The sequence below is a fragment of the Acipenser ruthenus genome, chromosome 6 (assembly GCF_902713425.1).
Source record: "Acipenser ruthenus chromosome 6, fAciRut3.2 maternal haplotype, whole genome shotgun sequence".
NCBI lineage: Eukaryota > Metazoa > Chordata > Actinopteri > Acipenseriformes > Acipenseridae > Acipenser > Acipenser ruthenus.
This window is the reverse complement of record NC_081194.1, coordinates 16,927,252-17,071,430: the sequence shown is the minus strand read 5'-3', so window position 1 is coordinate 17,071,430 and position 144,179 is coordinate 16,927,252. Positions and strand designations below refer to the sequence as shown.

General features: G+C 38.7%; 1 long non-coding RNA gene and 1 pseudogene across 1 annotated transcript; both read left to right on the top strand.

Annotated features, from left to right (window-relative positions):
• The first annotated feature begins 7,433 nt into the window (after window positions 1-7,433).
• Window positions 7,434-16,843, top strand: LOC131696748 (uncharacterized). The gene is made up of 3 exons (XR_009328852.1): window positions 7,434-7,543; window positions 15,217-15,296; window positions 16,246-16,843. It is a non-coding gene; the product is annotated as an uncharacterized LOC131696748 (long non-coding RNA).
• A 57,237-nt stretch (window positions 16,844-74,080) lies between these two features.
• Window positions 74,081-141,461, top strand: LOC117411262 (laminin subunit alpha-2-like; annotated as a pseudogene).
• The last annotated feature ends 2,718 nt before the right edge of the window (window positions 141,462-144,179 follow it).

Sequence of the window (144,179 nt, the reverse complement as noted above, 5' to 3'; positions counted from 1 at the left end):
TCAAATGTCTTTTTTTTGGGCAGCTTTGGCGCCCCCACAGGGGGGGAGCGGTTCCAAAATACTTTGAACTTCTAAAGTCTCCATTTGACATCTCTGCCAATTTGAAAGCTCATGGTACGCTGCACAAAAGTGTGTCTGTTTAGTTAGATAGACTTGAATGAAGAAGTAACAAAACTGAAAATGAAAACTCTCGATTCTTGCACTCATTGCGTTGCTATGGCAATGCTGTCGGGCTCAACAGAGGGGTGAGTGGAACGTTTGCCATTATAACTGCTTAAGTTAAAAAATATTATGCTTTAGTTTTAGTACAGTAGAAAATACCACCCATGTTTAAGAATAACTGACTATTAACAACTCTGCATTTTTCTTCACAATGTTTATGTATTTCATTACATTCTATAACCAAAATTTACGTGTAATTCTTATTGAATGGATAAAACAAAACAACCCCCCCCCCCCCCCCCACCCAAAAAAAAAACAGTAACAGGCTAACTTTTTTTTTTTTTAATTAATTATAGTTATAAAAGGGATTGCATGGTGTGTCACTGCATGAATAATATGTTCCCTTATATCTTCAAGTTCATAATGTTTGACACATATTGAAAGCATACTGTAAAAGTTTAACATGTAAAATGCCATCATAAACTTTAATGCTAGTCTACATTTCCTGTACTCTAAATGCTTGTTTTTAAATTACTAATATGCTGAGGTTTCAAACCTTTGTGTTGCTTTAACACTGCAACGGATTTGAGTATAGTTTAGAAATTATTTTCACACAATTTGTTCTTTGCACATTATTTTTTTCCATCCAGTACTTGCATTCCGCTTTTCCCTTTTTCATCAGGATCTGTGTTCATTAAGCTACATATAGTGAATTTATATTTTGAATTATATCTTTCAGTATACATGGCCTGTATCTTTATTTCATTTATATGTCTTCAATTCTTTTATGTTCTTTCATTCAAATGTGCACAGACATCTCTATGTGGATTGATATGACACTCCTATAATGAGATAATAAAAAATACTTGTTCGAGGGCAGTGTGTATATCAAGCTGTTCTCAACATTTTACATTTCACCCATTTTGCACATATTTATAATGGCTACAGGGTATACTGGGCCCCGAGACACAATAATAAGAGGCCTTCTCTCAATAATGCACTGTGATGTAAAACTAGGACTTTGGCTTAAGGTCAGTTTTGTTTAATTAAAACCAGTAATGAGGTTGTAATTTACCGTGAAATTCCCCTTATATAACCACCAGGGAGAAGATTGACAAAGAGATTTTAAAGATCTGACATTGGTACCGGTACTCTTTAAAATGGGCTATCGTGTTAGATCAAGCATTCAAAGCAGCTGGTCCCTGCTCATTTTAGATAGGTGTAAATAGAAGACCTGGCCTATACAGTATCCATTACAGATATAGCAAACATAGGTAAAGAGATGTGCATTATGTTCTGTTTTTAATGTGTGATCAGTGTTTAACATTAAATAACAGCAGCAAGAGCTATCACTAGAGAAAGATTTGTTTAAAGTTATACAAAAATGCCAGCTATCATGTTTTATGTTCTGCACCCTGTATTTTTTTTTAAGACAGCACAGCAACATCACTTATTCTATTGATGATACAAGAAAGGGGTTGCTTAAAATGTAAATTAGTCAAAATGATTACATTTTTATGAAAGCAGCATGTTTTTTTTTTATAAAGCAGGTAGAGATATGTAACCTTAACTGTCCACATTGAACTTAGACAGAGAAGAATAGTGTTTTAGATAATTGTTTATAAATGTGAGTGATGCTGACAGGTGTCAACCCTTGTCACCATTTATCAAGTATTTGATTTAACTGCACGGACTGCAGCACTGTTCTTTTCTATCACTATCAGCAATAAATGCAGATCTGGCTAATTTTAAATAAGTCTACAGCAGTCACTTATTTATCACTGTGTCAGAATAAAGGTTGTTCTAGCACCATTTGAAACATTTGAGAAGAAGATTGTATCCTCTTGGATTTTTCATGCTACATTTGTTATGCTTTACTTGCATATTGTGTCATATGGCTTATTTTTAAGCAGCATCGGTGTCCTAAAACAAACAAACAAACAAAACATCTAAAAAGCGAACTCTTATTAGGTTATTAGAAAACAAAATGTTCTGCTAACAATTTCACAGTTATAACTTAGGAGGACCAATGAGTCAGGTTGCTGTATGGAAATATATTATTTGTCCGTTCAACGTGTTCAAATGGTCCTTGTCTGGTGTGTTTCTTTGTCAAGTGCATCTTGTGCAATAATGTAGTTTCTTGTCATGTTTTTAATCTTTAAAAATCAGGTAGGCATACTGTACTGGAGATGCCACAATGGTGTTGTAAAAAAATACACCCAACGTTCATGCATGGTTAATTAATGCAATCACTTATCTGGGAACCTGTAGTGTGCACTCAGGGGCATTTCATAATTGCCTAATATGATTAGATTGGTTTTGTTTTTAATCTTATTTCAGATGCTGTTGTACATATACACTGCCTTTGTATATTTGTTTTGCTCTGGTGCCTTTTATATCATTTTTCTTTCCTGATTACAATAACAAATCAGAGAACAAACTAAGGTTACACGTGTTATAGTTTCTTTTTGTATTTTCTTCCATTTTGTTTGTATTGTATTGTGTTCAATTTGCATTTATAGTGATCTGTAAAGTGGTAAAATATTTCAATTCGCTTTTGTAATTACCAAGGTTTTAAAATCAATTTTCTAACCTTTACCTGTTGGCATCATATTTAATGCTTTAAAAAGCTGACTTGATGCTTTAAAAATGTACAGGGAGCTTGACGAAACAAACTGATGAAATGGGTTTCATATAACTTTTAATTTGGCATGACAAGTTTCCCATTGACATGGCAATATTTTCAAAATGCTATTCAAATACTGAAGGAGTAGCTATTTAAATTAGCTTGGACTCATCTGTACTTAACCTAAGTAGTTAATGGTATTTACATGAGGTTTGCTGATTGAGCGTGAGAATGTGGAACATGTTGTAAATTTAACATGAAAGCATGAATGCTTCAGTTTACATGAGAAAGCCATTTGTTGTGTTAATAGGGATCCTGGTTTGTTGGGTCTTTTTAACAGCCTACAAGTTTAATTATTTGTATGACTGGTTCCCTACAAGCTCCTTCAATTATCTTACAAATTGTTTATCATGTGATGTTCACTTAAAATTGGCATGCTTACTAGGTCCTTGTTTTATTGTATTAAAGTAGTATTTCATCACTAAAGTCATGTGACACTTGTAATGCCACGACCATGCACATTTCAGTTAAGATGATTTTGTCTGTTATTTTATCAGACACCCATTCTTAGTACACTCAAATTGAATGCATAATAATACCAAAATCAGATTTAATTTTGAACGTAAATACAGCAAAAGATAATTGTGTAAAGAAGAACAAACAAAGCAGGTTTGAATCAACTGCAAAATGTCTTCCATCTGTCAGTTTTGTACCACACATATACTGAATTATTACCTTGCCCTTTCATTGGCATACGAGATTCTTAGAATGAGACACCCTCTTGTTTTGTCACTGTCCTAAGATTCTGGCCCTGTAAAATGACAAATAGACATCCCTGTCATATTTAGAGCGTGTAGGCTTCTTGCTGAGAGAATCTTTGTTTTGGACAATGCCATTTGCCCAGGCAGATCGTCTAACCCAGGGGTGTCCAATCCTGGCCCTGGAGGGCCGGTGTCCCTCCTGGTTTTTGTTCCAACCGTGTCCTAAATTACTTAATTAGAACAATAATTGGTAATAATTGGTCCAGTTAAGTAATTCTGGTCATCTAACCACTGTTGTGATAAAATGCTGTATTTAATATGCGTGAATGTCAAAGGGTGAGAATCAGGTCAGAGGTGTATTTTTTAATTATCCCATATCCTGCGCAACAACAGTGTAATGTAGTACGGGTGCATTGTGTACACAATGGAGTTATTGGGTCAGATTTTCAAAGCCGTTATTCCAGTCTGTAAGAAACACTGCATTCGTTATTGTTATTTATTTTATTTTTTTTGTAAAATGAAAAGGTTTTCTCTTTGAATTATTTAGTAAATTACACATTGGAGTAAATGCTTTGAAAATATGCCTATATTATATGTAAAAAGCTCTGTATTCTGGGATGAACAAAAATGTAATTCAGGTACAACAGTGTAGTAATGAACTCAATGCAAGAATTTAAGAAAAGCTGCAGGTTTGAGGTAGCAAAGTAATAAATTGAGCTTAATGCTTTAAAGAAGCAATTGATTTCTTGTGTAATGTCCAAAGCACTGGCATTCAGACTATTGGCTCCCGTGATTCAAATTGTGTAGTTTGTCAGCGTTTCTAATGAATGGTTTGTAGGTTCTCACATGGGCATACACAAGCCAAGGGAAAGTTAATGTGATACCAGTTGTTTTACATCAGGGAACACGGCTGTAAAAGCAAGTAAGGTTTATTGAAATGTCTGTTGTAAAGTGCAACCACTTTATTGGGACCACAGGGAATTCCCCGACTAGTGGAATGAACCTAGAGCATAAAACATGTTTTTCTAAAATGGTTAAATAAAAAGAAAGCGATCCCATGCCCCTGTAGTTAACAAGGTTGCTGATCTGATGTTAGCTTTTCAAGTGACACACCGGTATACAGTTCTAGTTGCCTGCCTTAGACATACTGTATGTAATGTTTGCTACAGTAGATGAGCAAAAGTATTAGTAAGCTTCAGCGCCATCTAGTGTACAGCAGTGTTTTGCCAGCAAAACAAAAGGAAACTTGATCCAGGTGGCTACAATAGCACAAGCTCTTACTTCTATTAGAACATAAGAACATAAGAAAGTTTACAAACGAGAGGAGGCCATTCAGCCCATCTTGCTTGTTTGGTTGTTAGTAGCTTATTGATCCCAGAATCTCATCAAGCAGCTTCTTGAAGGATCCCAGGGTGTCAGCTTCAACAACATTACTGGGGAGTTGGTTCCAGACCCTCACAATTCTCTGTGTAAAAAAGTGCCTCCTATTTTCTGTTCTGAATGCCCCTTTATCTAATCTCCATTTATGACCCCTGGTTCTTTTTTTCTTTTTTCAAGTCAAAGAAGTCCTCCGGGTTGACATTGTCTATACCTTTTAGGATTTTGAATGTTTGAATCAGATCACTGCGTAGTCTTCTTTGTTCAAGACTGAATAGATTCAATTCTTTTAGCCTGTCTGCATACGACATGCCTTTTAAACCCGGGATAATTCTGGTTGCTCTTCTTTGCACTCTTTCTAGAGCAGCAATATCATTTTTGTAACGAGGTGACCAGCACTGAACACAATATTCTAGGTGAGGTCTTACTAATGCATTGTAGAGTTTTAACATTACTTCCCTTGATTTAAATTCAACACTTCTCACAATATATCCGAGCATCTTGTTAGCCTTTTTTATAGCTTCCCCACATTGTCTAGATGAAGACATTTCTGAGTCAACATAAACTCCTAGGTCTTTTTCATAGTTCCCTTCTTCAATTTCAGTATCTCCCATATGATATTATAATGCACATTTTTATTGCCCGCATGCAATACTTACACTTTTCTCTATTAAATTTAATTTGCCATGTGTCTGCCCAATTCTGAATGCTGTCTAGGTCATTTTGAATGACCTTTGCTGCTTCAACAGTGTTTGCCACTCCTCCTATTTTTGTGTCGTCTGCAAATTTAACGAGTTTGCTTACTATACCAGAGTCTAAATCATTAATGTAGATTAGGAATAGCAGAGGACCTAATACTGATCCCTGTGGTACACCACTGGTTACCTCACTCCATTTCGAGGTTTCTCCTCCAATCAGTACTTTCTGTTTTCTACCTGTTAACAAGTGACACACCGGTATCAGGTATGCCAAATAACAGTGGTGCCAAAATACAGACACGTTGTATACAGGTTTTGTGATCTATATACATGACCTTCAAGCTATTCTACACTTGGTGCTGTCATTAGCACATGATGGGTGATTAAGGCACTTCATGCTATACTGTACATCTATGTTTTTCCATAGACAGATAAGTAAGTAAATTAATTTTCTTTTATTTTTAATAAAATAATTATTTTTAAATGCAATAATGTATAATGTAAGCTTACGTTAAGGAAACAAGAAAGAGTAAGTTTACTTTTTTTCATAATTAATGAAGTACAGTACATGAAGAATAACACAGCAAAAAGACAAATAATCCACTTTTATTCTAGCTGTGCTGGGGTGTGACAGACAAAGTGCTGGGTAACTCATCATTTGCAGGTGTAGCTATCTGCCCATTGTACAGGAAAAAGTTAATTCACTCGAAGATGACTAACTTTTTGAAATTGAAATTGCAGATGTTTTTATGGGGGTGTAATTTTATGTGAGTGTAAATGCTGCTTATTTTTGTGGAAATAAAATACTGAGTAGACAATGAATCACAAATCCAAAAAGAACACACTGTGTCAGCTTAGAATGTCATAGGCTGTGGACACTATTATTGAACAGCTTTTAATCTTTGCCTCAAAACTGAATTCTAGGCAAGTGAAATTTGGAAGTTGGCTTGAATGCTAAATAATGTTCTATTTTACACGTACATACATAATTCAAATCAAGGAATCGCAAATACAATGTATTATACCTCAAAAAATAGTTGCAGATGTAGATGCAGGCAAAACATATAAAACACCTTACTATTATTATTATTTATTTCTTAGCAGACGCCCTTATCCAGGGCGAATTACTACCAAGAGAATTACAGTATGTGAGCCAAGCCATTTTGTAGATTCCCGGCTAATTTTAAAAGCCTGCTACCATATTAATGCTAAAAGTCATGCCATGCTAAATGTTTGACTTTTATTAATGCGGTCTCTTGAGAAGTATGTATAAATAAACTATTTAAATCCCAGGAAGCATGCCAATACATTCTTCTTTTTTTATAATTTCATGGAATTTGAGTATGTGTTTTTTGCACGATTACAGCTTCCTCATATGGAAAACTGAGTCTAAATATGGATAACTTCATTAACTTCAGACTTCTTAAACTGTAGTGCTAAAATGTGTTAGTGCATTTAATAACCAGGAGGACATATTCAGTTAAGTGTTTTTTTTTAGCTGGAGGCAAGATCACCTAAGCTTTAGTGTGGCAGTAATTACATTAAATCACTGTAATGCTTTATGTCAGGTAGTTTTACTGTAAGTATGAGTTCTGTGTTTTTAAAACTGTACATTTAGTTCAATAAAATAAAGAAAGAAAGAAGAACGGGATTGGTTTTAATGGGGAACCTGATGCTCTGTGTGTAGCAGCCTGCCTGCAGTGTTTAGTTGCAGGAACAAGTAGTGTGTGTGTGTTTACCAGCTGCGAGCTCCTAATCAACAGGTGGGTGTAGTGCATTAGAGCGCCAGGAATAAAAGCGTCCCGATTATACAGATTATGGCTGCTGCTGCCAAAGCATTGGTCCGTCTGTATTGCTGAACGATTGGGTTCAGGAAACGAAGCGACCACCTGTAACGGCGATCGTGTGTATATTCCAAGGTAGGGAGGTGTCGGGGGTTTGTTCAGGGAGAATGAAGCTGCAACGCACCAACGATCATGTGTATATCCGAGGTTGGAGTTGAGCGAACTGCCTGGGGTACAGGGAGTTAGTTTCGGGATAGTAGATCCCACTTAGTATAGCAGACTGGTGTGGAAGCGGGACCTCCATTTGTTAGCGGAACAGCGTGAACCGGCTTTACGGCCCTTTTGCTTGTAGTTTTTCTACAGTATTTATTTTGCCTTTTGTACACCGGGCTGTATGTCCCATCTGAGTTACCATTACTGGTAGCGTCACAGGGTAAAGAGTAGCCTTCCCTGCCTTAGGTTTAGGTTTAATTTAAAGCGATTGTGTTAGTAAGTTAGTAGTAGTAAGTTAGTAGTAGTAAGTAAGTGAGCTAGGATTTTGTTTGTTGTTTTCTCGATTTCTTCCAGTCTAAATATATAAAAGTGCGCAAACCGTGTAAAATATATATACTGGCTCTGAGAGTTTCTTGGCACACCCACACTAAGTGGCGATAGATCCTTAGGCCATCCTGACTAGAGGGGCTTCATCACTGGGTGTTAATACTTAAGCAATAATACACAACAGGGTGTGTGTTATCATGAGATATCACCATGCCTTCAACCACCCAAGAAGTGGTGATATCTCATGATAACACACAGACCCTGGAGTGTATTATTGCTATTATTAAATGGGTGTATGAGTGTGTTTTTGTTGGTAAATAAAGAAAACTTTAAACTTGTTTTTAATAATTTGCATTTGTGTAATCTTCCACTGAGAAAAAAAAGTAGTTTCACAGTAACTAAAACTGTTAGATTAACAATAAAACATTTCATTTTAAACCGTTTTGTATATTATTTTCTTTTTTGGGGTTTCGATTATAGTTTCTTGTTTAGGCTTTGGAGATATTGAAGTGGATGTTGCCATTCATTGTTTCAACATGTATGTATGGGTTTTGTCCAGTAGACAGAGCTGCTGCTGCTGCTGTTGTGATGTTTTGTTTTTAAATCAATGTTAATGTTCTTTTCAGTTAGCCAGTCACGGAAAAATTTCATATCCCATTTTGTCTGGCGCTTGGTGTTTTCCTCAGTTGTATTTATTTCTAGGTTGTCTAAATCTGCTTCATTTACCTCAGTATGGCGAGATATTGACATTTTCTTTTCCAATGTTTTCAGCTGCGGAACTTTTGTAGTTAATTGCAGGGATTGCTGTCATACTGACTGACTTGAGTGGTTTTGTTTGCTTAGGCATACAGTTACAGTTGGCATATTGATTTTGTTTACTGTGATGAGGCCGCTTCGGAGAAAGAAGTTCCACACTGTTGTGTTATCACCAGATATCTAATGGCTAGGGAGAAGGTCTCAGCCAATCAGAATCTAGTATTTTTGCCAATTGTTTCTACCCATTTAATAATTTTAGGTATATTATAACCTACTTGTGACTTGTTCTATCCCCCAGAGCAGTAGTTTTCCACTACGATGCACAAATACAGAGCATCAATGTATAAGATTCATGGCATTGGAATACTGTTCTGGCTGAGGTGCTTTTTCCATCACCGCCTTTTTGGCTAAAAGAGACAATGCAGCACACAACAAACTCATTAACTTGTACAAAGCTAGATATTAATTGATCAAATATTAACGGTCTTGAACCCACCATGTAAAATAAATAAATAAATACATTTAACTGGAGCATGGCAGTCAAAGGGAGTTCATTACTCACAGAAATACTGACTTAATTGGCCAGATCAAGATCGTTATACCACAAAAGTACAATTTGCACAATTTTTGTGAAAGAATAATTCAACTTTAACTCCCAAATTATAAGAATAACTAAGATACAGCTTTGATACAGTCAGTTTGTTACTAGTGTTTTAACATTAGTGCAAGTTTTGGTGTAAAGATTAGGCTCAACGTGTCTTGTAGCAATATAATCATAAGCAATGTATTCAAACGTTTTAAAATGTTTTCTTTCTTGTCCTTGGATGTGTGATACTTTAATGGTATAGTCTATAAATTCCCAGACCTGTATTCTAATAAAGCATAGATCAACACTGAGTATAAATCATTCCACAGTTCATAGCTGTACTGATCAGAATGGGTTTGTAGAAGATTTAGTGCAAACCTTGTGCAAGCTATAAATCATAAATGAACATTTAATAAGTATGATATTGAGTTTTTAACTGTGAAATGACAAGAGTATTGAAGATTGGGGTGCATCACTGCCACGAGCTGTGAATTGTTCAAACAAACTGGGAAGCAATCACTGGCGCCATAACCAGAGGTGAATACTAATTTGGTAAACAATATATTTCTTGATTATCTCCCATGTCTGGTTAGTTTGACATGCCATAAGCTCTGCTCTGCAAATTTACCAATATAAACATTTACACGTTATATGTAACCTATTGCTGTAAGTGTGAGAAGTTTTGTTTCTATCACATTTACACAATATAATTTTGTTTATTATTTTGAGACACTTATACCTCTTTCACACACAAATGCCGCTACTGAGCCATCTCAGAGTTTAAAACATTCTTTAAAATACCCATTCACACAGCACAAAATTGCACAATATATGCTGGTATAATACCATCACAACCCTTTCACACAGCCAAAGGGATCATGTGAGTACAACTTTCAAACCTGTCAGTCAACAGATTGTTTTCATGGCAACGGTTGTATCCATGCTCACGCATCATGTCGGTGATTTGCCCATCAATTACAGCATCAGCACCGTCCCTTCTAATTGTGAATTCACCTCCTTGTCAGCCCGTAAAGTTATTTGTATTTGAAATGAAAGCGTGTAACACCAACGACAAAAATACCCAACACGTCTGGTATACTGTCACATGGGATGTTGACTTTCAATCCACGCCCACTATAGCGCTTCAGTGCCGGCATAGCATTTTACACAGGCAGTTAAGACATAAAATATGATGGCTTTGTGACGGCATAGGCAATTCACACAGACCAAAATGCCACATGAGTGCCGGTTCTAATCTGTCATAACTCATCTTTGTGAAAGGGGTATAAGATACATATAAAATATGTTATTCCTGTAAGATTCTAATAAATATAAATATAGATGAGAAAAAAAGGTGTTGCTGTATTTATTTTCAGATCAAATGACTGTAGAAATCACTGAATATCTGAATATTAACTGGGTGGGAGAACTGTCACATTCGCTTTGAAATTTTCTCTTTTTAATTCCATATGATGTTATCAGAGAATTATTTATGTGTTGCCTTTTAATTTTTTAACACCCAAGTCAATTTGAAAAGTTTATGTCACATTGTAAGAAAACAAGTAAGAGCTGTCTCTCTTTCTCTTGGTCTTTTTTTAATAAAAGCCTATATTACGCCAATATGTTACAACTTTACTGCCCTCCAGCGCAGTGGGCATTCCTGCTTAATAATTATCTGAGGTTGCATTGAAAGACTATCAAAGGCCAATTATGCCTGCCAATGAGGAATACAGTAGCAATGATATTATTAAACAAAGTGATATTTTGGCTTCTGGAATAGCTTTTGCTCTCAAAAGAGTGCACATAGACGTCCTCACTAAAACAGAAAAAAAATGTTGAATGTAGACACAATCAATTTCCGAGTGAGTGCAGCTTCTCAGTTGCCAGCTAGTCCCAATTAAAACTAAATGCCCAACCCAATGCTGCCTCTCGCTGTAGAACAAAGAGCTCAGCCTGAAGTGATAAATAAGAACACAACCTAATCCAAAGCAGACTATAAATTGTTGTTCCACTCTTAAATGCATTGGTTACTGATTTCACCTGGCTGTTTCCTGTCCTTTTACAATATAAATGGTTGGTCTGTTATTAAAATACAAGCATGATATTGTATCATGCACAGGAGTAGGGGTAATGGTTGGTAGGTGACGCAATCAAACACATCAAGACATAAGCCCGATACCAGCTCCTGCAAGGGAGCTGAACTCTTTTGTACAGCGGTCCGCCACAATATAAATTCAATCAGCACTAATTGTTAAGTTTGAATTTCAGAAGTTTGTTTAAAAATAGTTGTGACCTAAATATTTTGACTGTTGTCCTGGATATAGATTCGATCTTTATTATGCAGTACAATAGCAAAATACTCAGACTGATTAGATTGTCTTGGTAAAGATGACTTCAATGAATCCCACTGCTTGTTTTAATTTCTTGTGTTATGTAGTTAAGAGCTAGACATGTTTTCAGCATGAGGTTAGGTTGGTTGTAAACTGCATATTTATGAACATTGTGCGAGAGACCTTATTATAAAGTTACTAAGGTAATTTGCATTTTTTTGATTGAAAGAAAACAAAACAGATTTTTTTTTGTAATTAATTATTTCAATGGCAGCCCTTTGTTCTTTGGGGTGTATTTTCATTAAGTATTGTTGATGTGACCACTTTACCACGGTCACCCCTTTCTGATAAGATAATTGTTTTAAACTACAGCGTAATCACATTGAAAGAAAGGTTCATCTGTTTGGCTCAATGTAGGAGAGCTCTTTGTTGTAAAGTAAAATTGATCACAAACAGAAACACAGTAGAATCAGCGCATTCTGTGGTTCCTACAATTCTAGTGGAACTAGAAAATAAATATATACAGAAATAAGGAACAGCAAGGACAATAAACATTACATTTAAACATCAGACCCTGCTCTGATTTGTGATTTGTTGCTCAAGTAGTGGATTGAAGTTTATGTTTTATTAGAGAGTGCAACCCTAGGCATGATGGATCTTAAACCTGGTGGATTATTTATTTCAGTAAGCTCCTTGATTGATTTACAAAATATGAGTATACTGCAGACCAGAATGCAAAGCAGACATTAAAAGACCGTGTCTGCCCTACACCTCCAGTGAGCTAGGCATTTTGCATTGTCATCTTCTATCCTGTATGCCAATAAACATATTTTAATTCATGGGTTAAGGTATATGCTGCTAGTTGCAATAGTTGTAAGTGAATTCATTGAAGTAGATTCATTGTTATAGATTTGTTTTTTGCTTTCAATGAAACATTCACTGCAGGTTTTATTTGAATAAGTCTGTAATTGTAAGCTAAGGAAGGCACAGGTAAGTGGAAATAATGTAGTTGTCAGCGAGAGGCTTATTGGTGGAAGTCTTTTTAGGACATAATTTGCTAAGATGTAGAAACCCAAATTATCTCCCCCAAAAATGTTGCATTTTTTCAATGTAAATAAAAACATGCATTAGTAAGACCTCATCTAGAATATTGTGTTCAGTTCTGGTCACCTCGCTACAAAAAGGATGCTGCTCTAGAAAGAGTTCAAAGAAGAGCGACCAGAATTATTCTGGGTTTAAAAGGCATGTCGTATGCAGACATGCTAAAATAATTGAATCTGTTCAGTCTTGAACAAAGAAGAATACACGGCGATCTGATTCAAGCTTTCAAAATTCTAAAAGGTATTGACTTTTTCGACCTGAAAAAAGAAACGTATGACCTGTATGACCTGGTTAAGTTCTCTGTGCGATCACCTTTTAAAACAATATACCTGATCAGTGCCACCATTGAAAGCTGCCATAAATGCTGTGCTTCTTAAACTCAGAGTTGTATGTGGCATGGTAAACAGTTCCATGTTTTTTGTAATGCTTTACTATGATTCTGGCATCAATTAAGGAAGATTCAGTGAAATTGTTGCTTTTCAGACAAGTAATTAACACAGAACTAAAGATGGCAGATGTTACTCATTACGTGGGAAGATCTTAAGAAGTACAGGAATCTGGTCCTGCACTATATAAAAACATTATTATTCAGACCAGTTAGTCATACAAATTTAGTTATGTACTACAAGGTTTCATTAAACATTTCTAACTTAAATCACACCTGTCTCTAGTTCTGAGTGTTTTTTTTTTTTAATGCCAGACTACAGAACCCTCTGCAACAGTTATATAACTGAAATGGTGAACTGAACTAAACCCAAAAACAAAAACAAACTCTTGCTCAGCTTGTTGTGGCACTGTTTTATCGAGTTATATAAAAAGAGTATACACATTTTACATTTCTCTAAAATTGACACCTCGGCACATTTTAACAAATTGCCATGTAGATTGATATTTCTTCTTCTTTTGAATTGTGCAATTTTTATACCTGCTTTATGTAAAAAAGTAAAATAAAAAAAATAATAAAAAATAAAAAGCAGAGGCAGTGGCGTACTCAAAACATCTTGCTGAAGGGATATGGCTTTACAGAGTTCAAGAGAAACCTTGTATGTAAAGACATTTTGAAGGAACTGGATAAGCCTGGTATGTATGATTTATTGCCATTTGTGTTGAAATACCGTCAGATAAGACACTCATAATTTCCAAATCATGTTGACGAATATGTACCAGTCTTGATCATAGTTTTGTCAATAGCAATTTTTAACAGTAGTATAGATCTGGCAGTTTTCAAACCTGTCGCATCACCCCTGTGTCGCTTCTGGTGTGTATGGTCATGTCACTGTGAAAGTATCTCGTCGCCAATTTAAAAATCGCATCGCGTCTGGTATGTGGCAGCCTTTAAGATGGAAACTTATGTTAAGGGGTTTAATCTCCTTTGCTACATCAGAGACACTGAGGCACACGTAATGCACTAGTTCAAGGTGGTAACTAAGCTGGATAACGTAATAGTTCTGCAAGCGCTCCTCAATCTGTAATAACCAAAATTTGTACTTCTCTGATCCTTACAAGGTATAGTACAGAACAGGTTTTATTAAATTTTGTTTAAAAACCCTAATGTGTTATTTAGTTACAGATAGTCTAGACTCAGGAAACTCCTGTCTGAATCATACGACAAGCTCACATGTGAAATTGTCGTCTTGTAAGTCTCAAGTCTAATGCTGTTAAATTCATTACGAAGTCATTGCCAATGATTTTACCATGTAATATATAATGGCTTGTGAGACACTAGAGATATGTAGTAGAAAGGTTACTAAAGTACACTGGCTTTACTAATCTGATATTTTTTTTTATAAAATATGCTTTGGATGGGCACCTGTATAAAAATGGTTAGGGTTAACAGACAGTCCCAAACACTCCACACAAAACATCAGGCAACCTTTCCATTTTAAAGTACAATCCAGACTGTTTCAAGCCTGCTGTCTTTTTCATAAATTGTGATATCATTTGATGTTAAAAATAATGTTTCTTAACTGCACTGAATGTTCACTGTGCCGTTGCTATGACTCTAACACACAATCTTCACACCCATACGAGACAGAAATTGCTGTCCCTTATAATATTTAATATGTTACAGGGCCTTTCAGAGCTCAAGCTTCAATATTTATAATTGACATGCTGTCAGTGCATTTCCCTGTGACTATTAGCCTTAAGGACGGAGTGGTTTTCTGCCACTTACGTCTGCATCAAAGGTAAGCTTAAGTGCTGGAAACTGGAATAAATGGACAGTCGTTCCTAACCTACAATTATCTTTTTTGAAATTACTCTTTCATCTTACTTCTCTTCAGATGAAACAGGCAGGAGCTTATTTCTCTTTACTTTGTTGGTAAAATGAATTTAAGAAATGCAGGAAAAAAGGACAACATCTAGAACTTTAAAATATACATTTATAAAATATAAAATTAACCCTCAGAAGGTAACCTGGGGTCCATTCGGACCCCACGGTGCTTTAGTATCAGTTATTTTGTGGATCTAGTGATTTGATTTTTGTTTCCTTTTAGGTAGTTGTCAGGCACTGTGAATGGGTGGGTTGCAGTGCGCAAGTGAAAAGATGATGCAGGTGCTCCAGACAGAGACACAGGTTCAAATTCTTTATTTTCTTTTTCAGTCTCCTTGACTGTTTTAAATAATAAATGCTGGCTCTACCCCACTATGGGTATTGCCAGCTTATAAACCAAGGGGTTGCAGTCCCCAAATAATAACACAAAAACACAGACACACAACTACAGATACAGACACATCTCCGGAAAGTGCGTGCTCTTGTTAATGTAAAACATTTGACTAATTACTGTAGAACCTGTGGACTCTCAATAACATGCATGCAGAATAACAGTAGGTTTTGTGTGGTTGGTCTTCTAAGGGTATCACTGCAACGCAAATGCACTATATTGCATACTGTGTATCATTTAAAACAACTGTGAAGGTTTTGATAGGGGCACCTTTAATATTTTAAACACCCTTATTTAATTTACAACTATGTATTCATTTTCATTGCCATTGTTAAACCATCTCAATACTGTTCATCATAAATATCAGACGATGATAAAACGTGCAAAAAATTCTAGCTATACTTTCCTTGAACAAAACTGCTCGCTTTCCTCTCCCTGTAAGGAAGATGTAGTCACTACAGTACTGTACACACAACTTGTTTCAGAATATAGATACATTCTGCCTGGAGACGCACTCTTTTTAAGATGAGCAAATGACAGAAATGCAGAATTAGCAAGAATCACTGAGCTCGATAGCACGTGGGTAGTACTAGCAACATTTTTTATAGTTCCATAGAGATTATAGTAGTATGATAGTCTGCTTTATGTGTATAAGTAATATAACAATGTGTATAAGTAATATGCTTTGTACTTGTGTATTACTCATACTCGTAAAAATTGCAAACAAACATTTATTTATATTTGGTTGCATTCTGTTGTGTTGAATGGTAATAAAATAGTCTGAATTAACGACATAATGCTTCTAGATTTATATATCTGACATTACTGCTATGTTCATTCTTTGTCTTCTTGTTTTCCCAGGCTTGTTTCCTGCAGTGCTCAATCTAGCTTCCATGGCAGAGATCTCTACCAATGCCACCTGTGGTGAAAACAGCCCTGAAATGGTAGAACAAGCTGGTAGAACATGTTCCTGGGCAACCAGTGAGAAACTCTGTGCCGTACCTGTAACTTGGCCAGTAACAATCCGTATATGTGGCCGATTTGCTGTCAGGACATGTTCCAAAGGGAGTATAATGTAAAAGGGAGTAAAAGCTGGCTGCCAGTGGCTCGTGTTGTGAATTTAAAACAGGATTAACCAGCAAATCACAATTCTCCATCTCAAATAATTAAAAACAAAGAAATGAAAAATACACACATGCAGATGTTTGATATGTTTTCAGTATTAAGATGTTTACTTATGCATTGGTTGCATTTGAGTGTCGAGAGCTAAAAAAAAAATGAAATCTCAACAAGAAATTCCTAATAAATCCTGAACATCATCTATAGTGGGTGTTTGATTTGCTGATGTGCCTGAACCTAAAATAATAATTATGTTCTGTTGGGTTGGCCTTCAACATTGCCAGCTGTAAGATTTGTTATTGAGGGATTATTGATTTAGTACTATGTGATATGAGGCAAAATGGGGTCATGATTATGTTAAACACTTTTCAGTGAAACAACAAACAGATTATGACATTGGTGGTTTCTGGTGTCCAATTTTCTGTTTCTTCAGTGTTTGTTTTACAAAACCAGTAAACACTGCTATAATAACAGAATGGGTATGTCAGGTGCTATTTTGACAGATGTAATCCCTTGAATAATCAAACTGTCATTCATTCATATATAGATACAACTCAATAGGCTAATGTAATGTCCAGGTAAGTTTTATGAGCAGTGGCCCCCAGGCCCTAACCACACAATACCACCGGACCACTGTTCAAAGGATCCCAAGGTAAACCAAACCCAACCCGTAATACACAACCACACACACACCGTACATTAAGTTCCACAAAAATATATTTTATTAACACACAAGTAAAATAATAAAACAATGCTCAAGCAATAATGAGGATTTTTCAGCAACCAATATTAAACCTCCCCAGCAAGGAAGATATACCAAAGCCTATCTTTAAACAGTGCTAATTGCTACTTTAAATATTGCAATGAATTACTGTGCCCCTTAGTATTCCTACGATCCTACTGGCGTGCCCCACCTTATCTACCCAGCCCAGTGACACTATATTATTCCCTTAAAACAATGAATATAATAAAAGACTCATAAAAATCCACAATGCTGGGCTTTATCTAGGCGGTGCTCAATACAATGATTAATCCAACAGTGACCCCAAAAATACGTAATTGCCCTGAGACCCTTAACTCCAAATCTCTGGTCCCACAATATATTTAACCAAGGACCAGTAATCACTATAATATAATTTCAGTCCTGTATCATCAATGGCATTTACTAAAAAATCAGTCTTTGCAATATTCCTAGCCAAAAGGCTAAGCGCAGTACTTGCACTTCTCTTCCTTCGATACAGTCCTGTTCAATCTCCCCCGTCACCAGCTGGTTAGCTGCCGGTCTCACTCCTTGCTCTCTCCCTCGTTGCCAGCCTTATCCCCCCAGGCCAGGTCGGCTCCTCCCCAGTTGCGCCGTTCATTTTGAATGCTTCTAACCCAGCGTTCAAAGTGAAAACGAAACACTGTCCTGCTTCTCTGCAGTTGTCTGGTTCTTCCAGGGACGTATCACCCCGGCCTCTTCTCCACAGCGCAAACAAGGAGGAGCTGAAATCCAAACACACGGCATACAGATAATGTAATTAGCAGTGGCTGTTGACAAGTTCTTTTTCCCCTTCAGCAGGCAAACGCAAAATGATATAATTTACTTCACTGTACGAAATACAGCGCACATGACAGTAGACCTGGCTCTTTAAATCACTTGCTGATCTGAGCAAACATTAATAGTCTTACTTTAATTGTACTACGTATAAATCTTGAAAAAGCACAATAATACTTCCCGTCGGGTTTACTGCTCCCGTGGCCGGTCTGGCACTCTAGCTGCCTGGCGGGTCTCACTCCTACCCCTGGGTTCTGAAACAAACTGCTTGCTTTGCTTTCATGGTTGCTGTTCCCTTCATTTCTTTTTCTCTCGTTCTTTGTATTTTCTTCTTTGCTGGTGCAGGTTCTCTTTTGAAACTGCAGGCTGCATTCCTCAGGCTTTGCAATCTACTGGATACTGCCTCCAACCCTGTATTATAGGGCCGCCTATTACCAGCAGCAGAGTCTCACTTTGAACAGGTCGGTGTCGGTGATTAACAATCTAAAGTATCCCCGGGGCAATCAGTCTAGTAATAATTAACTCATTTATTACACTAATCCTTGAAATTATTGGCTTTTTGAATTTTCTCCTTCAGAGTAATGTAGGATAACAGGAAAGTTCTCCCCCCTCCCTCCCCCCCCATAGACAGCAATTATATAAAAAGTATATTGCTTTTGACCATGGCGGTCAGTCTTGAAGCGTTCATTTTATCACGCCATGTGTACTACTATGAAACGATAGAACGTTTGATTTTCCATTCCTGATTATACCAGTAGAACAACTTAATAACAACAAAAAAATTTAATAGGGTCATCAGTGAAGTGGTCAAAATATTGTTTTAGAGCAAAAGCTTTAAAAGCAGGCCTACTTATTGGGTAATGATGTTCAACATTAGTGCTTTGACTTGTTGAAAGTCATCAGGCAATAACTAATATAAATGTCTTGGCATATAGACGTGTTCATTTTGAAGAGTGATATTCATCTTATTAGCTATTCTGATGAATTCCCATTATAACAAAAGCATATATGTAGAAGAAATAACAAATTGACAAAAGTGTCCTTGAATGTATGCATATGTTAATTAAGAATATTAACATCTCTTCTAATGATGAGCAGCACAATGATTTTGAAAGATGTTTGACTGACGAAGTATCAGTATCATTTAGGAAACTAAAGGAGTGTTTGGTTATTGCTTCATTGTGTTCCCTTCAACTGGTATTGAATGAGAATAAAGCATCTTATAATAAAATTAGGCTGTAACAATAACAATTTTCTGTAGAATAATATAATATGTAATGACACCATTCGAAATGGCAGGACTTTAATCCAGCAATCAAGTAGCTCCATTACCAGACGTTACTGTACCTCACAGTTGATGACCCTGTAACATTCATAGGGGTTCATTCAATTGATATAAATACCACTACTGTTTAGATCGTTAATATAAGGCATATAAGGCCCTTTGTCTCTGGTTGATAAAATCTGACTCCAAACAGTGTATGTGAAGCACGTCAGTTGTAAAAATATATTCATGATTGAAACATCAGTGGTATTTAGCTCTACTGTCATGCTTGACCTTGGCTGCACAGTAGGTGCTCTGATTTGTAGCTCAGACCTTCCAGACTTGATCAACTGTCACACCGTACTCAGGGTTCTGCTTTTTAGACGGAAGTTGTCTACCGTTGGGTAAAAGAGACTTACAGAAGGCCATCTGCCAAGTTGAAATTTTTTAGCTGCTATATAAAAAGATAGTGCCCTTCATGAAAAACATACAACTGCCCTTTCTCATATTCCAACTGGCATTGTATACATGCTTTTCTTTCACAATCTCCAAAAACAATATTTATTTCAGTGGAACTGTAAATACCTAAAAACACGCTATAAATGCACTAATGGAGCTTCCTGATTTGAACATTTTGAAATTTAACATCTTCTGATATAGACCCTCAGATATGTGGAGACCACCCAAATGAAAAACAGATGTGGCTTTTAATTACATGTAACTGAGAACAGTGTATAGTAGATGGCCAGGACCATAACTAGAGTTCAACTGCTTGAAATCATTTAAGATTACCGCTATAAGCTACAACTACAATTTAACTTCATGCAGTAACTCCTCTTTCCTACAGTTTTGGGTACACTATAATGTGTTGGGGGAAGGGAACTGATCTCAGTGGTCCTCAATGGTCTCAATCCTTGATGCTGTAGCATTACTCCTCAATGGTTTAACATTAAACCATTGAGGAGTAATGTATTAACAGAACGTCACCCAATCACCTATGCCATTGATGGCACAAATAGGTGGTGGCAAAGCCGCAGCATCCAGAATGGCATGGACTTTCATTATGTTATTATTACCTTGGATCTCGGACAGGTCGGAATAAACAAATATAGTTTATTTTGGCAAGTCTCATTTTTTTCACCTTTTCGAATAATTGTTTCAGATACTTTAATAAGTCCATTCTTTGCTATATTTATGAAGGAGTTTATAGAATTACACGACTAGAATGTGTCCCTCTTGCATTATTTATGTACATTTATAGTGATGTTTTGTTGTGTATACAGTGCATGTCTATTGTCACATTTACCTAGGTTTGAAATGTAATGTTTATCACAAATAGAAAAATGACCCCTGCTTGGGTTAAGGATTGCACTCTTTTATGTAGGACAATTCCATTGTATAAATGATGCTGTAAATTGTATTGTGGCTATTGGCAGTGTATTTGTATTAACTTGGCCTGGTTGACACTAAACAGTTCATTCTTTCAGAATTCCTCTAACTTCAATAGGAACTGTATAATCAGAGGCAAATTACACTTCAAGTGCCAGTACTGCTATGGAAATGTCCAGACAAGATAACAATACAAAATACATATTTAAGCTAACTGTCGTATTGTATGTTCAGTAAATCTGTGTTGGCAGTTTTGGCTTTTTCAAAGGACTTATATATCACTGCAAGCAAACAACTTTTCAGTCTGCCTGTTCAAAGTACCTTGACAGCTAGTAATTAATCTGTATCTGTCTTCAAGTGAATTATTAAGTTCAGGGACACACTGCCAGAAGCAATAGGGGTGATGAAGGTCACAAGACAACTTGCAGTCAGTTATTGCTTTTCTCGAAATGAGAAAAAACAGGAGAACTTCTTCTTAACATTTCTGAAGAGAATTTAATTGAATTGAATGTACAATTAAGTGTTTACACAAAAAGCAGAATTCTAGCACACTTTTGTGTCTTCATAAACTGTACAGCATTACCCTATGTAGATTTTTTTGGCAGTAGGAGGCCTCTATCTGATCTAAATATGAAGTAGGCTCATGCCTCTTCCTACATACAGACTTATTTTTTAACCTGTAATTTAGTCCTTTAGTCACATGACGTCGATATAGCTTCCACAGTGAGCCACGTAATGAGCAATCATTAAACAATCACCCCATTACATTACTTTAACCATTTGAATTGCTCATCACATTACTACAAAGTACATATTAACAGATTAATAAACAGAACGCTGTAGATGGCGACTGACATTTATTTAACCCTTACATCCCTGTGAATACATATACCAGGATTTTAAAAGGAAGTTGTTTTCAATAGGATTTTTGCTGTTAAACTTAGGAATCGTCAGTTGGTAAAGCCGGTCTTCTTTCATTGATTGACATTGCTCTGTGAAAATGTGTCCATGTGAAGAAACATTTATTTCAGCATCCACAGAATTGGTAACAACTTACAAATATCTTCTAGCCTTTCTTGCTAAATTGGGAAATAGTTATTATGCATTTCTCCAAAATTTGGTCAAAGAAATTCCACTACCGTTTTCTTTTGCATATAGCTGATATCCCTCCATTTCTGATTTACAGTCAGCATCAAACCCTGGAATACAATCTAACGGGAAGGGTTCTTTGTGCAAACTACAAACTTGTTGTGGGTCAAAAATCCTTACTCCCTTCAGAAACTTGTGAGCTGGTTGAATAAAACATGGTTTTATTCTGCATTGATCAGGGTTGTAGTAGCTCGTCAATTTTTCATAAACTTTGTGGAAAGTTTTAACACACTGTTTATACTGGCATCTGTGCTGGCACCTTTTCGGGGTTGAATGGAAATAACTTTTTTATTTTGCAGTACGTCTTACTTTTGGATGTAGGAGCAGCCTTCACATTTTCAATTCTCTCCGAAGCTTTATTCTGGATTCTCCTAAATAAATGCAGGTTGCCATTTGTGCTCCATCTTTTAGATGATTTCCTTTTAGTGGACTTTATTGACCAGCACCCTGCTCGTTCTATAACCCTTTTAAAATCAGTTGTTCATGAACTTGGGGTCCCACTATCGGAAAAAAAGACTCTAGGTCCCTCTACATGTCTCGATTTCCTGTGTATCAAACTGGATTCAGTTAAAATGGAAGCACGGGAAGCTGGGAAAGATTTACCACACTGAAAAGTAAGTTTGTATCTTAACCCTTATAATAAGGACAGTTTTATTTCTGATGAGCTTGTGGTCATGGCCAGGAGTAGATTTACAACAATGTATGCAAACTTGTGAACGTGTGGGTTGCAGTGCGTAGGTGTAGGGGTGATGCAGGTGCTCCAGACAATGACAAACACAAAGTTCATGGTTCAAGTTATTTTTATTTTCCTTTTGTGGTCGACTTGACCGTTTAAATAATAAATGCTGGCTCTACCCAAATATGGGTATTGCCGGCGTATAATCCAAGGGGATGCAGTCCCGAAATAATAATACAAAACACAGACACACAACACAGATACAGACACGTCTCCGGACAGTGCGTGCTTTAGGTGTAGGTGCAGTGCTTAAAATAGTGGTGCTTGCTTGTGTACAGGTGCAGTGAAGTCCATTTTTACTACTGTTATACATAATTTTATTTACATTTTAAATAGTGAGCAGATAGGTTTGTTGATTGTTTGAGTAGTATTGTTCCTTGTGATAACAAAATACTGGGCTTAAGTCATGTGATTTTATAAAAACACCAGGTGCTCATTGTTTGGTATTTGAGTTGAGTTAAAATTGCCAAAATGAGTTGATTAAGAATCTGTATAAATAGCCATTCGAAAAGACATGATTTTAATTAACGCAAGAACAGTGAAAGATATGACCATGTCCCGCTTGAGTAACGAAGATCGCCTGGTTGCTATTGGCATGATTGAAGGTGGCTTGTCTGTGAGAGAAGTTGCCCGGAGAATGAGATGTTCTGCTTCAACAATCAGCAGACTAGTCCAGAGAAACCAGGAAACCGGCTCTGTGAGGGACAGGCCACTTCCTGGAAGGCATAGGGTCACCACATCGGCCCAGGACCATCACATTCGACTGATAACTGATAATCATTTTCAGACTGCAGTTGCTACAGCACGAGAAATTCCTGGAAGAAATAACCCGCACCTCATCAGAATGACTGTAGCTCGCCGTTTGCATGAAATCGTTGTCTTCTGTCGGCCAGAGAACATCTGAGGTGGCGGCAGAGAGGGTGGTGGAGTGTTTTATTCCCCGATGAATGCTGTTTTGCCGACCTGACGGAAGACACAAGAATGCCTTTGCTGCAGATTGAGGGCAACCTTACTGCTCAGCGATACATTGACGTAGTCCTTGAGGCAACAGTTTTTCCGTTCCTGCAAGCCAATCCGGAAGTGTCGATTTTCCAACAGGACAATTCTAGGATTACAGTTGCACGACTTCAAGAAAACAATGTCAAGGTCTTGCCGTGGCCAGCTTTTTCTCCTGAATTGAGTCCAGTAGATCATCTGTGGGACCAAATCGCCAGTGCCAACCACAGGAGACAACAGCGACCAGCCAACCTTCGCCAGCTGGCTGCAGCTGCACAGGAAGAGCGGTGGAACATCTCACAACAGTCTATCCAGAGGCTGATCAGGTCTATGCATCAATGCTGCCAGGATGTGTTAATGCTCAGGGAGGTCATACCCGATTACTAACTTTGTATGTTTTCATTTTGAAAGTATGTCACGTTTCATACTGAAAACTTATCATGATTCTTTGATCTGTATTTTTGTTCATATTTTCTGTGATTTTGTTTCATATCAATGTTTAAAATATTTGATTACATCCATTAGACCTGAGTGTTGCGTTTCTTTAGTGCATCAGTGTATATATAGAGAGAGAGAGAGAGAGAGAGAGAGAGAGAGAGAGAGAGAGAGAGAGAGAGCTGAAATGACACTAAACTGTCTTTTTAATTAAAAAACAGGGCTTTAAAAGAAGGAGAGACCAAAGCATGTAATAGCTATACATAGAGGCACATACAGTTATAGCGTAAATATTTAGAACGATTTCCATCAAATGGTATAAACATAAAAACTAAAAAAATATGAAATACTGAATGCTCATTTATTTTGGTCAAACGTTGTGGTAATGGTATTTGGACAGTCCACGGCTTTAAGCTAAATAATAATGATGTAGGGCAATCAGTCAGCAGTCAATGCAATGAAATCAGCATGGGATGCCTTCTGTAGGAGTTGAATCCTGCTGTGGTGACAAGGTGTAGGACATTTCTCTGCTACTGTTATTGTCCTCTGCAGAAGTTTCTGTTTGCCTGTATGAGCCATCAAATACTGTTGCATATCATTGAAGCTGTTTGCTGTAATTTGTTTCAAAGGACCAAGACACTTATGACAACATGTCACCAACACAGGATGCAGGGACAAGACTCACAACCAGTGCTATTTGTGGTGTCATTCAATGGTAATGCATCAACATCTATTACATTACATATTACTCCTATTACATCACCTTATGACCTGTGTTACACAGTGGATGATATGTCACGGCAAGTAATTTAAATTCCAGTGCTATACAAGGTTGTACATCTGTTCAAAAACTGGATTATTTTATACTGGAACGTGCTTATGGACTGAACAATGCAATAACGTGAATAGTGGAGAGCCATACAGAACCACTCCAGTTCCTTAGAAACCTGGGGTGGCTGTCAAGCAGCAACCTTTCAAACATCACACTGACTGCTTGACCTCCTGGCTATTTTCTGCCAAGATGCTGCTGAGACGGGTTTCTCATCATTCGGACAAATCTAAATGCACTCGACAGTATCCTGTTAATACCCAAGAGGTTTATCTCATGCATTTTGGAGCCCCAGGACTACACTATTCTGAAAGAAAAAATAGTAGTCCAGTCTGTACTATTCCTAAAATAGGTCCTGCATATTTTGATGTAGCCTAAAATGTATGCATAATTATCATGTTAGGTACAGAATTGACGAAACCAATTAGGTTTTGCCAACCAATATTAGAAAGGTACACAAATCAAGCAGTTCATTTTATTTTTGATTACCTATGTCATTAGAGTAATAGTAATACATTGGTTCTACATTGCAGCATAATCAAATCATTAGATTTACCAGTGGAATTTAATGTGTTTCCATGAAATACCAGACACTAGATCAGGGGTCGTCTACCTTTTTGTGCAAGAGAGCCAAACTGAATAGAAATTTAGAGCAAGTGATTTGCAAAGAACCAGTCGTTACAGCAAATAAAACCCTGTACATAATAAAACAGTCTCCAGGAATAGAAAAGCAGTACATTTGTGTGGATGCTACTAGTATCGTCTTTTTTCGGTTACAAAGGGCAGCGACAACCTCACTAGTTAATCCTTTTCAGAGCAAGTATCGAGTGTGGTTATTAATTCAGTTTGGTTAGTTAATGCGCACTAACTGTGTGTGTGTATTACAACCGCACTAACACAACCGCAGTTGGTGCTCAGTGGATTTCTGTGCAACTAATGATGTCATTGTTTATTACACACACACACACATATATATATATATATATATATATATATATAGGTGCCTGATGAGCCAAGTTGATTTTATAATATTGATGAATATGTATGCTCTATTTACTATTTGACATGAATAGTAAATTCATAACAATAGTAAATAGAGCATACATATAATATTATTTTTTTATTTAATCAAAGTACAGCTGTATAATATTTTGTTGTAAGAAAAAAATATGTATTTTGGGTTTTACAACTTAAATAAAACAATATGGGACAATTTGTATCCCCAAACGCCACAGTGTGACCGCAACTCGTTTTTCCACTGATACCGACGTCTCATCTGTGTGTTCTGGCACTCCATGAAATGTCTCAGTAAATGACAAAGACCCGTGTATGACTCCTTAGACATGAGTACATTTTTAATCCAGTCATTTGGAAACCACGTTCCCACCAGCCTTCTGGTCGGAAGATCACCCAAATGTTTCAATCTACCGTCATGGTACTGCAGATCGTCACCACTGTATTTAGCAGTGCAGAAAAAGCAAAATGGCGTCTCCGCTGGTTTTGCAGAAACGAGCATAGCTGTGCTTGATGAGCTCTCGATTGATTACATACAGTACTTTCTTCCAAAAGCATAAACAAAAACACAGCCTCCATGTTGTCACACACAAACCTCACGATCTACATGTAATGATGGCCCGGATTCAGTGGTTTGTTTTAAATAGGGCGTGCACTCACTTCAGTAATGAAAGGTGTGTGTGTGTACAACAAACAACTGCAGAGTGCCGTTTGTAAATATGGTTGTCAAGCCAACTGCAGTGTGTGTGTACATAGCCTAAGAGAGACATATTTGGTCATTCTAAGAGCCAGATATGGCTTGGGAGCCGTAGGTTGGCGACCCCTCACTAGGTGGATGAGGCGATATATCACAGGCAGATTGAGAAGGGAGAAATGTAAGAAAGCTGTGATTTATAAATGTGCATGGACTTAGCTTGTCTGTTTGGAAGACTTGGCACAAAGCTGTAAAGGCTTATGACCAACAGTAGACAGATAAATGTATGACATTTGTTGGATACTTCTGAGAACCCTCAGACCCTGATAAAAAAAGGGATTCTATTTAAAAGAGTCAAACAAATGTATTATTGTTTTCTGAAATCATGCTGTTACTTTACCTTCAGTATGCTTGCCACCATAAGAAATGTATTCCTCAACAAAACAAACAAATTACATTTTACAAAAATAACACATACAACTGCTACACAATATGCTAATATATAATCAAGAGTCAATTTAAAAAATGCAGATTTAATAATAAATAAACTGATAAATACAGGGTTAAAAACTAAAATTGCATCACCATATGACTAGTACCTTTTGAAACTTGCTAGTACTGATGTAAACTTACTAGTCTTTATGTGAAGTGCCTAAATTGGAGTCCCTAAAAATGTTAGGCTTAAATTGTTATAAATTTAGATTATTATTATTATTATTTATTTATTTATTTATTTATTTATTTTTAACAAAGGCACCTTAGTAAATGCTCCTACAGATCGATCAATCAACTGTTTGCACCTCATTACTGAGCGACTACTGTACTGTGTGTTGAGAAACTGACACTGACTGTCTCAGCTTATTCAATTTATTTCATGTACCACTCTTTACCTGCTCAGAAATCTTTACATTTTGTTGAGGATTCTGTCAGTCTCATTGATGACACCAGTGATAATGAACTAAGGGTTGAGTGCAATGGGAATTCAGAATTATTCAAAATGGATGCTTTTTTATGCTCTCTGTTGTGCTCACAGATGAAGATAAAACAGCTCGCAAATCTTTTCAGACAACATAATCATTTAGATGAATTCCTGTTCAGATGTTTTCTGGAGAGCAGACACTCCCTCGGTTAGAAGGGCAGTTTCATTAAAAAAGTCACCCTTTTGTAAATGAAAACTAATGGACTCTTATTTGAATCGGTAATTCGTTATTTATTTTTTAATTTTTTTCAGTTAATAACATCAGTGTGTCCCTATGCATAGCCAAACCTGTTGCATGGAAAAAGAACACGTCAGCCCTTGCAACCTGGTGTATCACAGGGTGGCTTGCAGTTCAAACATGCAAGAAAGAGCTACAATGCAGAAAATGCTGGTATTTAGAGGCAAAAAGGGAAGAAAGTACTAAGAAACACAGAGATACAAATCTGTCAGCATAAAGACGCTTACAACAGCACCAGCAAAGTGTCTGATACAGTAATTATCTTTCCTAAACCAACTAAGGGGTTGTGACAAAGACGGCCAGAGTGGGTGGCGTCAGACCAGACAGGAATACACAGACACAGACAGTGGTTGTGATGAGCTGAGTGCAATGGCTGCACTCAGCGTTTAATAACAAATAAAAGGTTTTAAACAGTACACAAAACAGGACACGGCACTTGCGCCAAAATAAACAGACATACAAAACGACTAACCACTAAACAGACGGTGCAGGACAGACGAACAAACACGGTGAGTGAAAACACTTATCTTTACGATTTTACTTTACTTTTACTTTATACCACCCTCCGTCTCCTAACCCGTTCTCCACTCACCGAACACCAACCCCCAGTGAGTGAAAACATGCAGCTTTTATGCAGTTGTACCGAGATTCGATTGCTAGTCAATCATTCAATTGGAATCTCGGTACAACTGCACGTGAATTAATTAAAGTGCAATTCCCCGTGCTCACATATTACTTTTTACTTGCACGTGATGTGATGTGCCATCCCCGTGCCTAAATACAAATATACAATTTACACACACGTGAAACACAGACCGCTTATATCCCGTGTACCAATGCCTATACACCAACATTTACACACAACACGTAACATATAACACACACAGGGGGGCACTTTGCCACATATACCCCCCCTTGTGCAACGCACACATGGCCTCAACGGCCACCTCCCCCCTTAAATACCCAGCAGTCCAGGCAAAAGTCTCGGGCTGGGAAGGGAGGCTTCAGTGGGCCCATGGCTGGAAATGCTGTCAGCTCCCCTGCCGGTAGTGGCACGGCTGACAGCATGCTGGTCCCGTCCTGCAGCGAAAAAGCTGCGGGGGCAGGTGGTCCCCCGACCTCCCCCTTCTTCATAGCCGGCAGCTCCCTCCTGTGGGGCTCCGGCCACAAGAACTCCTGCAGCGAAACTGCTGCTGGGGAAAGTGGTCTCCAGACCACCTCCCCCTTCTTCGTGGCCGGCAGCTCCCCTTTCTGGGGCTCCGGCCACCGTACTCCCTGCGGAGGTACGGGCAGCAGAGGCAGCTCCAGCTCCTCTGCTCCTGGCGGTGGTGGTGGTGGAGGCAGAGGCAGCTCCAGCTCCTCTGCTCCTGGCGGTGGTGGAGGCAGAGGCAGCTCCAGCTCCTCTGCTCCTGGCGGTGGTGGAGGCAGAGGCAGCTCCTGCTCCTCTGCTCCTTGCAGTGGTGGTGGCGGAGGCAGCGGCAGCTCCTGCTCCTCTGCTCCTTGCGGTGGTGGTGGTGGAGGCAGAGGCAGCTCCAGCTCCTCTGCTCCTGGCGGTGGTGGAGGCAGAGGCAGCTCCAGCTCCTCTGCTCCTGGCGGTGGTGGAGGCAGAGGCAGCTCCAGCTCCTCTGCTCCTGGCGGTGGTGGAGGCAGAGGCAGCTCCTGCTCCTCTCCCTCGGGTGGTGGAGGCAGAGGCAGCTCCTGCTCCTCTCCCTCGGGTGGTGGTGGAGGCAGAGGCAGCTCCTGCTCCTCTCCCTCGGGTGGTGGAGGCAGAGGCAGCTCCTGCTCCTCTCCATTGGGTGGTGGTGGAGGCAGAGGCAGCTCCTGCTCCTCTCCCTCGGGTGGTGGTGGAGGCAGAGGCAGCTCCTGCTCCTCTCCCTCGGGTGGTGGTGGAGGCAGAGGCAGCTCCTGCTCCTCTCCCTCGGGTGGTGGTGGAGGCAGAGGCAGCTCCTGCTCCTCTCCCTCGGGTGGTGGTGGAGGCGCTGCCGGCTCCTCCGACAGCGGGGGTAGGGCTGGTGGCGGGCGTCTCCGCTGGGCTCCCTTCAGCAGCAAAAACAGCGGCTGCTGTGGAGCCTGAGCTTCACGCCCTCGTCCCTCCCAAAAAAAAATAGGGGTTTGGGCCTTCAGCTCCTCCCCTCCGGACACAGGACGCACCGACTCCTCCCTCTCGGGCCGTGGACGCACCGACTCCTCCCTCTCGGGCCGTGGACGCACCGACTCCTCCCTCTCGGGCCGTGGACGCACCGACTCCTCCCTCTTGGGACGTGGACGTTCGGGCTCCTCCCACTCGGGCTGTGGACGTTCGGGCTCCTCCCACTCGGGCTGTGGACGTTCGGGCTCCTCCCACTCGGGCTGTGGACGTTCGGGCTCCTCCCACTCGGGCTGTGGACGTTCGGGCTCCTCCCACTCGGGCTGTGGACGTTCGGGCTCCTCCCACTCAGGCGCAGGGCGTTCGGGCTCCTCCCACTCAGGCGCAGGGCGTTCGGGCTCCTCCCACTCAGGCGCAGGGCGTTCGGGCTCCTCCTCCCCTGGCTCCTGCTCTGGGCAGTCCTCGTCCTCATGCCCATATGCAATGCACATGGTGCACCACCTTGGCTCCCTCTGCTTCCTCCTCATTTTTCCCCCTCTCTGCCTCCTTCTGCTCACCTTCCTCCTTTGGGCTGGTTCCTCCTCCTCTTCCTGGAAGGGGCAGACAGCCACCGTGTGCCCATACACCCCGCAGGCAAGGCACCAACCTTGGTCCTCCAACCTGCCGAGGAGATCCTCCAGCTCACTGCAGCCGTCTCTCCAGTTCCAGCCTTCCATTTTTTTTTATTTTTTTTTTTTATTTATTTTTTTTTCCACAAAAAAAAACTGCGGTTCCCGCTCTGGCCTGAGCCCTGGAGGCGCTGTTATCCCGGTTCTGACACCACGTGTGACAAAGATGGCTGCAGGGAGGAACTCAGACCAGAGAGAAACACACAGACAGAGACGGTGGTGATGCTGAGCTGAGTGCAATGGCTGCACTCAGCGTTTATTAACAAAATAAAAAGGTTTACCAAACAGAACACAAAACAGGACACGGCACTTGCGCCAAAATAAACAGACATACAAAACGACTAACCACTAAACAGACGGTGCAGGACAGACGAACAAACACGGTGAGTGAAAACACTTATCTTTACGATTTTACTTTACTTTTACTTTATACCACCCTCCGTCTCCTAACCCGTTCTCCACTCACCGAACACCAACCCCCAGTGAGTGAAAACATGCAGCTTTTATGCAGTTGTACCGAGATTCGATTGCTAGTCAATCATTCAATTGGAATCTCGGTACAACTGCACGTGAATTAATTAAAGTGCAATTCCCCGTGCTCACATATTACTTTTTACTTGCACGTGATGTGATGTGCCATCCCCGTGCCTAAATACAAATATACAATTTACACACACGTGAAACACAGACCGCTTATATCCCGTGTACCAATGCCTATACACCAACATTTACACACAACACGTAACATATAACACACACAGGGGGGCACTTTGCCACAGGGGTTTATTGGATCAAGTTATGAGCAGCCTAAATAAGCCACTGCTTTGTAATTTTAGAGCATTTTACAGTACCAAGGGCATCCACCTGGATTGCATCAACCATTTATTTTTAGGGGTAAACACAGATAGGATATTGATGTAATCCCAGCTTCATTAAATATAGCCTGTGGGGGGATTGGTTGATCAAATCAACCCCTATGTGCCATAAAGTAAGTTCAACACAGCTAGACACAGCTGCATATAAAAAAAAGGATTTGTTAAGGCTGCTGTTCCATTGTACTTGAAGAAAGCTGTTTATGTAGAAAAGTGTTCTAATACAGTGCACTCCATTTATAAGAATCACTGATATAAGAATCAACCACATAAGATCAAAACCACCAAAATCATTCCTATACTACCCAATGTAAAATACTCCGCTTGTAAGAATCAAGCAATCCACTTATAAGAATCATTTTGGGGCAAACTGACTACATGTAATATGGTACTTGATCAAGTGCAAGGACGTGTACAGCCAATTTGATTACATCTCGCGTGATTAGGCATGTACGCAGTGTGGATTGTGCACTGATGCAGGAAACACTGCATTGCTTGTAATCAAACGTGACTGTGCCACTGCATTGTGCAGGTATGTTTTTTTGTGTTCTCCGTTAGTGAAAATGTGTTTCAATAAAGTGAATACACATTCATTGAATACATACTGAGTACAGCAGCGTTATTGTGTGATATGCATGTAGAGGGAGTGGGATTGCGGCGCAGCACGATGAGGAGGAGGAGGATGAGAGGGGATTGCAGCGCTTTGCATTTCCGTTTAATGAAAAACTGTGAGATTTCAATGCAGAAAAGAAGTAAGCCACAGATGCTTAAATGCAGTGGTAGTCCTGACAGTAAAATACTGTAGTGTAATGGCATTTTAATTCAAAGGCCATTACACGCAACACCGCACGGCAGTTAAACTAGGCACCCTCACGAGACGATCGCTTCTCAAGTATACAGTAGTAAAATAGGATTCTGCAGCCTTGAGTACACATAATCGTGATCATATAACAAGCTGCTTACCCACAAGGACTTGTTTTGATGTATTGTCCTCAGTGATTGAGCACCATTGACATTTGTATACTGTATTTAAACTGCTGATGGCACGCTTTTGCTAATTGTAATGTGACCGAGTGGCTGAGGACAGTGTAAATTATCAGGCTGGAGTCTTGATTTACAGTTTTAAACCGGTGTTGGTTTTATTTCTTACACTGCGGTGGCGAAACAACTGCTAATAAAACAAACAAATTAATCCTGCGCTCAGCTGGAGCTCTAACTAAACATTACTTCATATGGAACAAACAAAAGATCTCTTATCTTAGTTTTGGTTTCTCTTTGTTACTTCTCCTTCTCCTTACTCCTCTATACCCCCCCATCACAAAGCTATCGGCTAAGCCATTTCTATCGAGGTGTCATTAACTTTAACAAGCAGTTAACCAATTGACTATTATCCATGGATGGCGATACCTTCGAACCTTGGCAGTACTTTGCAATTACAGACACTGAATGCCTGACTCGCTTCAATATCTTACTCAGGACAGGCCCACCATCTTATACCAAAGATGATGATGTAATATGCACCTCCTTCTACTCTAAAATCCCCCCATTAGAAAATGGAGAAGTAAGTAACCTGAATCTATATTGACTGAACAGAAGTCATGAATAGCTTGCAGATTCACTTTCGAAAAAGCCTATGCATTATTTTATCAAAAATCATATAGACCTTCAGTACTGCATAAAATTAACAACTTATGACTATAAAGAAAGGGTTTATGATTGAGTGTTTAATGTTACAAAACAAGATTGTAAAATTCTATTTACACAGTATTAATATATGAAACACAACAAGTGTGTCTAACTAAGGGGTATAAGGGGATGAAAATGTAGCAGAGTATTTGTATCTGTTCTTTTTAAATATATTCCTGTTGATTATTCCCCAAAGTAATTAGTTACTTTAAATGAATACAATCATAAAAAAACAAACTACTGATTTGTGGACTTAACTTTGAATTAATTACATCCTGACCAGGATATTGCCAAAATATCCCATTTTGCATGCCAGTGCAATATTGGGGAAAAAAAAGTTATGCTCTGATGTCTTACAAAGACCTTTTGCACTTCTAAAGGCATATTGTGTAACACAGTTAAGTCCCACAATTGATTCAATAAAATCTAGTGAAACCCTCTCTAAAAAGTTTCAGTTTTTTTTTCTTTAAAAAATGGTCAGTAAAGATTAAGCTTGGAATTCATATAATTGTGAAATTACATACTGTGAACGTGCTTGCCTCACTCGGCTCGCTTTAGGATTCCTTTTCCCCTTCTTTCAAAAATGACTTAACACACAGACTGACAATTAAGCGCTTTTATGCACACTTTTAATTTTAAACAAAACAAAACAAAATAAACATCTAGCTCTTATGAGCACTTACTAAACATAAGCAGGTCCCTGGATAACTTGCAGGACAGCTAAGCTGTTTACCTGACATACAAAGCAAAACACTCACTTTGCCAAAACAATAAAACAATTAACAAATAATCTAATTAATCAATCCAATTAAAGAATTAAACTTGGCAGGGGGGCTTTTCACCCTTTCCCTGCCATAAAACAAACCTTTTTACACTTGCAGGGCCCCTGCCCTGCTACAATACAAATAACATCAAAACAATCACAGCTCATGATTTATTATTCATTAAGGTTTAGAGAAAAGGTTACTACCAATTAAAAAATTAAACAACAACATGTTAATGCTCAAAAAGTACACAATTCAGCATCCATTAATGTGCTATCTCTTCCAGAACTGTGTAGACATGTAACTTACTATAACTCAACAGTGAGTAGAGGCTAGGTGGGGATGATGGCTCATGTCAACAGATATACGAATACTGTACTGTAGATGGTATAGTGCAAGCTATATTGAGGTTTTAGCTGTTGTAATTCAATGGCCACAGCAGATAACATACTCAAGCTTCAGACCACATGTTAGAGGAGGCTGTGTGGTCCAGTGGTTAAAGAAAAGGGCTTGTAACCAGGAGGTCCCCGGTTCAAATCCCACCTCAGCCACTGACTCATTGTGTGACCCTGAGCAAGTCACTTCACCTCCTTGTGCTCCGTCTTTCGGGTGAGACGTAGTTGTAAGTGACTCTGCAGCTGGTGCATAGTTCACACACCCTGGTCTCTGTAAGTTGCCTTGGATAAAGGCGTCTGCTAAATAACATGTTATTGTATGCTGGAATGGAGCATATGCCAGTGCCTGAGCCAGAATACTCCAGAACTCGCTGAGCCACTTCAGCAAGAGTGGAACCATAATTGCTCTTGAGACACATGTGAGATTTGCTCCCATAGAAGCTGTGAGCGTAGCGTGTGCAGCAGCTGGTTTTGGTCACACTCAATATCAAATTTCACTTCACCTCTATGCGGTATAAATAATGGTAATGTGAATTTGAATTGAGTACTTTAACTGCTTCTGCATCAATATCACCTCACTCCTGGTTTCCTTTAAATAATCAATTTATGATCATCCAATGCATGATACACGCAAGGCAACAGAAATGAGGAAATTGGATGTAGAATATTGTGATAGATCTGCTTTTTATGTGTTAAAAAGCAGTAAAAAAAAAAAAAGCTACTTTTGACAAGACAGGAAGGCATACTGTATAATCTTCAGTGGAGGCAGAATTATGTTAACAAAAGTTGTTTTTAGTGAATCAAGATCTGGGCAGGCTTATGGACATACTGCCAAGAATGGCATTGGCTTCCTAGCCATTCCCCGAATAGTGGCCAACAGTCGAAAGTATCAGTTATAAGACAAGGATTGATTTAATTAGTGCAATCAGATGCACTATTCTCACCTGTTTGTTTGTTTAGATTCACACTTCCCTGATCAATGGAAGACCCAGAGCGGATGATCCTTCCCCTGTCTTGCTGAACTTTACCTCTGCTCGATATATTCACTTTCAATTTCGAAGGATAAGGACACTAAATGCTGATTTAATGACATTGGCTTAAAATAATCCCAGAGATGTTGACCTTATTGTTGGTAAGATAGTGGTAGCTCTAAGTGTAATTTGAAAGTATTATTGGATCCTGAAGAAATATTAAATGTTAATTCTACACATACAATTATCTTGCAAAGCAGAACATATGGCAGAAAGCAAAATGTGTTGCAATGGAAATCTGTTCATTTCCAAGAAACATTCATCTTGCCATGTGTCTACACTATTACTGCTTGTATTGGATTTCCGTATGTTACACAGCTAAAATTGTAAAATGTTACAAATACACATGGTTGTTCAATAACACCAAAAATGTTAAGACAGATAACAAATACATAAATACAGTTGCTTAGAAATTAATCATGAATATAGTATAATTTCCCAAACTTCTAATTCAGTGGCTCAGAACTAAAATTACCACATAAATCTACATTGTTTTCATTAATATTAAATCATTATTTTAAATATGATCAACTCTTAAAGAGTATGCATATTCCAATTTCATTTGTACAGTTATTTAACTGTTCACTTGAATTATATTTATTTGTTGATAGCCTGATGTAAGGTGTTTTGAGTATTCGTACCTAATATTCACCAATTAAAGAATCTTCAGTGTGGTTGCTATGTTGCTGGCTCTAATGCCACTCAGAACGAATGCAGTTATCATATAAAAGTACAAGTAGATATGAATAAATGTTAAAATGTAGTTTGAAGCAATTCACTCTATAATGTTTCCAAAGCTGCTGTCAAGAGATCAATTGCTTGGGGTGGGGGATGCCCAAAGTGTTTTTTTCTTGAAATGTTTCATTTTATTCTGAGTCACAGAATTGCAGTACTAGATTAGGTTTACTGAAAACAAATGTCAAAGAGAAAGCTGGTTAGTAAGATATTCACTGTATTTAGTAGGTAAATCATTTTGCATATAATGTCACAATGCATTTAATCCCATTATTTTAAAAAACATGGTTGAAATACTTGTTTTGTTATGTTAATATGTTTAGTTCCGAATAGAGGGACATTTAAAAAGTGAACATATTCTTTGAAGTGTATAATCCTTTAGACCAGTGGTTTTCAAACTTTTTAGGCCCTGTAAGTCGTCTCGGATAAAGGCGTCTGCTAAATAAACACATAATAATAATAATAAAGTTTAGTGCACTCTGTTTTGTGGTTCACAGTGCCTTTTTGTGGTGACAGTAAATTATTTGTTTTTATGTGCTTTTGGTGATTTATTTGATCCTTTCTTTTAATAGAAATTTAGTTGTGAGTGTGATCAGTTGTGATCAATGCTGTCCTGGTTACAACCAAAAACCCTGGATGGCTGGAACATTTCCACCCGACGTGTGTGAAAGTAAGTTAATCATCAAAAATGTGTATTTTTTATTTTGATATGTTTTTGTCAATGATTTTGTTGATTACTTTTAAGTTCTTTATTCACCACCTCTGGTCAACACTTTGTCACCGGACCAACATTAGGGATTGCAAGTTAGGCAAGTTGAGGAGTATCAATATTTCAATCTAAGAACTGAACTTTTAAATTGGGGACCAACCCATTACTAGTGATGTCCTGTACTGTATATTTGATTGGTGAGATGTCACTGGAGGTATCTTTCAGTGTGCCAATACAGAGTAATTCCCTTAGAAATGGTTTGTATTTTAAGGCACTTTGTTAATCAATAATTTGCAAAACAAACTGCCAAATCCATACTTTAGTCATGGGCTGATTGTCTAAAATACTGTGGAATTCTTTGTTCACAGAATGTTATTGTCATGGGAAGTCTGAAGAGTGCATCTATAATGAGACTGTAGCGAACAACAAGCAGAGTTTAAATGTCAATGGGGAATATAAAGGAGGCGGCGTGTGCTTTAAATGTATCAGCAACACTGCTGGAATAAGCTGTGAAACCTGCACTGATGGATACTTTAGGCCAGTTCAATACTCTCCTCTCTTTGTTTTAGTATGAGTCTGACGATAAATATTATTCTAAACTGATCTGGATTACCATTACTAAATATATGGGATTCAATTAAATAATTGTATCATCTGGTACAGGTTAACAATTTTTGTAGATCTGTTCCAGCTTGTGTCATTAAGAATGTATGCTAAACTTTCCAGGTCACCCCGGATGAACATGATCCCTGTGTTCCTTGTTCTTGTGATCCAGATGGGTCGTTGTATGACACATGTATAAAGGATCAAACAGTGGTTGAAGGACGTAAGATACGTTTTTTTTTATTTAACTTCATTGTCCTGATTCTTTGTTTGAGACCCCAATCTTAAATTTCAACATTCCAACAAGATCAGCAAGTCTGTTCTACAAATTTCCATTCAAGAGCTCGTTACCGGACCTGTAGCCCAGCAGGTACTATTCAGATATTTTGTATTAATCCTGCAGTTTCAGAACATCAACACACTCGGGGCAGTAGGTTGCTAATACAATTCACTGATGTGATAGGAATTAATGTTTTTGTGTAGCAGTGCTTTGAATCTTTCAGTGAACTAGTGTTATTAAGTTGTGTTCTTCTCTCATTTTCATATCAGACCTGGGACCTGGTTCTTGTCACTGCAAGCATGGTTATGGTGGGAAGAAGTGCGACAGATGTGCCTTTGGTTATACTGGTTTCCCACAGTGCATACGCTGCAACTGCAGACTCGACGGAATCTTGAACACTGATCCATGTGAGAAGCCATGCAATTGCAAGGTAGGCCAAAAAGAATCAATTAATGAACATATTGCAGCAATAGATTTATGATACAACCAAACATAATTATAGGTGTCAGGTTAAATGCTAAGGCTGTAAATTCAAGGTCTTCGATTTCATTAGGATAGCTGTAGGCCTTTGGTAACACTTACCATAAATTAAACAATACCCTCTATTACTGCTAGCACAAAATGAGTCCTGCCCATCGTAATGCCAAGTGACTGTTAATACTTTAATAACCTATTTTATTGCGATTATAAGCTACGATAATGTGATGTGGTGGAATGGAATCTGGATGAATTACCAATGACATTGCAAGACCCATTCAAGATGAGAAAAACTTACAATGTCTTTCAGATTCTTAACTATTAGTTTCTCTAACTTCTTTTTTCAGTTTGTTTGACCTGTTTTATTTTGTTTGCTTTGTATTTATGTAAAAATTTCCAGGGCTGATGCTTTTTTGCTGATCATTTCTCTGTTTTTGGTTTTGCATTAAATCTGCTTTATTATGTAAAAATCTTATTTTCCCCTATTATTATTATTTATTTCTTAGCAGACGCCCTTATCCAGGGCGACTTACAATTGTTACAAGATATCACATTATTTTTACATACAATTACCCATTTATACAGTTGGGTTTTTACTGGAGCAATCTAGGTAAAGTACCTTGCTCAAGGGTACAGCAGCATTGTCCCCTACCAGGGATTGAACCCACAACCCTCCGGTCATATAGAACCGTGACATATAAATATCCTCTGAAGTTTCATGGAAGTCACTGACCTATTTTGTGTTACCTTGGATTAGGTCTCTTTCAGTCTGCTTGTTTCAGCTGTAAATTTGAAGCCTCACCGGGAACCATATGTATCATCTAAATACAGTATATATGCCTCAATGGATTTTATCACTCTCAATGGTGACTGGCTGTGACAGAGATCGAATGATTCTTGGTGTTAGATCTCCCTCCCGACCTATGAGGGCGCTGTGTAAAAGGAACAGAGCACCCTTAACTAAATGGCATTGCAATTCATTCCTTGGGTTAGGTGGAAGTCGGTCATTTAGGAAGGGGGCGGAGCTACGGTACCCAAACACAATGGCTTGGACGGGAAACGGCGTGGCATCCGAGGATTGGAGGAGCGGATGCGCTTGTTAACCTAGGGCAATGGGATAGAAAACAAAAACACACAAAAAAATAAAAACATCTTTTGAAAATACTTACTCTTTAAGTGACATGTACCGTAGAATGTAGAATTCTTCAAGCAAGCTTTCAGCATACAGTGACATCATTTTGGCGTGCAAGTCACTAAACATAGGCAATGAGGGACATACAGGAAGCACAGTGCATTGCACAAAACAGGAAAAGGTAAGGAAATAGCATACAGAGAAAAATAAATTACTATGTGTTTATTTTAAGTATCAAAATGTTCCTTTGGTCTCTGACACTTTGTGACAGAAATACAATGATTCTTGGTTGTAAATCTCCCTCCTGACCTGTGAGAGCGCTAAGCAGCGAGACCAGAGTTCCCTGGACGGGCTGGTCTGACAGTTGTTTCCCAGGGTTTAAGGGAAGTTGACCAGCCAGGAAGTGGGTGAGACTCTGTTGCAATAACGCATTTACCCGGAAGGTAAACGACGTGGCAGCTGCAGATTGGAGAGGTGGTTGCACTCGTTTACCAAGGGGTCATGTGTGATAGCATACAAGGAGAAGGAGAATTATAATCTTTTCCTTCGTTTTGGTGACCATATTGAGACCGGAAGGACACGTGTTATTGTATCGTGAGTGTTGTGTTTTGTTTGTCTAACTGTTGCTTGTTTGTTTGTTAGCTGGCTAAACACATTCCAGAGCTGTTGCCAGAGGCCAGCACCCACCCCGAACATCACTGCACTAAAAAGCACACTGTATTATATATTCACCACGAGCACTACTGCACTCACTATAGGACTAGTGACCATGTATATTTTGTCTATGTGTGTCTATTTTTGTGAACTTGTGTGTTATTATGTGGGACTACCCCGTGCATTATTTACACAGAACAATACCAAGCATTGGATACTGCCTGTATTTCTTTATAGTTTCTGCTGGTCAGTTTCAACTGTTGGAATATAAATAAAAACAACCATCATATCACCAGAACTGTGTTTGTCGTTGTTTGGAGCACTGCATCACCTCTACACCTGCGCACTATAACCCACTTTGCCACAGACCTGCAAAACTTTAACAAGTCTAGAATCTAGATAGAGCGCTAACGCTAATAGCTGAAGTACAGGCAGATAGCCAAAGTGTAATACTTGTGTAATAAAAGGCACAAATTATATTTTTTGGTTGCATGATATTATAAATGACTAAATGTGACAAATTAGCAAAAAATGTATGTTGTTTATAACATTGACATTTTCTGACATGGAAATGTTAAATCTCAGGAAAATGTTGAAGAGAACTGCGACTGCTGCATACTAGGGTTCTACAATCTTCAGGATGGAAATCCCAAAGGCTGTGAGAAGTGTTACTGCTCTGGCATGTCCAGTGAAAGCACAGAGTCACATTGGACCTATACTAATGTAAGAAATATGGCAGGCTTAACTGGCTCATTTCCTTTGTTTCACAATACATCAGTAGCTTACATGGCTAACTTTGCTCAACCTTTTCATGTTCAGAAAAATAAAACATAAAAAAACAACCATCTTATTATAGTTAGAAAATATATCTTTGTGGGCAGACTCACAGATGTGAACACCCCTTGACTATAAAAGTTGGAAATAAGAGGGAGGATGGGTTAAACAACTTACATTTGTAAAACAGTATCATCTTTTTTTCACTGTATGTCATTGAAGTTTTTTGTTATTCAAGCATTCACTATTCACTGGGGAACAATGTACATTCATTGTTGTATATTATGTCAGGTAATCTGTATCAAGTGTGGTGCTTCATGTCAATAAGGTATATTATGTTTCTCTTCTCATTGCATTGACTTTGAAAAGGGGGTTATCAGGAAAAGCATTATGATAGTGCTGGAAAGAACGTATGGATGGTCCAGATAAGTAATTCAAAACCACAGAAAAAAAGTGCTTTTCTAGTTGTATTTTGCCCTGGGATATAAATGTTCTTTTTAAATGGAAACAACAGAAAAATATATGTGAAAAGGTTTGACTTATGTTTTCAAGACATGCTTTATGGGTTTAATTTAACATATCGTGGGGTCATTATTATGAGTTATCTGAAATAGTACAGAGATTGGATACAGTGTAAATTGTACACAGCAGTAAATACAAATCCTATAATTGTGACTTAGTTTTCTACTTCTGCAACTTGAGCAAAAAATATGTTTAACACATGACTACTGTGGTTTAAACAACTTTCTCTTCAAGGTTATATTTTTTCTTACTGGTTTTAATGGGACTTTTACAGGCGCACTACATTGTCTCCGAATACTGCTGTACTGTTATTATTCCTGAAAAAAATGTCACAGAATTTCTGTTAAGAGAATTTAGAAAACAAATAGTTTATATTCCAGGCATATCTTATGATTTTACATTGCAGGTGTCAGATATGTCTGCTTGGTTTCTGATGGGACCACTGAGTATTAAGAAAGCTCATCCTGTCCAGAACTATTATGATGGACCACAGCAACTCAGCATTAGAAAGGAAGAAGCAAGAAACGTGCTGCCACCACTTTATTACTGGAGTGCACAGCCTTGGGAGACAAGGTATACTTTATTATAATTCCACAATCATTTTAAAACCAGAAAACGATCACATTAATCACGGAATCAGCATTCGTAGATGCTAGTTTTTTTTTGTAGTTAGTAATCATGAGCAACATTATACTATTCAAACACTGATAAACACTGATATCTGACATCAGTTCAGGCAGTGTATCTATCTACCCTTCTTTTCTTATGTCTTCATTTATATAAAGGTAAAGCATCCGATCCTCTGACTGAAATTATTATGTTTGTCTTATAAAATAACATTCAAAATGAGACTGCGCTGTACTTGGAACTTTATACTGTATGTGGGCAGGTTTTTCATAAAAATAGTTTTCCCTTTTAAAATGTACTGTATGTGATTTACCTTGATACTTTAACATATTATCATGTTTTTACTTCACTTCTCTGTGTATACTATAGGGTTGCTGTAAGTGAACCTGAAATAGCCAGTTGCTAAAGATGCCTCTGTCATTTATATAATTGTTGAAAAAATATATAATTGCACTTTGTAACACAATTTTTGTTCCTGTGTAGTAAGTGTTATTTCCTAATTGCTTATGCCTCAAAAGTATAGAAAATGGCTATTATTCCCCACAAACTTTGCTTTTGTGACCAGGACAGTGATATTTTGAAATTTACCTATTTCCAATGAGAAAACGGGCGATTTTGTGTCTTTTCGTTCACATAAAGTCAGAAAAAAACAACATATGAATCCAAATTAACATGTATTTATACTAAAGTAATACAAAAATGACTACAAAAGATTTAGAAGTGAGTAGTTTTTCGAGATTTACGATTATACTGTAAATCACTTTCACGAATCAGCCCCCAAATGTAGTCTCCCATCATGTTCTCGTTATACTGTCCTTGGTAGCGGCGTTCAAAGTCCAGTATATCCTGGTGGAAGCGCTCGCCTTGCTCCTCCGAGTACGCTCCCATGTTCTCCTTGAATTTATCAAGATGAGCATCAAGGATATGGACTTTGAGGGACATCCTACAGCCCATTGTGCCGTAGTTCTTCACCAGAGTCTCAACCAGCTCCACATAGTTTTCGGCCTTGTGATTGCCCAGGAAGCCCCGAACCACTACGACAAAGCTGTTCCAAGCTGCTTTCTCCTTACTAGTGAGCTTCTTGGGGAATTCATTGCACTCCAGGATCTTCTTTATCTGTGGTCTGACGAAGACACCGGCTTTGACCTTTGCCTCAGACAGCTTAGGGAAGAAGTCTTGAAGGTACTTGAAGGCTGCCGACTCCTTATCTAGAGCTCTGACAAATTGTTTCATAAGGCCCAATTTGATGTGCAGTGGTGGCATCAGCACCTTCCGGGGGTCCACCAGTGGCTCCCACTTGACGTTGTTCCTCCCCACAGAGAACTCGGTCCGCTGTGGCCAGTCCCGTCTGTGGTAGTGCGCCTTGGTGTCCCTGCTGTCCCAAAGGCAAAGATAGCAGGGAAACTTGGTAAAACCGCCTTGGAGACCCATCAGGAATGCCACCATTTTGAAGTCTCCTATGACCTTGATGCCATCTCAGAAAAATGCAGATATGTATCGACTTAGGCAGCTGGAACTAAACTGAACTGGTGGGCTTAAGGCCCCTGTATTTATACTACTATTTAGATTACTGGAAAGTTCTAGAAAGTTCTAGAAGTTACTCCAAGTTTACTCAGCACTGAATCTATCTGGAATGTTCTGGAAAATAGGTCAATTTCAAAATATCACTGTCCTGGTCACAAAAGCAAAGTTTGTGGGGAATAATAGCCATTTTCTATACTTTTGAGGCATAAGCAATTAGGAAATAACACTTACTACCCAGGAACCAAAAAAAAAAAAGAATAATTGTTACACGGTGTTGTCAGTTACTGACTGGTCAGAACTGGTAATTGCTTAGATTAAGTGTCTGAGTTGTTGAATTGTAGAAAAGCATACCAAATTATTACATGACCTCAAAACTTGAGCTTACATTTAAGTTAAACAATACAATTAGTAAGATAGACTGCTAGATATAATTTGTTGTTGTCTGAAAGAACAAAGATTGGATCATCTTGCTTTTTTCATTACATTATCAAATTTGTGTTTGGGGAATAAAGAATGCCAAATGCAAATACATTTACTGTACTTTTTCGCAAATAAAGTGGAAACACGTGATGCTTTCTCCTGATGCCAAGCAGAACAATAATTATAACCATTTTATACTGTCTAGTTCTGCTCTGATGGCCTGTCATGATTTATGTAAACTGAAGCGTACACATTTCTTATGCTACAATAAGGTTGAAAGCCCCAAACAATTACTTCTGTAATGCCATGTTTTATCATGTACGATTATAGCTCCTGTGACAGATTTTATTTTTGGGTGCAATTAGGTTCTGTTTATTCTGTGCACATCTAAATGGTTTACAAATAATATATTTGAATCTGTTTGTATTTATCCAATTAGAAGTTTAAGATTAATGGATTTGATCATTTATATTTAAAATATAGTTTTTTCATACAGTATTGCACTTTAAAAAATAAAACACACAAACTTTAATACAAGGGGTACATTAATTACAGTACTTTTAGCTTATGGCTTACAGCTAAAAGTCTTTGTGAAAAAGGTAACCAGTCCAGGAAGAAAATATAATGGGCTCATTACAGTCGAATCTGGGGGTCTATCTTATTTTGATTCAAAACATGTAAACATTCATAATGAACAATAACACCAATGGTCTAATTCTGTGATTGCCCAAATAGCGCTGCTCGGCACCTTTAGGGGTATCCGAATTGCACCAATTATAGTGACTGATTCTTCAGTGAGTTGTGACCTATCATGGGTAATAGCCTATTATGATGATAAATGAACCCATCTTTCAGGCTTCTACCTGAGTACACACTTCAGCAGTTTCACAGCAACTGGAGCTATTACCTCTCATCTTCATATTGACATGACAGCGGTGTGAGCAGAGAGTATGCATGGATAGACGCCAATGATTGTTTTACTCAAATGAATATACTCACAGTCATTTCTACTGAGAGGCCTGAAATGAGTCTTTCTGCTGCATTCTGATGTTCATTTAAATAAACACTTCACTCAACTCTGTTGCTCGTTTCCTCACCATGGTCAAGACTGCCTGCTAATATGCTCATTTCCTGGGGCAGCAATTGGAGAGGACCTAAGTCCAGGCAGTTTAACTGAAGGGCTTGGCAAAAAAAAAAAAAGATTGCGCCTTTTACTCCATTCTACAAGGTATTATCTGTTTAAAGCAGAAACCCATGCCTTGATCATGTGTTTATTGTATTATCAACACGAATGATATGGTTAAAGTTTGGATTCTCATCCAGACACACTTTTTTTGTTTGTTTAAAAAAAAACCTTCCTAGTTTTTTTGCAAAAAATATTAGGCACACTTTTTTTAAATGTGCATTAATTCAACTGTAATTATTTATTATAGACAGTTAAGGATCTGTCTGCCAATCAGAGCACATGTTTTGCTTGCTGAATGCCACAGCACATCACAAAGAAAGCCCATTCATGACATCAAAAGTACCATATTGAGATTTTACTGTGCTTTATTCTCAATATCTGTTTATTTCATCTGCTTTAAAAAATCATACACAAGGCCCCACTCAGAAATCCATTAACCTTCAATGTCAAGTCAATCAACAACCTACCGCAGCCACTTACAATATTCTTTTCATTAACCTTTTCTCTTATTCAATGAATATCACAATGGATTAAATATATTATGGTTATGAATAGAAAACAAATATAGCTGGATTGTTAAACTTTCATATTAGCAATAAAGCATTATATAATAAAGTTTTTTATGGGTTATACGATAATCCACCATACAGAGTACAATAACTCAATAGTAACTACTTAGTAATGCCAAAATTAATTAATAATACATAATTCCACGCTTATTAATACTGAACTACAAACCTAATATGAATTTATCATGAACCGGGACAGCATTCTCTTGAATAGACACAGGACCGATGATATAAATAAGTGTTAAATGTATAATTAATTAAGGATTATTTTGTTAGTGATCAATATGAATTAAATAATCTTGAGGGAAAAGTGGTGTTGTTTATTTGTATTTACATTGTTATTAATGCAACTTAAAATAAAGCGATACCAGAATATCAATGCACCATTTTTGCTTTTTTATAGTACAGCAGTATTTACTGCATGTGCAACGATTGTAATTGCAAAACAAATACTAAAACACAAGTTTTATGATATAGAATATTAACATACAAAATTAAATAAGTAACAGCAAATAAGTAGTGAACGATTTAGATTTGCTATTTCTGTATGACTTGATGTAACTGTTTAAACTGTTGGCTTAGTTAAAGCAACTGCAGACTTTTCTTTCTAGAAACATTTGAGTCGTAAAATTACCATTACTTGTTACACATTCTTAGTTCCTAACATTAGTTAGTTTCCTTTCACAAAAAATAATGCAATTGTACTTAGGAATAAAGAAAATGGAGTAAGATTGAATTGCATGGGGTCATGGCTTGATAGCATTTTAAAATAAATATTGATAAAGAAAAACATGGTGTAAATTATTTAATTTGGAACAGATTACTATTTGTTTTGAAATAACAGTTTCAGTTGAAATATACTCCGAATCAGTTGAATTATAGGCCACAATATGAATTATTGTTCTCAGCAATGACCCTGTTTAATGTTTATTGTACAGTATATTGGTGTCCATTCTAATTAATACATTCTAGTTTTGACATTATGGGGTAGATGTAAGGATACGCGCAAAGTGATTTGCGGGTGCAAAACCCTTATAATGCTGCCACAAATCGCATTTAGCCACCTTAAAGTCTTTGCCATCAATAATCCATTACAATTAAATTTACATGCATTCATGCTCCAAGAGGACTTTGCTGCCCTTCCTCTGACATGTTTTTTTTGGTTTGTATTTTCGTGCTCCATAAATGTTCTCCTAACTCAGCAAGTGCGGTTAAATAGAGCGATGTGGTCATTGGGACCATCATTATCATAATTACGGATCATTATCTGTGTGAGTTTAATCATTTGCAATGTTAACTTTAAAGTGAGGTTCAGGGGCAGGAGCTGAAGCCACTCTCCTCCTATTTTTCTCCTACCTTTGTTCTGTTGCATTTGCTTTTTTGCCTACCTCCCTGCCGGATTCTCCTCAAAATATCTAATTCATTTCTAAGATGGACCGTCTACTTCTAATGCAGACCTCTACCCAGCAACCAGACCTGCTCCCCCGGCACTACGGAGATCAAAACACCCCCGCCAGCAGGCTTAGCCTCCGGAGCAGCTATTTTATAAGGATCGGCCACGAGCCAAACTCTTAAAAACCCTGCACGACAACAATATCAACATCCTGACTGCAAGCGAGCGTATGGCGTTGCTCAATAAAAAATTGCACCTTTATATCTGCTACATGCACGTTGCCTCCTTCTCACAAGCGCGCTTCCGCAAACTCGCTCACACAGAACACAAGAACATAAGAATATAAGAAAGTTTACAAACGAGAGGAGGCCATTCAGCCCATCTTGCTTGTTTGGTTGTTAGTAGCTTATTGATCCCAGAATCTCATCAAGCAACTTCTTGAAGAATCCCAGGGTGTCAGTTTCAACAACCTTACTGGGGAGTTGGTTCCAGACCCTCACAATTCTCTGTGTAAAAAAGTGCCTCCTATTTTCTGTTCTGAATGCCCCTTTATCTAATCTCCATTTGTGACCCCTGGTCCTTGTTTCTTTTTTCAGGTCAAAGAAGTCCCCTGGCTCGACATTGTCTATACCTTTTAGGATTTTGAATGTTTGAATCAGATCGCCGCGTAGTCTTCTTTGTTCAAGACTGAATAGATTCAATTCTTTTAGCCTGTCTGCATATGACATGCCTTTTAAACCCGGGATAATTCTGGTTGCTCTTCTTTGCACTCTTTCTAGAGCAGCAATATCCTTTTTGTAACGAGGCGACCAGAACTGAACATAATATTCTAGGTGAGGTCTTACTAATGCATTGTAGAGTTTTAACATTACTTCCCTTGATTTAAATTCAACACTTCTCACAATATATCCGAGCATCTTGTTAGCCTTTTTTATAGCTTCTCCACATTGTCTAGATGAAGACATTTCTGAGTCAACATAAAATCCTAGCTCTTTTTCATAGATTCCATCTTCAATTTTAGTATCTCCCATAAGGTAATTTATAATGGACATTACACTTTTCTATATTAAATGTCATTTCCCATGTGTCTGCCCAGTTCTGAATGCTGTCTAGATCATTTTGAATGACCTTTGTTGCTGCAACAGTGTTTGCCACTCCTCCTATTTTTGTGTCATCTGGAAATTTAACAAGTTGGCTTACTATACCTGAATCTAAGTCATTAATATACTGTAGATTAGGAAGAGCAGAGGACCCAATACCGATCCCTGTTGAACTCCACTGGTTACCTTGCTCCATTTTGAGGTTTCTCCTCTAATCAGTACTTTCTGTTTTCTACCTGTTAACCACTCCCTAATCCATGTGCATGCATTTCCTTGAATCCCTACTGCGTTCAGTTTGAGAATTAATCTTTTATGCGGGACTTTGTCAAAAGCTTTCTGGAAATCTAAATAGACCATGTCGTATGCTTTGCAGTTATCCATTTTCAATGTTGCATCCTCAAAAAAGTCAAGTAGGTTAGTTAGACACAATCTCCCTTTCCTAAAACCATGCTGGCTGTCTCCCAGGATATTGTTACCATATAGGTAATTTACCATTTTGGATCTTATTATAGTTTCCATAAATTTACATATAATAGAAGTCAGGCTTATTGGTCTGTAGTTACCTGGTTCGGTTTTGTCTCCCTTTTTGTGGATCGGTATTACGTTTGCTATTTTCCAGTCTGTCGGTACAACCCCTGTGTCAAGAGACTGTTGCATGATCAAATTTAACCGTTAGCGGTTTGTAAATAACTTCTTTCATTTCTTTGAGTACTATTGGGAGGATCTCATCAGGCCCAGGGGATTTGTTTATTTTAAGAGCTCCTAGTCCCTTTAACACTTCTGCCTCTGTTATGCTAAAGTTATTTAAAATTGGATAGGAACAGGTTGACATGTCGGGCATGTTGTCCGTGTCCTCCTTTGTAAAAACCTGTGAAAAGTTCCAGAGTTCCAGGACAGGCTGCAGCAGCCCTCCTCTCAGCAGCGCAGCAACCAGGAGACGCAACCGAACTCATTCTACAGCTTCATAACAACATTTTCGAGGACACGAAGTCCCTCATTCATCCCATTGCCGTCTCTATTGCCTCAATTAATACACGGCTCAACGATATGGACAAACGGGTTGCTCCTCCATTACTTCAAGCCAGTATTCGCCACTCCATTCATGGCCGCCATCTCTTCGGATTCAGCACTTCCAGTCCCCACAGCTGACATTCCAACCTAAAACTGGGCATCAGCTGCCCTCAATGGTCCACAGCAAGCGCCTGCAGTCAGAAATCAAGTCCAGCCACCACATATGGTTTCTACTTTTGATATCTGTGCAACATTGACGGCTAGATTCTCAAAGCTATTTTCCAAGCTCATTTAATTTAATTTTCTGAAAGGGAACATTTTCAGGTACAGTTCTAATTTAGACTGCTTGCAAATACTAAGAAATGGCTGAGTTGTTGTTTCTGTCAAGTTTAATTTTTGGAAACAGTCTTCACACTGCTATTTTACTGGACTTTCCCATCCTGTACACTTCCAGTTTTCACTGCTACTGAACTAAAGATATTTTCATAATTTCGATTTTACCCCGGCAAAGCTGAATTTTTCACTCGCGCCCCGTCCCTACTCGATCAGCAGCACCAGCAACGCCTTGTCAGCAATAAACACTCGTTTAGATTGCATAGATAATTGCTCCTGCACCATTGCAGTTCCTCCTTCAGCCTCTCATGTGCCAGTCTCCGTCCCCCCTTTCATTACATCTTCTGTTTCAGCGGCTCCATTGCTCGCCCCAGCCCAGGCAGCTCCGGCCCCGCCCCCTTCTAGCAGCATTCCAGAGTACAACCTGGTTACAGCATCTGCTTCAGGCTCCCAATCAGCAGCCGCCATCCGACGTCACACCCTCTCCCGTTGATCCAAAGGCAAGTAAAAGAAGAAAGCCACGTTCCACACACGAGACACACATACGCTCAGCACCTCCCCGATGTCACAGATACACATACGCTCCGCACCGCCCCGTGGTCACAGACACACATAAAAGCTCTGCACCGACCCACGGTCACAGACACACATATGCTCTGCACCGCCCCGCGGTCACAGAAACACATACACTCTGCACCGCCCTGCAGTCACAGACTCACCCTACTTTTAAAACCTTGGTTGGCCCCCTTCGTAATCTCCCTCTGTCCCATTCATATGCAAAAATCTTCGCTCTGCTTCCTCCGAACCCAGAATCACTGAGTCTCTAATCCAAGTCGAGATGGACAAAGAATTCATGAACGGCTCCTTCCCAGCTCCGTTCCCCGTCTTCAGAATTAGCCCCATCGGAATAGCGACCCGCAAAATATCGGGGAAAGCATCTAATCATCGATCTTTCCGCCACGAGAGGCAGTTCCACTCCAGTCTTAACGCCCTAATTCCCCACGATCAATTCTCCCTTCGTTACATTACAGCTCCCGACGCTATTAAATCCATCAAAGCAGCAGGCTTTTTTTAGACTTTTAAATCACACCCATTCATCCCTCCCTCCACCACCTTTTCAGGATCTGCGGGGAAGACAACTTTCTCCTTATATCCCCACCTTCGGACCCCCTCGCTCAAGCAATCTTAAATCTGCGATCCCTGTTTTCTTCAGTTGGCGTCCCACCCCCAAGATAAACCATCGCCCCAACTAGAATTCCTCTGAATCACCCGGGACACTGTCAAATCCAAAGCCAGCCTCCCACTCGACAATCATGGAATGCATTTGTCAGTTCATTAAGTATCAAAATCAATCTCAATACGCAACACGTTATCTCTCTTCGGCCAGTTCAATTTCGCAATTTGCATTATTCCCAAGGCAGAACATTCACATCGCGCCTTCTCGCTCTCGCCTCAAATGCAAAAACCTGGATTTTTACGTAAAAATATCTTTCAGAAGCAAGAAACCCTCCTCCAGTGCTTCCAACACTCCAGCTTTCCTCCAATACTTGGATAGTGGCAGCCATTTATGCAGTCAAGGCTAACGCTAATCCCCATCTAATATGTTTGCTCATCCTCTCAAATACTACAAGCATTAATACATGGTAAGAGGCGTGGTATGAGACTGGAAATCTGTCTTGATTATGACTTAAGGAGTTCCACTATTAGGAGAATGACTGGAGTTGTGAAATCCAAATCTCTGAATGTGAGTTCACCTTTTTCATTCCAAGCAGACATGAAAGTAGCAAACCTCTGATTGATCCTGTATTAACTAACACATAGGATGGTCGACATCTCATCTCTCTAGACATCAGAAGGTTCCCCAGTTCCACCATCTCATATTCAACTAAACCCATCGCTCTTCAATCTACTCTCATCTGCAAGAGAATACATGTCATCAGCCCTCTCTCCATCTACCAGGTCATCCTACACTACAGGTTGGTCGTCATGCTCTTCATTCGGCGCCCATAACCAAATATCCCCTAAACCATTAATGAAAATTGGATTGTAGAATTCGTCGTCCATGCACGAGCCATTTTTCATCTTTCGCCAGCATCCATAAAATCCTACATCTCAGGTATCCAACTTCATTATCGTAGCTTGTCCATCCTCTCGCCGACACTTCTTTCCATCTCTGCAGTGCGTCTCACACTCACAGGAATTTCCAAGAGTCTTCCCCCGTCATCTCCATCCAGACTACCCATATCTACAGATGTCCTTTCACAATTACTTTCAATTTTGTGCTCAGGGTGTTTCAACCCATTTGACAACCTGGTGATGGAAGCTATGTGCCTGTCAGCTTTCTTTGGATTTCTAAGAAGTGCAGAATTCACAGTACCATCACTATCCAGTTCCCTAGATCCCCTGTTTATTGATTGTTCCCAAAATGTCATTACAAGACACTGTAATGACACATAGCCCGTCTTACTAACCTCTCTTTGTCCTTGTTTGTCCTTCTTCCCTGTTTTTTTCTTGCGCATTGGCACGCTGTCTTTTGTGTATCTTCACAGGTGTGGTCCTTGTGGGGAGCTGGTGGTCCATCCTTTTTTTGGGGTTAGTGAGTCTCACCCTGTGTCAGCCGCAGCTACTCGTGCCTTCGTTAAAAGGGGGCTCCTCGTCGCAGCGAGTCAGAGGGGACCACCAGCCAAACTGTTCTTTCGCAGCTCATGCGCTTTTTCTTGTCTCACCCTGAGACTCTAGTAAGAGCTGTAGTCATCTACAATCCTAAATACTAAAAAAACAAATACTAACAAGCTCTATCTTTCAGATACCCCTGCGGGCACACTCCAGTGCCTGGCCTTGGAGGACTTGCCTCACCTCTTTGAGGGCGGCTCCTGGAGACAAGGATTCTCTTTCCTTCCTTCTTTCCAGGTTATGAACCTTTTCGTCCTCTGGGGGCATGGCCCGTTCCACGAGGCAGTGCCAAGGATTCGCCACAGAGTCAGAGGATTTCTTTTCACTGCGTCTTTACTTACATCTACTTCTATGATTCATTATTACAACAAGTTTTTTCATAAAAATGTTACTTGAGAATGAATAGCACTGTGAACACGTTCCCAGTTGGTTATAGTTTAAGCAGGGGCCAAGTAAATTATGTCTTTTGTTTCTTTCAATATTATTATTATTTGTTTATTTAGCAGACGACTTTATCCAAGGCGACTTACAGAGACTAGGGTGTGTGAACTATGCAAGCTGCAGAGTCACTTACAATTATGTCTCACCCGAAAGACGGAGCACATGGAGGTTAAGTGACTTGCTCAGGGTCACACAATGAGTCAGTGGCAGAGGTGGGATTTGAACCGGGGACCTCCTGGTTACAAGCCCTTTTCTTTAACCACTGGACCACTGGACCACACAGCCTCCCTTACAACAAACATGACATAGTAGAAAGGATGTTTAAATGTCAAACAAACCGAGTTGTTATAAATAAATATAACAACTGTATTGTTTTCAGGGCCACTTAGAAAAATCTTGGATCTTGTTTTCAGAAACTCAGCACAGTTGGCTATACTGTCTTTTTTGCTGCCTGATCCCAGCTTTATTTCAACTTTGCTGTGTCTTGTAAAGTACAGTTTGGGTGGAACAATATCCTGAGGAAATCTAGCAGCTTTGTGGTGTCTGGAACATGATTTTTCAGCCTGTACTGTACATAATCTTTTATTATGTTTTATATAGTTTAGATCTTATCTAAGAGGACAATAGCCTTTAGAGGTCACCTTCAGGTTTTTCTGTGTAGAATAATAACTGTCTGTCTGTTTGTATCTTTATCAAATACATATCTTTGGATTGTAGAACTGATGTTATTCACAATGACTAGAATAACAGGTCACCTTGGCATGTTTTCAGATGGACCTTCAAAAGAGTGTGAAGTCCCTTGTGACACATTAAGAACGTTTGTATTAAAGGTGATTTATTGTGTCTGCTAGCAATTACTTACCATGTGTTTTTAACATGTATTAAGAAGGTTAAGGTCTTAACCTGAGAGCTGAATGTAAAAAAAAAGATCTGTCTTAGAGCATATGCAAGAATTATAAAGGCACAGTTGTAGCACTTGTATTTTATATAGTGTCATTTGCCAGTGCTAAGATTCATACAATACAATTTTCTGTACTGCTTGCTAACCTAAAGAAATTGTATACAATAGTGATTTGATGTCAGTAGAAATTCAAGAGATTACGTATTATTTTAGGTTAACGCAACTTTACATTCACAAGCCCCATAATAATGTGCAGCTAAATTGTGATCAATACCAAACAAATTCTAGCATGAAAAAAATGTATGACTCATGCATATGTGCATCAATGTAGTTTTCAAACTTTAATCAGATAAGCAGTACAGTTGAGGTGCAATATACATGTACTATCTTTGTCTAATAGGGTACATTTTATTATACTTTAATGAAAACTCTTTACGAGGTGTTTAATTTCAAGTGGCATGCCCTGTTAAGAATATTTGGGTCAGCCGCCACATAGCATAACAATGATGATTACAGCTAAGGAGGTTTACTTCGCCTTCAAGGCATATTTAGAATACAGGTTTTCCTGGGTCAAATCTCACACTGGCTCTATGTATTTAATGTACAGATGCCCTACAGCTGAACGTTTGAGTCCCAGCAGGGGTTTATGGAACTTAATAATGCTGACTTTCTGTGGTAAGGAAAAATGAACTTCTTGCCCTGGTTAGACCAGAGCCCCGTACAGGCGAGCTTTGATATGCCGTTTCGGCTGAAGGTTTTGCACTTTCTTTTTGGAAGGGTATTAAAAAGAGGGGAGGGGTGGCTTGTCCTTGCCCAAAAAAAATTGTTGTGTTAAATGTTAACAGAATGTGTTGCAGTTTACCATGCCTTTTCCATTCCATTTGTACAAGGCAGCAGTGTGGAGTAGTGGTTAGGGCTCTGGACTCTTGACTGGAGGGGTTGTGGGTTCAATCCCAGGTGGGGACACTGCTGCTGTACCCTTGAGCAAGGTATTTTACCTAGATTGCTCCAGTAAAAATCCAACTGTATAAATGGGTAACTGTATGTGAAAATAATGTGATATCTTGTAACAATTGTATCGCCCTGGATAAGAGCGTCTGCTAAGAAATAAATAATAATAATGTTCTTTATAATACTTTTAACCAGGTGTCAGACATGCCAAGTCTCACTAATTTGCAGTGAAACTCACTCATTTTAGGAACAAAAGTTGCTAAAGCAGAAGTTGGATTTCTAGTTGAAGCCTGTGTTCTTTGTTACATACTATTACAGTTGAAAGTAGTAAAATGCAATGCAGGACCATCAATAACTGCTTCAGTAACTGCTTTATGCCTTAAATGTGCTTGCCAGTAAAAAAAAAAAAAAAAGCAGTTCAGAACACATTTTTGTGATTCAGTGTTTTATGAGTGAGATTTACAGTATACCCTGCAAATTACACTGTGTAGTGATCAAACGTTTTTACTTGGACATGTGAAATTAAAAGTATGTTGGTAGGCTGAGAGGGTTTAAAATATGCAAGTAAATTGAGCATTGCTTGAAATATTGATATCTGAATTTTATCTCTTTGCAGTTAGCAGTGTATGGAGGAAAACTGATTTACACAGTCTCCTACGACATCGTAGGAGTGGATAAAAGAGTCCAGGCAACAACTCATACTGACGTTATCATGGAGGTGGGTACTCACATTTTTTATGGTATGTAAATCCTGCAGGAATGTACTGCATAGAACAGGCTTCCAAGCACAGTGGTTTTTAACCAGACAAGGTGCTGAGCAAGATAACAAGATGGTACTTCTGAAGCGATTTGAAGGGGTTATATAATCATTTGAGATTTTGCAATTTCCAAAAAGCTGGTGGGAGGGGGAATGTAACAGAATTTTATGTATGGATCATTCCAGCTAGGTTCTAATATGGTGTTATAAAATGTGATGTTTAGAAATCTGATGTGTAAAATCAATTATGTCTTTAAACCTGTTTGCAGAATTAATAATATAAACTACTGTGCAGTAGATAGCAGTAATTTGTTCATCATATTTAATCTTACAGGATTTTAATTGGCACACTAGCACATCTGTTTCATAGAAGAGAAAAACAATAACTTATAAAGAAGGAACTAATATAAATAGATTAACTAGGGACTGAAAAACGTAGGAAAGAACAAGTAACATATTTAAACCATCTTAGAACTTCTCAATGTTGTTTCATCTAGGTAATTTAAAGTGATTGTAGCTAAAAAAAAAAAAACTTTATAAATCTCCGTAAACATGTTTGTGGATTTCCATTCATTATACAGGTCTTAAATGTGTAACTTTGAAAGAGACACGTGTTAAAGTAAACATTAAAACATGATGGGCCATATTCATAAAATATGTTGTTAATTTCCGGCCTATTAAAAAAATTTACCGGGCAGTATTTAACACTCGATTTATAAAACTACTGCCTGTTTATTTTACCAGCCAGTAATGAGTTTAGATGTGATTTACCACCACGGATTGTTACCGAGAGATTTTATCTAACCAATTGTCAGAGGTATACAAATGAGCCATGTCCCCTACTTAAGACGTCAGTGGCATACACCATCTGCTTACACCATCACGTTATGGCTATGGAACATGGCTGGAGACAGGCAGGTTGACCGAAATATCGAGATGTCAGTTTTAAAAATAATGATAGATGCACACACAGGTGCTGGACACGAGTGAGAGGTTAGGGTAGGTGCAGTATATGCTTTTTTAATAATAATAAAAAAACATATATATATATATATATATATATATATATATATATATATATATAATATAGCTTATAAGCACATGCCTTCTTGAAAAAGAACTGTAACCACAGGAATGACTGGAGACACACACCAAGGGTCTCAGGTACAATGCGGTTACACAAAGACATACAGACCTTCCCCACCCCAGAGCACTACTCCGCCTCTCAAGGTGACATCCACATATTACACAAATAACACTGGAATGGTAATATGAATCACAGGGTATATATTTAACGATATTGGAACTTCACAATAACTAATAACGAAACACAACAATTATAACACAGTTTTTCCTTACCCTATTTCCCACTCCCAGCGTCCTATCCATTAACATATCTGTAGGAGGCTGGCTGTCGGCACAGCACTCCATTCGCCAACAGGTGGCAATGGCGAGTCAGTCCAGCCGTGCCTTTTACACGGCCCCCATCTCAGGGCTGAACATCCTGTCGGCCCAACACTTAATGTTCACACAGTCAGAGAGTCCTAGAGGAGTAATAATTATAAAAACGTCTATGTTTAATTATCAAATATTAACGTAATTTAAGTATTTTGTTATTTGCAACACATACAATTGCATTGTTAAGTTGTCTGAACAGGATAGGTTGCTTACTGGTTGGAAAACATAAGAACAAAAGAAAGTTTACAAACAAGAGAAGGCCATTCGGCCCATCTTACTTGTTTGGTTGTTAGTAGCTTATTGATCCCAGAATCTCATCAAGCAGCTTCTTGAAGGATCCCATGGTGTCAGCTTCAACAACATTACTGGGGAGTTGGTTCCAGACTCCCACAATTCTCTGTGTTGAAAGGTGTCTCCTATTTTCTGTTCTGAATGCCCCTTTATCTAATCTCCATTTGTGACCCCTGTCCTTGTTTCTTTTTTCAGGTTGAAAAAGTCCCCTGGGTTGACATTGTCAATACCTTTTAGAATTTTAGATGCTTGAATCAGATCGCCGCGTAGTCTTCTTTGTTCAAGACTGAATTGATTCAATTATTTTAGCCTGTCTGCATACAACATGCCTTTTAAACCAAGAATAATTCTATCAACCTTACATTCACACACACACACGCACACACACACACACACACACACACTATTTACAGCCGCAGGGCTTCTGCCTTGCCACACACATCTATTTTCTAATGTGCACTTGTATTGGAAAGTGATATTAAGAAACAGACAATACTACATTTTAATGAACACTTTACAAAATAATAAGGGATGGTTAATAATGGAGTACTTGTATTCTTTTATTTATTTATTTATTTATTTTTAAACATGCCATTTGGTTTTTAATAAGCAGGTTCAATACTCACTTGAGCTATTGTGTTTACCCACAGGTAACCAGGTAACCAGCTTATTTTAGCGCCAGCACGAAGCGCCAGCCAACAGAAGAGCCTCAACAAAAGAGCCGGGAGTCTAGCTGTGGGAGTCCAGCGAGGGGAGGCCTGCGCTGAGACGCTGTTCGACTAGATCCGAACCTACCAGCGCTCTGGAAGAAGCCATCTACTAGTCAGGTCTGTATCCTCCACCCCACTGCTCCTACTGTGCCTTTTGTCTTGCTTGTCCTGCTATGACTGTCTCTCACATCCCTGTTCTGTCCTCCCGTCCTCGTCCTCTGCCCTCCCTCCGCTACTGCTCCTCCAACCCCTCTAACCTCATTTCTCTGCCTCTCCCCCCCTCCCGCACACTCTCTGGTGCACTCTGGAACTGTCACTCTTCTGCTAACAAAGCTGATTTCATCTCTGCCTTTGCCTCCCACCTCTCGCTCGATTTCCTTGCTCTCACTGAAACCTGGCTGTCCCCTGATAACACTGTTACTCCTGCTGCCCTGTCCTCTCTCTACGTCCTGTCCCATACCCCGCGTCTCACCGGACGGGGAGGTGGGACGGGTCTTCTCCTCTCTCCCTCCTTACTCTTTTCTGTCCCCTCTGATCTCACCTCCCTCTCTGTCACTACCTTTGAATTTCATGCAGTCCAACTAACCTCTCCCTGTCAACTCCTGCTCATTGTTTTGTACCGCCCCCCTGGGCCTCTCACTCACTTTCTGGATGAACTCGACTATCTACTCTCCTCCCTCCCCTCTCTGTCTACCCCGACTGTCCTGTTGGGTGACTTCAACATCCATCTCTCCAACCCCAGCCACTCTGCTGGATTCCTCCCTCTCCTTCACTCCTTCGACTTCTGTCTCTCTCCGTCCCCTCCTACCCACAAAGCTGGCCGTCAACTGGACCTCACCTTCTCCAGGGCCTGCTGCCCCTCCAACCTCTCTGTCACCCCCCTGGACCTCTCTGATCACTATTTCATCTCTTTTTCTCTGTCTCTCCCCCCTCTCCCTGCTCCTCCTACCCCCACTGTCACCTCTCGCCGTAACCTCCGCTCTCTCTCCCCCTCTGTCCTTGCCTCCACTGCTCTCTCTCACCTCCCTCCTATCGACTCCTTTTCACAACTCTCCGTAGACTCTGCTACCTCCACCCTCTTCTCCTCACTCACCTCCTCCCTCGACTCCCTCTGTCCCCTCACCTCCCGACCCGCTCGCCCCTCCCCTCCCCATCCCTGGCTCTCCTCTGTGCTCCGCTCGGCAAGAATCACACTGCGATCTGCTGAAAAGAAATGGAAGAGAACCAAACTCCCTGCTGCCCTAGACCTTTACCGCACTCTTCTCTCCTCCTTCTCCTCTACTCTCTCCTCTGCTAAATGTGCTTATTTCCAATCTGTAATCCAAGCCTCCACTAACAACCCACGTAAACTATTCTCTACCTTCTCCTCCCTCCTAAACCCTCCCCCCCCTCCTCCTCCCTCCTCTATCTCCCCTGACGACTTTGCCTCCTTCTTCTCTTCTAAAATCTCAGATATCCGCAAACTCTTTAACACCTCTCCCTCCCCCGCACCCCCTCCTGCTCCAACCCCTACACCCACTACATCCCCTACTAACTCGCCCTCCCTCTCCACCTTCTTGCCCCTCTCAGACTCTGACCTCTCCTCCCTGCTCCAGGGTCACAAACCCACCACGTGTGCCTTGGACCCCCTCCCCACTCACCTCTTTCAAGCTGCTGCTCCTGCTCTACTCCCCTTCATCTCCTCCCTCCTCAACACCTCTCTACTTTCTGGCATCTTCCCCTCTGCCTTCAAAAAAGCCTCTATCACTCCCCTCCTCAAAAAACCTACCCTCGACCCCACCTCCCTCCAGAGCTACCGTCCTGTCTCCCTCCTACCCTTCCTCTCCAAAACCCTCGAGCGGACTGTACACCGCCAGCTCTCTGCTTTCCTGTCCAACCACTCTCTGCTTGACCCTCTCCAATCTGGCTTCCGCTCTGCTCACTCCACTGAAACCGCCCTTCTCTCTGTCACCAACTCACTTAAGTGTGCCCGAGCTGCCTCTCTCTCCTCTGTCCTAATTCTCCTCGACCTCTCTGCTGCCTTTGACACTGTTGATCACTCTATTCTACTATCATCTCTTGCTGACCTGGGGATCTCTGGCACTGCTCTGGCCTGGTTCTCCTCCTACCTCTCCAACCGCACTTACCAGGTAACCTGGCGTGGAGCAACCTCCACACCTCACCCTCTCTTGACTGGAGTCCCCCAAGGGTCAGTCTTGGGTCCTCTCCTGTTCTCTCTCTACACCCGCTCCCTGGGCCCCCTCATCGCATCCTATGGTTTCTCATACCATTTCTATGCTGATGATGCTCAGATTTTCCTCTCCTTCCCCACCTCTGACTCCACCATCTCCTCCCGTATCTCTACCTGTCTGTCTGCTATTTCCTCCTGGATGCACTCGCATCACCTCAAACTCAACCTCTCTAAATCTGACCTCCTTTTCTTTCCCTCCTCCTCCCCCTCCTCTGATCTCTCTATCTCTGTTCCTCTGGAATCTACCACACTCTCTCCCTCTTCCTCAGCTAAAAACCTTGGAGTCACCCTGGACCCCTGCCTCTCTTATTCCCAGCACATCTCCACTCTGGCACGCACTTGCAGATTCTTCCTGAGCAACATCCGAAGAATCCGACCCTTCCTCACCAACTATGCTACCCAGCTCCTGGTCCAGGCCCTGGTACTCTCCCGCCTAGACTACTGCAACTCCCTCCTGGCTGGCCTCCCTGCGTCCGCCACCCGTCCGCTCCAGCTCATCCAGAACTCTGCTGCTCGCCTGGTGTTCTCTCTACCTCGCTTCGCCCACGCTACTCCACTACTCCGCTCGCTCCACTGGCTCCCGATCACCGCTCGCATCCAGTTCAAGACTCTTGTACTAGCCTACAGATGCCTTGATCAGACTGCACCCAGCTACCTCCAGACCCTCATCTCTCCCTACACCCCCACTCGATCTCTCCGCTCCGCCTGCACTAGAAGACTGGCTCTACCTCCGCTACGCTCCCCTGCCTCCCGAGCCCGCTCCTTCTCCACCCTTGCTCCGCAGTGGTGGAACGACCTTCCTACAGATGTCAGGACTGCCCAGTCCCTGACCACATTCCGGCGCCTCCTTAAGACTCACCTCTTCAAACAGCACCTGTAGAACTCCTCTGTTGTATCCTGGGACACTATCACCCTTCATTTAAATATGCTTTATTTTGCTCTTATCTGCCCCCTATTTTACTGCATTTAATCCTGTACCTCAGAATATTGTAATCTCCCAAGTGTTTAATCTGTAGTATTTTGTACTTAATCATATCCTGATGTAACTATCACTACTTAATCATATCCTGATGTAACTTTCACTATTATCTGCTGTATTATTGAATTGTGGTTTGTCACACTTGAGAATTATTGTATTCCTTGTTCTTATTGTATGACTTATATTGTAACACTTGAATGTATTTGTATTTGCTTGCGACTGTAAGTCGCCCTGGATAAGGGCGTCTGCTAAGAAATAAATAATAATAATAATAATAATAACATGCCCTCTGACCAGAAACTTCCTGAGTGTAATTTCAATCAATAGGATTTGGTATTTGTAAACCAAAGTAGAATTTTAATTGCATTTCATTGCTAATAACAGCTTTTCCAGCTTCTGTTCTTTGTGTCGCTTTTACTTGTCAACCTCAGGTAGGTAATAATAATATCCCAATTGTTACTTGTACGTTAATTCAGTTGCTGTTACGCTTAACAAGCATGTTAGATATGAAATTACTCATGTTAGGATGGATATGTTTCTTCCCCGTTGGCTGGTTCTTATTAGTGGAACAGCCAATAAAAGTATATTGAAACTCTGTGGCAGGTGGGACATGTGTTTTTCACATAATCATGTTTTTCATATAATCGTGTTTTTCACTTAATCGTGTTTTTCACAAAATCATGTTGTTGACACAGAATGTAAAGCATTACAACATATATGTTTGCATTTTTGCAAAAATAGTCATTGTAATATTAATAATTGTAATGAAAAAGGAGAAGAATCCTCAAAATAATTCTGTATCAGATTATATAAGAATATTTACATTTTTATGTTTATAACTAGCTTTTTAAGACAGATTTATTTTTGTTTTGGGGTTTGTTATGAACTACCATGATGCTGAAGTATAATAGAAAACACAGTTATTCTGCTCATGTTTCCAGGCAATTACCTACAGTATGTGATTGACTGGTGTGCATTTCATAGGTGATTTTGTCATGCATGTTCTTGAAGGAACATAGATCACACATGCATTAAAGTTTCACTTAGCAAGACTGGAAATGGCTTAAGCATAATCACTAATCAGATTGTTCTTTGTTTTTCATGCTCTGGTGAAAGGTATCTAGGTGAAACCCCCTAGTACCATAGTTTGAACAGAAAGGTGGGCTAAATGTAAGTTGGATCTTTAGAGTAGACTTCATGCTGAGCTGTAGTTGTAAACCATTAATATTGAGTAACATGCCCGAAGTCTTTGCTTTAAAAAAATAAAAATGTTCCATGTTTATGTAGGGCAATGGGGTGAGAATCATGAAGAGCCAGCATGGAATCCAGTTTATCCATTTGAAGAATGCGCAGAAGTAATTGTATTATGCCATCAACATTTTAAACCCCACAGAACCAGCTTGCCTGTTAGCAAGAAGGACTTCATAATGGTTCTAACAAATGTGACTCATCTGCTGGTAAGAGCCTCCTACAGCAATGAAAATGATGCCATCTGCATGTAAACAGTAGTTTGGGCGTAGGGTGAGGCTTTGAAATCTCTGTCACCTAATCATGTGATGTTCTATAGGTTTTTGATTTTATTATCACATGCCCTCAATTTCTAGAAAATAAAATAATGCATTCCTGAGAATCACATTTCTGTTAGTGAGCACTTGATCTCTCAAAAGTGAATGCTGTATACTTATGAAAAAAACACACATTTGTTACCAGAAATTCTATTGTTTACCTAATAAAGATAGGGGGGTATTTTGGCTGCTGTTACCCTATTCCATATGAGAGGTTTTACACCCATGCCTTCTAAGGGATAGTGTTCTTCAATTCTACTAACCTAACCAGGGAACACAAATATTTAGTGTGTTTATTGGAATTAAATAAATAAATACATTATGATTGCAAACTTGTGTCAAAAAAGGTTTATACTGATTTTTGTTAACCACACTATTTGTTCAATGCACTGTTCTTACACAGTTCAGGCTCCCATGCATATTACAGATATTGATAAAGCAAAAGGGCTTACCTGGTGCAAATTTGCCTTCATTAAAAGCCTTGTCAATATTTGTGTTAACTATGCACTGAAATATCGGTATGATGCATTATTGTCCTTACTTAAGTGAAAGCTTATAAACTACAGTGTACAAATAGTGGACAAAAAAATTGAAACACCAATGTAAAGTCACTTAATAGGGCGTTGGGCCACTATGGGATCCCGCTCTGGGGAGTTCTCGGCGGACCATTTTTGATGAAACTGGCTGCTCTCGCCCCAGGTTGAAATTTGCAGTCAGTTGATCTGCAGTTGCTCACCTGTTTTGCCTTGCACTTCGAATTAATGCACGGATATCACGTTCCTGGAGTATGCGCTTCCGCCCACTGTTGCCCTTTGCTGATGATGTCTTTCTCTCAGAGTTCCATGCCGGCAATACCTTAGACACCGTTGCTCGTGAAACATCAGCAAGTTGAGCTGTCTTGGTCACTGAAGCTCCTGCCAAACGCGCCCCAACAATCACCCCTCTTTCAAAGTCACTGAGGTCTCCTTTGCAGCCATGCTAGCCATAATTATAGGCAACCAGGCCTGTCCAGCATTTTTATACATGACCCTAAGCATGCTGGGATGTTATTTGCTTAATTAACGCATGAGCCACACCTGTGTGGAAGCCCTTGTCTTCAGTATACTTGGTGTCCCTCATTTACCCAGGTGTTTCCTTTTTTTGTCCACTACCTGTATATACAACAACAAATACTTTCTGTGCAAAAGGGTTTTTTTTATTAATGTTATGATAAAATAAATAGTAAAGTAATCAATTAAATGTTTACCTTGCGGTATACATAAGAAGATTTTTTCTAACCCTATTTCTTCAGATAGCTTTTACCCTACAGCTATGGCCAAAGGTTTTGCATCACCAAGAATTTTAGGATTGAGACATTAAAAAAAAAACAACAACTCTATGAACATAATTTAGATCTTTTATTTAACATGATGTATATGGAAAACGACAAAGCGGTATGTAATTCAATATGTTAACATAATTATTCAGCAGGTTTCATTTGACTTTATGAAGCAAATTTTGTTAATATTATAGGGTGATGAAAAACCTTTGGTCATAGCTGTAGTCTCCAGGGCTTAACCAATAGTCTAGATATTTTGAAGTTTTAAATTAATGATCATGGTTTTTTTTATCCAAACAGGTTAAGTATTGTCAGCCCTGAAGTAGCTGTTCCATATTCAAATGGCACAGCTGCGGCAACAGCTGTTGAAATATATCACTGTCCTCCCGGTTACACTGGCACATCTTGTGAGGTGAGTGACCCCTACAGCATGTTTAAAAAACAAGGGACCTATTATTAGTTGGCATGGTTTGAGATGTAGTATTTATAATGATATGGTGAGATTTTATTCCTCTCAGACAATACTCTCACTCTGCTCATTTAAAAAAGGGCCCTCAGACTTCAATACAACCACACACTTCTGAATTAAGTTCCATCTAACATAGAATGTAATATTGTTTATTGTTAACATTTTTCAAATAAGATAACACCTTGCATGTACTGTATCTGTAATGTCACTCAAAGGATTATTGCAATTATTATGATTGTGCAAACCTGCCGCAGCATCTACGACTGCTTCTTCAGTGTAATGGAAACTCTGATGGCCGCCATATGGGGTTATAGGGCTTTTTGGTGATAAAGATCACATATACATATGTATTCTGTGATTCCCTCAGTCAAGTTCGATCATGGGTGTTGCACAAGAAAAATAAACTATTTACTGCTGGGAATGCTTTGTTGTTGTTCACAAAAACTCAGATTTCTGCATCTGTAAGACATAATGAATTTATTCTCACAGGAAGATACTATGCTAAATTTGTTGATGCTGCTCAACGACGAGAACAAACTGCACCTTAATCATGTTAAAGGATTATTAAACAAAGAAAACCCAAAAGGTTTTACATTTAAGATATATCATTGTAAAAGTGCAACATTCTGTACAGGAAAAATAAGTACATTAATGCTAGAAATCTTACACTGTTGAAGAACAATGAACTATTTTATTAGGCAAATGAAGCTCACAAAATACATTTGTCTAGGTTTTTCAGGTACAGAGTAAAAAGGACAATAATGATAGCAACATATCTTTCCTCTATGACACAGTCTTCTGTAGTTTAATATTATATACAGTATATATATATATATATATGTGTGTGTGTGTATATATGTGTGTGTGTGTATATATATATATATATATATATATATATATATATATATATATATATATATATTACAGTTACATATTACTTTGCTTCTGGATATGATTTTTTTCAGGACATTTATATTATAGGCTTCATTAACACTAGATGGAACATAATTGTAATGCCGGACCAAGCCCAAGTGAGACTGATAGGAGCCAAGAGAAGCCAAAAAAAAAAAAAAAAAGGGGGGCCGATCTGAGCAATACACATAGCCCCGGCACCACAGAGATAACATAGACATAAACAAACAAGATAGCTGCTTCCGCATCCAGCGCTCAAAGAATATCACAGCAAACAAGGGGTGGGGCGTGGCTGGAGATGCAGTACTGAGTGTCCTGTCCTGTTGAGTGTCCTGTTGATGGCAGTGCCTTTTAAACCTGTTTTACTGTGAAAAAAAAAACTTTTAAAACAGCGAGTGTCAAATAAACAGTGCGTGTGAAAATAAATTTGACCTGATGCGTCTGAGACGCGCTGAATAAATGGACCACTAAGGGTTAAAATGTGTTATTGCTTGACTGAAATAATTGTGCTATTTGTGTTATACAATTGTGTTTTGTGGAGCAAATAAACAAATAACACAGTAAACCTGAAAGAACGTGGCACGAGGAAAAAACACGAGCAAATTAATTACATTAGATGCAATGCCAGACATACAGCAGCTAAAAAAAAGGAAAATATCTTGCTAGAGCCCCATATGTTGTGCTATGGGTATATATGTTGTCCTTCATGTGGCTTTTGATTAGGGTAACTGATTTGGAACAGCTTACAGACATTTAAATAATTTAAAATGCATGAACATCGCCACCAGAAATTGTCTCTGGGAGCTGCAGGATTCTGTGTGACCCAGCTGATTAGAAAATGCAGTGCTAATACACTGAGCAGGCACATGCTTGTTTTCCAATTGTGTGAGCAGATAATCCTGCACCCTGCAGCTAGCATTCAAATGCTGAATGCTAGCTGCTTGCTCAAACCAGCAAATAGGTACATCAACTGGGTACAGTTTAAAGTGTAAAATTAAAATGCTTGAGCTTCGCTTTGAAAGGTGTGAGAGCAGTACTTGGCTACTTATTCACTCACTGTCCAAGAAAAAAAAATCTTCATCCATCAAAAAGTGAGAGAGCACCTTACACTGTAAAGCACTTATACAAATTACTGCCAAGATGGCCAGACCATGAGTAACCAAATTTGTGGATGACAGGACATTCGGAACACGTGCATTTCACACAAAGTTAGTACATTAAGGACGTTTATTTAAAAAGCGATTTACTCAAATTGTGTCACAGTCACTCAAATATTGGTGTACTTCACTTTTAAACCATACCAGTTATACCCAATAAGTGAATGCAGACAACCGCTCTTTCTGGCTCTTTCATTCATTTTGTCTTTTGATGCTGTACTCCTTTTCTTTTGCTTCTTCCTTTCATGCCTTTGCTTGTCTTTCTCAGCAGAAGCAAACACTTGATACACCTTTGAATAAAAGTGAGGTCAGTATAAGAAACATGTGTGGCACTGGGAGTGCTAATATGTACTTAAACATTAGACCCCCCATAAGACGTTAAAAAACAATACTGAGGTTCTGTGTATTTTGTTGTTTAGTGAAAAGTTATTGAATTGCTATTTCAGTTTTCTGCCAGCTGGTGGCGGTATCAACACTCACTTTCACTGAATTGCATCAGTGATCTGAAGGGCATGTAGTAAACACTGAACGCAGAGAGGTTGTGTTGCGTAGCTGCTAAAATAAAAGAACAATATTTTATATGGTTACAGAAAATCTACAAATAAATGTGTTGCACCAGGATGGACTCCGCTTTTTCATTCTAAGAAATGCAACAAATTTTGGCGTGCCAGCCAGGAGAAGTAAATTAGACCAAGAGGGACTACTTCTTACCCAGAGACGAACCTAGACACCACGAAGTGGAGGACACGTTTTAAAAGAAGTCCACTTTGAACAAACAAGAAAATGGAGCAATTGCAAGATGAAGTAAGTGCAATTTTACAGCAAATGGAGAAGACTCAGCTTATTGAAATCTGTCAGTACTTAAAGTGCCCAGAACAAGGTGATGGGGTTGTCTTCTCTAAAACCAGATGAACTGTCATTAGGATGGCAGAGGAAACATTGGAGGGCATTGAGAACAGTCAGGAGGAGGATGAGATTTTCCAGTATCTTAAAGACCTGCTGTCATTCATTGGGGGAGCAAAACAAGGTGTCACAGATATAGGATCACCACAAGACGAACTCACCCAGATGAAGGACTTAAAAGAAAAATACCTCCAAAGCTTTAGAAGAGAAGAGGCCCTAGGGGATAAGATAAAAATACCTCCAAAGCTTTAGAAGAGAAGAGGCCCTAGGGGATAAGATGAAATCCAACAGCAACAGTGCGAGAAAAAGGGTGAGAAAAGAACAATGCCAATACCAGCCGCCATGACAGAAGTGACCCTCCGAAGAGAGTTCAGAATCTGTGGACAGATTGGAGAAGGAGGACAGAAGGACAAGCTGTCCTATACAAGACTGATCCACCAGATTGAAGCAGGACTTCAGAAGGGACATTCAGAAGCCGAAATCACTGAGGCAGTAACCAGAGCAGTCAGCCCTGGACTTCATCTGAGAGATATGTTGGAGATTAAGAGAGGACTTACACACCCAATGTTAAGAACCATTCTAAAAGGACACTACAAGGAAGACAGCTTGTCAGATTTGTACCACGAGCTGATGGATATCTCCCAAGAGCCCAAAGAGTCAGCTCAGAACTTTTTATTCAGAGCAATTGAGTTAAAAGAGAAGATGCTGTGGAAGTCGACGGACAAGAATACAGAAGAATACAGTACAGACCTCATTCATCGAAAGTTTCTCTGCTCCATTGAAACCGGACTCCTGAGTGATGCTATAAAGTTCCAGTTAAAGCCCTACCTTAATGACATCACAGTTACAGATGAGGTGCTGATTGAGAAGGTGAACAAGGCTGCAAATCTTGAAGTGGAGAGACAGCAAAAATTAAAGAAAGCTGTTTCTGGAAAATGTCCACGAGCAAATGAGCTCCACACAGAAATGCATGCCCACAACAGTCAGTCACAGGCCAGGGGACAGACAGAATCAAAGGAGGCCTTCCCTGTAGCAGCAGAAAGGGGTGACCCCTCTGGAAATTCAAAGAAGAATAAAGTCCATTGCCAAGAGTCCAGCCCAGACACCTATACGTTGATTGAGGACCTCAAGGCTGATGTTTTAGAAATGAGGAAGATGTTCCTCACAGCCATTGAAACCAGCAACCAGCCACAACAGAGCGAGTGGCCGATGACCCAGACAAAAGTAAGACGAAAAGGTTGTAGGGAATGCCAGGAGGCAAACACAGGAGAGACATGTAATCGTTGCTACCGGTGTGGACAAGCTGGACACCTGTCACGGGGATGCAGAATGCAGACACAGCGGTCGGGAAACAGGAACGGGCTGCTGGGACGGGACCCCCAGTAGCCCCTCACCACATGTCCCACATGCACCAGGACCTTACAGTGAAGACCAGCAAACAGCAAGTAGATCACAGTTCTCTGAATAATTTGAAACAATACAGTACAGCTTCTAGTCACAAAGCTCAAAAAATTGTCTCCACCAACACAGTGAATTACCTACCACCACAACGTCAAGCAAAGCTATTGAAACTAATTGGAAGACGGTGCCTTGTCCGTTGCCGACTCGACAACATCACTGCTGTTTTACAGGTTGGTATGTACCAGTTTACACAACAGTGTTCAATGGAACTGTGTCTGTGTTAACAACACAGCTCCTGGATGCAGGCAGTCAGCTGGCAGACGCGTACGCTCCTCCATAGAGTACAATGCAGCCATCATACCAGAAGTAGTGTTATATTTTCTTTTTTTATGTAGTATTAGAAACAATGATTTCGATTTTATAGTTTTGTGTGTACATATATTATTATTTATTTATTAGCAGCCGCCCTTATCCAGGGCGACTTACAAAATTATTTTTACATACAATTATCCATTTGTACAGTTGGGTTTTTACTGGAGCAATCTAGGTAAAGTACCTTGCTCAAGGGTACAGCAGCAGTGTCCCCCACCTGGGATTGAACCCACAACCCTCCGGTCAAGAGTCCAGTGCGCTAACCACTACTCCACACTGCTGCCCATACCCGTGTACAGTTTACACCTGTACACGGGTACATGAACATACCCGTTTCTTTTGAAATTTGTATTTAATTATATTTTTTCACCATTTGTAGTCATGCTGTATATGTGCTCATTTTAAAAATAAAGCCTTTTATGTTTAATTGTCCATTTAAATACAATGGTTCTGCAATGCAAATGTTAGATATGATGTTCATGAATAAACCTTTTCAGTTGTATCCGATAGTATGTCTTTCATTTTCATAACAAAGCAGTTTAAAAATGTATGGGTCAAAGTGATCCGTGTGGCGGTTCTAGGTAGTTTGAAAATCTGGTGGTTCTACTGTTAAAAATGCAGATAAAATCTGTCTTTCAGGTGACATTTAATTTTGAGGGGGACAGTGTGGCACTGGGTGTACTAAAATGTACTAAAAACATTAGACCCCCCTAAAACAGCCCTTAAAAGTTAAAAAAAATATTGAGCGTCTGTGTATTTTATTGTTTAGTGAAAAGTTATTGAATTGCTGTTTCAGTTTTCTGCCAGCTGGTGGCGGTAGCGACACTCCCTTTCACTCTAATAGATCAGTGATCTGAAGGGCATGTAGTAAACACTGAACGCAGAGAGGTTGTGTTGTGTAGCCGCTAAAATAAAAGAACAATCTTTTATATGGTTACAGAAAATCTACAAATAAATGTGTTGCACCAGGATGGACTCCGCTTTTTCATTCTAAGAAATGCAACACATGCTTTGATAAAGTTGGCTTTTTTTGGGAATTACATTACATTCTCTGAACAGTAGGGACCTTTAGCTTAATCACAAAGGTATTGATAAATTCTCACACAATGTAGTTCTTTGTAAAAAGTAACGTGGAAAGTAAGAAACATAGCACATACTGTAAAGTAACATAAAAAAGCCTTAGTACTGTATATTGTAATGCAAAAACTGTAATTCTACATGGACACATTATCAACCAAACAAATTAATATGTTCATAAGCTCTTGGTCTTTCTTCCTGTTTTCTGTTTACAATCCTATAAACTTTGCTTTGTCTCTGCAGTTTAGCTTTCTCTTTAATTCAGCTGCAAACACTTAAAAGATTAAGAGTGAAATTACATACCATGAGAAATGAGTACATGCAATTAATCATGTACTGTATGGTGATGGGGATTCGTTAATTAAAGCTTTGTAAATGATTAATTGGTTCCTAGATAATAACCCACAACCAAATCATTAAACAGAATGAATTTGAATCTGGAAAAATTGCCATATTTTTTAAATTTAATTTATTTTAGCTCAAATTGTTTTTTTACAGCTTTATTTTTCTATATGTTTTAATCAGGGATACAGTATAGGTTTAAAAGGACAAACTCCAGTACCTGATGTAGCAAATCTTTTCATCATTACTTCAACTCCATTCTTTTTCAGGCATGGTCGACTGGTTTTCGGCGAGCTAACAGCACCCTGTACAGAGGGGCTTTGTGAACCATGTCAGTGCTTTGGCCATTCGGACTATTGTGATGACTTCACTGGCAAATGTTGTAGCTACTGAAAGATGGATTCCTTGCACTTTTATTATCATGTACTGTATTACTCTGCTGCACAACCTCTTTACTGTATTACTCTGCTGCACAACCTCTTTACTGTATTACTCTGCTGCACAACCTCTTTACTGTATTACTCTGCTGCACAACCTCTTTACTGTATTAGGTTACAGCATATTTTTGTCTTTTAAAACAAGATACAAAAAATGCAACAATATTGAATGGCCTGCATTTTTTTCAAGTAACTAAAAATCTTTGCTAACTAGTCATTCTTTATATACGTCATTGAGATGAGGAATCAATTTGATTATTTTTAATTATGTTACAGATTAAACATAGAAGACAAGTAGTGTTTTACTCATAATTATATGTCAAGCATTCTTCCATTGACCTTCATTATTATTCCATATCTGTATATATTGCAATATAGAGGGCGCTGTCCACTTGATATACTGTGTTGTCACAAGGCTTCCACTGAAAGCATAGCATAGCAACCTGTCACCGAATGGCAGGTTCAGCTGAAGTCAGTCTCAGAGCAGAAGTAGCACTGAACTGACTATTTTTTTGTAAAACCATAACCAGGAAAGACTAAAGCAGCCCCAACAATAATCTCTTAATTATACGTATCTGTTCAGTCTTATAGACTGATCTGGTGTAGTGTTTATATGACATTCATTAGCAAATCCCTCTTTCTTTTCATATTCATATCCCTTTTTAGACATGTTTAAAGGATGCAGTATCCTCTGTTCTTTACTTATATTACCTCTAACAGTTTACAAGCATGAAAATGGCAGAGAGTGAGCCTCTATTGTTTAACTACAAAAAGATGTTACTCCTTTTTCCTTTGTCTTTACATCTGGATCCATAAACCAATAAGAACTTAAGTGTTTTTAGGGGCTTTTCTGCTAGCAGCACCTATCACCTTTTTCAGCGTGGTCAGAGCAGTTAACTGTTGTCTCCATGGCAATTTATTTCTAATCAAACTGGCTTCACCTGCTCAGTCTGAAGTGACAGGCAGCCCACCTCAGAGTTCTTATTATCTGACTTGCCTCTTGGCAGAAAATGGAACTCAATACTTCCCAATCCATCTAGACAGATATGCTGAACACCAAGTTACTTGGTTGGCTGAGCTTTCTCTAGACATAGATACAAGAAAGAATTAAGAATGATATATTTTCTGTCAAAAACCTACATTTTTTACCTTAGCCAAGTTATGAAGTTTTTGGGGTTTTTTCCATTTTACTTGTCTTATGTGATTGAAAATAATAAGTTGTATATTCCATACATCAAATGTGGCAACCAGTTATTGAATAATTCTGTTTCATCTTTAAGCAGGTTTGTAGCTGGGCAGCCTTGCAAAGAGGCAGCCAGAAATAATTCCTTCTTCTGAGATATGTTCAATACTAATAAAACCATTAATGATTTATGTGAGTGGTAGAAAACCATTTAAAAAGCAATTAGCATTGGAGGAACATGCTAGCATTAAGTACAGCCTGCCAAAAAGGTGCAGTAATAAAGTAGATATCTTTGGACACTGCCAGTCCCCATACACCACTTAATATTTATTTTCCCTTTTAATCAAGAAATCTTCTGCATGTGGATAATTATGCTGAGTAGACATCTGCAATTAACTCAGGAGCATTTCAGTTTTATTAGGCCTGATGAAGCATGCAGCTTTAAAAAACATTTTTCATTTAATTAGCACTGCATTATATACATTATTATTTTTAATATTTTGACACCAGGTTCTTTCAACCCCCCGCCCAGCAATTCAGTATCTTTGATCTAATTGTACAGGAATTACAGTTATTAAACTTGTTAGTGCAAAAATATGATTTCAAAATTCATGTTTAATAATTTTTTTAATTGTTTTTTTTTAATTGTATTATTTTTACTTTGTGAACCTGTAGTTAACTGTTAGCTTCTTATGCCTTGATACAGCTATTTTTTAGGTATATTCGATAAATGCTCTGCTGCATTTAGTTCTCACATTGTACACAGATGCAAACACATTGCTATATCGCTGTAGAACATGGCACACAATTGGCATATCTGTTATCTTTTGGATTGTAAACACTACAGATGCAAATAAAATCTGAGGAACCCACAGGTCCCAGTACAGGAGGACGGCAGCTTGTATATTTATTGGTGAGGCAAGCTTGACCAGTTCACAGTACTTATCCTTTTCTGAGAAAGACAAATATACAATATGATATATTCCTTTTTACTGTAACCTCAACAGGCAGTTCTTTCTTTTTTAGTAATTCAGTTCTTATACTGTAGTTCTTGAATAAGTAATATATTTAAAGGGCAATATACATTTTGTTTTTCTATGGATATTTATTTAGATCTTTACATTATCATGATAATCTAAGACTGAAACAATAATATCAAGTGTGCCAGTCGGTCATATAGAGTATCTTGCAGAACCACTGTATATGTCCATAATGCAAACACACAGAGCCACATACAATGACGACTGCTGGACAAAAAGATTGTAAAAATGTTTTTCAGCATTAGCATTATCTGCATTTTAAAATAGAGGATCTGTGTAGAAACTGCTAAAATAAGATATGGTGATTTACTCAAGTGATTGCTGTGTTATGCTATTATTATTATTAGGTAACTTTCTATTGAAAAGGTGATAAAGTGCATTGTAGGGTATTACTAGTGTTAGAAATCCTCTTAAAGGTTCCGGAGTATAAGACAAGTTGGAGTTGCATAAGGCTGAGAAACATAAGGCTAATCATGTTAAGGCTTCTTGCAAAAACCGTTTTGAGAGAAATGAAAGGGCCTTCAGATATTAATACTGGCATTTTGTAAAATGTTCTTTCAAAGAAATACAAGAAATCGAAGCACTCAAGCAGCTACATTTTCACAAATCTCACATACCTGTTTGCACTAGATAAAACATAATTTTAAGAAAAAAATTAATGAATAATATGGATTGTACAACTGTTGCATGAACCCTTACAGAATAGATTAATATATCACAGCTTATCATGATTATGAAGCATTTTGCTGGTGAACAGATGAGCATATTTTCATTGTGCTAAGAATAAAAAGAGATCCGGTGATACACAAGTATCTAAATCCAAGGATTATTTTTTTTTAATCAAAACATTTTATATTAAGTCTCTTTTCATTGAATTTACTGTGATACTATATGTATTTCCAGCCTCAAAACCTCTGCCTCAACCTCTTTAACACCACAGTGCAACTTCTGAGCTTGCAAAACAATTGCTCCACTGAGGCAGTCAATCTGGCTGTTAAAGCCCTGGCCGATAAAGCTTACCGTCAGCCCCTCAGGGCTAGAGACAAGCAGCTGAGCATTCCTGCTTTTGCTGGGGGTACAATGTGACAAGCTAAAGAAGGTCTCAGAACGGCATTCCATTGGGATGCTGCCATCCACTGCACTATATCCAGTGTCGGCAGAAATAGCTAACAGCCATTCCAGAGTCTGTTGGGTGGAACAAGAGCACATCTCTATCTTTGGGACCATAAGGACTACACTTGTCATCTTCACATAGTAATGTTCTCCATCCAGAGCAGGGAACCATGGAGTTAATATACTTTTCTCTGTTTCTCTTCCTTGTATACATTTTTGCTCAAAATCAACGACGCAGTTTCAGTCCCACATGTTACCTGGACTCGACAGGAGAACTGATATGTGACCGATGCCCACCTGGATACACAGGGCCTCGTTGTGACAGGTAAACACCAGTCTTTTCCTCACTCAGAGTAAGAGGACTAGGGAGCACTGTGTTCTGTTTCATCAGTGATGAGGCTGCTGGGAATAGCATGGTCTTTTCTTTGTAGGTATTATTGGGTATTAAATTATGCAGTTACAGACTTTTAGTCATGTATCGACATGGATGGTCATATAATGTGCTGGCATTCTTTTTAAATCCACTCTATAGCCTACTGTATGTAAATATTGTTGGGTATAGTTTACTTGCTGTTTCACGCTAAGATTTATCTGTTAACTAGATGTAGATACTGTTTTGATGGTCACTGTACATTCATGATGAACCAGCGCTGTTTTACAAAGGTATATATATATATATATGTATATACACACACACACACACACAATAGTAAAATTGTTAGATATTATACATTGTTGGGCACTAGCAACAATTTTTTTTTCCTGACACAATTTATTTTCTTTTTTTTTTTTTTGTTTTTGGTAAGATTTTGTATTTCTGTGGTAATGATTTTTAGACAACAATAGATTTTTTTATGAAACGGCATTATTTTTTAATTTAGTGTGAGGTTGATGTTCGACATATTCCATACATCACAGACTAGATGCTGTATGTTGGTTTAATGTCTGGTACAAGTAATTAAAAAATAGCAAGCAACTGTGATGCTGTAACGGGTTACCGCAAAGCCCCCCCCGTATTATGTATTATTTTGTATTTGTATTATTATTATTATTTAAAACATATTGTTTAATTTGTATAAAACACACTGTTTTGTTATTGTTGTTTTGGCAGCATGGATGGGGTTAAACTTCCCCATCCATTCTAAACCCATGCAGAATGTGACTGTCTCCAGATTGATTGATTGATTAATTTGGAGACGGTCACATGTACCGTAACACTTCAAATAACTGCCGGGTCTCAAATAATCGCCTGTCTCCAATATGTGCCTGGTCTGCTGGCAAATATTGTAAATAAACGCCAGGTCTCTGTCATTACCATTGAAGCGGAGGAAGATGAGGAGGAGCTTGAGTGAAATGAACTGCTAATAAGTGACAGCGATGAAAGTGACTCTCAGGATTAAGAAATAATAATAATAATAATAATAATAATAATAATAATAATAATAATAATAATAATAATAGAAAACATAATTTAAGGTAGGCCTACCTACATGTAATGCATATTTATTTAATGCAGTTATTATGTTATTAAAAGTTTTGATAATTCTAAGCGTGCAAATTAGGCCAGATACAAACCTTTTAGTGTATTTTATGTGTTTTATTATATTAACAATGTACAAGTTTGAGATTAAACAGTAAAGCATGGGGGCTTCCGAGAGGTGCATCCAGTAAAGGCACTCCGCGCGGAGTGCAGGATGTGCCCTATAGCCTGGAGATCGCAGGTTCGAATCCAGGCTATGTCACAGCCGACCGTGACCGGGAGTTCCTAGGGGGCGGTGCACAATTGGTTGACCGCTGCCCGGATAGGGAGGGCTTAGGTCGGCAGGGGAATCCACGGCTCACCTCGCATCAGTGACCCGTGTGGCCGATAGGGCGCCTGTGGTTCTGAAGTGGAGCCGCCAGATCTGTGTTGTCCTCCGGCACTATAGGTCTGGTGGCATCGCAGTGGATCTGCAGTGCAAAAAATGACGGCTTGGCAGGAGCACGTTTCGGAGGATAAATGTACACGGTGGCTCTGCTGCAGATATTGTAAATAAATGGCAGAGGTTTTATGGTATATAAACCCGCAGCTTTGGCTGAACGTGGTAGAGTGTTCAGAGGTGGAACGAGAGTGAGACAGTAAGAACTGAAACTAAAAGAATATAACAATTGCTAAACGCGCTGGCTTTTCACCAGCGCCATACTTGTTTTATTCAGTACTCGGTTTGTTTTGTGTTTCATCTGTTTGTTTTGGCCAATGAGCCGTTTTGTTTGTAAAGTGTTTTGTTTTGTTTGTTCAAACCTTTTCTTTTGTTTATTTATAATAAACGCGCAAGCAGCACATTCATACCCCAGCCTGCTGTTGATTTTCATTCATTTCCTGGTCTGACTAGGTTTAAAATAAAACAGTACACTTCTGTATGCTCCAATAATCTATTACAGTGGTACTCTCTTGATTTTCAGTCAATTTCAAACCAGGACCTTGTTCCAACCAGTTCCTTAATTACTGAATTGAACACCTAGGTTCAAATAAACAATAAAATACCTGTTTGGAAATTGAGGACATACAGTAGTTGGAATAAGGATGTGGGCTAGACTGGATTAAAAGAGCCACAAGTGAATATCACTGATCTAATATGTTTTGACACTGAAGTTTTACAAAGATCTTGCCCAATGAGATATATATTCTCACCATTTAAAATGATACGTTTTACATTCTTGAAGATTGGTGCTTAATCAATATCAAACCGTTTATCATCCCGTGAGAGCAAAAGCAAACAAGTGGAAAACCGACTGTACTACATTGTTTGTTTGTTTGTTTGTTTTGTCTTTTGTTTTTTAACCAAAAACTTTTTGTTTTTTGTCTAATACCCTAACAACACCAAAAAAAAAAAAAAAATGGTTACAGTACATAAAGTAGAAGAACTGTCCAGGTATTTATTTTTACTTTCTCTTATGTAAACAAGAATATTACTGTAGATGTACCATTCACACGGGAATATTTATGCAGCATACTAGATTGTAAAGAAGATTTGAGACTTATGGCTATTGGCCTCCAGCTTAATTACAATTCAACAAACACTTTGTCTCTACTAGCCTGTGGTTGGTTAAAACTGGCTTATGCAGCAGTCAGCAAGCCGTACGGAGAGCTGGACACCAAAAAAGTTTTTATAACTACTGTATGCTGTATGAACTTCAAAAACATTTTCTGTTATTTATTTATTTACTTATGCTCTGCCAGCTACAGGTAGTGAACAAAAAAATGGAAATACCAATGTAAAGTCACTTAACAGGGCGTTGGGCCACTATGGTATCCCGCTCTGGGGAGTTCTTGGCGGACCGTTTTTGATGAAACTGGCTGTCAATTGATCGGCAGTTGCTTGTCTGTTTTGCCTTGCACTTCGAATTAATGCACGGATATCACGTTCCTGGAGTATGCGCTTCCGCCCACTGTTGCCCTTTGCTGATGATGTCTTTCCCTCGGAGTTCCATGCCGACATCACCTTAGACACCGTTGCTCGTGAAACATCAGCAAGTTGAGCTGTCTTGGTCACTGAAGCTCCTGCCAAACGCGCCCCAACAATCACCCCTCTTTCAAAGTCACTGAGGTCTCCTCTTGCAGCCATGCTAGCCGTAACCAAGCCTGTCCAGCATTTTTATACATGACCCTAAGCATGCTGGGATGTTATTTGCTTAATTAACGCATGAGCCACGCCTGTGTGGAAGCCCTTGCTTTCAGTATACTTGGTGTCCCTCATTTACCCAAGTGTTTCATTTTTTTGTTCACTACCTGTATATTTAAACAAAATATATAAGTCAATATTTATTTACGTGTGCTGTATCAGCTGTATTTAAACAACATATATAAAGTCGTATTTACTATCCAACCTTGCCTCATTTATTTTCCTGACTGATTCATATATTAAATATGTACTGCAGACTCAGCCATAGTTGAAAATGAAATGCCCCTCGGGAAGACTATTGTTACCTCCAGGCTTCGGGCATTATATTCACATCGGTAACAATAGTCTTCTCGGGTCAATAATTTCCCACTGTAGCTTTCCTCCAGTCCATATTTACTATATATACAAATATACAGCTATGGTCAAAACTTTTGCATCACCTAGAATTGAGACATAGTTAACAAAAATGAATATCTTTTATTTAACATCATATAATCAAAGAAACTACAAAAATATATTGCAAAAGTCTAAAGTCTACCGGAAGCAATAATAGTGGTACAGTATTTCTTGTGCAATGTTACATTTTTTAATTTTTGTCAATTTTTCGTTGAGTATATTGAAAACTACAAAGTGAAATGTAATTCAGTATGTTAACGTAATATTATTTAGCAGGTTACATTCGACTTTATGAAGCTAAATTAGTTAATTCTACAGGGTGATGCAATACTTTTGGCCATAGCTGTATGTATGTGCCATTTGGCTGGTTAAATACATTTTTGAGAATGGCATTTTTTTCTGTGGTGCACTTTACAGATCTACTATAAATAACTGAGTTGTGGGTGGAAAACCCTTTTTTTCATGCACATTATTTTTTACTTTCAGCTTATTATTGTGGTTATGAAAAAAATATACTGATGTTGATTCTACATCAGGACCGCAAGATTTGTGAATAAGTTATGACTGCATACAATAAAGTGCTGAGATCTGCTGACTTTCATAACATAATTTAAAGAATACACAATCAGTATAATATCAAGTTTGACAATGCACAGGCATTGAGGTGGTTTGGTTTTTTTAGGACAAAAAGCAACTAAATGTAGCTGAAGAATGGGTTTGCACTTTTTTGTCAGAGGCTTTTTTTATTATTACGTTTTTCCAATTTACTTGACATTTAGATTTAAATTGGAAAGTCTCATTCTGGGATAGTTCAGACTTCTATAATACGCTATACAGAAATAAACTTTTAGAAAAAGTTTAGATTGGAGCTGTAGGATGGACTGTCTTTGAAACCTGACAGTTATACTGTGAGGAGACACCTGGTATCAAACATCACTGCAGCTATGTGCTATTTTAGACAGCCTTTTCCTGTCTGTCTCAGTGGACACTGACGCTGGCTGTGCAGTTAATGAAAACAAAAACAAATCATACAGTGTTGTTAAGGACAGCTTGTCAATCCACCATTAATAAAAACACCTTTCACAGCATTAATATATATATATATACAGTATATATATATATATATATATATAGAGAGAGAGAGAGAGAGAGAGAGAGAGAGAGAGAGAGAGAGAGAGAGAGAGAGAGAGAGATATGATACAAGTTAAGATATTGAGATACAAATGGCTCAGTTGTACATTGTTAATTATGTTTATTCTACATCATCACATATATTTTTATTCATGTTATTATAAACGGGCCATGTATTTTTGAAGCAACATATTTTTTGTACTTCTGTTTTAAAAATACTCAACATACATTGTGAGGCCTATTTAACCTCAGCCTATTTAGTTCAGCAATATCTATTTCATTGTTTTTTCTCATCTCCTTAGGAAGACAGCATTTGGTTGAAGGTCTTAATACAAACTTGTATGCACTGTTTCACTTGAATAGTCTCTTTTCACATCAGACCTTCCAAACCAATAAACAAGTCACTTAATTTAACTGTCCCTTACACAATCTGCATTGCACTCTAGCAAATCATTTTTTTTTTTTCATTCACGTTCATGCAAAAATATAATTACATGCCAAAAAGTACAGTATATTTAATTGGACAAAATCACAATTTGCTATAACTGTTAGAATTGTTCATTTTATAAACTTGATGTGTTTATGGAGAAAAAAAAAATTATACGGTGCCAAGAAAACGTTTGTGAACCCCTTCGGATTTTCACATATTTCAAACCTAAAATGTTATTAGATCTTAATCTAAGTCCTAATAATAGATAAAGATAACCTGATTAAACAAATGACACAAAAACATGATACTTTTTCAACATTTATTTATCCACAAATTATTAAACGTTCAATATCCATGTGTGAAAAAGTATGTGAAGCTTTAGATTCAGTAACTGGTGGCATCCCCTTGAGCAGCAATGTCTTCAACTAAGCGTTTCCTGTAACTCTTGGTCAGTCTCTCACATCGGTTTTGAGGAATTTTGGCCCATTCCTCCTTACAGAACTGCTTCGGTGACATTTGAGGGCTTCCTTGCATGGACAGCTCGCTTCAGGTCCTGCCACCACATTTCGATGGAGTTTAAGTCCGGACTTTGAATAGGCCATTCTAAAACACAGAATTCCTTCTTCTGCAGCCATTCTTTTGTAGATCTGCTTGTATGTTTAGGATCATTGTCTTGCTGCATGACCCACTTTTGGTTCAGCTTCAGCTCACGGATGGATGGCCTGACATTCTCCTCTAGAATCTTCTGATACAATGCAGAATTCATGGTTGTGTCAATGATGGCAAGCCTTCCAAGTCCTGAGGCAGCAAAGCAGCCCCAAACCATCACACTCCCATCACCATGCTTGACGGCTGGGATGAGGTTCTTCTGTACGAACGCAGTGTTTGGTTTTCGCCAAACATAAAGCTTTTCATTGAGGCCAAAAAGTTCTACCTTTGACTCGTATGCCCTCGTATGCTCTTTGGCGAACTTCAGACGGGCAGCCATGTTCTTTTTAGAGAGCAGTGGTTTCCTCCTGGCTATCCTTCCATGAACACCATTCTTGTTCAGTCTTTTTCTGATAGTTGAGTCATGAACACTCACATTAGCCAAGGCGAGAGTGGCCTGCAGATCCTTGAATGTTACTCTGGGGTTCTTTGTGACTTCCTTGATGATTTTCCAGTTTGTTCTTGGAGAGATTTTGGTAGGACGACCGCTCCTGGGTAGAGTGACTGTGGTCTTGAACTTTCTCCATTTGTAGACTACCTGTCTGACAGTGGATTGGTGGAGCCCCAAATGTAACCCTTTCTAGACTGATGAGCATCAATAACTGTTTTTCTGAGGTCCTCAGAGATTTCTTTTGATCGTGGCATGGCGTGTATAGTGAAGACCAAACTCACAAAGTTTCTGATCTTTATATAAGGTGGTGCCTCCCAAACTCACCCCTGAAGATCTACCTAATTATTTAAACACCTGCTTCTAATTATCCCCTTAATTGAGCTGATAAAACCAGGGGTTCACTTACTTTTTCATATACCCTGAATCTTAATTACTCATTGTTTGTCTAATTCATACATCATTTTGTTTCAAAAGACATGGAATTGGTTAATATAAACCCTATTGGATATTTAAGAAAAGACTGGTTTTGATTCAAGAAGGCTATCATGGTAAAACTATGGAATTTCCATAATTATCATTGGGGTTCACGAACCTTTTCTCGGCACTGTATATGGTATATGCAGTAAAGAGGAGTGAAGGAAATCAATCTATTGAGTCTACAACTTTCACGGTCTTGTGGTATAATGTTCTTACTTGTTTCTGGTAAGCACTAGGGTTATTTTGTGAAGGGTGTCAATTTGAGGAGAACTATCACTTAAAAGATTACGCAGTATGTGTGCTGTCCATGTACAGTGTGCAATCTGCTTGTCATTTTATATACTGCAGGTGCTCAGAAGGTTACCATGGTCACCCTATGGAACCAGGGGGCTCTTGCCAGCCCTGCCTGTGTAATGGCAATCTTGACCTATCAGCCCCCCAGAAGCTGTGATCCTGTGAGGTGCCTGCCTGAAATGTAGAGAGGGATTTGGTGGTCAGTACTGTGAGAGCTGCTCATACGGGTATTTTGGAGATGCTATTGTAGCCAAGAACTGCCAGCGTGAGTATTCACATAGTATTTATTTTACTAGGCAGTGCTGTGTTTGTTTAGAGCTTTAAGCTCTATCTATCCAGTCATGAAGAATGGTATTCAGGTTCTAGCACATGATTTCCACATTGTGGAGGACCTCAGCCTGTTGTCACATTTTCCAGCCCTTCTTTGACACCAAAGTTATATTTAAATATTTTGACAAACACTAGACGTAATCTGTACTGCACCTCTTCTTAGTTATCCATCCATCAAAATTGTTTATTGTTAACAATGAATGCAGTTGCTGCCGTTTATAACATTTCAACGTAGAAAGCAATATCTGACGATGTATCCTTTTGAATAAAGTACCTCTGATAGAAATGACATTTTTTAAATAACAAAACCTGTTAATAGGTACATTTTTAGCAGGAACTTCCCCCATGATTTCATTATAATATGCTATACTTGCTGTAATGAATCGATCCACCTATCCATCCACCCTTTTCAATTGCCTTAAAAAACAATGTAAATTAAATTGTAGTAATTTATACTGGGTGGAAATAAAGCCATTCTACCCAACTACACTAGCGTGTACAACACACCATACTATATTATTATTTCATTATTATTTGTTTATTTAACAGACGCCTTTATCCAAGGTGACTTACAGAGACTAGGGTGTGTGAACTATGCATCAGCTGCAGAGTCACTTACAATTACGCCTCACTCGAAAGACGGAGCACAAGGAGGTTAAGTGACTTGCTCTGGGTCACACAATGGGTCAGTGGCTGAGGTGGGATTTGAACCGGGGACCTCCTGGTTACAAGCCCTTTTCTTTAACCACTGGACAACACAGCCTCCTACTATACTAAATAATACATTGTACAGAATAATTGTATACCATGTGAGTAAAGCAACCATTTTAAGTCTGTTATATAAAGGCAAGACAGTCTTGCCTATAGAATTCTGTGATCTCTCTGCCTAATAATGCGTGATTATCCTTTATTTTGCAGCGTGTCAATGTAATAGGAATGGGTCCATGTCTGAGGTGTATAACCCACACACAGGCCAGTATGAGTGCAGACAGCAAGTGGTGGGAAAACAGTGCGACAAATGCATGGTGAGTATCTATTTATCATGAACTGATCATACAGGTTATCATATAATTATTACATTCTCATGCTATGACAAGAATATGGTTAACACTATTGTTGAACTGAAGAGCAGCTCCTGAACTCAGGCTCTATTTAAATAGAGACTATTTAAAGCTGATCTAAGACTGCGGCCATAGAGAGGATTTGTGGCGAAAATTGGTGGAACAAGGGCTTCGACAAGAGCCTACCTAGTCGTCTAATAGTCAGGTGCTCAGGTCCGTTCTATGATCGTTTTGTAATGGCAATATTACTGTTAGAATATCTCCTTTCATGCACTTGGGAGAATTTCATTCACCAAACCGGTAGAAGATCTAACTACCCCTGTTGCAAATAGACCCCTCCCTGGGATTTTTACAAACATCAATGCAATAACGAGACTCTTGTGCACAGCTAGATTGTTGTTTTTTAGAACTGCAAAACTGGATTTTCAGTAGTCACAGACCTTTTGGTTTTTGGTAGATGAAGGTGAATAATGCTTGTGATTCACTGACTCAGTTTTTACCCTGTGACCTGTGAAGCCCAACTGCTGGTGGGACCCAGAGAAGCTGGTTTGTATGCCCTGTAGCTGCACCCCTGTCGGTTCTATGTCCCCTCGATGTGATCTGATGGGGAGATGTATCTGCAAGCCTGGCTTCTCTGGGAAGCTCTGTGACCTGAGTAGACAGAACTATGAGCGCAGGGAGACCCGGCGGCCTCTTCTTCAAGTGCCTCTGCAGCAGCAACAGCGCTGGGCAACAAGCAGGGCAGGGGGCTGTCCTCGGGGGGCTTACAGGCCCACCACACTCCCTGGCAGTGGGGTAAAGGCACTGCATGTGTGTTTGTCAATAGCCTGCCTGTGGAGACATAAGTCCATGATCAGTAAATTATAATAATGTGTGAAGTCTAACAAGTCTTTAAACACAATTTAAACGTCTTATCTCATTTCTTTCTTATTCCCTTTAAAATATTAAAGAGTTATTATTAAGAGTGAGCATTATAGCACGAAGGTTTGATATGGATACTACTTGTAATATGTGTTAAGTTCCATTTACAAGTAGATTTATGACCCAGGGTAGGTGAATAAAAATATCAAGACATTGGTGATTATGTTGAAAAACATGTCATGTGACATGTACAACTCAGGGTTTGTTGTAATCGCTACAGGGTGTTCTGTTACATTTTAAATCTCAACACAAAATAGCATAACCCCAAACTAGGCCCCATTGTTTTAGACTTACACATTCTTATCGTTAGTTCAACCTTGTGAAAGGTGTGTTAAAATTGCAAGACTTTTACTTTTATACCTTAGTTTGAGTGAATTGTCAATACCAACGTTAAAACTGAAAGAGCAGATTGAGGTTTCATTCTAAAAATAAATTTCCTGAAATAAGAAATGTAGTAGTAAAACAAAAATGCAATTCTACGCTTACATATGAAAAAAAAAAATGTCCCTATGATTAATGGCTGAAATAATTGCATTATATTAAATGTTAAAAAAAATATAACTACTGTTAGAAACAATATTGGCCAAACAATGCTTAGAAAATCTTCCCAACAATTTTGGATACAGATTTATGGTTTTAATTTTGTTTTAATGTTTTATTTAATTGTGCAGATATGGTCTTTCCATAAAACTGTTCCAGTGAATCAAAGTAAAACTGAGGGGCAAATTAAATCTCACTTAATCTTCCTTTAAAATGGAGTATGATATATTGCACATTCACTTAAGTGCTGCACTTTCTACGGTGTACTTAAAGTGTTGGTTAGAGTTAACTTTGTCTACTTCTTTTAAGATTTTAAAGAGTTAAGTCATGTCCCCCATTATTCTTCTCCAGTCTAGGCTAAATACATTCGGTTCTAGTTAAATGTAATGTCGCTAAAAATCCCAAAACATGCCACCATAAAATAGAGAACAGTAGTTAGCAGGCGTCCTGTCAACAAAGATTTAATAACCTTACTACAAATGAGATCTGGAGTTCTCAAAGAAATCAGCCACGTTCAGATCGTCTCATTTCATAGATATGGCACTCATTCAGTAAATGAGAAAAAATAAAAATCAACCACAAAGGGATGGCTGAAATTACTCTAGATGTATTACAATGGTGCAGTCTTTTAAAAATGTCTTAAATTTGTCATGAGGAAATACCATGAAGAAAGCTCTAACTGCTGCCTGACTATCCAGATACAAATCAGAATCTAGATTTCATGGATCCCAGGACTATTTCATATTGGTCACTTATCAATGGAAGCTATTAATTCAAGTGCTTAAAACTTTTTTCAGTCTTTGAAATGAAGACCCGTACTCTAAGGACTCTGAGAACTCAAGAGAGCATGTACTGGAATGATGTACTGCAGTCAAATCTTTAGAAAACATATGGATTCTGTGATGGGTTGCACACAGAGGACATGGACATGAAAGATCCAAAGAAAGTACTCTTTAATAGCGGGTCTGCTGCAACAAAGGATCAAAAGAATTAACAAACAAAAAAATACATAAATAAATAAACTGGAGGTCGGTCTCTTTCCAGAAGTAAAAAACAAACAAAACACAAACTGATCTTAGTAGTCTCGCAGCAATGTCCACAGGCTCCTGTTCATTCACCGTACCTCCAGTGCTTCTCTTCCAGATTTGTATTGTGTTTCACCACTCCATTCAGACGATCCAAGCAGTCTCCTGAACACAGAAAAAAAAACGATTTATAAAGGATCTCTATTGCGGCCCAGATAGGCCACAGGTGCTGGCCAAACGAGGCAATTGCTAATTAGTAAGCAAACTCTGTTTCCTATGCTAGCAGCACCTGTAGCCTATCATTCAATTAACTCCTCAAACTCATGGCAGGCTGATTCCAAGCCAGCCACGGATCATTGTAGCTGTCCCATGCTGTGTGAACCAGCTTGGTTTCAGCCTGCCACGAGCGCCTCCTGCTGGTTGTTCTGCGAGCTGGCTCACAATGCGTATGATGGAATCATCTCTTTACTGCACCCTTGTTTATCTGATGCTATGATCTGAGTGTCCCTTTTTTGTTGAAACTTTTACGTTCACTCACACATTTGTGAAGGAATGTCTTTTAATTGTGTTTTTGCTTTGTACCGGATTGTATCAGTGCGGTTTTCTGAATCCCCTTTAGCGTAGAGACCATCTAATGTGTAATAATGACCACTTTATTCAAATTGATGGAGACAATCTTCATAAATTTACTCAGCTGTAGTAATAAAAAGGGTTTGAATCCTTTATGTATGTGGCACTATTATTAAACTGCCTCAGCTAATGACCTTATAATAGCACTTCCATCAAAAAAGTGGTTGACCCATTTTTAATATTGCTCTAATCCTGTGTTAATGAATTATGCAGTCCTTTTCACCATTATGCACTTAATATAAAGACAGCCCACCTGTCAGTGTGTGTTGATTCTGCCAGTGTAAATGATACTGGAACCAGTGTTGCTACAATGACACAATGTTCTATACATTACATTGTTAAAGTGTTTTCTTTATTTTAATATTGATGGTTCTGCTTTTGAGCTATGTTCGAACCAACAAACCTGACATCCCTTTTTTGATTCTTCAAAAATAAAAAAATAAAAAAAATAACAACACTAAGAATTAAAATGTGTGAACGTGTTGCAAATTCCATTGGGGAAATTCCCACAAATCAGATGCACATCCGTAGAATAGGAACACACTAACATAATGATGTGTGGAATAATGGAAAATGAAAAAAATAGTATTTTTTTGTGAATGAAGGAATTCACTGACAGTTCATACAAAGCAAAAAGTAAACGTAAAATAACATTATTAAAGGAATGAAACTTTCATGGAACAGGTTAAACTAGTCCATTGCAGGGGGAATAAAGCAAGATAAATAGGCTTGCACAGTTGGCTTCATCTAATCAGATTCTTATAGGGCCATCTGTGATAGATTGGATTCATCCTCAGCACTGCATTTCAGTGTTCTAATTGTTCTTTATTTATTTTGGGCATGCTACAGGAAAATGATTAAAATTTACAGATATAGCCCCAGGCTTCTGTCCCTACTAGAGTGCAATTTTCTTTGCAGATTTAAATCTCTAAGTGACAATAAACTCAGTAGAGCAGTCCATTTTGCCATTTTGTTTATGCCGAAAACATGTAATGAATCTTCATTTTTAAAGTTGACTCACAATATCCATTTGGAATTTAAATGTTCAAGCATGTACTAGTAAAGAAAATAAGATAACAAAATAAAAAAAATTTAAAAAGTAGTACACAAGGAATTCAGAGAAAACTAATTCTGTTTTAAGGAGCTAATTTTGATTACATCAGAAATGATGTACATGCTGTATGATCCTTTTTTAACATCCTAATAAACTAACCTTAATTCAATAGATTGCTAGAGGTGATTGTTTCAGTATCCAGTGTTAATAGCAATCATTTATTTATTTATTTATTTATTTACTATCGTCTAATACACTAGCGCAGTTTGGCATTACCAATTCAGGATGGTCATGAACATATTTTCTGTGGAACATTAGTCTGTTTCTCTGGTGCAAATAACAGTATGTACTCAAATATTACTTTTTTCATTTGAAACACATTTCAGTTAATTTGCTGTAATTAGCCACAACTGCAGTATTAAATAAACTGTTTTTTCATTTTTTCTTATTTAAAAGCACTTATACAAATACCTATATTTACATATAACTACATTTACTGTGTTATGCACTGTTTATGTAAGAACATAGGCAAGCATGTAGTAGATCGAATTATGTTAAAGCATGGTGTGTATGGTTAATATATGGGATACGATAAGTTTTACAGTATTCTTCGGGATGAACAGAGTTTAAGATTTTAGAGGTATGTTAATTCCAATACTAAATGGCTGCTACTTGTGATTTAAAACATTCAAGTATCGTTTGTCAAACCCTGAAAAAATGTTTTGTGTTTGTTCCTTTGCCAGTCGGGTACTTTTGATCTAAAGCCCTCCAGAGGATGTGTGCCATGTAACTGTAACTCCTTTGGATCAAAGTCCTTTGACTGTGATGAAAGCGGGCAGTGTAGGTGCCAGCCTGGGGTGACTGGTCTGAAATGTGATCGCTGTGCCATTGGATACTACAGCTTCCAGGAAGGAGGATGCACTCGTATGCATTTCACTTATTATCCCTTTTTGTGAAAAGCATTATAAAGGATAAGAAAGCCATTTTCTTTTTAAAGTTTGCTTTCTACATATATTGTATTTCATAAGAAGTTATGGTATTGAAGCATTACAAAGCAAACACTGAGTACCCACATTCTTTTAGTATATGTGTACCCTGTATATAACACGTATGCCTGAGCAGCCTTCCATCTCTTCTGTACCCTATAGAAAATATATGCACCTGATGTATGGCAGTGTAGGTGCAGTGTAGGCTGCTCAGGCATACGTGTTTTATATATATAATATGTAACCTAGTATAGCATTTAAAAATTAAATATAAGTAAGTTAATCTATGAACAGCAAACACACATATCGTTGCTGTTCCCTAAGCATTACCTATAACCACACCATCTTTTTCAACATCACTGAATACTTTTACATAAAAGCTATCTTGAAGTTATGAAAATAGCCCCCATAGTGAGTGAATATAGCTTGTCAATGTCTTGTCCTCACACAGCTTGCCAGTGTTCCCATGTTGGTAATAATTGTGATGCAAGCACTGGACAGTGTATCTGTCCTCCTCATACGATTGGAGAGAAGTGTGATCGCTGCGCACCAAATTACTGGGGTCATGATATTATCAGCGGATGCAAGGTGAGTACATGTGAAATATAAATACTGCCTTTGATTTTCATACATACTTCAAGCAAACGACATGCTACCATGTTTGCAGACTTTGAATACTAAAAGTGCTTAATTCTGGGTTATTAAATATGTATTACATGCATGTGAAATGCAGGACTGTTGCAATGTGAACAGACCTTTTAAGTGCTGAACTTGATGATTAATAAGATCATTAAACGGATTGCAATGCTTTATTTATGTAAGTGGAGGATGGGAATGGAGCAGTGAGGAAAGTTACTAGTTTTAAAAGACCATAGGACCATTAAACCCTTACGTTGCTTTTTTTTTTATCTATAGCCTTGTGATTGCAATGTCATGGGATCCCTAACACTCCAGTGCAACTCAGATACTGGCTGCTGCTTCTGTCGCCCTGGTTTCGCAGGGGAGAAGTGTACTGAGTGCAAGGAGGGCTACCGGGACTTTCCACAGTGCATTGCTTGTGAGTGCTCCCTGTCTGGCACAGCATCTCACACCTGTGACACGGAGATGGAAACATGTTCTTGTACTGACCGCACTGGGCAGTGCACCTGCAAGGTAATGCGACTTTATTTCAACTGAAGCATTGCATATTAATCACTACCCTTCAGGATTAATTCTGAACTCCCAAAGATGAACTGATTTCAGATTGGAGAGCTAGTAGTATGCATAAGAAATACACATTTTAAAGAAGATTACTTTTAAACATTTTTTAAAGATTTTGCTTAAATCTTTTATTTAAATTAAACTATATGTATATATATATATATATATATATATATATATATATATATATATATATATATATATATACACAGTGCCTTGCGAAAGTATTCGGCCCCCTTGAACTTTGCGACCTTTTGCCACATTTCAGGCTTCAAACATAAAGATATGAAACTGTAATTTTTTGTGAAGAATCAACAACAAGTGGGACACAATCATGAAGTGGAACGAAATTTATTGGATATTTCAAACTTTTTTAACAAATAAAAAACTGAAAAATTGGGCGTGCAAAATTATTCAGCCCCCTTAAGTTAATACTTTGTAGCGCCACCTTTTGCTGCGATTACAGCTGTAAGTCGCTTGGGGTATGTCTCTATCAGTTTTGCACATCGAGAGACTGAAATTTTTGCCCATTCCTCCTTGCAAAACAGCTCGAGCTCAGTGAGGTTGGATGGAGAGCATTTGTGAACAGCAGTTTTCAGTTCTTTCCACAGATTCTCGATTGGATTCAGGTCTGGACTTTGACTTGGCCATTCTAACACCTGGATATGTTTATTTGTGAACCATTCCATTGTAGATTTTGCTTTATGTTTTGGATCATTGTCTTGTTGGAAGACAAATCTCCGTCCCAGTCTCAGGTCTTTTGCAGACTCCATCAGGTTTTCTTCCAGAATGGTCCTGTATTTGGCTCCATCCATCTTCCCATCAATTTTAACCATCTTCCCTGTCCCTGCTGAAGAAAAGCAGGCCCAAACCATGATGCTGCCACCACCATGTTTGACAGTGGGGATGGTGTGTTCAGGGTGATGAGCTGTGTTGCTTTTACGCCAAACATAACGTTTTGCATTGTTGCCAAAAAGTTCGATTTTGGTTTCATCTGACCAGAGCACCTTCTTCCACATGTTTGGTGTGTCTCCCAGGTGGCTTGTGGCAAACTGTAAACGACACTTTTTATGGATATCTTTAAGAAATGGCTTTCTTCTTGCCACTCTTCCATAAAGGCCAGATTTGTGCAGTATACGACTGATTGTTGTCCTATGGACAGAGTCTCCCACCTCAGCTGTAGATCTCTGCAGTTCATCCAGAGTGATCATGGGCCTCTTGGCTGCATCTCTGATCAGTCTTCTCCTTGTATGAGCTGAAAGTTTAGAGGGACGGCCAGGTCTTGGTAGATTTGCAGTGGTCTGATACTCCTTCCATTTCAATATTATCGCTTGCACAGTGCTCCTTGGGATGTTTAAAGCTTGGGAAATCTTTTTGTATCCAAATCCGGCTTTAAACTTCTCCACAACAGTATCTCAGACCTGCCTGGTGTGTTCCTTGTTCTTCATGATGCTCTCTGCGCTTTAAACGGACCTCTGAGACTATCACAGTGCAGGTGCATTTATACGGAGACTTGATTACACACAGGTGGATTCTATTTATCATCATTAGTCATTTAGGTCAACATTGGATCATTCAGAGATCCTCACTGAACTTCTGGAGAGAGTTTGCTGCACTGAAAGTAAAGGGGCTGAATAATTTTGCACGCCCAATTTTTCAGTTTTTTATTTGTTAAAAAAGTTTGAAATATCCAATAAATTTCGTTCCACTTCATGATTGTGTCCCACTTGTTGTTGATACTTCACAAAAAATTACAGTTTCATATCTTTATGTTTGAAGCCTGAAATGTGGCAAAAGGTTGCAAAGTTCAAGGGGGCCGAATACTTTCGCAAGGCACTGTATATATATATATATATATATATATATATATATATATATATACAGTGCCATGAAAAAGTATTTGCCCCCGTCTGATTTTCTGCATTTTTGCACATCTTTCACATTGTAGTTGGTCAGATTTCTTTGTGGGTTGTAGTAGTATATAGAGGGAGTCGGAGAAAAAATGACACCAAAGTTTGGTGCTTCTTTCATTTGTTTGGTGTGCAAGGTAATCAAACTTGCAATCTTCAGGTGTGAAAAAGTTATTGCCCCCCCTAGTTAACTCAACCCAATTAAAGGGATAATTAGGGTCAGCTGTTTGAGTACTTTGGTTAACAACCAGGCCTGATTTGGGCCAGCCCTGCCCAATATAAATCTGACTAACTTTGGCCCTTACCATCAGAGTGAAGTTGTCAGCACACAGGTTCTAGAGGCACATCATGCCACGAACAAAAGAAATTCCTGAAGACCTCTGGAAAAAAGTTGTTGATGCCTATCAGTCTGGAAAGGTTTACAAAGCCATTTCTAAGGCTTTGGGGCTCCACCGAACCACAGCCAGAGCCATATTGTCCAAATGGAGAAAGTTTGGGACAGTAGTGAATCTTCCCAGGAGTGGCCATCCTGGCAAAATCTCTCCAAGAGCAAGGCGTAAAATCATCCAGGAAGTCACAAAGAACCCTAGAACAGCATCCAGGGATCTGCAGGCCTCTCTCGTCTCGGCTAAGGTCAGTGTTCATGACTCCACCATCAGAAAGACACTGGGCAAAAATGGGATTCATGGCAGAGTAGCAAGGTGGAAACCATTGCTCACTAAGAAGAACATGAATGCTCGTCTCAAGTTTGCCAAAAAGCACCTGGATGATTGTCAAGAGTTCTGGAACAACGTTCTATGGACAGATGAGTCAAAAGTGGAACTTTTTGGCCGACATGGGCCCCGTTATGTCTGGCGAAAACCAAACACCGCATTCCACAGTAAGAACCTCATACCAACGGTTAAGCATGGTGGTGGTAGTGTCATGGTTTGGGGATGCTTTGCTGCATCAGAACCTGGATGCCTTGCCATCATTGAAGGAACCATGAATTCTGCTCTGTATCAGAGAATTCTTCAAGAGAATGTCAGGCCATCCTGAAGCGCAGCTGGGTCATGCAGCAAGACAATGCTCCGAAACACACAAGCAAGTCTACATCAGAATGGTTGAAGAACAAGAAATTTAAAGTTTTGGAATGGCCTAGTCAAAGTCCAGACCTAAACCCCACTGAGATGTGGCAGGACCTGAAACGAGCAGTTCATGCTCGAAAACCTACAAATGTCACTGAGTTGAAGCAGTTCTGCATGGAGGAGTGGGCCAAAATTCCTCCACGGCGCTGTGAGAGACTAATCAATAACTACAGGAAGCGTTTGGTTGCAGTTATTGCTGCTAAAGGTGGCGTAACCAGTTATTGAGTCTAAGGGGGCGATTACTTTTTCACACAGGGGCACTGGGTGTTGCATAACTTTCTTTAATAAAAAATATGTATCAAATGTTTGTGTTATTTGTTCACTCAGGGTCCCTTTTATCTAATATTAGGTTTTGGTTGAAGATCTGATAACATTTAGTGTCAAAAATATGCAAAAATGCAGAAAATCAGACAGGGGGCAAATACTTTTTCACAGCACTGTATATATATATATATATATATATATATATATATATATATATATATATATATATATATATATATATATATATAATTCACGGATCAGCCAGTCTTTCCCTTTTCAATTCACTTTTGTTGAATCTGTACTATGAAAAAAGCTTGTTGAGGGATGACAATCCACTAAATTATTTTTTACATACAGTACTAAGTTACTCAATAAATTGTGCCCTTCACGTTTTTTGGGTTTGTAAATCAGGTAGCAATACAGGGAATACTGTATTACCCATTTATATTTGGAAAAAATGAGAAACTATGAGATGACTACAGTGGTATGTATAAGGCATTTTACAAGAGGCAGCTCTGTCATGTGCCATAGGGCTATATACCCAAAAAATTACAGTAGACTTTTAGAGCTCAACCAACAACCTAGTGCCTCAGAGATCAACGTATGATATCAGATAGCTTGTCATTTTCCCAACATAATCTAAGCACTTTAGCATTGCACATTGCATTGATTAATCTACATGTGAAATAGAGGATGGTTTAATGGGAATAGATTGGCAAAGACTTAAAAACAGCTTTCACTTCAAGGTTGTTTTTCCTTTTCCAATCCAAGATGATAATGAACAGGTGGCTGCTTAGCCCAGTTTCTTGCAGACAGGTGTCCATATTATAAAACCATCAATTGGAACTGGCACTAATTGTGGCAGTTGTCGGCAGCCTCTCAATAGTGGCCAAGTATTAGTTGAGCATGAAGTGTAATCTGCAGTATTAGGGGATTCTTCCAGGACAGAGTGCAAGCAGGGTAGACAATCTGAGCACTGGAAATCATCGTAATAAATAAAAATAAGTAAATAAAATACTAGCTTCGTAGGTTTTGTGGGTGTTCTGAATATAAATATGTATGACATGGCATTCAATTTACTGGCATTTTTTTCTCTTACTGACAATGATGACTTTGACAGTTAACAATGCAGTGTGACATTTTGACAATCTGCCAAACAGCCTGTAATTATTAGTAGTGATGGCTTATATATATATATATATATATATATATATATATATATATATATATATATATATATATATATATATATATATATATACACACACATACACACACAATAGCTGCTGTACCTAACTTTAAATGGAACTTTAAGTTCCAGAACTGACCTTGTAACCCCTTAAAGGCAGCAGTGTGGAATAGTGGTTAGGGCTTTGGACTCTTAACCAGAGGGTCGTAGGTTCAATCCCAGGTGGGGGACACTGCTGCTGTACCCTTGAGCAAGGTACTTTACCTAGATTGCTCTAGTAAAAACCCAACTGTATAAATGGGTATTTGTAGGTAAAAAGTCGCCCTGGATAAGGGTGTCTGCTAAGAAATAATAATAATTAAAGGACAGACAAATGTCAGCTATTAATGAGCAACATAAGGATCCAGTTAGTTTTACTGTACTAGATGTATGAGAGGATATGACTATTTATTGTCGTTTCACACAATTATTATTTTCCACAGCATATTATATTTTCCAAACACTTTCACATATTGGTAGGACTAAAGTTATGTCTCGTCAGGTTCAAGGTCCCACTTGAACCTGACGAGTTAATGTCATATACATTTACTCCATCATCTTCCCCCCTAGACTCCAGTTACTGTATTACTGCCTTTCTGCTACAACTTCAGCATATTGTACATTTACTGACTGTGACTGACGAGTTAAACTGAAAACACAAATATATTCTTAGTCACTTGTGCATTTCTCTTACAGGAAAATGTAGAGGGTCTTCGCTGTGACAGATGTAAGACTGGCACTTTTGGCCTCAGCACATTAAATCCACTGGGCTGCAGTAAATGCTACTGCTTCGGCATGACTACTAAGTGCACAGAAGCAAAGGGACTGATTCGTATGTGGGTGAGTAAGAAACTACTGAAGTGTGTAATGTGTTATGTCATTTCCAGTAGGATCTTGTTAGTCACTTGGAGAGGGGCTATTGAGAGCATTGATTGATTTACATACACTTTGCTGTATGCCATACATTGAACTAGGCAGTCACTTAGAGTATAGGTTCTGACACTTACAACTTTAAAGTCTGTTTCAAAGTTCTTTTCAAAATGGCCACTCTAGTGCACTGATAGTGTAAGAATTATTGCTCACACTGTGAAACAGGTAACACAGCAATAACGATCCATGATGTGGTACAGAACAAAAAAGCCAGAGCACTTTTTGGTATGTTTTTTTTTTTTTAATCGCTCTTCCTACAGTGATTTAGAGGATAGATCTCAAATTCCAGTGCACTAGAGGGGACATTATGAAAAGAGCTTTGAAACAGACTTTAAAGTTATAAGTGTCAGAACCCCGCCGCTTATACTCAAAGTGACTTGTTCAATGTATGGCATACAGCAAAGTGTAAAGTTATAGTTGTAAAAAAGTTGTCAGGATGTTAACAACGAAAAGAAAAATGACAGGTACGTTATTTAAACAGTTGTAGCAACACATGGGGACATATGACGCTATATTTTTTCAGAAACCCGCTACTTACTCTTCAAGTACATTGGTAACACTTTATATTAAGGTGCTGCTTATTAATGTTTTATAAATGTTTTATAAATATATAATATAATGGCTATTGTATGGTTATGAACTTTATTAACACTCTATATTGTATGGTTATAATGCTTTATTAACACAGTATAACATATTTATTAAGTATATATTATGTATTTATAAAAGATTAATAAGCAGCACCTTAATATAAAGTGTTACCAGTACATTTGTAATAGATCTACATCAAATTTTAAAGCACTATACACTAACATGTACCAGAAAACCTTAATTTGCACAGCACTTAAGTTTCATTATTATAAGTTCAGTAATTCAGGTACACAGCAACAATTTAGCTGAATGGGAAAGAATGCTTTGAATTGGTTGTTACATTTAAACTTGGCCTCAAACCTTCTTGCGTGATCGGTTATTATTTCCTGGCAGGAAGCCTAAAGAAAGACAGGCAATTCATTTTTTATTTACAATTACCAGTAATTTGAAAAACATGTACTAAGTTTAAATACACAATTGGATGCAAACAACAAAAAACAACTGTCTCAACTACACCTCCCTATCCCTAGGATGATTTTGATTTCTTGCTCAGAAGACCTGTGTGACAGTGTGAAACCAGACTTCATATCAGGTTACTGTGCTCATGTGATGAATGTAAAAATGATGGAAGATACTGGGTTATCTTTAGTTCAGCCTGATTTAATGTTTTATTTCATTGGTACTGTAGCTCCAGAGTCAAATTGAGAAAAACAAATTATATGGGCTTGTGCTCAGTGTGAACCCCATTTTTTTCATACCAATTAATTAGTGTATTGTTGAATTCAAAGCTTTTGGGGGTATTTTTCATTTCTTTAGGACCTCAGCCTATCTCCAGTTAGCTGTTCTTTCCAACAGCTAGATTCACAGATATTGAATTCACATGGCTTCCTGTTCCCAGTTAAAATGTCCTATTGTCTGTGCTTTCTTCATCCTTTTCAATGCCACCTCCAAATGGCCTTGCAGTAAAAATTGCAAGTTTACATGGTTTCTAAAATCTGTTTTATAGTTAAAAAGGTTATACTCCAAAATCTCCTCAAATCTCAAACATGAAATTTCCCTATATCTCTTGTCACTGTCAATCAAAGCTCTTTTTGTAGGTTTTTAGGGTGTCAAACTTCTGTGTAGGAGAGAATATCAGCACAACATATTAAATCCAAGGTCTGTTTATGTGCTAAGAGTGTTGGTGTATAAAAATGTTTTTTGTCTTACTAAATACTGCTTTACTACAAGTTGCAAACTCTACATATATTTTCTAATCATAAGGAAAAACTTAATTTGGTCTATTGGCACTCTGTCAAAAGAAGGAAAACTTAATCAGAGCTGTTTCCATTAAAGAGTAAGTAACGTGGCACCAAAAATATATAACGTTATACGTCCCCACGTGTTGCTACAACTGTTTAAATAATGTGCCTGTGACAGAATGACTAAGTGATGACGTCAGGACAGATGCAGGAAGAAAACACACAGGCAGTACTGCAGGGCAAAAGAAGCGGTGTGTGCCGTTTATTTAAATAACAAAAATAAAATAAATATTTAAACAAAAACACTGCTCACAGAGCAAAATAAAGGTTTTAACAAAAACAAAAATCACGAACACAAAACACCAAACAAATGATCCAGGTCAGACTGGGCAAATCGCCTTCACTGTTCCTAGATTAGCTCCTCGCCCTGCCACAGTGCCTGTAATTTTGCATTTAAACTCAGTTTGGTACTGGTGAATGGGGTTTGTTTGTGATGTGTCGTGTTTGCATTAAAAAAAGGGGAGGATTAGAAAGCTCCATGTTCTGTGGTCGAGAGCAATATATCATCATATATAAAAAAATTGAAATGAAAAGAAATGTTTCTTGCTCTTATTCAACAGCATTACAATTATCTACCCCATTCAATTTGCTGTTAACAAATACATGTTGTGATAAAGTAGGAAGGTAATCTCTTATAAAAGTTTACCACAGTAAATGTTCACAGTAATTTTATAGTTTTCACATGCTTTTCCCATGGTTGCATTTATCATAGTTTAACATGGTTTGCAGTGTTTTTTTTTTTTTCATAAATTTGTTTTACAACAATCTCTGGGCTTTACAATGATTACCTATGCTTTATCATGCTTTCACTATATTTTATTACACTTTGCTATGCTTTTACTATAGTAAACCTTTACAAGGGATAGTGGAAACAAAGAATAAAAACAGATTGTGATATATTGATTGGTAGCAGTAATCAACGTAAAGTAGTGTTTTTTTTTAATAAAGTACTCTATAGCTTATTCGACTGCAGACCAATATCTTGTTTCTACCCTCCAGCCTGGTGTGTCCATGGAAACCATTTCTAGACATCTTTATAGGCCACTTGAAAACCAGTTTTATAGAAATGGAAACCTCAAAAAAGACACATAAAGAAGTCAGCCAAAAGTGAATCGAATTTTGTTTGTAAAAATCTTCCAAATCTTCAGCTTTATTTATTGAAATTCTGAGTATTCTCCCTGATTCACTGAATCACGAGATTGCAGAAATAGTGAGAGGAACATGCTGTGTTCTTTATGTAAATACTGTGTAATTTGTTTCTTTCCTCTTTGCCTTGTATAATTTAGAAGGACTGACAATTTGTGCATTTTCTGGTTTTCTTTTTATTTAAATGAGTGAAAGCTAATTACATAAGTGGTATGTTTTCTTTATTATTTGACTCACCAGTCACAACTAAAGGTGAGTAAAGACAAACCACATGCACTCATAATCGCATAATCGCATGTCTTTTTTTACCAAACAAAAGGCTCTTTGGTAAAAAAGACATGCGATTGCAGCAGTACAACAAGATGGTGTTTAAGTACAACCCACCCAATCATGGTCAAAACAAGACAAACCAAGGGCCCTGCTGTATTCTTGCAAATATGAATTTAGTTAAACTTCATATTGTGCCTTTTGTTTTACCTAGTTATCACTCAAGCCTGACCAGATGGTGCTACCTCTTGTGGATAAAATGAATCAGAGAAGAACCACCAATGGTGTTTCATTCCAACACCCTGAGATTGTGGCCAATGTAGACTTGGTGTCCAGAGACCTTCTCTCTGAACCCTTTTACTGGAAACTACCAGAACAGTTTCAAGGCTCAATGGTAATTTTCCTATTTTTTTAGCTACTATTTGCTGAGATTTGATTTGACTGGGGCTGCTGCTTTTCTTTATAACGCCAGATAACGCCTTCAGGTGACATAGAGAAATCAAATAATATTTCATGTTAAGCTGATTTTGCTGCAAACAAGTTGTTAACTCAAACTGCTGGATAGGTTTCTCTGAAATGACAGCCCTATTTCAGAATTTACTATAAAATGATGTGCTGTAAACATTTCAGAGCTATGTATCTTGTGGGTGTTGGGGAGTAACATATTACTGTAATCTGATTACATTTTTCAGTAACTTGTAACTGTAATGGCTCCTTTTTAAAGGTAAAGACATAAACGTGGTAATGCATTCCATGTTATGGGAAAAAATAACATAGTTACTGTTATTTACATTTAAAAACAAGGACTACGGCTAATGTAGAGCATGGAAATCAGAAAGAGCTTTAACAGCGCAAAACCAACCTTACACATCACATGAACACACTTTTAATATCATTAAATGAGGGGTTCGATTGCTGGATCTACAAAGAACATTACAGCTGTAGCCTGACCCAACTAAACCAAAATATCTCTTTAAAATGTAAACTTTGCCTGAGGGGTAACTATTTGTAACTGTAACTGTAACTAGTTACATTTTTTCAAAGTAATAAGTTACTGTAACGTTACAGTTTTGTTCAAGTAACTTGACACTGTAACGGATAACTTTTTAAAAGTTACTTCCCCAGCACTGCTTGTTGGCAATTTATATTCCTTGAGCTACAACAAAACCTAGATTGCACCAAATTTTTAAACTTTGGTTTCCAAATGAAGCTGCATACGTGCCAAGAGTTTATGAAAAAAAAAATGAATACAACAAAATAAGCATTAGTTAGTCTGAGCCCCCAGTAGTTTCATAGAGGCCACACCATGTTGTGATAATACACTGATGTTCAATGTAATGTGCCCATGCAGTGTGTTTTACATGTGTTTCTAAGTTTCTCTTTTTGTCCCCTCAGATCACAGCCTATGGAGGTAAGCTAAATTATGCCATTTACTTTGAGGCAAGAGATAAAACAGGGCGTTCCACCTATGAACCACAGGTTATAATAAGAGGAGGTGCCAATAAGGATAAAGTTATCGTACACCACATGCCTGCGCTTCAGATTGGCCAGCTGACCAGACATAAGATAGATATGATTGAGGTAAAATAACAAACACAAAAAAGTCCCATAATAACAGTGCAATGTGTACTCATGTAATATATATCAATACATTTTTCATTGTTTTCAGAACATTTGGAAGTTCCATGGCTCCAGTGATGTCAGGACCATGACTCGGGAAGACTTCATGGATGTTTTGTTTAATATTGAGTATATCCTGATCAAGGCCTCTTATGGAAACTTAATGAGACAAAGCAGGTAGTGTTATTTATTTTTATTTTTATGTAAAGTATATATTGGATCTGTTGCATACCTACAATACAAATTATTTAGCAATAGTGGACTGTTTTAGTGGGTAATTAAGTTTGACATTCTTTCAATATGGTGCAAGGTGTTCAAACATTCTCCCCTTTACGTATTCAACGTAATGTGAAAAGGCTCTGTAATCTGTTCAAACCATAAAAACAGAGTAATTGTTTGAACAGATAATGTATATAGTACAGTATCCATATCTACCAGTATAAGTTATACGGAGACATTTTCTGCAAAAAGCTGTTTTTAATAATAATTAGTTTTAACTGCCGATATACTCACGCTTTCAATAGACATGCGATAAAACTGGTGAATACTACAATACATGTAATCTTCAACTATAACACTGTTTTGATTTGTGGACCTCAGAAAAAGTTAATTCCGTCAAATGTGACCCTATAAAAGTATCTTATCAAAGCATTTGTTCTTACTACAGTTAATAAGTATTCCTATTCCTTATTCAGCATCTATAAAGTGAATTTAAGGATAATCAGTCTTGCAGTTTTTGAGACCAGATTTCTTACTCACACATATAAAATTATATTGTATCTGTATAGTGACAGTAGTACTAATAAACCTATTATCACCCAGAATTTCAGAGATTTCCTTGGAAGTAGCTGAGGAAGGAGAAAGCACTTTTGAGAGTGAGCGTGCCTACCAGATTGAGAAATGTGAATGTCCCCCAGGCTATTCTGGACTTTCCTGTGAGGTAACTGCAACTACACAAAATGTGCACCTTTCCATTATGCAGAACATGATTGTCTGAACAAAAATGTGCGTCACCAGAGAGGTTTAGATAATTCAGTGTCAACCTTAGGTTATTTCTGGGTGTCCTTTTCTCCAGAACTAGTTATTTATCATAAACAAAGTTTGAAATGTAGAAATATTGTCATATATTCAAGAACTTGTGTTGTGTATTTAAAAAAAACAAACATTTGAAATAATAAATTAATATTATTTTATTATAATATTTGTTAATCCTACCCATTGTACTTCTGCAAATTAATGTTGTTTGTCCCATTCACCCTTCTATATACAGTTGTAAGTTTTTTTGTTCTCATATTACAATATTAAAAATTAAGTTGATGTTGTGTGTACTCAGGAATGTGTTGCAGGGTATTACAGACTGTCTTCGAGAGTCAGCAGTAAAGCATCCAGCTCTGGTATTGGGAGCTGCGTCCGGTGTCAGTGCAATGGCCACAGTGAAATTTGTGACCCCGAAACACCCATCTGTCAGGTGCTTATTACTATTACTTACTTTCCAAAATGTATGCCTTGGTAGACATTTTTTATCAAACAAAAGTCATGAGCTGGATGCTGAACATAACATTACATGAATGTTTGCATTTATGATGATCTTTCCTCCTCAGAATTGTCGTCACAACACTGTTGGGGACCGCTGTGAGCGATGTGCTCCTGGATTTTATGGAGTAGTAAGAGGCTCCCCTGATGACTGCCACCCCTGTGCCTGTCCTCTTCCCATCCCCAGCAACAAGTAAGTGTCTGTGTGGTGAAGCTTCCTTTATGAACCATTGCTGTTCGTCACTGTATAGTCATTGTGGCATATGGCTTAGCGTGTTTTCACTAACTCACCTGCTATTATTATTTTTAGCTTTAGCCCAACCTGTGTCATGGAGGGATTTCATGATATCCGTTGTACTTCCTGTCCATCAGGATATGAAGGGCAGTACTGTGACCGGTAAGGAACGGTTAGACCATCACCACAGTAAGGGTTTGGTATTATAAATATGTATATATGTGATATTTCAATGTATTAAAAACAAATCAGAATACAGACATGCTCAAATTTGTTGGTACCCCTCCACAAAAAACGAAGAATGCACAATTTTCTCTGAAATAACTTGAAACTGACAAAAGTAATTGGCATCCACCAATGTTTATTCCATATTTAATAGAAATCAGACTTTTGATTTTTTATTCAACATAATATTGTAAATAAGAAAACAAATGAAAATGGCATGGACAAAAATGATGGGACCGCTAACCTAATATTTTGTTGCATAACCTTTAAAGGCAATCATTGCAATCAAACGTTTTCTGTAGCTCTGTGGCGGAGTGTCCCGCCCCTATTTATTATTATTTGTATTTTTGTTTGCGGCGCGGGTAAAAGCGCCGTGTCTTTTATTGTTATATTTAAAAACCTCGTGAGGATGCATGGCTGATCAGCTACTGATTATTTAACTAGCTGACAGTCATGCATCCTTACCAAACGCGTGCAGACTCTGGCCGGGGGATAATAAGATAATTACCAACTAGTTAAATCCCTCGGCCAGAGTATATAAACCAGCAGCACTCTGCACTCGGGGGTGGAGTGTTCGAGAGTGGAGAACGGGAGAGAGAGAGGAAGAAAACAATTGCTAAAACGTGCTGGAGTATCCAGCACGAAACTTACTTGTTTGTTTATTCGTTCGGCCCTCGTGCCCTTTTGTTTGGTGTTTTGTTAAATCTTTTGTTTTTGTTTTGTTTATTAAATACGCTGAGTGCACCAGCACTCAGCTTCAACCGCCCATCCACTGTTTTGGTTTGAGTTACTTCCTGGTCCGTGACGTCATCCACATCACCACTGCGAGCCAGACTGCCACATATGGTGTCAGAAGTGGGATAAACAACGCCTCCAACAGCCGGACCAGGAACAGCAAAGGAAGTTTTTTTCGTGTTCGTTTTTTCAAATAGTGTTTTTTGTGTTTGAAAAAAAAAAAAAAAATGGATGAAGTGGACGCCTATATGGAGAGGTGGCATGCGCATCAGAGGGAGTTGAAGGAAGGAGGGGCTACATGGTGCCTCGCCTGCCTGGAGTATGGGCACCTCCCTGAGGTGTGCCCATATGAAGACCCCCTCTTTGTGCAGGCCTTTGATCGAGGTGAGGTGGAGACTGCGGAGGAGTGGATCCACCTGAAGGCCATACCATCGCCGCAGGTGGATCAGGAAACCTGCCTCACCTGCCTCAAAGGGGAGGAGTGGTGCTTTGCCGTCGGCAAGGTCGGGCACAAAGCACCCGACCAACCCCCTCCATGGCAGGAGGTGGAACTGCTGGTCCCGAAGAAGGGAAGGAGGGGCGGTGCTAAGAAGGCAAAGAAGCCCGCACGTCCTGCGCCTGAGTGGGAGGAGCCCGAACGTCCTGCGCCTGAGTGGGAGGAGCCCGAACGTCCTGCGCCTGAGTGGGAGGAGCCCGAACGTCCTAAGCCCAAGAGGGGGGAGTCGGTGCATCCACAGCCCAAAAGGGAGGAGTCGGTGCGTCCACAGCCCAAAAGGGAGGAGTCGGTGTGTCCACGGCCCGAAGAGAGGGAAGTCGGGGCTTCCACAGCCCTAGGACCCAAGCTGCAGTCCCAAGAGCCAGAAGGGGAGGAGTTACAGGCTCAACCCCCTGAATTTTTCTGGGGGGGAGAAGGGCAGGATGCTGGTGTTCCCCAGCAGCCTCTATTTATGCTGCTGAAGGGAGCACGGCACACACCAGCCCAGCCGCCACAGCAGAGGGAGCCAGCACCGCCACAGCCTCCCTCTGAGTGGCCAGCATCCGCCCCATCGCCTCTGCCTCCACCACCACCAGGAGCAGAGCAGCAGGAGCTGCCTCTGTCTCCACCACCACCAGGAGCAGAGCAGCAGGAGCTGCTTCTGTCTCCACCATCACCAGGAGCAGAGCAGCAAGAGCTGCCTCTGCCTCCGCCACCTCCACCAGCAGAGGGTGAATGCCTGCTGGTTCCGCCTCCACCGTCGTGGGAGGACTGCTTGCCCCTCCCACCTCCACCAGCAGAGGGTGAATGCCTGCTGGTTCTGCCTCAACCGCCGTGGGAGGACTGCTTGCCCCTCCCACCTCCACCAGCAGAGGGTGAATGCCTGCTGGTTCCGCCTCCACCGTCGTGGGAGGACTGCTTGCCCCTCCCACCTCCACCAGCAGAGGGTGAATGCCTGCTGGTTCTGCCTCAACCGCCGTGGGAGGACTGCTTGCCCCTCCCACCTCCACCAGCAGAGGGTGAATGCCTGCTGGTTCCGCCTCCACCGTCGTGGGAGGACTGCTTGCCCCTCCCACCTCCACCAGCAGAGGGTGAATGCCTGCTGGTTCTGCCTCAACCGCCGTGGGAGGACTGCTTGCCCCTCCCACCTCCACCAGCAGAGGGTGAATGCCTGCTGGTTCCGCCTCCACCGTCGTGGGAGGACTGCTTGCCCCTCCCACCTCCACCAGCAGAGGGTGAATGCCTGCTGGTTCTGCCTCAACCGCCATGGGAGGACTGCTTGCCCCTCCCACCTCCACCAGCAGAGGGTGAATACCTGCTGGTTCCGCCTCAGCCGCCGTGGGAGGACTGCTTTCCCCTCCCACCTCCACCAGCAGAGGGTGAATACCTGCTGGTTCCACATCCACCGTCATGGGAAGGACTGCTCCTGCCCTGCCTCGCACCACCCAGGGATGCCTGCTTCGCATCGCCTGGGGCTGCCTGTTGCTCCGCATCACCTGGAGAGCCACCAGCTACAGAGAACGAGGGAGAAGTGGAGCTCCCGCTGCCGCCTCCATGGCCAGGGGCTCCCCTCCCGAGTTCACCTCCCGAGGGTCCGCTGCCGCTGCAGTCGCCTGGGGTCGCCAGGGATCCTGCTTCGCCTGGGGTCACTACACTGTGGTCGGAGCCCCACGGAGGGGAGCTGCCGGCCATGAAGAAAGGGGGGGAGGTCAGGAGACCAGCTCCCCCAGCCGCACTTTCGCGGCCGGAGTTTGGGTGGTCAGAGCCCCACGGAGGGGAACTGCTGGCCATGAAGAGGAAGGGGAAGGTCAGGAGACCAGCTCCCCCAGCCGCACTTTCGCGGCCGGAGATCATGTGGTCAGAGCCCCACGGAGGGGAACTGCTGGCCGTGAAGAGGAGGGGGGAGGTCAGGAGACCAGCTCCCCCAGCCGCACTTTCGCGGCAGGAAATACTGTGGCTGGAGCCCCATGAAGGGCAGCTGCCAGCCATGAAGAAGGGGGGGGAGGTCAGGAGACCAGCTTCCCCCGCAGCAATTTCGCTGCAGGAGAAAGGGTGGCCGGCCATGAAGAAGGGGGGGCAGGTCTGGAGACCACCCCCAAAATTTTTTTGGCCAGAGGAGCCGGCCGGTGCGCGGGCCATTGGAACGCTACGGCTGTTTGGGTGGGAGGAGGACATCCCACCGTGGCCGCCACCTTTGGTCCGCTGCTGCCCCTGTTCCTGCGCCGGGACTGCTAACCGGGACTTTGGGGACTAAGGGGGGAGGTGGCCGAAAAGGCCATGTGTGCTGCGCACAAGGGGGGGCATGTGTGGCGGAGTGTCCCGCCCCTATTTATTATTATTTGTATTTTTGTTTGCGGCGCGGGTAAAAGCGCCGCGTCTTTTATTGTTATATTTAAAAACCTCGTGAGGATGCATGGCTGATCAGCTACTGATTATTTAACTAGCTGACAGTCATGCATCCTTACCAAACGCGTGCAGACTCTGGCCGGGGGATAATAAGATAATTACCAACTAGTTAAATCCCTCGGCCAGAGTATATAAACCAGCAGCACTCTGCACTCGGGGGTGGAGTGTTCGAGAGTGGAGAACGGGAGAGAGAGAGGAAGAAAACAATTGCTAAAACGTGCTGGAGTATCCAGCACGAAACTTACTTGTTTGTTTATTCGTTCGGCCCTCGTGCCCTTTTGTTTGGTGTTTTGTTAAATCTTTTGTTTTTGTTTTGTTTATTAAATACGCTGAGTGCACCAGCACTCAGCTTCAACCGCCCATCCACTGTTTTGGTTTGAGTTACTTCCTGGTCCGTGACGTCATCCACATCACCACTGCGAGCCAGACTGCCACAAGCTCTCAATGAGACTTCTGCACCTGTTAACAGGTAGTTTGGCCCACTCATCCTGAGCAAACTGCTCCAGCTGTCTCAGGTTTGATGGGTGCCTTCTCCAGACTGCAAGTTTCAGCTCTTTCCATAGATGTTCGATAGGATTCAGATCAGGACTCATAGAAGGCCACTTCAGAATAGTCCAGTGTTTTGTTCTTATCCATTCTTGGGTGCTTTTAGCTGTGTGTTTTGGGTCATTATCCTGTTGGAGGACCCATGACCTGCGACTGAGACAGAGCTTTCTGACACTGGGCAGTACGTTTCGCTCCAGAATGCCTTGATAGTCTTGAGATTTCATTGTGCCCTGCACAGATTCAAGGCACCCTGTGCCAGGCGCAGCAAAGCAGCCCCAAAACATAACCAAGCCTCCTCCATGTTTCACTGTAGGTATGGTGTTCTTTTCTTTGAAAGCTTCATTTTTTCGTCTGTGAACATAGAGCTGATGTGAGTTGCCAAAAAGCTCCAGTTTTAACTCATCTGTCCAAAGGACATTCTCCCAGAAGGATTGTGGCTTGTCAATATGCATTTTAGCAATCTAGGTAAAGTACCTTGCTCAAGGGTACAGCAGCAGTGTCCCCCACCTGGGATTGAACCCACGACCCTCTGGTCAAGAGTCCAGAGCCCTAACCACTACTCCACACTGCTGCCCTAGATACATCTTGAATGTAGGAAACAAACATACTATTCAAAAATACATAGTGGCTCATATAGTTACAAAAAAGCCCCAAAACAATAAAAGCAATATTATTAGAATGCTTTGGCGAAAGGAAGGACTCAACATTAAATTGAAATTAGGCAAGGTTCCCATGGTCTTCATTTTTCAAACGCAGTGCAATCTTTTTTTAGTTTTAATAAATTGAAAATATAATTGTTTCATTAATGTAGTTTGTTATTCAACACTCTGCACAACACCAGTATTATTTAATTTAGAATGTATTATTAATTAATTATATCTCTTCTGAAGAGATCCTCAGGCATTACTCCTAGTAGGACGCCTGCAACTTCTGAACCTGAGCAGCAGCAAGTTTGAGCATAATGAACTACAGATATTATTCTTTCTGGGCTAAATTCTAAGATGGATAATGCATAAAGCAGTCCATAAAACTATTGTGTTCAATACCCTTAAAAGAAAGTGTTTTAAAAACAAACATCAAATCCTGCAGTATTTACTATAGTATTCATCTGTTCTGTACACAGGTGTTCCCCTGGTTTCTATGGCGACCCCAGAAGTCCCGGTAACTCTTGCCAGGAATGTAAGTGTGACCCCACTGGCTCCCTGCCCCTGCCATGTGATCAGCTCACTGGCCAATGCCAGTGCAAACAAGGAACTACCAGACTTCCTTGAGATAAATGCATGGAGTGGCATGTGTGTGAAGCTCAGCAGATTATTTGTAACAGCATTAACAAACTAGGGGTGCAGTTTATGGTTATGAGGGCATGTGGCAGGACAAAGTTGTCCTGTCCCTTTAATGGAAGGGGTCACGTGATGGGCGACCATTCTGGCTCTGGAGTGGAGCTACAGACCAGAGAAGGAATGGCCGCCAATTAAACACATGATCCCAATCACCAAATTGGGGGATTATATTATTAATTGTTTAATTGGCCCAGCTGGCCAATATAAAGCTGGCCATGCTGCAGCACGGGAGAAAGGGGGGGAGAACAAAGGAGAAAAACTGAAGGCTGGGGCCTGTGTGTTTGCTGGTTTTCATGACTGTGAGTTTTGTATATTTAGTTTAAGATATTTCTGTTTTGTTTAAATCTTTATTTTGGCCATTGTGGCCTTTATTTTGACGTGTGGCATTTCTTTGTTTTATTTATGTTTTGGTTTATTAAAAATAAACCCCCATTTCTAAAATACTCTGCCTCTGAGTCTTGAGAACGACAGTATCCTCTGCCATCCTGTCACAGGGCAAAATAAGATATTGTTGTGACTCAACTTACACAAACACACAAGAGGGTTTGGTCCTTTTGTGGAGCACTGGGTTGTGAACACATGGTACTGATTTTGCAACCAGTCTCTATCTGTGTATTTGCTTGCCTCTCCCTGACCTTTTATACAGTAGATATCACTGACATTTCAGGGCACCAATACAGTACTATTTACCACTTTCACAGCTTACAGGATTTTCTGAATTTTTTGGCCTATGGAAAGGAAAGGTATGGCTGGCTTGTGGTGGGAAAAGAAGAGGAGTCAGGAGTCAGGCAATTGTTGTTTACATTACATGCTTGGCAGCAATTAAACAAAACTAAATGTAAAACAAAGAAACACCCAGTCCCTTCCAATCTGGGTTTTTAACAAAAAAAATCCATGTTTTAAACACAAATACATACAATACTATTTTCAATCATACCATTAAGTGCAGCCTGATTTGGATGCAGTACATCTTTCCAGATTGGTCAGTCTTCTCCAAGTCGGGAAATACATTGTAAAGACTTGATATTGTTGCCACCTGTTGGAAGATGCCATAATGGCCACAATACTGTACCTTTTTGAAATCCTACTCTCCTAGTGGTTTAGATTGCATTTTCATGTTTTATGTTTTGTAGTTATTCTTTATTTTCTAGATGTTATTTTGCTGCAACCAGAGGTATGTTTTGTTGATATCTGCGTGTGTTTGAAGACACTGAATAATGTGTTTAATCACATGTGTTCAATGTTGGATTTACCATCAAATTGGCTCAAACAAGCCTGGTAAAAAGTTATGTGGAAGAATACACATGCCTAAGTATTAAGTATGTTACAAATCCCTGAATTTCTTATTAAAGTAGCCCAAATCTTACTCCAGGTGTGCCATTACTATATGTAAGCCCAATACTGTATTTTTTATTGCTTACATTTTGTAAAATACAATATGTTTTTGTTTGTTTCAAATTTAATTTGGAGTTAAATGCTCTAACCTGTGCATTTCTATATTGCTGTGAACTAATAAGCATTTAGCTCCAAACTGAACTGGCATGCAAGGATGTCCTATACTGCAAAAATATTACATCATCAATTAGCTACTTAAAAAAAAGACAATTTAGCTACATATTATAACAATGTATAGTGCATTGTAAGATGATGTAAGATTTTCACATCAGTCGAGGTCAGAGCACCCGTGGCAATGTCGCTCATGTCTAGGGAGAACAATCAATGAAATCAGAGCTGATGTGCGCATCTCAAATCGAAACATTCCTTCACTCACATGAGCTGTTTTACCCTGAATGCATAGTGTTAATTAGCATCGTCTGTAGGCAGTGGCCATTGCTCCCAAAGCAGGGCACCTGAATGACAGCTGCTGTTCCATCACAGGACATCTTGTAGTAGAAATATAGCTCCTAAGGGTTTTCTTTAGAAAGCTTTTGGTATTTAAATAAATATGACAAGGTGATTCTAACAACAACACAGCATTTCGGCTAAACAGGTGGCCATTCTGCACAATGTGCATATTTTGTTAAATTAATTGAGTAATTAATGTACATATTCCCTGATGTATTAATTTATTAATTGACACATTCATGTGTATGTGGTTGGTCTGTACCTACACCTAACATTCCAACATATTCCTTTTTATTAGTTGACGAATGTACTGGACTTCTCTTAAATGACTTGGACAGCCTTGGTCGCATGGTTATGAGTGTCAATCTGACTGGCCCGCTGCCTCTCCCATATGAAGTGCTTAACAGATTTGAAAACATCACACAGGAACTAAAGGTACATTAATGTTATCAGAATTGTGAACATGTGACTCAAATCTGTGTTTTTGTTGTTGTTGTTTTTTCTATTTTATAAGTGGAGGAATTCAAATCTAATTATGATAAAGAATACTTTAAACTCCCTGGCTTTGTATTATATTCATTTTTTGTCTGTCACTTATTCCATTATGTGTGCACCTAATTAGTCTCTCAGCAAGCAGGAGTAAGGGGGAATTTCTGCAATTAAGCCAGCATGAAAATGACCACTAGAGGTAACAGTGACTTTGTTAATGAATTGTAGTAATAAATGATGAATAAGAACAGGTATAATAGTACAATAAACACATACAAAAATATGTTTTATTCAAATCTAGAGGGTTGAATGTTGTCATTAAGCAACCAAATTACTCCATTTAAATTAATTATATTAATAAATGATGATTAAGAACATGTATATTGGGAAAATGCACAGATATTATGCTGTGAAAAATGTTTTTATATAGAAAATTTTTACTTAATATATATATATATATATATATATATATATATATATATATATATATTAAACTAAGACCTTACAGATTCTGAAACAAAACAAGCTGAAAAGCAGAATACTGATATACATTGAGTTTGCTTAAAGGACATCACTTGAAAATGAAGACATTACTGATCACTTCATATCAGGAGGCAGATAGTTCTGGAGCCAACACTACCAATCACATATAAGATGCCCTTTCTGTAGCCTGTGTGTGTGGAACTGTGAAATGTTACCGAGGCCATGCTTTGATGAATGTCAGTTTAATCTGAAAGTTAAGTGAGAAGAACATAACTTTTATATCAAGGCTTTGTGGAGGTGTGAGCACCAGTTATGTCAACCCCTGCGTATAACCGTAAACTCTAAATCTGACGCAACATGCTGAGTATTTTTCTTCCATAGCATCATCTATCACCTCAGCGAACTCCAGAGCGACTCTTCCAACTGGCTGGCAGCAACCTGGGCACACTGATGACAGAGATGGGTGAGCTTCTAAGCAGGGTAGGTCAAAACAATTGAGGTCATTTCGCTGTCCCTTTTAGGTGCCCTAACTCCCCCTTTCCCTTCATTTTCCACTCAATGAAAGAAAGGTTTGGTTCATACGTCTGTCGCAGAGGAATGCCATACCTCATAAATGTGGATGCATACAAACTTCTTCTATTAAAAGTTCCTCAAAGTCTTGCTCTATGATGGTTACCAGCGTACGACCATGCAGCAAATGTTGACATTTTTCATCATCATCCGAGGCCATGCAATTTCAGCTCACAGACGCATGTACGACTTTCCAAAGAAGACGCACGTCGCAAGAGTGTGGAGGACGTAATTCCGACCTGTCACACAGGGTCGAAAACCCTCGACTCCGACCAGAAATTGTCGGAGTCTGAAGTATGATCCAGCGTAAAGCTTTATTTTGGTATTTCCTCAATGCTGTCAGACCTTCTCACATACCCTGGATTCTTAATTATTTTACAGGCAACCAACATATCTGCAGATCGACAGCAAACAAATGCAGATGCTGAAAGGACTCGCAAAAGGGCAGAAGACCTGGACAAATTTGTTAAGGACCGTTTGCAAGCTTCTAAAGGTACACTGAGCCCCCATGTCTAAACTGATTCAAAACATAGGACTACATTCTCAAAGCCAATTGCACATTAGCATGATTTTTTCAGAAAAGATAAACACCGAATTAAGACTCCAAACCAGAAAAATGTAGTGACTTATACATTTCAGAATTGCAATGGTGTTTTTTTTTCCTTTCAGACAAAAAACGCGTTAATGAGAATTTGGATTAGAGAATCTGGCTCATACTCTGTAAAGGGAAAACAGCAAATTGATTGAAATTTAATGTCTTATTTGCTTGCTGTGCTTGGGAGTTGTTTGTTACTGTGTTTAGCACAATACAAGCCTAATGGAATGCTATGCTTGTAAAATGTAATACTTTTTTTATGAACTATGAAAGTGGATACACAATAGCCTGTTATCCATGCTATTGGGATATATAATGTAAATGTTTAGTTTTTTTTCTACAGTCCTCAGTTTAGCTCCTATTTTAATTTTAACAGATATTTCTTATCTTCCTAATCAAACCATTTTCTTTCATTTTGAAGTAGGAAAAAGGCCCAATTGCAGGGTCTTGTTGCACCTAATTAAAATATAATCAGGTGCAACAATGATGATTACAGTAATTTATAGAATAATAATACTAGTAACAAACATTCTCCTACCACAAACCATTCTGAAACAAAAAAAAAATACTTTATACATACATTTGAAGGTAGCTTCACAAAAATATATACAAGTGGCAACATCATAGATGAAGAGAAAAAAAATGCAAATATATTAAATGGTTACTTTTCACAAGTTTTTGCAAAGGAGGATACAGACAACATGCCCCACATGTCGACCTGTTCCTATCCAGTTTTAAATAACTTTAGCATAACAGAGGCAGAAGTGTTAATGGGACTAGGAGCTCTTAAAATAAACAAATCGTCTGGGCCGGATGAGCTCGCGATGGCGAGCAGGCATCCCCAGGCAATGGCAAGCAGGCATCCCCAGGCGATGACGAGCAGGCATCCCCAGGCAATGGCAAGCAGGCATCCCCGGCGAGCTGACCTCCCCAGGCAATGCCGAGCAGGCATCCCTAGGTGAGCTGACCTCACCAGGCGATGGCAAACAGGCATACCCAGGTGATGGCGCACAGGCACCCCCAGGTGATGGCGAGCAGGCACCCCCAGGCGATGGTGAACAGGCATCCCCAGGCAGTGCAGGAGCGGTCCCTCCGAAGGCAACGGTAGCAGCGGACCTTCGAGAGGCGACAGCAGGTGTGGATCCTCAGGAGGTGACGCTGGGAGGGGATCCCCCCCGGCCAAGAAGGCGGCAGCGGGAGCTCCACTTCTCCCCCTGGTGATGGAGGCAGGAGCAGCATGTAGTCTCCTTCTAGCGGTGGAGGTGGGAGTGTTCCTCCTGCGCTGGAGACAGCGGCGGGGCTTCTCCCTCTCGCGCTGGAGACCGCGGCGGGGCTTCTCCCTCTCGCGCTGGAGACCGCGGCGGGGCTTCTCCCTCTCGCGCTGGAGACCGCGGCGGGGCTTCTCCCTCTCGCGCTGGAGACCGCGGCGGGGCTTCTCCCTCTTGTGCTGGAGGCGGAAACAGCAGGTAATCTTCTTCTGCTGGTGGAGGCTGAAACAGCAGGCAATCTCCCTCTGCTTCTGGGTGCTGGACGCACTGGCTACCCCCTTCTGGGCGCTAGATGCTCTGGCTACCCCCTTCTGGGCGCTGGACGCTCGAGCTTCTCCCACTTGGGTGATGGACGCTCAGGCTCCTCTCACTATATAAAATAATTTGACAAGCGGTTCTCCGTATCTATGCAAAAATGTAAGTCTGACATACATATGGAGAGATGTGTGGACATATAGGCACTCCAATACATCCCTAGGATTTCAACCTATGTTAAGTAATGTTTAATACCAAGTTTCATGACAATTGGATAACCGGTTCTTCAGATATTTGCAAAAATGTGTGCGGTGTGCCATACAAGAATATGGTGTTTACCTCTGATAATAAGGTATTGCAGTTCAATTAGAATGTGATCCTGAAAGATATCATCAGTGCATTGCCTCTTTTAACTTTTGGTCTGTTGCTAATACATATTCTAAACTGATCCAAACTGAAAGAATAACAATGAAATGTGTGCCTAAGAGTAAATGCTTAATTACGTTTAGCAAAGATAATTATTTTGAGTTATGCTGTTTGAACAGGTACAACTGTTGTGGTCCTTTTAATCACATTAACTTTCATGTTTGAACAAATAGAAAGAAAAAGAAACAAATGGCATTTAAAGCTGCTAATTGTATTTCATTTTCATTTTCATCTGGTGGTTTATATTTAAATTAGAACCCACGCAGATATTTCTCTCTCCTTTAAAACGGATTAGTTTTTATTTCAAAGGAGACCAGTTTAATTTGATTAAAATAAATCATCCTCAAAGCAATATTTTAAAAAAGTATTTGAAATACTTTAAAACATCTTTAGTTGCAGCTATAAAATATTTTCAGCTTTTGTTTTTCTCCTATTTTGTATTAGTCTCCTTTGAGCTCATCTAATCACTTCTGTGTGTTCCATAAAAAGTGCTTTGGCAAAGTAGGTTCACTATATATTTTTTTATATGATTGTGGCAAAGTGGTTAACAGTGTGCAGGTGATCAATGAACAGACAGACAATTATAATAGAGGTGCAAAGTTGTTTAATGATTTGTATGTCCAGTGCTTGACGGCAAAACAAACAATAAATGATGTTAAGTAATACAGCGGTGTGTATTACTTAATTTGTGAACCCCAGGTTTGTCCCGAAATAATAGTCCTGTTTATTATACACCCACACAAAATAGAAAACACATACACAAGTCAGTTAGTGAGTGAATTAGTGCTCGTGGTGCAAATACAGTTACTTTGTGATACAAGTGCAGTGCTGTGCCGGGTTTGTGCTGGCCCTTGGCGACAGCTCCGGAATGTGTTAGCCGTCAACAAGACACAATTAGACAAACAAACAAAACACTCACGATACGTTTACACAAATCACAGGTCCTTCCGGGTTCGTTTGCAATTACCAAAACAAAGTAACATATTACGTCACTTCGACCCCTACTTATACCGTCACTCATGACCCCTTTGGATTGGATGACTGCCTGCGCGTTAAAGCGTTGTATTTATTGTTATAACACATATTACATATAAATAAATAAGAAAGGGTATTTCAAAATGTTCTGGTAGGCAGTGCCTCCTCTGCCGAGCCGCCACCGGACAGTCACTATATGGAGCTGGATTCACTTAGTGGTATGAATTTCTGGATGTGAATCCTTGGCAAGATCATGTCATGGTAATGTGAACTGTGGTACCTTTTTGGTGAAATGAATCAAGCTGGCCTAACTGGTTAGATATACAGTATTGTAGGCTTGCTACTAAAGCAATTAGCAGGCCCTGCCATACACTAGAGGCTCAAAGGTCCCTGTCACTGGCCACTGTCATTCCAGGTGTTTATATCTCCGATGGGGTGTTTAATATATATATATGTCATGAATATCCAACATTTCAGCTCTGAAAGAGAAAGCTCGGAAACTGAATGAAACTCTTGGCATCCGAGATGGCGTCCTGGAAAAAAGCCTTCAGAAGATGCATACTGATATTGAGAAAATGCTAGCAGAGCTTCGTAGGAGCATGCTGGGCAAGCACCAGCAACTTGCAGATGAAGAGCTGGGGTGGGTATCTGATCTGAATTTGAAATGTTTCTTTAAGTGTGTATTTGTTTTTTGTTTGTTTTATTCCTTTGTTGACTGAGAGCTGTTTCATAGTTTTGAGTACTTTCACTGCTGCAAGTTTCTGGTTTGTGATTACACACTAATCAGGGAGATTGTCTCTTAGCCATAACCAAATATCAGCTGTTTGTTTATTGTTATTATTTTTAGATAGTGTTTATTAGTGTTTGCATTTTAAAAACTCGTATTCAATTCTAAACAGCTATTGCTTCCAGAGCAGGACGTTATAAGCACAAACAGCACCATCTAGTGAATCAGTGATGGAAATGATAAGGAATTCAAGGACACAATGAACAGCAGAAGAAATCAGCTCATTCTGTGTGTCCTAGAAATAAGAAATACAAGAGCCTCTCTACTGAAGGAAATTGCTCAAAATCAATCTGAATGTTTCAATGCTTTGTTTAACAATAGTGCAATAATAATTTAAATGAGCTTTGTAGGGGTTTTGGAGGCTGTGTGGTCCAGTGGTTAAAGAAAAGGGCTTGTAGCCAGGAGGTCCCCAGTTCAAATCCCACCTCAGCCACTGACTCACTGTGTGACCCTGAGCAAGTCACTTAACCTCCTTGTGCTCTGTCTTTTGGGTGAGACGTAATTGTAAGTGACTCTGCAGCTGATGCATAGTTCACACACCCTAGTCTCTGTAAGTTGCCTTGGATAAAGGCGTCTGCTAAATAAACAAATAATAATAAAATAATAGACTTCTAATGTAAATGCATTTAACAATTGTGTGTCTGTATATGTGTATGTCTGTCCTGTACAATATACAGTGTTTATATATATATATATATATATATATATATATATATATATATATATATATATATATATATATATATATATATATCAGATCTATGGGATTGATTAAGCGCATCTGTTCACTAGTGACATGAAATTGTATTGAAAGACAATTACGAGTATTAACATAATGCTATTTACTGAAAATGTTTCATAATGCCAGCTAATGTTTAATATAATTTGACAGTTTGAAAATATTTGATTATATGTAATTGAAAGTTAGACATAGTGAGTCCTTTAAAATATGAACTTAGTTTTGAATTGCTGTTTGTGGTGTTTTATGGGTTGGGAGGGCACACACCCTGCTCGTTTTCATTTGAATGTTTCCTTGGAAGGGGAGAGAGAGAACTAAAAATGGAGGTTTTTCTTTTTCTTTTTAATCAATGGTGCTGATGGTGGGTTAAAAAGTGTATAGTGGATTTAAAAGCAAAAAAAAGGGGTGGAGATATGTGTGTTTGGATTGTCAAGATGTATTTGTTTGTTTGATTCACTCTTGTTTGCACATTTTTATTGATTAATTGCTTTTTTTAAACAGTGTATAATAAAGTAAAATTTAAAAGAAAAAAAAAGTGTCCAGCATTGGACATTTCTTTAGCTTTCTTCAACACTAACTGAACTGTATACATTGTAGTTAAATCATGAAGCCAGTGGGCTTTTCAGACAAACACATTTTTCAATATACATTTTCTGATACCGCTTGATAGAAATACGTTTAATAAAAAGAAAAATCTACTTACTTGCAACTAAAATAATACGATAAATGATACAATCTTTTTTTCTAGTAAGTACCCTCTGACATTTTTCAAGATTTCTTTTTCAGGCACCACTTTCTTTAATACCGCATTCAGATAGACAAGATCAATCAATTAAGCAATAATTTTTAGATGATCCACCGTGGTGATTAATCGATTCACGATTAATTGACTATAACTCCTAACTCCTAATATATATATATATATATATATATATATATATATATATATATATATATATATATATATATATATACTGACTGATTAAATCTAATGATTAATTTTTTTTTTTTTTTGTTGGATTTCAGTTCTGCTGATGCCCTTTTGAAAAAGATAAAGAAACTCTTTGGAGACCCACATCAAGCAACCGAGGACCTTAAACTGGGGGTGACAGACAAACTGGCGGATTACAGAACCAAGCTGGATGATGCCTAGGCACTACTGGCAGAGGCAAAGGGAAAAATCAGAGAAGCTAACCACTTATCTGCTGAGAACCAGAGAAACATGACTGCCTTAGAGGTCAGTACCCCATTGAGAGAATCCTGTAATCACAGTTCGTGTCTGGAAGTTGACCTTTTGGAGTCCTACAATTTTAACACATTTTAAAACACACAAAGCATCCATGTCCAGATCAGGTCAGAGGTTACATGCATATATTGTAATCTACCTATAATTTTTATTTTAGACATACACATTACAATTTTGATTCTAAACATGCTTTAAAAATGGTGTACTTTTATGTTACTGAAGTTTGTAAAAAATAAAATTGTTATTCTTTTTATACTTACATCAGAAAAATAAACAAGCTGTTAATGGTGGTAAGAAGGACACAGAAGGTATCCTGGCTGAAGGGGAAATTATTCTCGGTGAAGCCAATCAACTGCTGGATGGCATTAATCAAGAAATTGAAGTAAGCATAATTACATACATACATACAAACATACATACTAAGTAAGCTTTAGATTGGTGTGGCTTTTTATTGTTTTCTATCTGGGTGTGTTTAGGAAAAAAATACTTTGTGGTATTTTTGAATAATAGCTTACAATTTGAAACATGTTGTTTTCATTTTACTCTCCATCCAAATCTGTGTTAAAACACAATAAATGTTTGTTTAATTCATGCTAGTCTTAGCCAGTACTATATGCAACCTGAAGTGATTAATGACTCCTTGTTCAGTCTTATTAGCCTATTATCCTAGGAACACTTTCAGATATGTGTTTCATCTTTTCTTTTATTTCAAGTAAAGTCCGAGGTTTATACTAGCAGCACAAAGCAAATTGCTTAAGAAAGATGACCAGCAGGAGTTCCTCTGTTGATAGGTTTTCCCAGATTCTTCGCATTGCTTTCAAAGCACTGTTCTTTTATAGGCTTCACATGTTTTTAATCAATTACCACATTTGCAGTCGATTATAGATATAAAATATTGCATTCTTCAAGGATCTGGAGGAGTTCGGGAGGAATATAGGACCACTAAGAGCACAGCTCGAGTATGAAGTAGAAGAACTAACTGAAGGTCTGACTGAGAACAATCTCCCAGAACTTGTCCTTCAAGCTGAGAACCACGCAGCCCAACTCAATGACTCTTCAAGTATTCTGGATGGGTATGCTGTTCTATTGCACCATTGTCTTTCAAATGAAACAGATTGTAGCTAACAAAATAATTTAATATATTATAGGCCTTGTGCTTCCACTATAAAGGTTTTACATGTGCAGTTTTGAAGTGAAAACATTTAAATCATGACATATGGTACTATACTTGGTTAAATACAGTTCTAAGTTTGCTTGCCCAGCCTTCCTGGAAGTCTTTTACTGCTTCACTTCCTAGGGCCAAAGCCTGTCAGTCATGGGGGGGTGACTGGTATGTTACTGACAGGAAAGAAGGCCCTGAAAGGGTGGGGAAGATTTCACTCTCCGGGTAAAACGACCAATGAAGTTCAAGATAATACGAAAGCAAAGTTTTCTTCAGATTTAAGAATGATAGAAAGCTGCTTTTTAATATTGCTAATAGTGTAATTTTATCAAATCCCACAGAATCCTGGCAGAAGCTAAAAATATGTCATTTAACACTACAGCGGCATTCAAAGCCTACACTTACATCAAGCATTCAATTGAAGAAGCTGAAAATATTGCTAAGCAAGCGAAGGCCAGTGCAACAGAAGCTGTGCAGCTGGTAGGGACATCCATCTCTTTTATTCAGAATGTAATTTCACTGTTTTAACTACAAGTATTTGCATTGTTTACACTGATTCAGTCAATATTTTATGCTGTGAAGATTTAAGTCATGCTGTTGTTTTCACTGGTGAAACTCACTTAGAAAAAGCATCTCATTTATTTGAGTGTCCTGGGATGGTAAATGTCCTTGGAGTGCTTAATCATTTAATCATGAACCAGATTTTGATCAGACTCAATCAGTTACAGTTTTTTTATTCCTGATTTGTGGACCTGCTTTTTCTTTTCTATACCACTTATTTTATGACTGACAGATAAAGGTCTAAAGCAATTAGAGTGATGATTTTAAATTGCAAAAAAATAATATATATATATATATATATATATATATATATATATATATATATATATATATATATATATATATATATATATATACTGTGTGTGTATATATATATATATATATATATATATATATATATATATATATATGAATCACTGACTATAGAGTTAACACCACATTTCAGTGGCTTCATGTAGACCAAGTTCAATCTTATGTAGTGCAATCATTCATTTCCTTGGGCTCCAATATGTGAACAATATATGTTTTTTAATTCTATAAACATGTTAACAGTTCATAATCCTGTCAGCTGCTATACTTGTTGTTTGTTATTAACACTTATGTTTTGCATTTTGAATCCCCAGGCTTCCAGTCCTAAGGGCTCCTTAAAGGATGATGCCAAAACCTCACTTCAAAAGAGCTTCAGGCTGTGGAATGAAGCCAAAAAGTTAGATAACATTGTGAAAGGTACACTTTCAGATTTTGTAGGAAAGGTGCCTCACAAAAGCCAACTTTCATCCTAAAATTAGAAAAACTGCAATTTCTTGAGCACAATAGGTCAAGCAACTTTCTTATGGATGTAGGCCTAATTATCTTACAAGCCTGTTCATTATGGAGTATTAGCAATAATTCTGACAAGGTTAACAGATTAAATAAAATAAAGAAATTGAAGTTGAATTGTTGGCTTGGATAATTAAACAATAATACCTGACACAAAGGACATCACAGGACCGTGTCAATGTAGATATGAAATGTGCATGTTCTGTATAAATTTCTTTTTTTTCTCTTTGGGGGGTTATATTCTCTTTTATTTTTATTTTCAGAAAATGGTGACAATCTTGATAATTTACAGTCCAGACTAAAAGCTGCTGGTACAAAGAAAACATATCTGCTGAAGTCACTAAGTGATACTTTTGAAAAGCTTCATTCAATCCCCAATGGCAAGTATTAAGGCTGAAATACTTCCCTCCCTTGTCCTCTTTTATACCTCTAAAAATTGTTTTTAGCAAAATAATGAGAAAGAACATGTTGGGAATTAATTTTTTTCTGATTAAATAAATAAATAAATAATAAGAACTAGAAGTTGCAAGCAACTTTATGGCTTTCAAGGAGTTATTGTGAAATTTAAGCATTTTGATTGGTTGCCATAGCTACACTCTGTAATGAGGTATAAGCTAGTTTTGCATTTGACCTTAAGGAGAGGTCAAAGGTCACGATCAAGATAATTTTTGAATAAAGCATATATGGGTTCCTATATGTGTTCCATAGTAAACATGGCCCTATCAGCACACTGTAAGTAGTTATGAGCTAGTTTTACATTTGACCTTAAGGAGAGGTCAAAGGTCACGATCAATATCAAAGTATTTTTTTAATAGAGCATGCATTAGTTCCCATAGGCCACCACTACTCTGTGAAGTTTCAAGAGTTTTTGTTCAACGGTGTTCATTTTATGTGCAATATATGCAACTAGAGCAATGCTGACATTTGATTGGCCCATGGCAGCCATGTTTTTTACTGTAGCAACTTAATTTTGGTAAACTTTAAAGGAAACCATGCTTCAATCAGATTAGCAGTTTTGGAGAAGACATTTGTGTGTTAATTAGGTTATCCAACATGGCCGCCATACCACTGAACCAATCGGCTTCATTTCGAGAACCGTGCATCTTGGACAATTCCTAACCATGTGCCCCAAGTTTCAGAACTCTGCGATAAGTGGTTTCAGACAAGAAGATGTTTGTAAATTGTTCAAAATTTGTTGTAAAATCCAATATGGCTACCAAACCATACAGCCAATCGCGTTCATTCAGCTGTGGACATTAGTTCCCATTGGCATCTACAACTCTGTGAAATTTCAAGAGTTTTAATGCAACGGTTTTCATTTATGTAACTTTTAAGGTTTTGTTGGCGGAAAGAATAATAATAATCTTAACAACAATAGGCTTCCCAGCCATGGGCTTGGAAGCCTAATAATAATAATAATAATAATAATAATAATAATAATAATAATAATAATAATATACTTAAATAGACAGATAGACTTTGTTTGAATTTGTAATGTTTTTATTTATTTTGGGTGTCATATTTATGTCATATGGAAATTATCAAATCCTAGAAACAATTTAAAATCTGCTAAATTTTCATATATCTTTCAGACACAAGTTCAAAATTGCAAGCAGCCAAACACAAGGCCAGACACGCTAATGAAACCGCCAGTGATGTGCTAGGAAGAATCAAGGACATAAACATGAACCTCATGGGGCTACAGAAAAACTACAGCAAACTTGAAGATGGTGTGGCCAGAGCAAATGCTATAATACAAGATCCAGTGAAAAACAGTAAGATTTCATGTTTTTTTTTTTCAAGGATATCTTTTAGTCTAAAAATCTCCATATAAATGATCAATGTACAATAATTTCAGATGTAGCACTGTCTGAACGTCAAAATTGTTTTTAGTGCAGTGCAGCATGATAGTTAAAAGTTAAACATCACAATTTCCAGTCCTGAAAAGCTTTTATATCCTTAGAAGTGGAGCAGCATGTACTTCACTACTTATTCTAATTTCCAACTTTACCCAGATAAACCCATTTAGCTTGTTCTTTACAAGTCTACAAAGCAATTTTCATAAACCAACCTTGTGAGCATTTGAAACATTAATATAAGAAATATCATGCTTTACAATACCAATCTCTCATCGCCTGGAGGACAGTAGTACAAAGACCCACGAAAAAATTCTGTTGTCATTCTGAAGAGAGCTTCTTTTTATTTCACATCACATCCTATTTCAGTAATTCCCTTGTCTACCTTTTTGTACATTTTTGTGGTAAGCCTGACATGGATGCAATTACATGAACAGATACTGTTTCTTACATGTGTTTTTTTTTTTTTCTCTGTGCATAATTTTTCATCTACAGCAATAAGTATGCATCTCTTTTACCTGTACGTTATTTTAATCTGTTTATCGTAAGACACACCAAAGCTAATGCATTGTGGCGTATTGTACTTTGATGCTGCATGTGCACTAGTTGGATATAATAAAAGCTTCATTAAAAAAAAAAAAAAACATTATCCCTTTTTTGTTTAACTTTAACAAGATTAAGCCTATCCTTTGTAAGATTAACAAAGCGTGTTCTCTAATATGCGCTTATAAAGAATATGCAAATTTTATTCTCATTCCATGCAATTATTTCCCTTCACTAATATCATTTTCCTCCTTTACATAGACGGCTGCTAAACATTTAATCATGTTTGACGCTGTGTTTGTTTTTCTCTGTTGCTGCCTTCTGCTGAAAGCTTGGCTCCAAAAGAAACATTGGCACAGTTCACATTTCTGAAAACAGTTCTGACAACTAATGAAACTTGTTTTCTTTTTCTTTAAAGTTAATGCCGCTAGCGCCAAAGTTAAGGATTTAGAGGATGAAGCTGATCGATTACTGGAAAAGCTTAAACCAATTAAAGAGCTCCAGAACAACCTGAAAAAGAACATCTCTCAGATAAAGGAATTGATCAATCAAGCTCGAAAACAGGCAAACTCAGTGAGTAATCTCAATAGTATGTATTTAATTTATATAATCATCCCAGGTCACTGAAATGGAAAACATAATAACTACAGTAACACCTTTATTTACAGTCTCTTGAACTTAATGGGCATTTGCTGTTGCCAGTCAGTAAACATCATAACATTTTTAGTTTTGAATGCCAGTTATTCAGTGTGGCTCCATGAGAAGGTCAGAAGGTGCAGTACCTTTGGCACCAGTTAACTTAGGTTCTACTGTAGTTTGGCTTAACACAATAACTTTGTGTTTTAATGTTACATTTTTCGATCAATCCAGATTAAAGTCTCTGTATCATCTGGAGGTGACTGCATCCGTACATACCGACCAGAAATTAAGAAGGGCAGGTATAACGCCATCGTCCTGAATGTCAAGACAGCCATGCCTGATAACCTGCTCTTTTATCTAGGAAGTGCCAAATATGTAAGTCAGTTATGAACAATATTTAAGTTGTGGTATGAGATATCATGGCTTCACAAAGTAAATGGTTCGCTTTAGAATGTTAATGTTGAAACAAATAGGGAAATTATGTGTAATATATGCAAAATATATTGGAAAAGCTCAAGCCTTTCTGTTTCAAAGAAACAATTAACCATCTTGAAAGTGTTATGTAAATAGATGTTGGACAATGATATGGAAGAAAGTTCCAAATAGAATATAAACACCTTTTTTGTACAGGTTCTTTTAGTATTTGTATATTCAGCACTATTATGTTTTTAAATGTTATAGCAGATAGCTGGGATCAAACAAGGCCAGAGTTTTCCATTGGGAAATAAATACCTTAAAGTGTTACTGTCCCTGATTTATCTAACTATAATCTCATAGCCTTCTTTAGTGTAGATAATCTCAGGGTTAAAAAACTTTGCTTTCCAAAGTAACACAGTTGGAACTAACCTAAGCAGATATACAGTTGGTCCCTGTAACAGGGGAGATCTGGACTGACTATCTGGCACATGCGTGGTACTGCAGGAAGAGGTCCGCAGTCTCGTAGGATCCGCCTGTCAGTCATGGCAATGACACGGAGAGGTGGGGAAGAGGGTGTGTGGGCTTTCTCTCTGAGTGGCTGGGGCAGGCCTTGAGAGATTGCTCGGCCCATAAGAGCAGCGCTTGGTTGAGCATTTGGGTGGCCATGTTTGGGACTAGACGGGGATGCTGACAGAAGACGTCGGTGTAAAACAAGGACCAGGCAAGCCCGGCTGGGGAGACATTTAAAGAAAAAAATAGAAGAAATAATTACGTACCCGAGGGGACGTGTTTAGCTGTACGGGAAACTCTGGCCACCCCGGTGTATAGGATAACTGAGCGTAGGTCGGAGGCCCGTTCTGACTGGCTTAGCAGCAGTGGAGGCACTGCGTAAGCAGCACTTTTGTTTGTAGTTTTATTACTGTGTTTGATTTTTCCTTTTTCTTTTGCCTTTTGTTTTCATTATTATTTTTGAGCACTTGTATGTGCACTGGACTGTATACCAGTATTGGTAACCCCGTGGTCCTGTTTACTGTTGCCAGTATTTAGGCCACGGACAACAGCGCCCTCTCCTGGTAAAAATAAATCAGTGCGCCTGAGCGGCGTTACAAATAAAGTTCTGTCTCCTTTGTGTCAGTGAATTGCCCACCACCCTTCCACAGTCCCGCAAAAGAAGCAGACTCTCAAGATAATGTTTTAAAGCAAAGATCCTACACCAGATAGTTATTTTCATTTGTTCTGTTTTAGTCTGACTTCTTGGCCATAGAGATGCGTAAAGGAAAGGTGAACTTCCTTTGGGATGTAGGCTCTGGGGTTGGGCGTGTGGGGTATCCAGACATAACCATCAGTGATCAGAACTGGTACAGAATTGAAGCTTCACGGTAAGTTGAATTAAGCTTCACGGTAAGTTGAATTCTCCTTATGCATGTCACATGCTGTTCTACAACAACTGTCATAAGATTGCAATATTAACTGTCACCGAGTCCCAGTAGTTTCAATAAGCAGCGTGTTTTTGTTTAAAATGTAAGAAAATGAATTCCCAAAAACCATTTCACTTGTGCTGTCCATTTTGATGAATCGTGTAGATAATAATAATAATGTTACAGACCTTTCAGTATAAGCTAATTTGAAAGATTTCCAAGCCCCATACGGTTTGAGCTTAATACATTCCACACTGTACTAAAAGTAAAGCAGTACAACAACTACATGACAGCCCAGTAAACCAATAACTCATTTAATAAAATCTTGAGGTTCATATTTACATGATTTTAATGTATGCTGTAAGGACATGTGATAAGAACAAGCCGAGGTAAGAAAACAATTACTGATGTGCAACAATTTTTTTAAATCAAATTTACTGTAACAAGCTCAGCATATATTTACATAAATGAGCACCACCAACGAACATGCATTAAACTCTTCTTTGTATATATTAAACCTTGAGAAGAATGTAGTCATCAGTATTTTACTGTTGCATAAGGCAGCATGTATACTGAGCTAGTGTGGCTAATCTTATGGGAAAGAAGATTTCCCCAATGGCTAAATGTCATTAGTAAATGTGTAAATTGGGAATGCTCGATAATCTTTATAATCGTCTTATGAATCATCAGACCAATTACTAGGTAAGGTGTAAAGATAAACCATAATGCAACTAAGCAGAGGTTGATAAATCCCAGTGCACTGCCAAGGCTTCCTAAGCCTAGTATGCTCTGCTTGATTCCCAAGGGGCATTGAAGAAAAAAGGAAGTTAGCGTCATCACTCAGTATTTATAATTGGAGACATTATATATTTAGTTCATATATGTAATACAAGAATAAATGTTACATACTGTATCTGTATTAGAGAATGTGTTTAAAGCCAGCTCTGAAGCCAGTAGGTGACTCCTCCATGATTGCTCCAGCTCACTTGAAAATAAATTATATTTTAATGTGCCTTATATGTTCCATGTGTTATTTACTACATTTAGCCATTCACTGAACATTTTATTTCCTCAATTAAGTACAGTATTTGTTTGGCTTGTTGTTACTTCAACACTTTATTTTAGTACATTCTGTGTTGCTTACTGTACTTAAGGGGGAGCATTGTTTTAGAAATAGAGAGCTTTATAGGCTGCACAAGTTCTAAATGTTTTTGCTTTTTCTTTGCTTTAGCATTGGACGTAATGGCACCATTTCAGTGCACGCACTGGAAGGCCCTAAAGCCAGCATAATGCCAAGCACCTTCAGTGGAGTGTCACCTTCAGACTACACTATTCTAGACGTGGATGCCAATGCTTACCTGTTTGTTGGGGGTTTAACTACCAAAATAAAGGTTGTTCATATTAAAATGCAGTTTATATTCTAAAGACATTCTCTTAGGCTACATTAAACAGTATACTGTAGAGACCAACTTATTGCGAATGAGACAATTGTAGTGTTTTAATTTGTTTATTTATTTTTAAATCTGCAGAAAGCAGATGCTGTCAAAACAACCACATTCTCTGGCTGTATGGGAGAAACATATCTGGACAGCAAACCTATTGGACTGTGGAACTACAGGGAAAGACAAGGAAACTGTAAAGGATGCGTTGTGAGGTACATACATAAATAAAACTGTGTTAACTTGCTTATTTGAATAAAATCATTGCATTTCTTAACATCACCGCCTCTGCACAATACAGCAGGTAGGTCATTATTGTAAGTATCTTCTGTCTGTCTGCTCATCTCTTCAGATATAGATGAGGGCTTATTTTTCTTTTGTTTAAATTTCCAAATAATAGAAAGTAGAGAGTTTTCACCCATATCATCAATAGATAGTATGTACCATGCATTTTGTGGATTAGTGGGCTATAAAATGTAAATAACTAGATGGCCTGTTATAATAAAAATAGTTTTAACATAAATCTATTGTTTTTATAATGAATGCGTAGCCCCCAGCCTCCTGACACTGGAGGCACTGTGCAGTTTGATGGAGAAGGATATGCTGCTGTTAGTCGACCAACCCGCTGGAATCCCAACGTTTCCACAGTCATGTTCAAGTTCAGGACCTTCTCGACAAATGCTCTCCTCATGTACTTCGCTACAAAAGACATGGTAATGCACTTTTAAGTTGTTACTTTATGACTTCTGCCTATCTCTAGACTGAGTGCAGGAAATCTTCCCATTGAAGTGTCACACTCATTTCCTATTGAGGGTCTAAAGAGACCCTCATGACTAGTTTTGCAAGACTTGTCTGCAATTTAGCTAACAGCCACAAAATGTCAGTTTAGACTCAACATACCATAAGTAATTAACAATAATTAAACAATCATTACAATTAACAATCATCACTATGTAGAGACTCTTTTTACTACAAACTACCAATTAAAGTCTATTAAACATAAGTTAGATGGCCCTTGGTATTATACTATCACTGTATTTAAATTTACACTCCTGTAAATAGGTATAGCTTGGTTTTAAGGTGTTTTTTTCTGATTTCAGAGAATTCACAATAAGTAAACAGTTTATATTTTCAATATTCATCAACTTTATTTAAATTTTGAGCCACTTTCACATAATAAATCTCCAGCAGTTTATTATTGAACACAGAAGATTAGTTGAGAGATTGCAGATCTTACCAAAGCTTTCGTACACTGTGTTGTATGTGCTCCGTGCGCTACCATTGCTGGTAGTGTCACGTGAGCTGTTCAGTGTTGATATGTAAATACTGTAAATCCTGTTCGTCTGCAGGGCATATCAACTTCAACCCCCGTTATGATCTCCTGCCTGTCACTGTTAACAGATGGCTACTCTCTCACAAGCATTAATACCCTGTATCTTTCTAAACAAGGGATTTAGTGGAGCTCCCTAATAAAAGTTGAATCTGAAAACAATAAGTGTGTGAATATAGTTACAGCTGTGTATAATGGTATTTAAAAAAGGATTCATTCATCCGACTTTTTACATATCTGCCCTTACTCTGATCCCACCGCAGGCACATATGCGACGGACTACTGTATATAAAAAAGAAACTTGAGCTGATTTGAAAAAAAAAAAACATGGATTGTAGTCATTTCTTTACTTTTCAAGAACTTTGTAGAAAGTTTGAATACACTGCTCTTAACTCACTGAGCTCGCTGAGAATCAATTCAATCCCCCAGTTACGAAAAAAAAAAAATCTTTATTTGGTTGGATTATTATCCTCCATAGGGGAAACAGATTATCATTGACAAGAGACATGGTGAAGACACAGCTGTGGCAGGGAACATAACATAGTTGTATTTCTTTGTAACAAAGCAGATTGTAAAGAGGAAAAAAAAAACATCTATTTACCTTTGAATCAACAGAAAGACTTCATGAGCATTGAGCTGAATGACGGACGCATCAAAGTCAGTTATGATCTCGGTTCAGGCACAGCATCTGTGAGCAGCACTCAATGTCACAATGATGGAAAATGGAAAGCACTCACCATGTCACGAGTGCAGAAGAACAGTGGGTTTTCTGTTGACTGCAAATAAATTAATATACTGTCTTTGTGGTTACCTGAATTAAGAAATGGCCCCAACACTTTTGCATGACCTAGAATTTTAGGATTGAGACATAATTAAAAACAAAACAAAAAAAACTATATGAAGATAATTGATATTTTATTTAACATCATGTAGTCACAGAAACTACAAAATTATATCACAAAAGTCTATTGCAAACAATAATAGTAGTACAGTATGTTATGTTAAATTTCGAAATGTCACATTTATGTTAATGTAACATTATTCAGCAGGTTTCATTTGACTTAATGAAGCAATATTTGTTAATTCTATAGTGATGCAAAACTTGTGGCCATAGATGTACAGTATATTACAACAATGCCTGTCTCACTTGAAAAATCTTTCAGTGTTATTCAAATTGAGTTGGTAGTTTTATCTCTGCTCACTCCTGAAGCTGGTGGCGCAGTGTTTACATTAGGACTGCCATCCTGTTATCATTCATTTCCAGTCCACTGCACCTTCAAAGTTTTATCTCATCAATGAAAATCCCTAGTGTGCAATCTCATAATTAAAACTAGTACAGACTGCACTTTGGTACACTGGTACAGTACAGTGTAAGAACATAAGAACATAAGAAAGTTTACAAACGAGAGGAGGCCATTCAGCCCATCTTGCTCGTTTGGTTGTTAGTAGCTTATTGATCCCAGAATCTCATCAAGCAGCTTCTTGAAGGATCCCAGGGTGTCAGCTTCAACAACATTACTGTGGAGTTGGTTCCAGACCCTCACAATTCTCTTTGTAAAAAAGTGCCGCCTATTTTCTGTTCTGAATGCCCCTTTATCTAATCTCCATTTGTGACCCCTGGTCCGTGTTTCTTTTTTCAGGTCAAAGTCCCCTGGGTTGACATTGTCTATACCTTTTAGGATTTTGAATGTTTGAATCAGATCGCTGTGTAGTCTTCTTTGTTCAAGACTGAATAGATTCAATTCTTTTAGCCTGTCTGCATACAACATGCCTTTTAAACCCGGAATAATTCTGGTTGCTCTTCTTTGCACTCTTTCTAGAGCAGCAATATCCTTTTTGTAACGAGGTGACCAGAACTGAACACAATATTCTAGGTGAGGTCTTACTAATGCATTGTAGAGTTTTAACATTACTTCCCTTGATTTAAATTCAACACTTCTCACAATATATCCAAGCATCTTGTTATCCTTTTTCATAGCTTCCCCACATTGTCTAGATGAAGACATTTCTGAGTCAACATAAACTCCTAGGTCTTTTTCATAGTTCCCTTCTTCAATTTCACTATCTCCCATATGATATTTATAATGCACATTTTTATTGCCCGAATGCAATACTTTACACTTTTCTCTATTAAATTTCATTTGCCATGTGTCTGCCCCATTCTAAATGCTGTCTAGATCATTTTGAATGACCTTTGCTGCTTCAACAGTGTTTGCCACTCCTCCTATTTTTGTGTCGTCTGCAAATTTAACAAATTTAAATGGTCACTGGACCCCTTCCCAGTGTGCGCATGGGGCCCAAAGAACCCGCGCGGGGTACCAGCGGCTCGCCAAATGGTCCCTGGCACCTCCCCAGTGCACGCTCAGGCCCCAGCGACCCCTCACGGGGTCCCAGCGGCTCTCCAAATGGTCCCTGGCACATCCCCAGCACGCACGGGCGCCAGAGACTTTGTGCGGGTTCCAAGCGGCTCGCCAAATGGTACCTGGCTCCTCCCCAGTGCGCGCACGGGACCCAGCGGCTCGCAAAAGGGGCCCTGGCCCCTCCCCAGCATGCGCACGGGCCCCAGAGACCCGGTGCAGGTTCCGAGCGGCTCGCCAAAAGGTGCCTGGAAACTCCCCAGCGCGTACAGGGCCCAGCAACCACGCACGGGGGTCCCAGAGGCTCGCAAAAGGGTCCCTGTCCCCTCCCCAGCATGCGCACAGGCCCCAGAGACCCCGTGCGGTTTCCGTGCGGCTCGCCAAATGGTCCCTGGCCCCTCCCCAGCGCGTACGGGGTCCAGCTAACCCGTGCAGGGTCCCAGCGGCTCGCAAATGGTCCCTGGCACGTCCGAAATGCGCGCACCAGGCCCAGCGACCTCGCGCAGGGTACACAGGCTCGGCAAATGTTCCCTGGCACATCTCTTATCTAGCTACAGTGAAATAAAACATATTTTCAATTTAAAAAAAATTGTTTTTCTACAATTGTGAGTGTTTGTATTTCATACACACAGTAGCAGACTAGTAAAAAAAAAAAAAAAAAGTAGCTAACTACAGCAGTAAATAATCTAGTTGCCTCACTTTATGTGAAGTGCAGTGTCACAAAACATGTGCCCATTATGGTATTCTAACAACTTTTTCTCCTCCTCAGCTAATGTGGCAATAGTGGATATAGACACCAATAAAGAGGAAAAGATAGAGACTGTTTCTGGGGGCACTAGTTATGGCCTGAATTTGAAGGACAGAGAGGATTTACTTTGGGGGTTTGTCAACTCTGAGAAACTTCAGGTATGAAAACTCTGGAAGATTACCACCTTTTAGTTATATATTCCGTGTCGTTTATCCAAACTGTACCATGTTGTGGTATTGCAGGAGAACAGTATTTGGAAAGTGAATGGCAGAGATTCCACTTGTCATAATGTATAATGCAAAATGTTCCCACACTAAAGTACTACAATTAACATGCTGTATAATTATATTTTATTGCTGTACTACAATTTTTATTGCAATAACATTTGTCTAATTATGACATTTCTGCGTAAGTGAAGTACAGTATAGTATTCTGATGTAAAGTAAGAAAGATATAATTCTAGTACATTACCACTAAACTTTTATTTTATTTTATTTTTTGTACATTTGGTTCTCACAGTATGAAAGCCAGGTAAAAACCCATTAATTCATGCATGCATTGCGCAATTGCACGCGTTTAGCCCAAAAAGTTTTATTACACAACTTTTAAAGTTTTTATGTGCAGCCTGGTGTACATTTAGTTATTGGGGCTGTGATGCAAAAGAGCAAAACTGCCTTTTAACAAGGCATTGTCATCTGATGTCATCTGTGCTAAGAATGCTACATAGTTTGAATATTTAGATGTAGCTTCATTAATCTTGTTTGAAGAGGTTTTGAGAAGTAACATGCAAAAGAAAAAGAATCAGCAAATGTTTTCTGAGGCTATCAATAATGTTCTTATATTCTCTTTTAAAGACCTTCATGTTCATATTTGTTTGACTATAAAAATGTAATTCTTTTTTTTACTGCAGAGCGGAGGTGACTCTTAAGAAATTTGCTGGTTGTCTCAAAGACATTGAAGTTTCCAGAACTCCCTACAACTTTCTAAGCAGCACTGATTATACTGGAGTGACCAAAGGGTGTTCTATAGAGGTGTGCCTACAGTTACCCTAATGGTGTTATTCCATAAAATATTACTTTTATGTTTTATTTCTATCATGCTGTTAGCTCAATGCAAGTTAAACTAAAATGGGTGTGTTATACACTGTACTGTTATGTGTGTTATTCTCTATTATTGTTTCTATTTAGAACAGTATGACATTTTGTACTATAATGTCACTTTTTAACCACAGTAAAGCTACATTTGTGATGAGAGATGGTATAAAAAATGACAAAATTGAGTAGTGCAGCTGTAATGTGATTTTGAATAGTTTCCATTTATTAACTCACAGTTGTCACAGAGGGGACAGAAATAACAGCGTGCAGCCACTTTAGTCCTCCCGAGTAGGTCTTAGTGGCAAGTCTCAAACTACTGTAGAGCCCAAGCAGGGGACTGAAATCCTAAACTCAGTTGTTTTGCTTTTGACAGAATATCCACACTGTTAGCTTTCCAAAGCCTGGGTTTGTTGAGCTGAATCCATTCTCTTTTGATGTGGGCACAGAGATAAGTTTCTCTTTCAGCACTTAAAATGACACTGGCATTATCCTCTTTGGCAGTGGGGGAGCCCCAACTCCACCCAGGAGGAAACGTAGGCAAACCGGTCAGGTGAGTTAACCGAGATCACATTGCTATTGGAATTCTTTTTTGTAAAGGAATTAAACAAAAAAATGTATTTTCACACCAGAATAGGGCACTAGATTATTTGATTTCCAACCTCCACAGTGTGATATACTGCATCTTTGTTTTAAGTTTTGGAATAATATAAAACTATATCACCAAGCATTTCCACTGCAGTTCTGTCTCAGACTAGAGCAGAGTTTGTCACCAGCTCCGTACAAGTTGTGTTACCGGTAATTGCAATTTGTAGTACCTTAAAATGGCCATTTTATATTAGTGTTAACAATACCTAAGAATACATTGGGGCCTACATTAATTTAAGTTAGACAGTAAAGAAGACGATGGTAGCTTTAACCTCTAACATTAGTGACAAAATATATTTTACCATATCAATTCTACTAGTGCTGTGATAGATCTTATTAAGGACTAGTTAATCCTAGTAAACCTGAGGAAAATATTATAAAGTCTAGTGAAGCACCTTGGCAAATCTCAGACATTAAAACAGTGAATGGTGTTTAATTGTTTTAAATATTTATACCATGTCTAATTTAAGGCTTTGTGTAATTTATATAGAAGAAAGCATCCTTGTAGTGGTCATTGCACCAATTAAGTTTATTCTGTAGTTGCTCCTTTTGGCCCTATAGATTCCTGGAACAGCCTTGAAGCTAATGTATTGTGACCATTAAGGAGCCAACAGACACACCATTGCTATAGCAGAATTTAATAAGGCGACCGCCTGTAAGACAACCATTCTTTCTGTTTAAAATATACTGTGTTCATGTACCTGCAATTCCCTCTGTAGCCCTACGCTGCAGTATTCCTGTACAAAGGTCATCTGGAAGTTGTTATTTTCATTGGAACCCAGGATCCTCGCAGAGCAATGATGAAACCAGAGGAGGGAATTCTGCACAATGGCAGAGAGCATTCCATCAAAATAGAAAGAACACGGGGTTAAGGAACCTCAAGTGACAATGAAAAGAAGTACGACAGAATTTTTCTGCTGGTCTTGACTTTTGTTTCTAATCAAAAATAGCTGCCAGGCAGTCATCTTGGTGTTTTTTCAGTTACCATGATTGCTTCAAAACAACTGAATCAATGTTCTTGAAATGTTTGTGACTGATCGCCCTTGTTTGTATATATGTGTGTGTTAATTCGAATTTGAAGAGAAGCAAAAATCCTTGACTTGTGGACATCTTTGTTCTTTTGTTTTTGGTGGTCCTATTTTGAAGCAATTGCGTATTTTAAGAGAAAAAAATCAAATCATGTAGCAGATACATTATTGTCCTTGCTAATTTATCTGTTACTTCCTGCAAGTTATTGAACAGTGGTTTTATTTCTCTGAAAATCTGCGTGTTGCACTTTCTTCATCTATGGAATGGTCCCCAAAAACCCATGTGATTAAATTATGTTCAAACTTGTTTTGTTCGTCAGTAGGAACAGATGGACATATTTAAATACTAGTCCTCCCTATTTGAAATGAAGATCGCTTACGTGTTCAAGTACAAGTCTCATATACTGTTTCTGTTTATGTACCGAAACAATACAAGACATAGTAAGATATTGTCCTTTTAGAGTATAGTAGGTGTGATTTTGATTGCAGTGATAGCTCCCAATTTGAGTTCTAACTGCATTACGTCTGTGTTTCCAGAAAATTTACAGTACAAGTGGATGAAGAGAACAGGCTGGCACAGAGTCTGCCCAATGACCAGTCGATAAACATTAAAAAGCTCTTTGTTGGTGGCATCTCCTCATACGTCCAGGCCAGCATGCTTAGGAGCATCAATCCTTTCGAGGGTTGTATATGGAACTTAGTCATTAATACCCTGTAAGTGCTTTCAGACCTTTTAAGTTAACTTGTCATGTTGCTACAGTACATAAGTAATGTATTGTTTTGGAGTCTTATGCTTGCTTTAAAGTCAAAATGTGTTCATACATTTAAAGTCTCTTGACTGGTTACTTGCCAAATATTGTTTTACCTGAATTTTATTTTTTGTTTTAATGATCTGTGATGCTGTTTTATCAGATTTAATATATTTCCTGCAAGTGATGATAATGTCCATTTATCACTATACCCTGCTGATAATTTACATTTCTTTGATTGGGCTGCATCTTATTCATCCACAATTACCAGCTCTGCCCCAGCAAGCATAGTTGTTATGGACAGTATTCCTTTTATCGATTTATCCATTCATACAGTAGTAACCCTTTCTTTATCTGTAGCCCTATAGACTTTGCTCAGTCTGTGTCTTTTGAGAATGCAGAAATTGGACAGTGCCCTAACCTGGCACCCCCACCCAAGCCACTGCCAGAAGAGGAAATAGACGAAGTTACTCAAGCCTCTGAACAATCCCTACCTAAACCTGCTGTCACCACAAAACCCATTGTCAGGCAGTCAGCAACACCAGCGCCTGTAAGTGCTTCCTGTTCCAAAACATATTACAATGACACAAACAATCCAAGTGAAGTGTGGCATTCAATACAGGAGTTAGTCGGGTCCAGGCTATTCCACTGCCAGCCGTGGACGGGAGTTCCCAGGGGGCGGCGCACGATTGGCAGAGCACCGCCCGGGGTGGGAAGGGCTTAGGTTGGGCAGGATGTCCTCGGCTCACCGCGCACCAGCGACCCCTGTAGACTGGCTGGGCGTCTGCGGGCCTGCCTGCAAGCGTCCCAGAGCTGCGTTGTCCTCCGACGCTGTAGCTCTGAGGTGGCTGCATGGTGAGCCTGCAGAGTGTAAAGAAGCGTACGGCTGACCACACACGTTTCGGCGGACGCATGTGTTCATCTTCGACGAAGCGGTGATGCAGACTTAAAATTGGGGATTTCAAATTGGGGAGAAAATGGGGTAAAAAACAATTGGCGATTTCAGATTTATAAAAAAAATTAAAAAAAATAAATAAAAAAAATACAGGAGTTAGTTAGGTGGCATAGTACACTAGTTGTATAACCCAGGTTTATCTTTTTTCGGATTCAAGAGCACTGTATGTTGTCTGTTTTACCTAAACCCACTGCTCTTCTGTCAATGCTGCCACACAGATACTTTAATCCATTTTGACTACTTTACCTTGAACCATTCTGTGAAAATCAATGGTTCTTTAAATAATGTGCATAACATAAGAGTGATCATATTTCACTATTGCAGGCTGTGCTGTTTTGCTGTAATATGAGTTGAAAAGTTGCCATTACATGTTAAAAGGTTTCAAATGGATTGATAAATTATCTGTGTGCAATAATAATAATAAATATGGCCAACACTGATTCTCTGCTGTTTTATATATTAATAAAACAAGGATGTGACAATGCTTTAAAATAAGAAATAGTAAGTCAATTCATATGATCTAAATGAAAAAAAAATCACACCAGCTGTTCACCAATTCAGCCACCAGATGGGGTAAGTTCTTAATACTACAGTATTTGTTGCCTTATATCTGAAATGTAAAGAATTATTTATGTTTCCTGTAGTTATTAAATGTTTATTACTATGCTTCCCGTACCCAGAAACAATGTTCACAAAGAAGAAACCTGTTCTATTCTACATACAAAATCCAAAAATCAGGATATCATGTAAGACAATTGAGGTGATATAAAAAAAAAAAAGTAGAGAGATTGGGTCTGAAATGCAGAACAGTTAACATTGTTTCTCACTTCTAAAACACTTCAGCTTGAATAACACTTGCTTGACATCTCAACACAGTGTTTTAAAGTACTATATAAATTACTTTTTTTCCCTCTTCCATATTTTTATATTAGAAAATGTAAAATCAGACAATCAGATACTAGTGTGGTGTCTAGTATTTCAGAAAGATAAACTATGTCTATGTGCCTTTAAAGCAATAATTCTACAACTAACTAAAGCTTTGCATTCCAAATCCTCCATGCCTGTACTTTGTATCTCCAAACATTTGTTTCCCAAATGTAGTCTTTCACAATCTAACATTGCACTTTCCACTTCTTTGGATTGTGTGGTATTATGAAATTATACTACCCAAGACTGCCCCCGGAAATATGGTACACACAACTGAATCACACCAACATTCCTTCTCATGCCGATAATGACTCTGCATTACTCTGCTGTAAAGTGTTTCAGCCAATCAGAGTGCTGCATTTTAGTTTGTTCCTGAGTTTCACAGCAGCTACACTGTCACATTAGAAAACTGCAATCAAATTGCATCACCGCTTCACTTTCTAAAAATGAATAAACACAGCGCGCTGCCATCGAGACAGAACAGCAACTACGCTGACAGCCAAACAGTCCACAACAACAATAAAAGCTACAAATAAACCTATTTGAAATAGAGACTTAAATTAAGGGAAAAACTAGCTCACAAATCTTTTATGCTGGTTCCATTTCTAATCATTTTACTCTCACAATCACTACAACTGATCATTACTCATTCCCTAAGCATATATATATATATATATATATATATATATATATATATATATATATATATATATATATATATATATATATATATATATAGTATTTTGTCATACTTGTACTTGGAGGAACCAAAGTCATTGTATTCATCTTGCGCTTAATTGTATTATTACTTGTACTGTGATCCTTGAAATGTATTTTTGTTTACGACTGTAAGTTGCCCTGGATAAGGGCGTCTGCTAAGAAATAAATAATATATATATTGTGAGACAGCAGGGAGGGGGTTAAAACCTCTCTGCAGTAAAAACATGTGCAGAATGCACATTTGTGTTGATTTATTTGATTTGTTAATTGTTTTATTATTAATTATCCCCTGCACCTGGTAGCCATTGTTAAATTAGTACCAGGTGCAGGGTATTTAAGAGAGGCAGCTAGTTTGCTCAGGGCTGCTGAGTAGGAGGCAGAAAGAGGTACTCTGTTTCCCAGCAGTTGTAAGGTAACGTGTGTTGTATTAAACCTTTGTGGTGTTGTTTATTGTTTAGTGGGGAAACAGCCTAGCTGTCCCACTGGTAGTCAGGGTGTTCCTGTTTGTTTAGTTAGTGCTCGTACAGAGCTAGGTGTTTGTTTTGTATTTTGTTTATTTGGTGTTTATTAAAAATAGCGCACCAGTGCTTAAAAATCAATTTCTTGTGTGCTGGGTCAATTTTTAAAGGGGCAACGAACCCGAGTGGGTGAGTTCGTTTACAATATATATATATATATATATATATATATATATATATATATATATATATATATGTGTGTTACATGTGACAAAACATGCAGTTCAAAAAATAAAACATCAATAACTATAATAATAATATAAGGAATACAATCTCGTTGAAAGATAAATGACCCAAGACCCAAGGTGGAGGATCCATGTCACCAGAAGCCTGAGATACAATTACAGGCTTTTTATTGCACACCTTGGTGTCTTTTTTTCTTGTGGCAGCATTTTCCTGATTTTCAACAAACACGTCACGTCTGTTTTCAGAGCTTAAAATGTCTATTTCGCTTCAACCGCTTGCACAAGATACATGCGAGTCCACACTTATGAAGACGAAATTTTGCAAGCCATAGGTACGCACTGTGCGTAACGTGTGTACAGCTGCGGGCACTAGTGACTGTACCATGACTCTGTCTGCGAACTGGACAAAGAATGAGGATATCCTTTATTCATTGACTGGAGATTTGAATTGTAATTCACTTTTTTACAACTTAAAGTTATACAGCCACTGTAACGAAATGTATTAAATACATTAATAATGTATTGTATGGTTTTAAAGTAACTACATGTAGGGGCAAAGGATGAGCCAGATTATATTAGTCTTATTTAAAATTATTTTATTCCAGGCGAACAATTTGTTTTTGATAATTATGCTAATATTCAGTTTATAATGTATTTACTAAGCATCTTTTAGCAATCTTGTCATAAGTGCCAATTATTTTTCACAAGTTTCTGGCTTGGTGCCAGATACATTTTAACAAAACAACTTGCAATTTGGTAGAAAATAAGTTTGTAAGTGGATCAAATCCACTGACAGTGTTACAATAACAAAAATTATCCATCTGTTAGCAGCAGCTGACTCTTAAAGCAGTGAACTGAACAAACTTTTTAAAGTTTGTTTAGAAATGAGTTGAACAGATTTGAAAGAACACATTCGTCAATGTATTTACCTACACATGTAATGATTCTTTCCTCCACAGGTTACTTGCACTGCTGAAACAGAGCCAGTGACTTTGCTGAATGCCAAACAGTTTGGCCTTTCCAGAAATAGCCACGTGGCTATGGCCTTCGATGACACCAAGGTTAAGAGCAGGTATAGATGTTCAATGTGAATAATTAAATTACTAAATATGAGTCATATATTGTTAAATCCTCTTTTATGCAGCAAAAAAAAGCCTTACTACATCAAGGTGGAGAAGGCATCAATTACTGTAGCAAATCAATTTTATATAACACAATCATTCATAAATATTTTATGCAGATTTCATTACGGAATGTGAATGTCATTTAATTTCTCTTTTGTTTTTTCAGACTAATAATTGAGTTTGAAATCAGGACGGAGGCTGAATCCGGTCTTGTATTCTACATGGCAAGAATAAACCATGCAGACTTTGCAACAATCCAGCTTAAGGATGGAATAGCGCATTTGAGCTTTGACCTAGGAAGTGGAAACACAAGCACATCAGTTCAACAGAAAATCAACAATGGCCAATGGCATAAGGTAAAGATTGGTGGGTTTGGTATGTATCAATGCTTGTAATGTTTTATCCAGCTCGACTACTGTATGTATTATATTCGTATTTTTCCTATAAACAATTCAACTGAACGCATTTGTGTCCCACCAAACTCCAGATTTGAACAGACAACAGAAATTCATAATACTGCAATATACAGTATTAAAACTATCACCTTGTGGGCTGCGTTCAGCAACTGAAATATATGCAGAATGTTTTCACCACGCACTACCTTCTTTATCCTGTTTGCCAAAAAAAAGTTCACCAATGTCTGGGGAGGATTACAGATGACTGCATGGTTGGAGACAGCCCTGGTGTCTTAAAGGGGAAGCTTTTTCAAGTTTTTGTCATTCAGCTTTTTCTTTGTCCTTACAGGTTAGGGTATTGCGAGACAAGCAACGAGGAATATTAACAGTTGATGGACGTTATTCCAGACACACCACAAGCCCTAAGAAAGCAGATATTCTTGATGTTGTGAGCATGTTATATATCGGAGGTTTACCAGTGAATTACACAACGGGAAGAATTGGACCTGTAAGTGTATTTTTTTAATTCAGCATACATTCATTATATATATATATATATATATATATATATATATATATATATAGATATAGATATAGATATAGATATAGATATATATATAGATATATATATATATATATATATAGATATATATATATATATAGATATATATATATATATATATATATATATATATATATATATATATATATATATATATATATATATAATGGGAAGTAGAAACATATTTTGATTTTTAAGGTCCATAAAGATTAGTGTTTAGTGAGTTTAAATGGATAAAAACTAATATCATGTTGAAATGGCAGGGTGAATTGTTTGATTAATGCTGTTTAAGCCTATTGGGTTTTTGTGTAACGCAGCTTTTATTTTTTATACAGGTTGTTTACAGCATTAATGCTTGTATCAGCAACTTTAAAATGCTGAACTCAATGTTAGACTTGGATAACCCAACCTCCAACTATAATGTTGGTACCTGCTTTGTCAATGCTCAGACAGGAACCTACTTTAATGGAACTGGATATGCAAAAACAGGTATTTCTAAAAGCATAAAAAGAAAGAAAAGCAAATTAATTTATTTAAAGGGAAACAAAATGCTAAAACGACAATATACCTGCTCCTTGTTTTATCTCCATTTACAGTGGGAGCATATAAGGTTGGCACAGATTTGTTGATAGAACTGGAATTCCGCACATCTCAGAGGAGTGGCGTCCTATTAGGAATAAGTGGCCAGAAAATGGACGGCCTTGGAATCGAACTGGTCAATGGGAAAGTAAGTTGTAGTACTGACACTTACAACATTCATAGATGCATAATGTAAAACTGTATTTAGCTTTTAAACATGAATCTTAGTAAGCAAAACAGGTTTAGATGAGTTGGTAAGCTAAACATGCCATGAATTTCACAGATCAGGAATCCAGATTGCATGCAATCACAGATTGTAACACTTCAGTATGTAGCAATAGGCTCTGAGTTCAGTGCCTCTTTAAGCCAGTTAAACATACATGGCCCTGATAACACAAGGATCATTAGGACAGTTGTCAGAATCTGAGCATATAAAAAGATGCCTGTCAGTCTGTCTGTCCATACGTCCATACTTATGCCACACATACATTTTTGTACATACATTGTATAAAAAGTGCATCACTCGCCAACAAAATGCTTTCAATGTGTAGTCACTATTTTTGATGAGTGTTGGTAAGCTAAACGTACAGATTGTGACACACCATGCAATACACATACCTAGATTATTTTTTCTTAAATAAAGGAATGAAAATCCATCACTGATCAACCATTTTTTGTTTTAATAATGTATTTTCTCTTAAAGTAGTCAGTAGCAATACCCGATGCGTTGTCCTGGCTTCCACCTATCTTGTTAAACAAGACTGTGCTGAATATCCATTACTTGTAATTGATTCTCAGATGCTGTTTCATGCTGACAACGGTGTTGGCAGGTTTACAGCCACCTACGAGCCAGATTCCCAAGGCGGGCTGTGTGACGGGCAGTGGCACAGAGTGGTAGCCACTAAACTGAAACATCGCCTGGACCTCACAGTAGATGACAAGAAGGTGGAAGGTCAAAGTCCTAATGCTCGCTCAACTTCAGCCGATACTAATGACCCAGTCTTTGTTGGAGGATACCCTGGTATGTGTGGATATTTGGGGTTAAATTAGCTTTTCTGCTTTTTAGCTATTCCACTCAGACAGATAACTCCTACACATCTCAAAATCGTGTAATATTGTGAAATTGATCTTCACACTGTTTGTGCTCCAGTGTCTCAAAATTAAGTTCAGTTTTACACTACAAAAATCGTTGGGTTTAGGACTATCTTCTGTAGCATTTTGTGTTATACTTTGTCAATAAGAAGACTTGAATCAGTTTGGTATTTTTATTTAGGGACACTATCAGCCTCCCCCTTTGAAATCTGCTTGCCCCTACATCACTCTATGAGCCCAGATAGTATAATCAGATATGAATAAGTGTATTGCCTTTTCAACATAGGCCTATATGGCTGCAATCACCTATACAAAATATTTTTACAAATTGTAAAGCCTAGTGGAATGTCTTTGTTTGACTGGATTATAGCAATATAACCAACAACTAGTTGTCAGTGAGTAATATTACATATATGTAAAATTAAATAAATCAAATGATGTGTCTTTCAGATGGGCTGAAGCAGTTTGGATTAACGCTTAACACCCCTTTCAAAGGATGCATCCGGAACCTTAAGCTAACTAAGGGCTCCAAGCCTCAGGAAATTAACTTCAGCAAAGCTTTGGAACTGCAGGGAGTGCAGCCTATGACATGTCCTACAAACTGAACATGAAACAGTCTTTGTTTTAGAGTTTGAACCTGTTAAAAAATATTATTTATATATTAAAATATAAAATTCATTCTCATAAAGATGTGCTAACAAGTTCATGTTTTATTTGACAATGGATTCATAATGTCAAGATTACATATTTAGGCTAAGTTTTAGCCTTGTGTAATAAAAACTAACCATGTTTAAACTTACTATTTTAGAACTTGGAAAAAAAAAAATATATATATATATATATATATATATATATATATATATATATATATATATATATAAATTATATATAGTGACAGACTGGGGAGAGGAAGGGAGAACAAGTGTAGTCCAAGGAGGGAGCTGCAGGACTACAACCCCCAGAATGCCACGGGAGGGAGCCAGGACGTGGTTCACCTGGCTCCAGCCTTTAATCATTATCACCTGCCTGTGTGAAATGAGTCTGTCACAGTGAAGAGAGAGAGAGAGAGAAGAAAAAAAAAAAACCTGTGTGAACCTTTTATTGTTCTGTTTGTATTTATTTTGTGTTTTGACACGGGTAAGCAGCTTACCTGCCCAGTTTGTTAGTTTAGGGTTTTATTTTGAAAAGTTTAGTTTAGTGCTCCAGCGTGAGCTAGGTTTTTGTTTCTGTTTTATTTATTCTTTTATTATTATAAATAATAAAAGTACGCAACCGTACTAAAACCATCAATCTTGTGTCTGGGTCTGAAACTTGAAAGGGCAAAACGAACCCGAGCCACAAGGCTTGTTTACTATATATATATATATATATATATATATATATATATATATACACACACACACAGTGGTTGTTTTGAATCTAGTTACAAATGGAAGTAGTTTATTAAAATACTATGCATGGTGTGATGGAGGCATCCTAAAATTATTTTAATATCAGAATTGTCTGTTCAAAATTTTAAAAACTACAGTATAGCTCTTTATAGCTTAACTGTCAAAATATTAAATTACAAAGTCATTGAAAATGTAATCTAGTTTATTGGATTTAAAATGTATGTGGATTGTTAGATTTGCATGTGTGTAACTTTATTTACCCCCTAGTCACCATAGGTGAAATGTTAATAGTCGTTTCAATGCCAGTCATGCAATTTGTAAACATGGCATTATTATAAGCCGCTTTAGTTTTGAATCCCAGAAAGTAATTGCTACCATTAATAAGATGACCTAAATTAATAAAGAGCTGTAAACATATGATGCTAATGTAAAAGTAATGTACGCAGTACTGTATGTTCTAATGGTAGGATGTTAAATTTAAGAAGAGGAGGGATGTAGTGTCGTACTGGCAGCATAATGTAATGAAAGTTAGCCTTCTAGCTGGAAATAGTAGGAGACTAGAAGAGTGTGTAATGGCGGCAGTACGCAGTAGTTACTATATGTGTGAGAGCTAAATAAAAGTGTTAAACTTGACCACCTGGAATCCCCCAAGTATATTACAATACCATCTGCAGCGAATTCACATCTTGACATTGAACTCACAAGTATTTCTGGAGAAAATTGGTAGTATTTCCTGCCCAACTCACGTGATAACGGGTAACTCGGAAAAGCATGGAAACACCTCCTTTTTTCACCAACTTGAGTTGTCCATCAACTCGAGTCCTGGGAGAATTCAGACCAATTCGAGCACACTTGAGTCAACTTGAATTGGCTGTCCATGGAAACGAGATATTAAATCAACAAGTAGGGGAGACGAGGAACAGATTTAAAATGTGTTACCTTTCTATTATGCAGATTATTTCAGATAGTGGTGGGGGGGGGGGGTTGGGTGTAGGGTGTAGGTTGGCCAGGGTGTCCTTGGCTCACCGTGTACCAGCGACCCCTGTAGACTGGCCGGGCGCCTGTAAGCTGCCCAGAGCTGTGTTGTTCTCTGACGCTGTAGCTCTGAGGTGGATGCATGGTGAGTCTAGTGTGAAAAGACACGGTCGTCTGACGGCACATGCTTCGGAGGACAGCGTGTGTTCGTCTTCGCCCTCCCGAGTCAGCACGGGGGTGGTCGTGGTGAGCTGAGCCTAAAAATAATTGGATATCCTAAATTGGGACAAAATAATAAAAATAATTGACGACTACTAATTAAAAAAATAAAAATAAAAAAAGAATAATTAAATAACACATTTTATTTAACCCTTAGAGTCTGAGCCATTTTCGCCTGTTTTTTACTGTTAGATTTGTGGTTATAACTCTTAACTATAAAGGTTACAGGTACATGAAATGAATGTGTGCACACACTAGGCTTTCATAAAAAAAGCAAAATAGTCTGAAACTCAGCCTGTTAAATACAGGTAACAAAAACCACAGAAAAAGAGAGATGCTTTTTAGAAAAATGTATTGTTTGTAAAAAATATTTTAGCATGAAAAACATTGATTGTGAAACAAGATCACTTTTGTTTTTTCTCCCGTAACTTGAATAAGACTATAGCCCCTTTAACACTGGCACTCTTACTCCTACCCTGGTCCCAACCCAGGTTCTGGCTATCCATGTCACAGTCCCGTGTTGTGTAAACACACAAGTTTCCAGTAACCTACTTCACGATGTGAGTCGACACGCTTTGACCCGGGTCGAGCGAGACAAAATACATGATGGCCGTTCTTAAGCCGACAAAATAAAACAGCCACGCCTGCATGAAGATTTCACTTCCGCAAGGCACTTTTCTGTTTATTCTGTTTAGCCATATTTTTGTTGACTGGGACACCATTAGCCAGATTGCAGCAGGGATGAAGAAACATTTGCTCTAATCAACATTTGGGCAGACGGTACAATCCAGATAAGCTTGGCTGAAAATGTCTGTAACAAGCTGCTTCTGGCATTGACATGCATATTGTGTATATTTTGTTCTGTCACCCAGGTCGACACCGGGTAGAGCATGCCAGTGTGAAAGGGTCTTATGATTCTGCTTCATTAATAATGTAAAAAAAAAA